Consider the following 144,179-nt stretch of genomic DNA (forward strand, 5'->3'; position numbering starts at 1 on the left):
TACTTTTCCCCCATTTGCCCTGATTGCTGCCACAGCAGCACAGTAGATTGCAGTATGTGCCTGGAGGAATGTCTGGTGTGTTTCTAAATATATTGGTAGAATGTTGGTATTCAACTTTTCAATTATTTGTGTGAATTTCTTGGTTTTCTTCTGCCTGAGTAGTATAGGTCTGAGCGTGGGATCTGTACCTTCAAACTCAATAAGTGCTCTTTGGAATTCATCTTCTATTTCAGTTTGCCATTCATTTTCTGTATTCTGTTGGTATGTGTAAACTTCAGTTTCTTAGAGGTTTTGTGGGGCCATGGTGTTGGTGTAGGGTGTGGCTCTGTTCGTTTCATATGCAATTCTTTCATGCTCACCTGAAGGTTCCAAGGGACCCATTAGCTCAGTTTCAATTTCCTGTTTAATCTTACTGAGAACTGTTTCTGGTATAAAGTTCCTCATGACAATTGCGCGTCTTTGATCTGCTATTCGTTGTTTTGAGACCTGTGTGTTTGGATACTGTGCTTTGAAAACCGTGTATAGCTTCTGTCGATAATCTGTCATATCATTTTCCAGCCTGGTAACACTATAGTAAGCCCTCATTATAAACTCATTGACAGAATTTTCCCATTTCATTCGAGTACGGACTTTTCGCACTTTGGTGGTTGCATCTTCTGCAAAATCACCTTCAGTGGTTGTTGTCAAGAGGTGTTGCGCAACACTGTGTTCCTTGGCTTTGGGATTTCTCCCGGTAGGAGGCTGTCTGCTCCCCATCCTACCACCACTGGCTTGCATGCTGTCACTCCTTGTTGCAGTGATTCCAAGAGTGCCCTGGCGATCCCCAAGCAGCGGCTGTTTTCCGAGGTTATCTTCTTTTATCATAATCTCCATAAAACTGGGTCACGTTTTATACCTACCGCCAGGTTTGAGTAAAATGTAGATCTTGTATCCTATGCAATACCATGCGAAGACTGCAGTTTGCCCGTTTTAAAGATGGCTGTCTTAGTTACGTCAGTAGTAGTAAACTACCAATGCATACTCTGTGACCTTGGCAACATCGTGGAGAGAGCGTAGAGTTCCAGTCTTCTTTGTGATTTCTATGAGAGTAATGGCAAATCGAAACAAGATGTCGGACACTTAGGGCAAGAATGTAAACAAATACATCAATCAAATACCCCTCTTGTTAGTATTATCTATGGACCATTATAGTCAAAACAAGATGGTTCCCATTTAGGGCACAAAATTGATAACAAATATGATCCTGAATTCGATTTTTAAAAGTTATAGATTCACCAGACAACACTAACACATAATTATCATACAAAACAATGCCACAATCAATTACTCCCCTGAAATCATAAATGAAGCGTAATTCTTCCAAACCGATCTATGTTTTGTGCACCAAATCAACACATGAACTTATTGCATGGAGTCTACATTATTATTATTATTATTATTATTATTATTATTATTTCTTTCTCTGTTAGTGTCTTCTAGGGACCACGTGACAATTTCAAAGCCTCATCCTTCGTTATTCCTTTTCTTCCTCCGATATTTCTTCATCTGCTCACTATGCCTGTTTTCCTCCCCTCAGACCATTTTGAGCCTGTTTTCCTTCCCTCCCGACCTTGGAATCCTTCCATTTTTAACATTTTCTTTCTTAAAATCTCTGTCCTCTTTCTCTCTCTGTTGCATCTTCTTCCCTTTTTTTTTTCCATATCTTTCTTGACTTCATGAATCCAGGTTGTTGTTGACTTGCTGTTCCAATTATATTTGAAGATCTGTTTGGTTAACCTGTTGTCATCCATTCTGTATAAATATCCAAAAAATATCAATGACCTGTTCCGCATTTTATCTGTTATGTTTTCTATGTTCCGGTATATTTCATCGCTACTTCTTGATTTCCAGAGTTCTGTAGTTCTTAGCGGATCGAGTAGTTTCCCATATAATGTTTCTTTCCTGTACTTCTAATTTATTCGGCTTGTAATTCAATACTAGACATTCACTCGCGTACAGGTATTCCGGTTTGACTGCTGTGCTGTAGTTTTGCAGTTAGATTTTTTTTAGATAAACACTTTTGTTGTAGATATTCCTAGTTATACCGTATGCTCTTCCTATTTTGCGTATCCTTTCTTCTACAGCGGATTTTTTCGAACCATTTTCTTGAATTGTTTCGCCCAAATATTTGAGTTTCTTTTACTTCCTTATTCGACCAACTTCTGTTGTTAGAAGTTCTGGAGCATTTTTTATATTAGTCATAAGTTTGTTTTTCTACAGAAATTTTAAACCTGTTCTGCTGGCTACTTCTTCCAAGAGATTGACTTGTATTATTATTATTATTATTATTATTATTATTATTATTATTATTATTATTATTATTATTATTATTAACAGCCCCGTGATGTAGGGGTAGCGTGCCTGCCTCTTACCCGGAAGCCCTGGGCTCGATTCCCGGCCAGGTCAGGAATTTTTACCTGGACCTGTGGGCTGGTCCACTCAGCCTACGTGATTAGAATTGAGGAGCTATCTGACGGTGAGATAGCGGCCCCGGTCTAGAAAGCCAAGATTAACGGCCGAGGGGATTCGACGTGATGACCACATGACACCTCGTAATCTGCAGGCCTTCGGGCTGAGCAGCGGTCGCTTGGTAGGCCAAGGCCCTTCAAGGGCTGTAGTGCCATAGGGTTTGGTTTTTGGATTATTATTATTATTATTATTATTATTATTATTATTATTATTATTATTATTATTATCATCATCATCATCATCATGTTCGCCTCCGTAGCGTAACCTGCCGTCTTGCGGGACCTACGCGTTCGATTACCGGCACTGCCAGAAATTTAAAACTGGCAGGACGGGGGGTATGCGGTAGAAATGGTACATGCAGCTGGGAGCGGGGGGGGGGGGTGCCTGAAAAGGGCTGCACCACCTCGGGATGATGACACGAGTTTACTTTATCATCAACATTTCTTTTTTTTTTTTTTTGCTAGGGGCTTTACGTCGCACCGACACAGATAGGTCTTATGGCGACGATGGGATAGGAAAGGCCTAGGAGTTGGAAGGAAGCGGCCGTGGCCTTAATTAAGGTACAGCCCCAGCATTTGCCTGGTGTGAAAATGGGAAACCACGGAAAACCATCTTCAGGGCTGCCGATAGTGGGATTCGAACCTACTATCTCCCGGATCATCAACATTTCGACATTAGGTGTAAGTTAATCTCTATCCTACATAAAGGCTGCTTAAGTAATTCGAAAGTATTGAAAAAACCGTTACTTCTCTATTTTATGAAATCACTTACAGTACTGTAAAAGTAAAACCCATATACCCTTCAACTAAACCTACTCCTACAAAATATCTGTTCTTTTCCTCAGATATTTTCAGGATGTTTTAAACAGTGTTTTACAATTCAACACACGTTCGTCGCTTGAACAAGACGTTCTGTCGTCATCCAACGCTTGTCACTGGCTTGCCGATAAGTGCTTTATCAGCCTGACAACAGCTGTATATATTATGCTAAAGAGTGCTTTCTATCAGCTGCATGTTGTTTGTCGAGCTTCCTCTGAAACTTTTTATAACTTCCCTGCATTATCCACTAAGTTACATTGATGATCAGGGTCCAGATTTTTTCCTCCATATTTTAAATGGTGCACCATCATACACATTTATATATAAATCCTGACCATGGCTCCCTGATTACAAAATACGTACTTATTAAGCAATTTTTGCCATTTTCAACAGGTCATTTGTTTCAAGTTCCCCTCATTAATTTGTCATTTTCAGCAAAATTGTTCCATTATCTGTTTAATTCATTTTCCTTTGTTCTGACTTATTTTTTGTCATTTTTATACATTCATGATGGGTAAACAGGAGGATAATAAATAATAATATAATATTATTTGCTTTACGTCCCAGTGATTACATTTTCACGTTCGGAGACGCCGCGATGCAGGAATTTAGTCCCCCGGAGTTCTTTTACGTGTCAATAAATCTACCGGCACGAGGCTGACGTATTTGAGCACCTTCAAATATCACCGGACTGAGCCAAGATCGAACCTGTCAAGTTGGTGTCAGAAGGCCAGCGCCTTAACCGTCTGAGCCACTCAGCCCGGCTAAACAGTAGGGCTCGGATTCTTATGTAGTTACGATTTCCATTCCTTTACTTGTACATAGCTGAGAATGAAAATTGTCGGTGAATTGTGGTTCTGATACAGTTAGGCCCTATGCCTATGTTTCATTTTACATATTTTTACACATTCTTAGTAATATTACACATTTTTACATATAATATGAAGAGTATAGCATTTTAACATATAGGTAATTATTCAGAAATTAAAAATGTTGTCAGCTCGTTTAATTTTTAGACTATAGTAAAATAATTGGCGAATATTATCTTGAATATAATAAATTGTCCGCCTCTGTGGTGTAGTTTTTAGTTTGATTAGCTGCCACCTCCCCCCCCCCCCGGAGGCCCGGGTTCGATTCCGGCTTCTGCTACGAAATTCGAAAAGTTGTATGAGAACTGGAACGGGGTCCGATCAGCCTCGGGAGGCCAACTAATTAGAGGGGGGTTCAATTCCCCCCTCAGGCATCCTCGAAGTGATTTTCCGTGGTTTCCCCACTTCTCTTCCAGGCAAATGCCGGGATGGTACCTAACTTAAGGCCACGGTCGCTTCCTACCGCATTCCTTGTCTATCCCTTCCGATCGTCCCATCCCTCCACAAGATCCCTGTTCAGCATAGCTGGTGAGGCCACCTGGGAGAGGTAATGGTCCTCCTGCACAGTTGTAGCACCCGACCCAAAGTCTCACGCTCCAGGACACTGCTCTTAAGGCGGTAGAACTGGGAAAAACCAACGCTGGATGATAAACGGATTAGGAAGAAAGAAAGAAAGACAGAAAGAAAGAAAGAAAGAAAGAAAGAAAGAAAGAAAGAAAGAAAGAAAGAAAAAAAGAAAGAAAGAAGGAAAGAAAGAAAAAAAGAAATGAGTATGATGCACCAGTTACAGCATGATATGTCATCAAAATATGGGCCCTGGAAATCACCAGCACTATAGATAGAGCCACCCGTCCTGCGATCGAGAATGGAAAAACATCCGCCCCACCCTGGCAATAAAGACGGCTCGGAGACACAGGACGTCGAGTCGATACGCTGATATGTAGATTACGATAGATCACGACCAGGCTTCATGCGAGCGTGTCTTTGCTGACCACCTGCTTGATCACGTTTCGTGTATAAACAACTAGCTGATGTACCCGTGCTTCGCTATGGAATTCTACTTTGTATACAGAATTCTAGGTTAGATAGTGTACACGTTGTGGGTAAGATTGTATTAATTTGCATAGCTCTTACCGTTACCCCCAGAAACGCGATGGGAAAGTCACCAAACGTATTTTCTCATGGGTTACGGAATTTTCATTGTAATGGTAGGCTCTCTTGCCTACCATCAGTCAAAATCAAGTTGGGGAATTTCCATTATAGTGCCAGACACTCACTCTCTACCTGCCGTTTTACATCCTCAGAAAGACTCGCTTAGTGGTTTTCTCAACTGAAATCAACATAGGTCATTACAATGACGTCAGTAGGAATGTCGCGCTTTAAAGCAATGCTATCATGTGAAATTCTCGATCAAATGAAAGACCACACATTTCCTCACTTTTAACGAACAGTGCGCCCTACTATACTGCCAATCTAACAGTCCAAAGTTCTAGAGTCGCAGACATCTGTGAACACTCATCTGCCGTATTCCGAGATTGCGTACTGCTCGTTCAAATCAGCGCCTCAGAGTAGGGATAAAATTGATGGAATACTATGATGAACCAGTGTGTTACGTACCAGCAATATCCAAAAATTTATGAACCAGGAGAAAGGCATGCTAAAGAAGCAAGTTACCCAATTACCTGGATATTTCCCGTCAATATTCAGGCAGACTATTATATTCGATACGTAGCAGTCATCCCATCTGTCGGAGATGAGTGGCAGCATAAGAGACAAAGAATATCACAATAAACAATGATCAATGTAAAGTTTTTGTTGATCAATTTTATGAGCTTTCGACATTGTAAGCCTTCACATTTTGTTTTCTTCCGACTCTGAAATACCACTCATACTGTAGTCGGTATGGTAAAACAATAAAACTTAAATGATCGGAAACTGTATTCTCTATAACTTTTGTTATGTAGTACTTTTCGATATGCCTTTACTGGCAGGACCTAGTGTTTACAGTGCATTATGTCTTCTGGTATAAGCTAGAGCAATTTTGTTACTTTCATAGATCTGTCTCTGTCTTATCCTTGGCTTTGACTGTATGAAAGTGACTGAGGTATGAGCGATGCTAGTAATGCCAATCCTTATGCAGCCAGTACCTGCTATTAATGGTGTGAAAATGTTGCTCATAGCGTCGGTTGGTGTATGCATTTCAGTGGGCTTGGCAGACTGATATGTAATAGCAACTCTGGTTGGGTGAGGAAAGCAACGGGAAACTATCTCACTCCTCATTTCCCTAGCACGCCTCTTCAGTGATGCCTAGGCCATCTATGACAGCTGATGGCAAAGCTGTTTAGGATCCCACCAGCGTTTGCGCTGACGGACTGAACATACATACACTTTTCGATAGGACCAATAACATAGGCATTTAAAAATTAAATTTTTGGTGCCTTCCCCTAAAACTACCATTTCATCCAGAGTGCATAAAATTATTTATAGCCTAGATTCTAGTTTCATATTCCCCGACTCTACCCATCGTTTTTCATTAAATTCTGTTTACCCATTTGCTCGTGGCTCGGCGTTGATATGGACTTAGCAACTAAAATACAAATTCATGAAAACCTCTGTTATCGTATACCTCGGATTTTTAGGTGCAAAGTAATTTGGTTTGTAGGAAGTGTGATGCAACCCGTTGCACCACAGTGTAGGAAGAGTAGCATAAATTCAAGGAGTTGTATAGGCTGCACCCCTAATATCTATGCAAATCTCATAGCATAACCGTTGTACAGTGTAGGGTATACTTGTTACTGGCTTAAGTAAGTTTGCATTCTAACCTATCAGTACCTAATATTCCGGACTCTAGATCACAGTCGGTACAGTAAAAACGTATAAGACATAAATGATCGGATATTTAATTCTATATAACTTTAAATATGTAGTATTTATCGATAGGACCTTAACATAAATATTTGATAGTTACATTTTAGTCCTTCCCCATAAATTACCATCTCATTCAGCGTGAATAGCATTATTTATAGCCTAAATTGTAGTGGCTCATTCCCTGAATTTACATACCGATTTTCATTAAATTGTCTTCAGCTGTTTTCTCGTAATGTGCGTACATACATACATACATACATACATACATACAGACAGACAGACAGACAGACAGACAGACAGACAGACAGACAGACAGACAGACAGACAGACAGACAGACAGACAGACAGACAGACAGAGAGAAATGAAGGAAAATTAAGCATTTTCTTGTTACTGTGGACTCATCCGATACAGAAATACCATTCATTTTAAATTCTGAGTAATGTACGACAAAACTCCTAGGCCTATTTTATATCTATAGATAACCACGTGATGTACAGAGCCTTCCTTTTACCGGCCTTGGCCGATAATCGTCACGTTATCCGGACAGTATGATTTACGTACACAGGTAGGCCTATTCCTGTATTACCAAGCCAAGTTACTGAGTTTTCCCGTCTGTATGTACGAACGCTTTAACTCACTGCTGACTCCCTTGGGTTTGATTCTCGGTTCTGCCACACATTTCAGACTGGTTTGGGCCGGGCTCTGTAGCCCAGACACTGGCCTTCTGATTCCAACTTGGCAGAATCGATCCTGGATCTATCCGGTGGTATTTGAAGGTGCTCGAATACGTCAGCCTCATTTCGGTAAATTTACTAGATTTGTTGGAATTCCGGCACTTCGGTGTATCCGAAAATCGTAAAAAAAGGACTTTTTAAAATTACAATTTGCTTTACGTCGCACCGACAAAGATAGGTCTTATAGCGACGATAGGGGAGGAAATGCCTAGGAGTGGGAAGGAAGCGGCGGTGGCCGTGATTAAGGTACAGCCCCAGCATTTGCCTGGTGTGAAAGTGGGAAATCACGTAAAAACAACTTCAGGGCTGCCGACAGTGGAGTTCGAAATAACTCTCCCACAGCTGCCTGCCTGCCTCTAATCGCACGGCCATCTCACCCGATCGTAAAAGTAGTTAGTGGAACGTAAACCAATAACATTATTATTATTATTATTATTATTATTATTATTATTATTATTATTATTCCGGGGTGAAAGAATGTGTGGGCTTGAATGGGTCTAATTTTCACTGAGTGAACATAACAACATAACAGGTACAAGTAGCAATCTTGAAACAACGAAAAGCGGTAATTTACATTTTTTTAAAATTTAGCTTCAGGCTCCAGATTTACAATTTTCGCAAATGTTGCGTTGGTCAGATAAGGAGAGATATCTCCCAATCCACAGTGTTCACGAGCGCTAGGCTCAAACAGTAACAATTTACGGCCTTCCAAAGGCACCCCTCAATATAACAGTAGAATTTAGAATCACAGAAAAGAGCTCACATGCTCTCCAACTGTAACTAAATTTTAACAGCCCGCTTAAGGCAACATTACACAAAATTTTACGATCTCTGGCCTCTCTAGGCGCAATTTTCAATTAACAAAAGTTAGTACACAGGGGTATCTACTACCCAACCTACTGAGCCTTCGTGGAAAAAGAACAACGGGTTAAATTAATGGCCCGAACACAAAATGAATGGAGGCGTATACTTGCACTCCTCGGTGATGAAGAATAAAATCCTAACGGGGCTCTCGGCCTAGTGATACAGGGGCTAATCCGAAACTAGTGAGGTGACACAAATGAAGGTTAATTTAATGCATTACAGGAAAGAAGAAAAACAGTTGCAAAGTCGTAGTCACCGCAAACCAAGCTGAAGGGGAACTCGAGAGGGTAACGCACTCCTTATCCTCGATTTACAGTTAAAGACTTTATGAAGTTTTACATCAACCGAACGAAAATTTACATTTTAGTAAAGGTTGGTTACATAGTTAGAAATTCGGACCTTCCCCTCGGAGAAGTCTGCGAAGGTAGCTACAGAAAAGAGAATTTAGGTTGCCATTACCTGGCTGTTGTTCTGCCTGCCGAAGAATGAGGCGCCCCGCCTCCTGTCTTAACACACACACTCAGAAAGACGACGATCAGTGAGACAAGGTAGCCAGAAAAGCCGCAGTTTATATACCCGAAGGGAAGGTTCGAGAGGATTCTGGACTAATCCGGACACACCCTCTCATTTTTTATTGGCAGATCCAAAAGTTACACTCAAAACCGAACAAGAAGCCTGTGATAGGCTGAAAATTAATTACAGAAACATTTTCATAGGCCAGATTCAAAACTGGCCGAATGAGAAAGAAGTGTTGCAAACTTTGAAATATATACAAAGAACAAATGAAAGTTAACACTTGAGAAAACCCATAAACACAAAATTTCTTTCAATAACAACTTATTCCACTTTGCACCAGAGTGCATGACCTCAGTTTTGGAGAGACATCTGTGGAGAAAATTTCAAACTTCTTGAAAATAAACACAAAGCAAATAAATCCAGTCAGTTTAGGAAACTTAGAAATAACCAACTTCTCAATTATTCACTAGTGACATCATCTGATTAATGTCCCAACTTCATGTAGTAGCAATTTTATGTTTTGTTAGATAGATAGATAAAGTTCTTTACAGGCGCTTCTTTAGAATATGCGGAGTTGAGGTGTACCTTCCGGTATTATTATTATTATTATTATTATTATTATTATTATTATTATTATTATTATTATTATTATTATTATTGTTGTACCGGGAGGTCCCGCGGATCCAAATTCTGCGCCTAAATGAACTCCTCTATTGGTAAAACAGTGAAACTGAAACTACACCAACTTAGAGATTTACTCAGATGATGTCACCACAGAAATATGATGTAATTTTGTTATTGTGAAATTTACTGAACTGACTGAATTTCTACTAGTTTTGTTTGCTATCCATCAAGAAGTTTAGACATTTTTCCACAGATGACACTACTAAAAATTATGATCATGCACTCTGGTGCGAGGTGTAAGAACTTATAATTCAAATAAGTTTTGTATTCATAAGGGTTTTTTTTTACTGACTGATGTTCATTTATTTTTGGGTTGGCAATATTTCCTTTTTATTTCCGCCAGTTTTGAATCTAGCCAATCCCTAATTTCTGTAATTAATTTTCCACCTATCACCGGCTACTTCTTCGATTCTGAGTGTAACTTTGAAATTAACCAATAAACGTGAGAGGGTGTGGCTAGTTTAATCTTGAATGGTCTCGAACCTTCCCTGAGGGTTTATAAACTGCGGATTTCCACTTTTCTTGGCCAATTGATCGTCATCTTACTAAGTGTGTGTGTCAATGCATGAGGCGGGCGGCCTCTTTCATCGGTCAGCAGTACATCTACAAGGTAATGGCCACATAACATCTTTCTTTCTTGCTAACCCCGCAGTTTAACCCGAGGGAAAGGTCCGATTCGTTAACTATGTAACCTACTTTTCTAAAAATGTAACTTTCTGCCGGATAATGTAAAAACTTCACAAAATCTTTAACTGTAAATCGGTGATAGAGAGTGATGTACTCTCTCGAGCTCCCCTTCATCTTGCTTTGAGGTGACTACGCTCTATAACTGTTTTTCATTCTGTAATGTGGTAAAGTAATTTCTATACGAGTCACCTCAGTAGTTTGGGAATAGCCCTGGTTTCATCGGCCTAGAGCCCTTAGGTTTTTAAGTGTTCATTACATTGGAACACCGTGTGCTTCCATTCCTTTTGTGTTTGGGCCAGTTATTTAACCTGTTCGTTTCCATGAAGGCCCAGTAGGCTGGGTATTCAATACCCCTGTATAAATCAGTTTTCATATCGCAAGTTGTGCCTTGAGAGGCCAGTGTTTGTAAGTTGATGTTGCATTGCGTAGGCAGTAAGAAACTGAGAGCCGGTTTGCTCTTTTCCAAGTTTTGTAACTGTAAAGTGTGCCTCTGGGAGGCTAGATATTGTGATTTTAGGAGCAAGTGCTCTTGAATTAGGGGTTTTCGGCCCCTCATTAAATAATTCCTCTTCATTCTGTAAAATTGTAGAACTAGGGGCTTAAAGCCCAAAGTGTTAAGGTTCTGAATCTTGGATTTTTTCCCAATCTTGTTTGATGATTTTTACTTGTACCTGTAATATTGTCATGAAAAAACTGTTAAGTTTGAAATTCTGAAAATATAACCTTCAGTTTAAGTTTTAAATTCAATTCTTGACATTGTAGTTAGACCCATTCACCCCGACACCTTCTTTCACCTCTGCGTTCCACGGATACCACGGGACAATTGTTATTATTATTATTATTATTATTATTATTATTATTATTATTATTATTATTATTATTATTATTATTATTATTATTATTATTCAGACTTGTTTGAAAGATCGGAACGAAGTGCACCAGGATTGTATAGATGAACGTACGGATGTATGAGCAAGGGTTACAGTGGTTAATTTAAGGTGGCCTTGAAGACAATATTTACAACCTTCTCATTGGGTTCATAAATAAATTGCATAAGTTATGCCCGCTTGACACTGGAAAGCACGGCACGTAAGACTGGACGTGACTGAAGCACTGGTTCTCCAGATAATGACATGAAATAAAATTCAAATTATAAACCCACTAATTATGTAATAATATCAGTAACAATCTTTTGTATCCATCTCTTGGCACAGGCCAGAGTAAAGTGTAGCTTCCACCGAAGCCCCAGTCTCATCCATGGCTGTGACAATATGGAAGCTGCTGGGGTATGGGTGGTGCTGAGTAATGGCATTCAGAGCACGACTAGTGCATCTGAGTGTTATGAAAGGTGTTGCTCATAGGGTCAGTCGTGCTGCATTACCACTTTCTGACCCAGTGAGGAAAGCAATAGCAAACTACCTCACTCCTCTTCTTGCCTAATACGCCTCATTTTGGTGCTGCCATTAGTTTTTGCGGTTTCCTTATAACCGCATAACCTTTGGTGGTGCTATTTGAGGATCCAACCAGCCTCTGGGCTGATGACCTAACAGACAGACAGACAACAATAATAATAATAATAATAATAATAATAATAATAATAATAATAATAATAATAATAATAATAATAACATTCCTGAGGAATGGAAAGTAGCCTTGACACATCCACTCCACAAAAAAGGTAATAAACAGGACGTTAATAACTACAGAGGAATATCTTTATTAGCAGTGGCATATAAAATATTTTCCAAAATTTTATTAAACAGAGTAGAAACAACACTAGACAATCATTTAGGTGAATATCAAGGTGGTTTCAGGAAAGGAAGATCATGCTCAGAACAAATATTTAATCTTAAGTCAGTAATTCGCCACAGGTTACTTAATTCAAAGGACATTGTAGTCATGTTTGTAGATTTCAAAAAGGCTTTTGATTCTGTTGACAGAGAAACTATATATAAAATAATTCGAGAATTTGGCATAAAGTCTAAACTGGCAAATCTAATCCGTGAAACACTTACAGACACAGTCTCTAAAGTGAAATTTCTGGGAGAGATATCACAGCCTTTCAAAATAAAAACTGGTGTACGACAAGGCGACGGACTATCCCCAATTCTTTTTAATTGTGTCCTAGAGAAAATAGTGAGAATTTGGAACGAAAAACTTATTGAACTCAACATTTCACCGATAAGGTTAGGAAGAGGAAACAAAAGGATTGAAATAAATTGTCTTGCATTTGCAGATGACTTTGCAATACTTTCTGAAAATGTGACATCTGCTGTAACCCAAGTAAATGTCTTGGAAAGAATCGCCAGCAGAACTGGCTTAAGAATTTCTGCAGAAAAAACAAAATTTTTAACAAATATTTGGGATGCACCAAAATTTCTGAAAACAGATATTGGCCAAATAGAGAGGGTAAAAAAATTCAAATATCTAGGGGAAATAATCCAAGAAAATGGTTTAGAAAAATCTGCAGTAGAGGAGAGGGTACATAAAATGGAGAGAGCTTATGGTGTCACCAAAGATATCTACAATAAAAGATGCCTATCCAAAAATGCAAAAATAAGGCATTACAACACAGTAGTGAAGCCAGAATGCCTATATGCAAGCGAGTGTCTGGCATTAAACTATAATTTAGATAAGCTAGAAATACTAGAAAGGCGAATCATGAGGAAAATATTAGGCCCACAAAACACAGCAGAAGGTTGGAAATTACGAAGTAATGCTGAAATATATCAAAAAATAGAAAATATATCAGATGTAATGAGGAAAAGGAGACTTATGTTTTTTGGACATTTATATCGAATGCAAGATAGTAGATTAACCAGTAAGATTTTCAGATATTTGTGGAGTAAGAAATCAACGACAAGCTGGGTCAACGAAGTAAGAAAGGATTTAGAAAAAAACAATATAACAACAGAAGAAATAAATAATAGAGAAGGCTTTCGGTTAAAAGTATTGAAAATAGAAGGATTCCAGGGTAGGAAAGTAAAAACGACTGGTTCAAAGTGGTCTGAAGACAGAAAGAAGAAACATAGTGAACAGATGAAAGCGTACTGGAAGAAAAGGAAAGAACAAAGAAGAAGGAATTGAAATTGGCACGTGGTCCTCTGGTGGCCCATTCGAAAGAATAATAATAATAATAATAATAATAATAATTGTACCGGAGATACATCTACTCCGTACATTCAAACTGAGTGGATTTTACAAGGCCATCTGTAATACGATCAGTGAACTGTCTAGCTGAAGAAGTTCCGAACTTTATCTTCTGATGTCTCTACCGTCGACTTTTGTGCCCCCTCTGGTGGGAAGATAGACAGTTAATCTTCAAAGAAATGTTTAGTAATTAATACTGTAATGTTTGTCGACTCTTTTCTGCATTCTGAGGTTACTAGCACTGCTATCCCTTCTCCATGTAAATTTTCCACCAATCACAAATTTTGGATACTTATTAAATTAGCCAATAGAAATTGAGGGTGAATGTAGGGCCTCAGCCCAGAGAGTTCTGGAACCTTCCTCTGCGCTATAAAAGCTGGGACCTTTTGGGCCACGTTGTTCTTCGATTGCTCCAGTCAAGAGGTTCAGTGTGCGTACATAACGGAGGCGGGGGGCAAGCCTTGCCCGTCGTCGGAAGGCCCACCAGTTCAAGGTAATGGCAGACATCTTTTAATCAGGTGATAGTCTCAGGAAGCTGACTTGAGGGGAAGGATTCAACATTCTTTCCTAACGTAAATCTATCTTCTTTTCAATGTAAATTTTCCAGTAAGTCTAAGGACTTCATTCTAAATTAGGGAATAAAGAGTGTTAACCCTCTTTTAATTCCCATTCAACTTGGTATTGGGGTGACTATGATTTGTAAAATTTAAACCTGATCTCTTCTTTTGGAACTTAACTTTTACTTAGCTTTACTTAGCCTCTGTAACTTCGAATCAAAAGCCCACATAGGGTTTTAAGTATTCCTGAGTATATTTTCAAGGAAGTACAATTGGTCGCCTCTTAGTATTTTGATTTACGGCCAATAACTTAAACCTTTCCTTTTCCACTAAGGCCATGTAGAATGGTCACTTATTGCCTCTGTTAATGTCTAACTATTCAAATTTAAATGTAACTTAGACTGTCGAGCGAGTAAGACAGTGAAAACTCTTTGTATATGATCTAATATAAAATGTAGATTATGCCTTGTAGAGGCCTGATTGTAATAAGTTTGGAGGGTAGTCTTCAAGAGGATCAATTGAATTGAGCGTGGTGCTCTTTTCAACACGGTAACTTTGGAGCTTCAAGCTCATTCTGTAGCCTAAATTATCGTGTACCTGATTGTTTTAGGGTTTCCTAATCATTATTGTTACTAGAGCTGACGAGCTCCACCTTGTCTATCCAACTGTTATTTTGTTATTTGGTGTTGTTCAACTAGATTTGAAATATTTTCTCTGTCCACCCATTCACGCTCGCACCTTCTTACACCTCTGTGCTCCACGGAAACCCCATAATAATAATAATAATAATAATAATAATAATAATAATAATAATAATAATAATAATAATAATAATAATAATAATAATAATTGTACCGGGAGGTACACCTCAAATAAAAAATACAGTAGAGACAATACGCTACACTTCCGGATTTAGCCTTGTTAAAATGGGAGACAAGTCGCAAGTAGCGCTCCTAGTGGTTTGACCTGAAAATTCGCGCTAAATTCAAATATAAATGGAAATTATACGGAAATGGATAAATAAATTACGTCTAGAAAGAAAGTGTAACTAAGATATTAACTTCAAAGTTGCTAAAGCAATTCTGGATAAATGTATGAAGAATTATTTAATTATTTATTTAATAATCAAGATGTGAAATGGACTGCTGTGAAAGGGCTTGATCTTTCATTTATGCATTACTTTTTTAGCTTTAGAATTCCTGCCTGAACGTTCACGCCTAGATTTTTCTTTTTTCTCATTTAAAATCATTGTATCATCATATCAAAACACTTGTCAACAAAAATATCGGCACATTCCTTACACACATGATTCAATGAATTTACATTTAAGAGCTGGACACTTTTCCTTTTAACTTGAAGCCTACTAACAGAAAAAAAATCTATAAATTCAGTATCAAAAACATTCAAACTTTCCCTATAAGCAGTACTTGCCATAATGCCATTACATTAGGGTAAAGGAAATTTGCATCATCATATTGTTTCAACAAAATATGTACATTTCTTAAATCACCCATATTTTCTTCAGTGCTTGACAACGCATTATGGCATTCCAAATGGGGTAACTTGGAACACAACCAGCCACACTCATATGCATATGTATTTTCCTGAATTAAATCAAACCCACAGATCACACCTACAACAACACATCGGTATTGAAGGTTAACTGCTGCACTATACAATAAAATATGCGTATTATATATTAAGCCAGTTAAAATATGGGTCAAGCAGGTCAGAAGATTATGAAATACTATAAAAATCTCTTTGTCACTGGAAGAATATACTGCATATGCAAACACAATATTACTTACATTTTCTTGTCACGAGGAATACGGAAGAAAGACCGCACATTCTTCTCTACTTCATAGTTACTGCAGCCAAGCACAGCACATACCTTTCCCCTCATGTTGAGAGGAGATATCAAGGAATGACACACGCTACTATTAAATTATGTCAACTCACCAAAAACTACACACAGAAATACACGTGTTCTTATGACAGAATCAGTAGTTCTCAGGTCAATCCGCTAGAGAGAGCTCTAATAGCTGTCCCTCGATATTTCGCAGTGTCGCGTATTGTCTCTACTGTATTTGCCTCAACTCCGCACATTCAAAAGAAGCTCCTTAAGGAGCGCTATCTCTCATACAAAACGTAAAACAACTAATGCATGAAGTTGGAACATTGACCAGAAGATGTCACCATTGAATTCTGGAGTAATTGTGTTATTGTGAAGTTGCCTAAACTGACTGGATTTATTTGTTTTGTATTTTTTTACGTCAAGAAGTTTGAACTTTTTCCCACAGATGTCACTTCTAAAAAATGAGGTAATGCACTCTGGTGCAAGGTAAAAGAGTTAATGATTTAAATAAGTTTTGTGTTATTATGTTTTCTCAACTAAATTAACTTACATTTATTTTTGTTATTTCAAGGTTTTAACATTTCCTTCATAATCTGTCAGTTTTTGAATCTGGCCGATCATGTATTTTCTGCTATTATTTTCCAGGCTTCTTGTAGGTTTTTGGTTAATCCAATAAAATTGAGAGGGTGTGTCCGGATTAGTCCAGAACCCTCTCGAACCGTCCCCTCGCGTATATAAGCTGCGGCCTTTCAGGCTACCTTGTCTTTGGTTCACCGTATTTCTGAAAGTGTGTGTGTTAAGTCAGGAGGCGGGGCGCCTCATTCTTCGCCAGGCAGTTCAACAGCCAAGGTAATGCCCACCAGACTTATTTTTCTGTAGCTACCTCCGCAGATTTACACGAGGAGAAGGTCCTAATTTCTAACCATATAACCTGTTTTCTAAAACGTAAACCTTCTTTCGGCTAATGTAAAATTTCATGAACACTTAAGTTGTAAAAATGGGGATAGAGAGTGCGTTACCCTCTCGGGTTCCCTTTCCATTTAATTTGAGGTGACTATGATATTGTAACCTTTTTTTGTAAAGTGTTAAATTAACCTCCATTCTAGTCACCTCAGTAGCTTGGGATTAGCCTCTGCATCATCGGGCTGAGAGCCCAATTAGGGTTTTTAATTTTCTAGGCGTGCAAGTGTACGCCTCCATTCATTTTGTGTTCGGGCCAGTAATTTAACCTTTTCTTCTTTCCATGAAGGCCCAGTAGTTTGGGTAAATGACACCCCTGTGTAAAATTTGTAAATTATAGGTTGGGTCTAAAGAGGCCAGGAATTTGTAAGTCGTGTAAGAAATTGGGAGCGCAGTCTCCTTGGTTAGTGTTGGAGAGCATGTAAGCTCTTTTCTAAAATTCCTGTAATATTGAGAGGTGCCCTTGGAAGGCCGTATTTCTAAACTTTGGAGCAAGGTGCTCTTGTTTTGGGAGATTTTTCCTTGTCCATGTAAACGCTAATTGGCCATATTGTAAAGTTGCAAATAGGGGCCTGTTAAATTCCCTATTTTTGCGTTTTTCAATTTTTGAAATTGTCATAGTACCTGTAATGTTGTTGTTTCACCTAGCGAAAAGTTGTTAAGTTTGTGATTTAAAAGAAATATAACATTTATTTTAAAGTTTTAATTTAACTTTTGATATCGTAGATAGGCCCATTCCACCCAGCACCTTCTTTCACCTCTTTCTGCTCCACGGAAACTCCGCAATAATAATAATAATAATAATAATAATAATAATAATAATAATAATAATAATAATAATAATGTTATTAGTTTTATGTCCCACTAACTACTTTTACGATTTTCAGAAACTCCGAAGTGCCGGAATTATGTCCAGCGAGAGTTCTTTTATGATCCGGTAAATCTGTTGACACGGGGCTGGCGTATATGAGTACCTTCAAATGCAACTAAACGAGGATCGAACCTGTCAACTTGGGCTCAGAAGGCCAGTGCTCTACCGTCTGAGGCACTCAGCCAGGGCCCATTAAATATGAATGCTAAACCTACACAATATTAAAAAAGATAGAAACACGGAATATACATTATAATACAACTGTAGAATAAATCGCTTTGCGTAGAATGACGGGCTCATTCTTCAGCTGGCCTGTTAGCAAACGAACAAGGACTTACGCGCGAAATGAAGAGCCTGTTCATTAGCAAAGGATAATTATGGAGGGGAAGGGGCATGATTAACATGAACACAGGCATGTGAATGAGGAACAACTACTAATGCAAACATTCCTATATAATAACATCATTCACAAACAAACAAAAGAAACAGAACAATAATACAGCTTGTTTCTCTAAAGCTGCGTTTACACTAAGCGCAATTTCCTCGCGAAATAATTGCGGAGTGAGGGCCCTCGCTGCGAGCCGGAGGTCAGTCGGTTTTTGTCCGCGCATCAAAGAGTTTCGCTCATCGAATTTCTCTCAGTGTAAACGTGGTCCCCGTAGTTGCTCGAGGGATGAATCAAGAACAGTGTTTGCAGCTCATCGAGATCTACAAAAATAGAGATTTTATGTGGATTCCGGAAAAAGAAAAACTATTTCAATCGCAATAAAAGAGAAGATGCGTGGAAGGAAATTAGTTCTCAACTAAACTTTCCTATCTCTACAGTGAAAGCGAAGATGAAAGCGCTACTGGGATCATATCGAAGAGAAAGATCGAAAGAAAATCAGATAAGCTATTGTATCATTTCATTACTTTTTTGACCTACCGGTATCTATTTTGAAGCATTCTTGGGTCATTGTGAAGAACTTCCACTAGTGGCCAGACAACACCACATTCAGAAAGCACAAGCCCTGAACATTTGGATTCGTCATATTTAGATGGGCTATTGCGCTTGTGACTAATTTTACTTGGTTTGTGATTTATTATTTCTTCCATGATTTTCTCTTTATTTTACATTTTCACCCATTTTTTGTATTGATCCACAACAATTAACAAATATATCAAACGCTATTTTTAAATGGGTGCATTTTGGATACGAAATGTATTTCTAAATTTAATTAATATCGTGTGGTTTTTAATTATTAGCATTCCTATTTGTTCATTTGACTTTTTTAAAATACATATATAATACCGAGTCGATTTACTGTTTTAAATGCGATTAATTATTATCCTTACCTTCACATAATCCTGAAGTGTTTCAATCAACGCATCACAAACTTCTGGGACGATTTTTGATATTGTGCACTTCGATATTTTAAATAAATACTGCAAACTTGTGTACGAATCAGCAGTTTCTAAGAAACGCAGTGTGACAGCCAACCTTTCTCTCACTGTTACTGCTTCTCTGAATGTTGTGTCTTGTTTTTCAACTTTTTGACTGATCAGTGAAACGAGTTGTTCAAAATCTTGAGTACTCATGCGGACGAAGTTCTTAATTGTATCACCAATGGGTTCCTGTACAATTTCTCTCATAAGGCTGTTTCCATTTTGGCTTCTTCCAAGGAATAATAGTTTGCCCCACCATAGTCGAAGGCGCCGATTTTTCTTCTTCCCTTTTTTGATAAAAAAATGACATTGATATGATGGAAAACGCGGCTGCAGCGGCTGGAGGCACAAAACAAGTTTCCATGTTGGCTGCAAAACATGAACAGAAGCGTTCAGGCTTGTCGAAGGCGGCTCGCCCCACTCGCGCTATTTTTCGCTCTGAATTGCGCTCTGTTTTGGGTAGTGCGAATTCCAATCGAAGCGAGTAAGTTTCACCCGAGCGACTTTCGCGAGGGAGTTTCGCTAGTGTAAACGCAGCTTAATACATTTTTGAACGAGTCTTGTGTACGGAGTATTCAATAATATTCACAAGTAAATAGAAAAATAGATCTTGATTTATACATAAATATTTTGAAGGAATGTTTTATGTACGAATCACATGTAGAAAATTTATAACTTGCTTCATAAATACATTTTCTTAGTAAGTGTAAGTGGGGTAATCACATAAATGAGATTGTAAATAAAGGGTACAGATCTGCCGAGCCGAACTTGTCCTCGGGCACTTCCGGCACTAAAACCCATTCGTCATTGTTATTATTCCGCTTTTCCCACACTCTGTTACACATGTGGATTTGGCCTTGTTTTATGGAGGGATGCCCTTACTGACGCCAACCCTATATGGTGGATGCAATCACTATTGTGTATTTATGTTGTGGTTGGTAGTGTGGTGTGTTGCCTGTGTTGGGACAAACACAAACACCCTGTCCCCGAGCCGGAAGAATTAATCGAACTCGATTAAAATCCCCGACCCGGCCGGAAATCGAACCCGGGACCTTCTGAACCGAAGCCAAGGTGTCGGACTTGCCTTAACGTCAATGGCAGTGTTATCATTAATTGCTGAGTAAAATCTGGACGGCTTGGAGCATTTAGCAAACGATAGTGTAAAATGACTTTGCGTAAGCACTGTACAAATATACCGATATTTCTATTTTAACCCGGGATCGGCCACCCTGCTAGAAATATGTTATATCGGTAGTCTTTCCGTCGTCACATTTTCTACGCCTAGATCAGCTGTTAGATCTCTCTGGAATGCTTTCCCTTCTTCCTCCGCGAAGCCATGTTGTTGTTTTGAGGGGTATAGGGTGTGGTTAAAGCAGTAGAGAAAGAAGAAGAAGAAGAAGAAGAAGAAGAAGAAAAGAAAAAGGCAATACCTTCCGTGAAATCTTTAGCTATAGTTGTGGCAGAAATTTTGAATTTTTAATTATGATTCTTTGACCTTTGTTTCCCTGTCGAACTAAAAGAGACAGGAAATTTATATTATGCATGAATTTTAACTGATGTTAACATTTAAGGAAAGTTTGATATTTTTTATTTTGTTCATTTACTCACTAAGGTTGATTTCTCCCCTGGACTCAGCAGGAGATCGCATCTCTACCGCCTCAAGGGCAGTATCTTGGAGCGTGAGACATTTGGTCGTGGATACAATTGGGAAAGAGGACCAGTATCTCGCCCAGGTGGCCTTACTTGTTATGCTGAACAGGGGCCTTGTGAGTGATTGGAAGATTGGGAATGATAGGCAAGTTCAGTATGGCGTTCAGCAGGAATGTCCGGTACGTTAATCAATGTTGGTGTCCATCAAGGATCAGCCTTGTCCCCATTGCTCTTCATATTTTTAATGAACGCCATCACAAGGGACATCCAGACCAGGCATCCCTCGACAATGCCCTGCTAGCTAATGAATCACGTAAGGACCTCGAACAGCAAGTAAGGGAGTGGAAGGTGCATCTTGAAGAATTTGGGATGAAATTAAATAAAAAAGAGTACTTGGAATGTGGTGACCAAACACATGGCACGATCAATGTGTGTGGAGTTCAGCTCAATAAAGTGATCCAATTCAAATACTTGGAGTCATGCATCACCTCGGACTGCAGTACCATTCCCGAAGTCAAGGCAAGAGTCAGTGCCGCATGGATGAAATGGTGCCAGGCTAATGGAGTGATGTGCGATTAAAAAAATCTATGGCATCTAAAATCTAAAGTCTATAGCTCAGCTGTGCTTTATGGAGCGGAATGCTGGCCTCAACATCGAAACATAAACAGACCTTAAATGCAATTAAAATGCTGCGATGGTATAACGGCTCAACTCGACTAGACCAGATCAGGAACGATGATGTGTGGAAGGAATTCAAGCTTACCCTAATCACAGAGAAAATGTGTGAATCACACCTGCGATGATATGGGTATGTACTCCGTAGCAGTGAAATCTCACGTCAGTTAAAAGACTGCCTTCTTCAACTGATCATATAGGATCGCCGACCTCGAGGACGGCCTCAAACACGCTGGCTGGACCGAATAAGAGATAACATGCGGCTTACAAAATTCAGCCTCCGGGACCTTATGGCTGGACAGAAGTGGAGGAAATATTGTAAGAAGGCATATCCCAGATAAATGGGAAAATGCAAAGATGATGATGATGATGAAAAATGAAAATGAAAACCTACAACCTGTTTTCCAGTCATTGACCGGGTCAGGGATGTAATGAATGAATTATATATAGGCTATTTTTACGATGGGGTCGCCTCTCCCAAAGTGATGTACATTAATGACTGATAGATGCTACGAAATGAGAATGGAGAGTGTTGCTGGAATGAAAGATGACAGGGAAAACCGGAGTACCCGGAGAAAAACCTGTCCCGCCTCCGCTTTGTCCAGCACAAATCTCACATGGAACGACTGGGATTTGAACCACGGTATCCAGCGGTGAGAGGCCGACGCGCTGCCGTCTGAGCCACGGAGGCTGATGATGATGATGATTTCTTGGAATTCAATAATTTTCCATAGAGTAAAATGAATTAACTGCAATACTCTTTATCCGAATAAATATATTTATTTTTCACGACTTAATATACAGTACTGTATACACTTGATTTCATTCTTATCAAACAGGAATTATTATTGAACAAAAAATAATACAAATATAGTGATATTAATTCCTATAATTATGTAACCACAGAATCCAAATCTCACAATACACTTGTGGATTTAGAAGAAGCTTTAAACCAAACATTTTTCTCTTCTAACTAGAAATGAATGTATTTTCTGTAAACCGCAGAAAAATGGTAGTAACAGTATACCGTAATTTACATTTCTGCATAATAATTAAGATCAATATTTCAGGTAGTGTTAGTGGTAAAGAGTAAAAATAATTTTCTTGGTATTACTAAACTCAAAGGAATAACAGTCTAGTAATCCGGAACCTCGAAATCCTTCAGCAACAGTGTGATATTCTTTGGTGTAGAATCAGTAGCGGCGATTGGGAAATAGAAGTAGGGGAGCAAAAAAATGTAAAGACAACGAAGTACCCGAGTTTGTGGGATATAGCGTGCGGGGGGGGGGGGAAGGTGTATATACGTTATACATTAAAACTGGAAAAGAAAGCTACTAAATGGAATTTCGACAGAGAGGTAAAGATTCTCAGCCTAACAACTGTGTTGATAATATTTATTTGAGATTTTGATTCAATACTATACAATAAAACTTTCACGAGAAGAACAATATTACACATATATTACAATTAAATAGATGTACGGCGTGATTATATAATTAAAAATAATTTAGTATTTGACTAGAAACTTTAAAAAAAACTAACAGACACTAAAGAGACTGCCAGACTAACGAACGCGCGCGTACCCTTCCTCACAGCAAATAAAAAGTCTCCACTGGCGTTATACAAATCGGTTAATCGCGTGAACGACTTTGTTGCGTATTTCCGCTAATAATTTCGTTATTAATTAATTAAAGCAAATAATTAGCTGATAAAACAACAGGGCTTGTACAAATTGCTTGTTTTAATAATTCCTATAATTCCTTGTTTCATCCAGCTAAAATGGAATACAAATGCAAAGTTTTCTACACAAAGTAGGGGGGCGACTGCCCCCCTTCGCCCCCCCTAATCGCCGCTACTGTGTAGAATCCTCATGTGTGCAGCGAGAAGAAACAATGCACTGATAAGAAAAGATCAAACTGCAAGGATCCTTCAGATAGATGCTCATTCATTGTTCAGTAGATATTTATTTTGTCCCAGCAATTAATCTGGTAGGCCTACTCATTATTGGTGCAGACTGAGTGAACCTTACGGCCATGTGCCATTTCACAAGTGGAAATACCGTTTCTGCATTTTCGTCTTCCTGGCGGAGAATCGAACCTACGTCCTTTTAGGTGGACCGAGCATGTCCTTACCGCCTCGGCTAAGCAGCCCCTCGTAGGCTATACACGGGAATTATTATTATTATTAATATTATTATTATTATTATTATTAGACTTATTATTATTATTCATCTTCTTCTGCTTTTCCCACGTTGTGGGGTCACGGGTGCGAACTAGGTCGTACATGTGGATTTGGCCATGTTTTACAGCCGGATGCCCTTCCTGACGCCAACCCTATATGAAGGGATGTAATCACTATTGCGTGTGTCTGTGGTGGTTGGTAATGTGGTGTGTTGTCTGTATACGAAAAGGAGAGTGTTGAGACAAACAGAAAACCTAGTCCCCGAGCCAGAAGAATTAATCACAAGCCCGGCCGGGAATCGAACCCGGGACCCTCTGAATCGAAGGCCTCAACGCTGACCATTCAGCCAAGGAGTCTAAGAAGAAGAAGACGAAGAAGAAGAAGAAGAAGAAGAAGAATATGCATTTAACATTCCTTCAATTGACATAGAGTTTAAGAGATGCCGGAATGCCGCATTTTGTTTTTCTGGAAATGAATTCTTAAATGTGTCAGCAAATCTACCGACCTAGGTTCCACCCATAAAATCACCCCTAAATGCCAATCAATTATCTATAACACAGTTTGAAATGCCCTCCATAATAATTACTTTTCCTGTTCTTCAGCGACATCTCTTCGCAGAAGGTTGGCAGTCTTTGCAGATTTTCGGACTTAAGATACTGCAACCCTGAGTAAACCGGCGGTGGTACAGTTAACCCACGTTTCTAAATTGTCTAGCTAAGATGTGTGTGACTTTTAAATGATTGTCCTATATACAGATTGAGACTTCAGCCCGAAGGCTGGTTAGATCCTCAGCAACTTCACCGGCGGCTGTCATAAAATAGCCAAGGTATCACTGAAGAGGCACTTTAGGGGAACGAGGAGTGAGGTGGTTTCCCTTTGCTTTCCTCACCGAGCCAGAAGGTGCTATTACATACCAGTCTACCAAGCCCATTGAAATATATACACCAAGCGACCCCATGAATAACATTTTTACATCATTCATAACATAACTGGCTCTATAAAGAATGGCGTTACTAAGATAAGATAATACCCATCTTAAATAATCTCGGAATACGCAGATTAGGGAGAGAGTATTGTAAGCTGAGAATGCCACGGACAACCAGAATCGGTAATAAGAGCATCTTAAATAAAACGAAGTCAAAAGTCTCCCTTGAAAGCATGGTAGAGACAGGAAGGTCATCCTACTTTTGGCCACATAATGACAAGCACTTCCCTGGGGAAAAAAAAAATCAGGCAAGGAATGACGGGTGGTAAAAGAAGAATTGGGACGGCCAGCGGATGACATAAACCGCGACACCACTATGTCTATTGCCGAACAGAAGGACGCTGCAAGAAGGGGAACTGAACGGATGAAGGAAGGACTGTTAACTGCAACCTTTTCTTTTGATATAAGGAGTTAACAGTAATTTTAAACCATTTAGCACAGTAGAAAAAGAGCGCAGTAGAAAGAAAATAAAGAATAAAGTGACCGAAAAAAAAGAAACTTCCGCGTTTGCGAAAAGCTAATGATCATGAATACGTATTTCAATAAATGAAACTCAAATATTGATAACAAACTTGTAGCCGACCTTTGGTGAAAAAGGCCTACGGTAAGGACTAATGTGACGTCACTGGCGGTATACTTTCTATTTCAACACACTTTATTTATATAAATCCACAGCCGCAGGATGTTCGGCGACCAAGGACCAACGACTCCCGTCACACACTTTATCGCGTCCCATACATTCTCGGATGATTACCAGCCATAAGATATATTCATGTCAAAACAGCGTTAGGGTATTAACAAAAATGTAAGTGGCAGAAGGAATTGCCTGAGGGAAGTATCAAGGGTATTACTGTAAAGAAATCGAACTTCTTGGATATGCTATAAATGTCAATCGAATACCCCGCATACGTGACCCGACCGCCTCCCACCAAAGTGAAGGTCGCCACAGTAGTCATCCTCACGAATAGCGTTGCTAGCATCACTCATACGTCAATCATTTTAACATTATCAAAGCCAAGGATAAGAATGAGACAGAGTAACATATCTGTTCTAGCCCATAGCCTAAGAGAAGACACAATCTCGCCAGAAACGTCCTCGGCTTCACCTCTCATCACGTTACCTAAATATTGTAGTTCAAATTTTAAGGCAGTGCTTGATATATTTAGTAATAACACAGGTTAGGATTAGAAACCTAAGTTAAATATTTTACGTTGTCACATTGATTATTTCGCATTTTATAACATCATTCGACAAGTTATAAAATGCCATCATTCGACAAGTTGTCCGGCTCCATGGCTAAATGGTTAGCGTGCTGGCCTTTGGTCAGGGGGGTCCCGGGTTCGATTCCCGGCAGGGTTGGGAATTTTAACAATCATTGGTTAATTTCGCTGACACGGGGGCTGGGTGAATGTGTCGTCTTCATCATCATTTCATATTCATCATGACGCGCAGGTCGCCTACGGGAGTCAAATCGAAAGACCTGCACCTGGCGAGCCGAACTTGTCCTTGGACACTCCCGGCACTAAAAGCCATACGCCATTTCATTTCATTCGACAAGTTGAGAAAAATACTGGCATGGAACTGGCAACGGAGTCACGAGATGTCCAAGCAGATGGCAGTCTAAGCAGTGCATTTAACTAAACTAGTTAAAAGTCGAACCAATTATTATTATTATTATTATTATTATTATTATTATTATTATTATTATTATTATTATTATTATTATTATTATTGCTAGTTGCTTTACGTCGCACCGACACAGATAGGTCTGATGGCGACGATGGGACAAGGAAGGGCTAGGAGTGGGAAGGAAGCGGCCGTGGCCTTAAATAAGGTACAGCCCCAGCATTTGCCTGATGTGAAAATGGGAAACCACGGAAAAACCATTTTCAGGGCTGCCGACAGCGGGGTTCGAACCTACTATCTCCCGAATATTGGATACTGGCCGCACTTAAGCGACTGCAGCTATCGAGCTCGGTGAACCAATTATGAAGTTACATTTCCAAAATTGAAAACATGAGTTATTCTGTTTCACTTCGTTTATTTTTTCACATAGGTTCAGTAAGAAACTAGGTCTTAATATAAATATTTGGTGTAATCACATGAACGTGATGGTTAGTAGAGGTTTCAAGTATCTTCATGTGGTTATAAGGGTATTTAGGGTTTGCAGTAAGGATGTAAAGGAGAGGGCGTATAAGCCAACGGTAAGACCCCAATTAGAGTATATCTCTAGTCTAAGGGACCCTCACTATGAATAGTTGATACAAGATATGGAAAAGATTCAAAGGAAAGCTGCACGACTTGTTCTGGGTGATTTCCGAGAAACGTGTAGTGGTACGAAAATGTGGGGATACTTGAATGTAAGGAGACGAACAGCTCGACTACGTGATATGTTCCGAGCTATTATCAGTGGAGAGATGACGTGGGAATGACATTAGTAGACGTACAAGGTTAAATGTAGTTTTCAAAAGTAGGAAATATCAAATGAAGATAAAGTTGAAATTCAAGAGAACAAATTGGGGGAAAATACTCGTATACAGTAAGAGGAATTAGGGACTGGAATAGTTTATCAGGGAGATTTTCATTAAATTTCCATCTACTTTGAAAACATTATGAAAAGCCTAGGTAAACAATTGATTGGGAATCTGCTACCTGGGCGACAGTCCTATATACAGATCAAAGGTGAATGTATTGGACTGTTAATGGTAGTCCGGCTTCTATGGAGACAGGATGTTTTATATCCTACATAGTAACTAATGTTATTTTCTACAATAATAAATGAGACATGGTTTCTATTTACCATTTTGTACAGAATATTACAAATTTTCCACAGAATATATTTGATAGGATACAGAATAACTTAACCAGTTTATTCTCTTAACTCAGTCTCAGATAATTCAGAGAGATCGGTTCATATTTCAGCGTGAATCAGAATAGTTCCTTTACGTCGCATCGACACAGATAGGTCTTATGGCGACGATGGGACAGGGAAGGGCTACGAGTGGGAAGGAAGCGGCCGTGGCGTTAATTAAGGTACAACCCCAGCATTTGCCTGGTGTGAAAATGGCAAACCACGGGAAACCATCTTCAGGGCTGCCGATAGTGGGATTCGAACCTACAATCTCCCGAATTCTGGATACTGGCCGCACTTAAGCGATTGCAGCTATCGAGCTCGGTGAATCAGAATAAATCCGGACTAGGTTTAATTACAAAACTAGTCCCACAACATATCCTTCTTATTCTTCTTCCAGGATTTATCCCAGTTATTTGGGATCTGTGTTATGTGTGAATTAAGACAAGTTTTACGGACGGATGCCCTTCTTACGCCAACCCTATGTGAAAGGATGTATTCACTATCACGAAGGACACTACGCTGACCATTCAGCTACTTTCAAACACTTTCCGAAATTGAAAATCCACAGCCTGTTTCCAGTCATTTGACCGGGTGAGGAATGGAATGAATGAATGAATGAATGAATGAAGCCCCAATCTAGCGGCGAGGATAGGCATTGTGCCGCCTGCCGCTCCGCTTTGTCCAGCACAAATCTGAAATGAAGTGCCCGGAATTGGAGCCACGGAACCCAGCGGTGAGAGGCCGGCACGTTGCCGCCTGAGCCACGGAGGCTTCTTGAATATTTTTTTTTTTTTTTTTGCTAGGGGCTTTACGTCGCACCGACACAGATAGGTCTTATGGCGACGATGGGATAGGAAAGGCCTAGGAGTTGGAAGGAAGCGGCCGTGGCCTTAATTAAGGTACAGCCCCAGCATTTCTTGAATAATTTACATTTCCCTTCAATAGTAGATTCTTACTAGACGAACGCGTGGTGCTCTCCAGAAATGCAGAAATTTAGGTCAAGTAATATGAATACAAACGTTTATGAAAGTCTGTTGAACGGAATTCAATATCAGTCTTTGCTAAAATTGACACAAATTTATTAAAATCATTACCGTGCATATGAGAAAAGGGCTCTTAACTCAAAAAAGATATAGGCCTATATCTTTTTTGTTTTTTTTCGAGAGAGAGAACGGACTAAAAATTCACTAAAAGGAAAACAACTTTTAATCTTCAACTACTCATAAGCATTGCAAAATTAACAATAATATGCACTTAAAAAAACTCTTTTCCCTTTATGAAAATCAAATGATCATAAATATGTCTCCCAGTCATGGCCATCCATCAACGGCTGCTAATTTCAGATGGCAAAGAGCCATAAGACATGGCCCCCATGGTTGTTAGGTAACATTGTCTGATCATCCATCCATACCTTACATCACTGCCTGCATGGTTGCTATGGTTACATTTCCGTCACAAGTTACACAAATTTTCGGATGTCCCCCAGCCATAAGACTTCTTCTTCTTCTTCTTCTTTTCCTAGCGCTTTTTCCCCACACCTGTGGGGTCGCGGGTCCGAACTGCGTCACACATATGTGGATTTGGCCCTGTTTTACGGCCGGATGCCCTTCCTGACGCCAACCCTATATGGAGGAATGTAATCACTATTGCGTGTTTCCGTGGTGGTTGGTAGTGTGGTATGTTGTCTGAATATGAAGAGGAGAGTGTTGGGACGGAAGAATTAATCAGAAGTGACTTAAATCCCCGACCCGGTCGAGAATCGAACCCGGAGCCCTCTGGACCGAAGGCCAGTACGCTGACCATTCAGCCAACGAGTCGGACCACAGTCATAAGACATATTAATGTCAAAACAAAATAAGGCCAAACGTAGAATCCCATAAAGTGTTTTATTTATGTGCCCTTCTTCTGAAATTCGCCTAAATTGTGATTTTACAACATAATTTTGATATTGTTACTAATATCAGACATCAGTTATTCACTGATACCTGATAAAATATTGATACACGTCGATGACAGTTTCAGAAATAAGGGTGAACTTGTTACCACTGAGATATAACATCATGGATCTTATTAAAAATGGGCAAAGAACTATAAAACAAAGATGAAAGATGCTTGTTGACCGTAGATCCATTTTCATCGCCATCAGGTGCGCTGGAGTTACCGCTTGCGACGACCTCAGCCTTATGATCACTACTATTACCACCCACAGAAGCTGCTCGAATGTTTTTGCTAACATTGTCACTAGCTAAAGCAGTCTCATTGTTAACTCTAGCGATATTATGTGCAAAAGCTGCTTGATTGTTCTCGTTTATCTGAGTTTTGCTAGTATTATTCTCTGCAAGAATTACATTAATTTGTCCTTCCATTCGAGCCACTCTACTACCATTGTCCTTTGTCTCATAAATTTCTTTAGTTTCTGCATTACTACCTCTTCTAGTCCCATTGTTGAAACAGCCGGTCCCTCCACTGCTTGTTTCCATACTCTGTACATAATCAGAAGAGCTAGTGGTTCTGTCACTAGGTGTTGTCTGAATGTCACCACCTGCATTGGGCACTTCTTCAGATTCGACTGTGTTAGAGATATCACCTTCAATAGCTGTGCCCGTATCCTGATGATAGTTCAATGTGAGGGTGATCTGAAAGGAGCGAAATAATTCAAATTAGCAAATACTGTAGCATTTGAGACATAATGTCCACAAGTAAAATGATACTGGAAATTTAGTATTTCGCGTAAATTGATCATCGAACATAATCTACCCAAAGTGTTGAGAGCAAAGTTATCGTTATCATCAGGACTCGGGTGATATCATGACTTAATTCACTTTAGAGAATGGAAAACCTGGAAAACGTTCAAGAATAAGGACGAGATCATCAGTATTTCCTAACAATTTAGGAAGGAAAAGGTCCGGGACTTTGAAATGTGATGGTCTACAGGGTAAGAAAAGAAAGAGTTATGAAATACAGGGAACTGAAAAGTACCATAAGTCTCGAAAGCGCGATACGCTCCCGGTCGGACGACAAGGAAGACTGGACAGGATATACAGAAGGTCGCTCGGTTTATATCCGACCGATTTTCAAGATTACTCACCTTATGCGATACCTCGCCACCACAACCAGTCGTGTTCTATCGCCCGACATCATCATCATTTCCAATTCCAGTTTCCCGGGTATAGTGTACAAGAGTATAGTTTCTGTTCCTCTATACCCTCCCACGAGGCATTCCTCTTGCTGACCTCCGATTTCACTGTGTCTATCTATCTATCTATCTATCTATCTATCTATCTATCTATCTATCTATCTATCGATTCCTTGGTCTCCCTATTTGTCTCTTCCCGTTCATTTCTCTGTTAAAATAATTCCTTCTGTCCATCCTCAATATATGTCCAATGTCCAAACCATTGTAACCTGCATCTTCCTAAAGGCTCGGTAACAGGTATTTTGATGCCAGCCTCCTTTCTGTTTGGTTCATTTGTAATCTTGTCTTTCCTGGTCTTCTGGTTCAATGTTCTGATGAATTTAATTTCTGTTGATTGTATTTTACTATTAGTCTTGTTATGTAGGGTACATGTTTCGAGTCCCTAAAAGAGAACTGGAATGGAGTAGGAAAGAAACATTGTCAAATTTGCTTTCTGGGGTAGACCTATTTTATCTTCCCACAGTAAATTTTTCACTTAAAAGTATAATTGACCAGATTTTTTTGTGTATTTTAAGTATTTCTTGTTTTATTGTGTTATTTATTGCAATGATACTTCCAAGATACTTGAAGCTAGAAACAAAATGTAGCCGAGTTCCCCCCAAAAATGTTTGAATCCGTACCTTTCAAAAGTTTTGTTGTACTGATGTTTAGTCCACATTCTTTAAACTTGTCGCTTCAAAGATTTAGTTTGTCCTGTACCGGTACTTCAGTTTCAGTTCTCCCCAAATGAGAACATCATCTGCAAATATTAGGCATTATGTAATGTTCCTAGATGGATGACGATGCTGAATAACAGTGGTGGCAAGGCACTGTGCTGGGTCCTATCTTGGTTTCAGGCCAATCTGATCTTGCAATCCCTACTTGGACACAACTAACGCATTTTTGATAGACCATCTTCACTTTATCAGTCAGGAAGTTTGACACACCTATACCGTCTAGGCATTCCCGGATCATCTTCCTAGGGACACTGTCGCAGGCCTTCTCGATGTCCATTAAAACCATCAGTAACTTCTTTCCGTATTCTCAGTGCTTCTCTATTAGCATTCTGACAGCAAATATGAGGTCTGTAATGCTTTGGTTCTTTCCAGTCACCGCCTCTGTGTGACACACATTGATCATGATGTTTCTGAAGATTATTGAACAGACTCCGCCACTAGGCAGGACAAACGTTGATGACTAAGATGTATTTGATTTAGGTCGATGCTTTTACAACCTCAGAATATTATTTATGTCTAATACTTTTTCGTGATGATTGCCTAAATCAGGTACACGAGGAAGGACATGCATAGTTTTAAAACCAAGACCTCTACTTACTTTTGCTATTTGCTTTACGTCGCACCGACACAGATATGTCTTATGGCGACGATGGGATAGGAAAGGCCTAGGAATGGGAAGGAAGCGGCCGTGGCCTTAAGTAAGGTACAGCCCCAACATTTGCCTGGTGTAAAAATGGGAAACCACGGAAAACCATCTTCAGGGCTGCCGACAGTGGGGTTCAAACCCACTATCTCCCGATTACTGGATACTGGCCGCACTTAAGCGACTGCAGCTATCGAGCTCGGTAGACCTCTAGTTACGGAGGGACACATGGCCATAGGGTTCCCTCTGCCTACAGTAGAAATGAATATCTTGTTAATTACTGGAGACAACATAGAGCTAATCACGCCTATTTTACCCACCGCTGAGTCACAGCAAGTAACAGACTATTTACTCTGTCCCTAGAAGGACCTCCATAAATCATACTGGAAGTGGATATTTTTAATTATGAAATGTAAATTTGTGTCCTCGTCCTGAGGCATGTACCTATTTAACCATATACCCCTCATAACAATCTTAAATTTCTGGTATTACGGGAATCGAACCCGGGCTTCCGAGCATGGCAGCTAGGTAACCGTTAGGTTAACAAGGTAGACTTTGTTGAAATAATCGATTATTTTCAAAGTACGGTAGCTTTCTTACCTTTACTGTACACAACAATGTATTTTTTTAAGTGGCCATATACTTCATTAAACACTTATCTGACAGGCTGAGAATCTCGTTATATTACAGTAGCCTACCTTTAAAATGATACTACAATTACCACCACTCGAGAAACATGATTTTAGTACTTTACTGGTAAGTTAATTGGCTGAGGATCGACATCTCGATCTTGTGCACAAGAGGCGAGATTTATCCCGTAATCCTCAGAGTCATTAATCTGACATTGGAGTATCCAAATATTAGACTGGTGTATTGTTTAGCCTACCACTTATTGCTTGCTCTGTACTGAATGAACAACAGTTCAATTTCTGAACGGCCAATAGGCCTAAATCAGGCCCAAGATCGCTATTTCGATAACGGCTCAGAATGACCGAGTTTAAGTACAACAGCCTTGAGGGGACCGATAACTAAAATGTCGTGATTTCCTTACAAAATGTCGATTTTACGAATTATTGCTAAATGATAACATCAATCAATCAATCAATCAATCAATCAATCAATCAATCAATCACTACTGATCTGCATTTAGAGCAGTCGCCCAGATGGCAGATTCCCTATCTGTTGTTTTCCTAGCCTTTTCTTAAATGATTGCAAAAAAATTAGAAATTTATTGAACATCTTTCTTGGTAAGTTATTTCAATCCCTAACTCCCCTTCCTATAAACGAATATTTATCCCTATTTATCCTATTGAATTCCAGCTTTATCTTCACATTCTGATCTTTCCTACTTTTAAAGACACCACTCAAACTTATTCGTCTACTGATGTCATTCCACGATCTCTCCACTGACAGCTCGGAACATAGCACTTAATCGAGCATCCCGTCTTTTTCTATTATCAGCAAATGGCACAAAATTTAAAGTTCCGCCATTTGTAAAGGCCGTACGAACATTTTAATGGACTGCCGCGTAGGTGTGTCTGCCACTCTGGCACTTGATCGCATATTTTGACAGTATTTTGCCATTTCCGTTTGAATTTTGCTCCTTGGTTTGACAAATGATAGTATTATTGTGTCAGCGTTTTACGATGATTCCCGTTTACCTCATATTCTTTCAAAAATAACAGGTGAATTCCAAACTTCAGATACCTTTCTCTCATATTTAATTTTTTCAGTACTTCGCTTGCTGCAAAAAGTTCCATGTGCTGCAGTTCTTGTCTGATTGATATGAAACTTTTTTGGAGTTACATTAATATCTTCAACTAACAAAACATACTTGTAAAGAATTTTATTTGTTGATTGGAAGCAATGTTACATGCATTTGATTATGACACTATATTATTTTTCTATAAATAAATAATGATACATTTCTAGTGTGATACATATTTGAGGAAAATACATTTTAAAATAAGTAACGTTTATGTATGTATTTAAACAGCATTATCAAACTTTTAAGTCATCGAAACTAAAATTGTGTCTCAGGGAACTTTTTTCAGTAACTCATAACTAAATATAAAAATATAAAAATTGACGAAGATTGAATCAACCCACTGCTTTGAAACTTGGTACAGCAGGTAATATTTACTTCATGAATGTGCTCACAAAATTTCACGGTGATATCTTCAAAATTGTAGAAGTTGAACATTTCAATAAACGGTCCCCTTTAAGGAGACAGCATGTAAAGGAACTCATTAGGAGCAACATACCCTTCACCTTATTGCAATGACAAATTTTGCCAGTTAATGGAGATAATAACCAGTAAGTCGCGGTCAGTTTACAAGTATCGGTGAAGTAATACAGAGTTTTGAAACAAAAGTGGAATGTGGCTGAAGATAAAAGGAAAGCTAGTACGTAACTTGTGTTTCACATTTTTCACACCGAGGTCTTCCGTTGAACCATCTGATTCATATGAAGCATAGACACTGCGTTGTTACTTACTGGAACTCGTGATCACTTATCATGTTTATTTTCCGCTACATCATTTACAAATCTCGAGGTAACTTACTAACCTATTTCTCTCAACTTCCTCGTTAACGATCGGCGACTCAACCGTTAAGCAGCACCACCCTACGACAGTAACAAGATTTATGACTCTCTACAGTCGACTCTGTTGTGACCAATAGCAGACGACTCTTCACCAATAGCATGCTTGCTTTGTCAGTGACAGTCCACGTAAAGTACTTCAAAAGCGTGCCGGTCCTGAGACCGACTTGCTTGCCAGGTCTCCAGTGTTACATAGCTGTACGTAGTTCTGTCCAGTCTCGCTGTTCGCTCTCAGAGGCGAACTAGTTAAAATGGAGAGTTGACAGCGCTGTGTCTCGAGTTGGGAAGTTCTGACACTCCGCGGACAAGAAATGTAAACACAGCCAGCCAGCTAAGTTTCCAAAGCATACCGGTCGTTAACAAGGAGGTTACAAGAGCTAAACGTACCCACTGCAAGCGTCCTCTATATTATTGGAGAACCATCTCCATCAACCAGATCAATCGGTTTCTGTTGCACTCAAATGTTCAGATACTGGTATTATTATAATGTCCAGTTGATGGCGTGATTGTAGTGCTTTTGTAATCCCCAGGTGTTGTAGATGTGGTGGCAGTATTGTAATGCTCAGATGTTGACGAGGGGGATGTGATTTTGTTCAGTCCAGGTGTTGAAGAAATGGAAGGATGATCCGCATGACTAGGTGATAATGGTGCGGTGGTGGCATTGTAATGATCATGTGTTGTATTTTTGTACTGTTCAGCTGTTAAAGAGATGGTAGTGTTATTGTATTGTCTAGGTGTTGACGGGATGGTCGTGATATTATATTGCACATGAGTCGATGAAATGGTGGTAGTCTTATATCGTTCAGTTGTTGATGGGATGGTGGCAGTTTTGTGTTCCTCGGGTGTTGATGGAATGATAGTAGTATCATTTTGCTGAAGTGATGACAAGATGGTGGTAGCATTATATTCTTCAGGTGTTGATGGAATTGTGATAGCATGATGTTGTTCCGGTGTTGATGAGATTGTAGTAGCATTATATTGTTGAGGTGTTGACAAGGTGGTAGTGGTATCGTATTGTTCAGCTGTTAACAAGATCGTGATGTTTCTGTAATATTCAGCAGATTCTAAGATATTCGAAGGTCCTGGTAGAGGTGCAGTGATATTAGTCTTTTCGACAATCATTCCGACGTCTCCTCCAGATATAATAGTACTCACTGCTACTTTAGTTTCATTATGTGTTCCAAGAACTTCCACACTGATATCACTCTGGTCTTGCTTTGTTTCATTAGGTATGTCGCCAGTAGAATTTCCTCCAGCTTCAGATGTCTCCTTTGTTACACTTGGAGCGAGGAGCGCGTTCTCCCCTAGAGAACAAATAAATCATAATTATACAAGCAGTTAAGCATGAGCGAGAAGAAGGAAACACAATATGGAATAGGGAAGTGAAATCACCGTTAGTGTGAAGTCACAAACATTACTCTGATTACAACTACCATGGAAAGAGTGGAGTGCTTGGGGCAAACTGTCAGAATTGAGCGTTGACGTAAAAGTGCGCGGAATGTTACGTTCGACTACCACTATAGATGTTCCTAAATGTATCAGATACTATTAAGAAACACTGTAGTTTTGAATATCAGTGCCTTCTAGTAAATCAGGACCTCTAAGGGTGCATGCACCAGTGCATTCCGCGGCGCAAGGTGCAAAATTTGATTTGTTTATTTATCATCAACAAAATCATTAACTTTTTTAATATTACAATTGGCTTTACGTCGCACCGACACAGATAGGTCATATGGCGACGATGGGATAAAAAAGGGCTAGGAGTGGCAAGGAAGCGGCCGTGGCCTTCATTAAGGTACAGCCCAGCATTTGCCTGGTGTGAAAATGGGAAACCACTGGAAACCATCTTCAGGGCTGTCGATAGTGGAGTTCGAACCCCCTATATCCCGGATACAAGCTCAGAGCTGAGTTCCCCTAACCACATAATAATACCGTAATAACAATAATAATAATAATAATAATAATAATAATAATAATTGTAATTGTACCGGAGGTACACCCGTCCGTACATTTAAATTAAGCGCCTTGGATAAGGCCCTCTGTAAAGTAAACTGTGAAACAACTAGCACGAGAAGTTTGGACATTGCTCAACAGATGTCCCTACTATAAACTTATGTTGTGCCGTCTGGCGTGAAGATGAACTATTAAAATTCTAGATAAATATTGTGTTAAAGGTTTCCTAAACTGGAGTATTTAGTGTTTGTTTTTTTTATGTTCAAAAGTTATCAACACTTCTAGCTCTTCCCGCCAACTTTAGATGTTGGCCAATGAAAAATTGTGTATATTTATTTTTCATCCAATCAAAACTTTCTGGTATTTATTTGATTATCCAATGCGAACTTGGGTTGTGTCAGGGCCTTAGCCCAGAGTTTTCTGGAACTTTACCTTCGGCTATAAAAGCTGGCACATTTTCGGACCAGGTTGTCTTTGTGATCGCTCCAGTCTGAGAGTGTGTTCTTAACGGAGGTGGAGGGCAGACTTATCCACCTTCGGGAGGTCCACTAGCTCAAGGTAATGGCAGATCCAGCTTAAAATCTGATTGTCTTTCAAAGCTAGCTTGAGAGGAAGGTTTCAAAATTTTTGTAATGTAAATTATCTTTCTCAAATGTACATTTCAAACGTTAAATGTAAATTACAACCAAGCTGTAAGAACTTAACCGAAATCAGGGAACACAGAGTGAGCTACCCTATCGAATTCTCTCTCAATTTGATTTTGAGGCGACTATGATTTCGTAACCTGTTCTATCTTGTAATTTCTGTAACATAAATAGTTTTCTCCTTGTAGTCACCTTCGTAATGTCGGGCCAGAAGCCCAAATAGGGTTTTAAGAATTTCATTTAAATTTTCAAGGAGCGCAAGTGTCCGCCTCCTCACTGTTTTGATTTTTGGGCCAGTAAATTTAACCTTTTTTTTTTTTTACCAAAGGCCTTGTAGCATGGGTTCTCGCTACCCCTGTTAAACTCTATTTCATTCTTTTCATGGTAAAGATATCAGACTGTTGACTATTTTAAGACAGTGAATACTGTTTGATTTTGTAAAAGGTCGTGGCTTTGATAGGCCTGGAAATTTTTGAAAATAGATTCCTAAGTATAAATTGGTAGAGCAATTACGCTCTTCCTGTTGATGTAAAAGAAATTGGGAGACCCGTCTCCTTGACTGTTTGTTAATGGGAGCAGTTGTGCTCATGTACAATTGGTAATTAGGGAGCTAATTTGTTATTAGTTGATTGTTCTGATTTTCTAAAAGTTGTTACCTAGCTTGTGAGCTAAATTTTGGTACCTGAATTTGTAACGGAGGCGGAAGGCCGTCGTATCCGCCTTCGGGAGGTCCACCAGCTCAACGTAATGGCATCTCCAGCTTAAAATCAGATTGTCTTTCAAAGCTAGCTTGAGAGGAAGGTTTCAAACCTTTTGTAATGTAAATTATCTTCCTCAAATGTACATTTCAAACGTTAAATGTAAATTACAACCAAGCTGTAAGAACTTAACCGAAATCAGGGAACACAGAGTGAGCTACCCTATCGAATTCCCTCTCAAATTGATTGCGATCTCTTGCCACAACTTACAAGAATTAAACAGGGGTATCTCGTACCCAATCTACGGGGCCTTCGTGGAAAAGGAACAGATTAATTAAATGGTCCTAAAAAAGAAACAAGATGGATGGAGGCGTGTACTTGCACTCCTACATGAAAGCTTGTTAAAACCTAAGTGGCGTTAAGCCGATACACAGGGGCTATTCCCATATTAATTTAACACATTAATGAAGAGAAGAAAATCGGTTATGTAAACGTAGTCACCTCAATTCAGTAATGAAGGGGAGCTCGAGAGGGTAAAGTACTCTCTATCCCCGATTTACATTTAAAGATATATGAAGTATTACAAAGATGGAAAAGATTTACATGTTTTAAGTTTAAAGGTTACATATTAAAGGTTTCGGACCTGCCCCGCGGGTTAAACTGCTGAGCTAGCAAGGAGAAAAGAAAGATGTCAAACGGCCATTACCTTGTTGAAGAGCTGCTGCCCGAAGGAAGAGGCGCTACCCGCCCCCTGCTATGCCTCTATACACTAAGCATGATGTTGTATAAGTGGCGAAGAGCCGAGAAAACTTCGCACCAGGGTGCATGATCATAGTTTTTTGGGTAGAGACATCTGTTAGCGAATGTCCACACTTCTTGATCCATAGAAAACAAAACACGTTGAAATCCACACAGTATAGACAACTTTGTAATCCCAAAATTTATGGTAGAGACCTCTTCTGAGAAAACTTATGAATTAATACAGTTCTAGAAGTTCACAGTTTCTCCGGTAGAGGAGAATTTATTGGCGGAAGATTTAAATTTGCGGCGTAGAGGTGTACCCCCCGGTACAGTTTTAAATTAATCTTATGACAGTCTTATATCCACCCATTCATGCCCGGACGTTTTTCACCTCTGTAAACCACGGTATCCCCGTAATAATAATAATAATAATAATAATAATAATAATAATAATAATAATAATAATAATAATGAGTTCGACAGACTGAGTAGAGTGTAGACCCCCAATCCTTGATTTTGAGCATAAGTGCTGTCTCTCTCTTTCTCTAGAACTGTCTCGCTCGTTCCGCCTGCCTCCCGCTTCCTCACTTACTCCGCAGCGCTTCACCGTCCGAACAGAGTTGAGCCGAGCTTAGCCGAGCCACTCCCGAGACAAAACTGTGGTCCGAACTGAGCCGAGTCGGACCGACGCACGGTGTACAGCATCTCTACGCGCGTCTTAATATACACTGACTGACAGAGCAAATGCAACACCAAGGAGGAGTGGTTCGAAAGGGATGAAAGTTGGGGAAAACACAGAGACGGCACGGACGAATAATTGATGTTTATTTCAAACCGATATGCAGGTTACACAATGCGCACGGCATCGACTCAGTAGGATGTAGGACCACCGCGAGCGGCGATGCACGCAGAAACACGTCGAGGTACAGAGTCAATAAGAGTGCGGATGGTGTCCTGAGGGATGGTTCTCCATTCTCTGTCAACCATTTGCCACAGTTGGTCGTCCGTACGAGGCTGGGGCAGAGTTTGCAAACGGCGTCCAATGAGATCCCACACGTGTTCGATTGGTGAGAGATCCGGAGAGTACGCTGGCCGCGGAAGCATCTGTACACCTCGTAGAGCCTGTTGGGAGATGCGAGCAGTGTGTGGGCGGGCATTATCCTGCTGAAACAGAGCATTGGACAGCCCCTGAAGGTACGGGAGTGCCACCGGCCGCAGCACATGCTGCACGTAGCGGTGGGCATTTAACGTGCCTTGAATACGCACTAGAGGTGACGTGGAATCATACGCAATAGCGCCCCAAACCATGATGCCGCGTTGTCTAGTGGTAGGGGGCTCCACAGTTACTGCCGGATTTGACCTTTCTCCACGCCAACGCCACACTCGTCTGCGGTGACTATCACTGACAGAACAGAAGCGTGACTCATCGGAGAACACGACAGTCCGCCATTCCCTCATCCAAGTCGCTCTAGCCCGGCACCATGCCAGGCGTGCACGTCTATGCTGTGGAGTCAATGGTAGTCTTCTGAGCGGACGCCGGGAGTGCAGGCCTCCTTCAACCAATCGACGGGAAATTGTTCTGGTCGATATTGGAACAGCTAGGGTGTCTTGCACATGCTGAAGAATGGCGGTTGACGTGGCGTGCGGGGCTGCCACCGCTTGGCGGCGGATGCGCCGATCCCGATCCTCGCGTGCTGACGTCACTCGGGCTGCGCCTGGACCCCTCGCATGTGCCACATGTCCCTGCGCCAACCATCTTCGCCACAGGCGCTGCACCGTGGACACATCCCTATGGGTATCGGCTGCGATTTGACGAAGCGACCAACCTGCCCTTCTCAGCCCGATCACCATACCCCTCGTAAAGTCGTCTGTCTGCTGGAAATGCTTCCGTTGACGGCGGCCTGGCATTCTTAGCTATACACGTGTCCTGTGGCACACGACAACACGTTCTACAATGACTGTCGGCTGAGAAATCACGGTACGAAGTGGGCCATTCGCCAACGCCGTGTCCCATTTATCGTTCGCTACGTGCGCAGCACAGCGGCGCATTTCACATCATGAGCATACCTCAGTGACGTCAGTCTACCCTGCAATTGGCATAAAGTTCTGACCACTCCTTCTTGGTGTTGCATTTGCTCTGTCAGTCAGTGTATATCTTCGTGTGCATGCAATACATCACACCACAGACCACCACAGATACGCGCAACATGAATCCTTCCCTCCACATAGGGTTCATCATCATCATCATCATGTGTTCTGCCAACAGGCAGGTTTTCACATGGCAGCGCCCCATGCCCTCCTGTCTTCTGCTATCCTGTTCAGATCCTTGTAAGTTGCTCCTTCTTTGAAGTCATCTATGATCTTGTAGCTCCTCCTTCCTCTCAGTCTCTTTCCGCAAACTAATCCTTCCAGTTCTTCCGTTAACAAGCACCCCCGTCTCAATAAATGTGCCATCCAGTTCTTCTTCCTTTCTCTTATAACTTGCAGTAATTTCCTCTTCTCCTCAACACTTTCCAATACTTTTTCATTTCTCATACTTCCCATCCAGCGCATTTTCTCCATTCTCCTCCACATCCACATCCACATCTCAAACACCTCTTCTCAATGTCCACGTCTCTGCTCCATATAATGCCGCACTGCAAACAAAGCATTTGCCTACTCTTTTTTTCAAACCTTTATTTAATTTGCCGCATAATAATCTCCTCTTTGTACTGAACGCTTCATTCGCTATAGCAATACAAGTTTTCACCTGTTGGCATCTCATGTCTTCATTTATTGTACTTCCAAGATGTTTGATATCTGTTACTTGGCTCATATTAACTTGCCAGTTTTCTTCCTTTACCCATCTCCGTACTCTTTGTTTTTGAAGTATTTATTCTCATCCCATACTCCTCGCAAGCTTCGTTCATATCTTTTAGCATCTTATTTAAATTTATTTCGCTTTCTAATAATACCATGTCATCGACAAACCCTACACATTCAATTCTCTTTCCGCCAATACCCACTCCTCTCCATCCACCCACGCAGGGTTAGTGTCAGGAAAGGCATTAAGCCATAAGAATTGGCTAAATCCATAGAAAGTGTCGGCCTCAGGTAATCGTGAATAGACCGAGAAGAAGAAGGTGGTCACATTTTTGCTGCAAGATTTTATCTTTTTTGAACTTACTTCCCAATCTTAAGGACAGCAAAAAATTCACCTCTGGGAGAGAGATTGGCGGAATTTGATGGCAGCAAAAATCTATTTTTCAGATCGTTTTACGAAATTCCTGCATTTTATCATGAAGTATGTTGCAAGTCTGTTCTTCTCCCATTAACTTTCGATCATTGGTGTCGAGAGACACTCTAGACATTCCAGTAAGTTCGCTGCATGCTCCAGTTTCTTTAGAATCAAATGCCCTCCTGGTGGCCATGATCGTGGTTAACCAGTTCGAGTCCCGTTGGTAAAAAATATGTTCACCGTCAGAATGTTGGCCGGCAGGATAAGAGAGTTCGTAGTATACAATTTCTAATCACTAGATTTCGTGCCAAAAGCCTGAATTAAATTCCTGTCATATGGAGTGAGGACATATTTATTTATTTATTTATTTATTTATTTATTTATTTATTTATTTATTTATTTATTTATTTATTTATTGACTTTAGCAGTGGCGAAGTTAGGGCTCGCGGCCCTCTCTTACACTTAACCACATAATTAATTTAGAGATAAAACATATATAAAAGAAATGTACTATTCTATTATAAAATCAAAGATAAGCTAAAAATTACAGATTTGGACGACATATAATGAAGGAAGAAAAGAGAGTTTAACAAATAAAATAGAATGAAATTCGGAGCGTAAAGATAATAAGAAAGAGACAAAGTCATAATGAAAAAATAAGATACAAACTGAAAAAATAAGAAATGCATAAAGAGAACACAATAAGTAATAAAGTAAATGGCAATATAAGTATGGCCATAAAAGTAATTTATGTACATGAGTAAGAAGCTAAATATTATGTGCATTACACTATAATAATAATAATAATAATAATAATAATAATAATAATAATAATAATAATAATAATAATAATAACCACAATCACACAACCTATCATACGTCATCATACACACGAAACAATCACACAAAACAATCAACGGTATTCAACAGGTAATCTCTACATGCAGTCTTAAATTTCGATATTGAGTCTGAGTTCCTGACAGCAGCTGGGAGTGAATTCCAAAGTCATGACCCAGCCACAACGAAGGATCTGTTACATATTGAAGAGTGCTTGACGGGAATAGCGAGGGAAGTGCCAGATCTAGTGTTACAATTATGGAATGACGATAATAAATGTAATTTTGAAGAGATGTATTTGGGTAGATTTTCCTTCTGAGTTCGATATATCAACGTAAGTACGTGGAATTTCCGTCGCCTCTCGGGTTTCAGCCAGGAAAGAAATGTGTAGCTAGGGGTTATGTGAGCATCGTGACTTAAGTTAAAAACAAATCGAAGACCAGAGTTCAGTGCTCGTTGACGTTGTTGATGGTGATTCGTCCGTCGGATGGGGACGTAAAGCTTTGAACAGACCCCTTGACGTTATTCGACAGGAGTAGGCTACGTGCCGACACCGGGTTTCACCCTCTCTCTACCTCATTATCATCACTATTACACACCAAGACGCGTAAGTCACCATGAGTATCAAATAGAAACACCTACACCAGGAGAGCCGAATATGCCCTCGGACACTCTCGGCACTAAAAGCCATACGAGTTTTTATTTTTTATTTTTTTAAGAATCAAATGTGAGTACAGTAAATTTTTAAACATGTAAAGACAAAATATACGTTGTATTTCAATCCCTACAAAATCTTTCTTTCAAAATGAAATCCATTAATAATTATTTTTTGTAATCTTATAGTATCCTCTGTATAAATTAAACGGATATAAATTGCATGAATCTGCTGCAGTTGCATTTGTATGTATTATTGATAGGTTTTATAAAATTTCTTTGAGGGGTCCCAATCATGTTTCTTGCAGGCGGGTCCGTATCATATTTTGTTACCCCTCTGAAGGTGCATATTCCTTCCATCACACTCTCCATTTTTCTATTAATTTCACCTTTTCAAATTCTGTAGGCCCCTCTGGGCCGTTAGCATTTTTTAAAGCGTATCGCAAGGAATTGCTGCAGCCTCTATGGTGGTGGTAGTGATGATTATTGTTATTTCAAAAGGAAATAGAGCAAATAACAATTCCTTCTTCTTTCTTTCTTTTTCTACCGCTTTTCCCATACCTGTGGGGTCGTGACTGCAAACTGCGTCCCACACGTGGATTTGACCCTGTTTTACGGCCGGATGCCCTTCCTGACGCCAACCCTATATGGAGGGATGTAATCACTATTGCGTGTTCCTGTGGTGGTTGGTAGTATATTGTGTTGTCGGAATATGAAGAGGAAAGTGTTGGAACAAATACAAACACCCAGTCCCCGAGCCAGAGGAATTAATCAGAGATAATTCAAATCCCCGACCCGACCGGGAATCGAACCCAGGACTCTCTGAACCAAAGGCCTCAAGGCTGACCATTCAGCCAAGAAGTCGGACAATTCATAACTGAGGAAAAACAAGAAGAGATCCGACCCTGCAAAAATGAAGGTATATCAATCAATCAATCAATCAATCAATCAATCAATCAATCAATCAATCAATCAATCAATCAATCAATCAATCAATCAATCAATCAGTCAATCAATCACTACTGATCTGCATTTAGGGAAGTCGCCCAGGTGGCAGATTCCCTATCTGTTGTTTTCGAAGCCTTTTCTTAAATAATTGCAAAGAAAATGCAAATATACTGAACACCTCCCGTGGTAAGTTAATCCAATCCCTAACTCCCCTTCCTATAAACGAATATTTTGCCCCAATTTGTCCTCTCGAATTCCAACTTTATCTTCGTATTGCGATCTTTCCTACTTTTAAAGACACCACTCAAATTTATTCGTCTACTGATGTTATACCACGCCATCTCTCCAATTACAGCTCGGAACATACCACTTAGTCGAGTAGCTCGTCTCCTTTCTCCCAAGTCTTCCCAGCCCAAACTTTACAACATTTGTGTAACGCTACTCTTTTGTCGGAAATCACCCAGAGCAAATCGAATTGCTTTTCTTCGGATTTTTTCCAATTCTTGAATCAAGTAATCCTGGCGAGGTTCCCATACATTGGAACCATGCTCTAGTTGGGGGTCTTACCAGAAACTTATAAGCCCTCTCCTTTACATGCTTACAACAACACCTAAATACCCTCATACCATGTGCAGAGATCTGTACGTTTCATTTACAATCATATTTATATGATTAACCCAATGAAGATCTTTCCTTATATTAACACCTAGGTACTTACAATGATCCCCAAAAGGTACTTTCACCCCATCAATGCAGACTTTTCCTATTTGTGAAACTCACAACCAGACTTTTAACCCCATTTATCATCATACCATTGCCTACTGTCCATCTCACAACATTATCGAGGTCATTTTGCAGTTGCTCACAATCTTGTAACTTACTTATTACTCTGTACAGAATAACACCGTCCGCAAAAAGCCTTATCTCTGATTCCACTCCTTTACACATATCATCGATATATATAAGAAAACATCAATGTCCAATAATACCGCCATGAGGAATTCCCCTCTTAATTATTACTGGGACAGATATAGCTTCGCCTACTCTAATTCTCTGAGTTCTATTTTCTAGAAACATAGCCACCCATACAGTCACTCTTTTGTCAAGTCCAATTGCACTCATTTTTGTCAGTGGTCTCCCATGATCTATCCTATCAAATGCCTTAGGTAGGTCAATCGCGATACAGTCCATTTGACCTGTTGAATCCAGGACATCTGCTATATCTTGCTGGAATCCTACAATTTGAGCTTCAGTGGAATAACCTTTCCTAAACCCGAACTGCCTTCTATCGAACCAGTTATTAATTTCGCAAACATGTTTAATATAATCAGAAAGAATGTTTTCCCAAAGCTTATATGCAATGGATGCATGTCAAACTGACTGGGCTGTAATATTCAGCTTTATGTCTATCATCCTTTCCTTTATACACAGGGGCTACTATAGCAACTTTTCATTCATTTGGTATAGCTCTTTCATGCAAACAATAATCAAATAAGTACTTCAGATATGGCGCTATATCCCAACCCATTGTCTTTAGTATATCCCCATAAATCTTGTCAATTTCAGCCGCTTTTCTAGTTTTCAACTTGTTTATCTTATTGTAAATGCCAATGTTATCATAGGTAATTTTTAGTACTCCTTTAGTATTATTCACTTCCTTTATCTGGACATTATTCTTGTAACCAACAATGTTAACATACTGCTGACTGAATGCTTCTGCCTTTTGAAGATACATACACACACTCCCCTTGTTCATTAATTATTCCTGGCATGTCCTTCTTGGAACCTGTTTCCGCATTAAAGTACCTATACATACTCTTCCATTGTTTGCTAAAATTTGTATGACTGCCAATTATGATTGCCATCATGTTATCCTTAGCTGAATTCTTTGCTAGATTCAATTTCCTGGTAAGTTCCTTCAATTTCTCCTTACTACCACAGCCATTTCTAATTCTATTTCTTTTCATCCTGCACCTCCTTCTTAGTCTCTTTACTTCTCTGTTATAACACTGTGGACTTTTACCATTCCTTACCACCTTTAAAGGTACAAACCTATTTTCACATTCCTCAACAATTGCTTTAAACCCATCCCAGCGTATGTTTACATTTTTATTTACCGTTTTCCACCGATCATAGTTACTTTTTAAAACTCCCTCATGCCTGTTTTATCAGCCATACGGTACTGCATAATACTCCTAAATTTAATACCTTCATTTCTTTTATATTTATTTTTAACTACCACAAAAACAGCCTCGTGATCACTAATACCATCTGTTACTTCGGTTCCTCTATAGAGTTAATCTAGTTTTACCAGCACCACATCCAGGATATTCTTCCCTCTAGTTGGTTCCATCACTTCCTGAATCAGATGCCCTTCCCATATTATCTTATTTGCCATTTGTTGGCCATGCTTTCTGTCGTTCGCATTACCTTCCCAATTGACATTTGGTATATTGAGATCTTCCGCTACAATCACGTTCCTTTCCTTATCGTTTCCCACATTCCCTATCAGCTTCAGCGCTACCCTTTCCCGATCTGTACACTCCAAAGACATCAACTTGCCTATTATATTTAGAAATGAGCCTTACACCTAGAATTTCATGTTTGTCATCTTTAACTTTTTCGTAGCTGACAAATTCTTCTTTCACCAGAATGAATACTCCCTCTCCTACCATTCCTATCCTATCTCTACGATACACACCCCAATTCCGTGAGCAAATTTCTGCATCCATTATACCATTCCTCAGCCATGATTCAACTCCTATTACAATATCTGGTAAGTATATATCTATTATATACTTAATTCGATTCCTTTCTTTACAATACTTCTACAGTTCAATACTAACATTTTTATGTCATCCCTAGCCTACTTTACTTCCAGTTCCCTGGTCCCTTATCACAGCTCCCGAGGCCACCCCGTTTCCCTGAATGTACCTCCCTAGTAAATGGAAGCAAACGCCAGACACAGACGGTGCCGCGTAATGAAGTACTCTGCTTAGTGGCAGGTCCTTTCAATTCGGTCTGTAAATTTCGCTGTCCACGTTTCTCTGTCCTCACCATCCCCCTTCAGCATCCAGTAATGCAGTTTTCCTTTTAAATCATCTAGCAGTTCCTCCCAAGTCACTGTATTCCGTCAAAATTTCCTTCAACGATATCAACCAACAAGCAATTTCTTTTCAGAATATGTGCGAAGGAAGCCTCCGTGGCTCAGGCGGCAGCGCGTCGGCCTCTCACCGCTCGGTTCCGTGGTTCAAATCACGGTCACTCCATGTGAGATTTGTGCTGGACAAAGCGGAGGCGGGACATGTTTTTCTCCGGGTACTCCAGTTTTCCCTGTCATCTCTCATTCCACGAACACTCTCCGATATCATTTCCTTTCATCTGTCACAGAGGAGTGCGACAGGCGTCGGCAGCCGGAAAAATTCCTATCCTCGCCGCTAGATGGGGGTTTGATCCATTCCATTCCTGACTCGGTCGAATGAATGGAATCAGGCTGTCTATGTTCAATATGTGCGAAGCTCTAAAAAATTGTGGCACGTAAGAACTCTTCATTTGTCACCATGTAAGTCCACCTTATTCTTTCTTTTTTTTTTTTTTTTTTCTTACAATTTGCTAGCCAAAGCTGCAGTACCACATTTCAAAACTCAGCAGGTATTCCCTCTCTAATTTTCTCGAGACCACTGTTGCTCCAAGAGTAGCATCTGACCAGTTTCTTCCGTGACTCCAAGCTGAGTTTACTTGTTAAAAAGGTCTACCGCAGACTGGTAAATCATTTTAGAATCATTTTCACTTTCATTTTTTAAAATTGAGACAGGAAAGGCCTAGGAGTGGGAAGGAAGTGACCGAGGTCGAAATTAACTTTCAACCTATTAGGCCAAGTTTCGCATATATAGTACGTGTTGAAGATATGATAATACAGAAAAAATATGGTCAACCGGACACCAGTGGGATGCGAACCCACTACCTCCCGATTTCGCGTCGGTTGTTCTACCAATTGAGCTATGGTGGCCTAAGACATATTTGTTCTGTTGGAAAGGCTAGGCTACAGGTCTGGCACTTCTGCCAACATACGGTACTGTAGAGTGCTTGTAAGTCGTCTGTTGTCACGACCATGAAAATTCAATATTCATTACGTAGCCGTGGCCTTAATTAAGGGACAGCAACAGCATTTGACTGGTATGAAAATAGGAAACCACGGGAAACCATCTTCAGACCAACCGACAGTAGGGTTCCCGAATGCAAGCTGACAGCTACGTGACCCATCTGCACAAACCACTCGCCGGTTAGGATAAAAATATAGGAAGGAAGGAGAACATGGGACAGCAGGCAGCGCTCAACCCTGTTTAAATAGATGTATAGTGAACATACCTGTCGATGCGAACCAGCGAGTCCTCTCAAGAGAGTGCACCACTGTATTGACATCCAGCCTGCTATTTCCTGCTCCTTCGGTCGTATTAGAAGACGAGGTCCTGTTGCCTGTCGTGAAGATGGTGATTGTGTTCATCACATTCACGTTTTTAGTAATGGCTGTGTTCGCTGACAGCGTCGTCGAGTTGTCTTTGTATTCAATGATGAAAAATACCATCAGAGAGATTGCTACAACTAACAGGATGAAGATCAGCGAGGAGCACAGAATTTTTAGATTTCTCCTTTTCTTGGAGATGATTGGAGAGTTGATCTTATCGGTTACATCGTGTGGACCTGAAACATCCAGATAAATAACTTTTAAAAATAAACAGTTTCCAGTCCTGTACAACTCTGGAGCTCGTGGAATGATTGATGATTGATGTTTGTTGTTTAGAGGGGCCTATCATCGAGGTCATCGGCCCATAATGGTGCGAAATGAGACGAAATGAAATGACAACTTAAAAGTCCAAAATCCTCCACTGGCCAGAATTCAAAGCGTGAGAACGAAGAATGAATGGATGGACGGATATGAATTTAAAACGATCAGTGGGTCCGACCCACAGTGCCTCACATGCACAGAAGCTGGCACGAAACAATAGTATTACCGACCAAGGGACTGCTTCTATAGCACGATGCTGAATCGATTATGCTTATAGTCGAAATGGGTCCAAAATCCAGGTCATCGGCCCCTCATAATGGTATTTGTCGCTAGAAAAGTAGAACCATGCTATATGTAATGTTGCGGTACTAATCAAAAGTAGCGGAGACTCGCGGTATTCCACACATTATTTATGGTACTATTTACAGGTAGTGTAATGCGCGCATGTAACACAGACCTATGGTGTTTCGCACATTGCGCTATTTACAGGCAACGCAAACCTATAAAGGCAACGCAAACCTATGGGGTTTCTCACATAAGTGGACTAACCACAGGGACTCGCACTATCCCGTGGAATTCCTCACACAGTGGGAACTGAGTATAGGTAAGGCAGAAACATGGTGTCGCTCATATAGGGGTACAAATTAGAGGTACTGTAGGACCCACCTCCTGATTCACACACTGTCGCTACTAATCACAAACCTATTGCGTACCTAACATAGTGGTACTACGCGTAAGTAAATTCGACCCATGGTGTTCCCTGCGTGATGGTACTAATTACAAGTAGTCTCATGGTTCTAATTGGATCATCCCTTGGTCACCCCTTTTAGTCGCCTCTTACGGCAGGCAGGGAATGCCGTGGGTGTATTCTCCCTCTGCGTCCCCCACCCACAGGAGGTAGTGTGTTTGGTCCGCGAGAGGTATTTCATTTCCCTCAAGTCCGCCGGCAAGCCGGTTAGGACCTCCTATCCACCACCTGGGACGCGCCACGTGGGAGTATCACTTCTCCCCCTGCTACGCCAGCGTAGTAGGTTCGTGGTCGTGGAATGAAATGAAACAGTTTGTACACAGGATGGTCAGAAACAACGTGAATCGGGTGTATGAGCGTTAGAGCGTTGGTCATACTGACACGTTATTTGAAAAACAATAATTCGGTATCTCGCGCCGTTTTCATTTTACCAGCTGCTGAAGTTAGCCAATCAGATCGCTTCGCGGGCGAATTCAAATGGGCTTTCCGAGGCGGTGTTGCTAAATCTGCACGTGACTTAACCTCGACTTCAGAGCACCCATAGAAGAAAAAGAACCTCGCCAGGGGAGGGCTTTGAACACTCACCTCCGAGCTGACAGGATCGCGCTGAGGTGACACCAGCTGAAACCCACGCTCTTGGCATGCCTCTCAAGCCGGTCTAAGCCAGCTGCAAATTTAGCAACACCCCTTCGCAAAGCCCATTTGAATTCGCCCGTGAAGCGATCTGATTGGCTAACTTCAGCAGGTGGTAAAATAACAACGCCGCCAGATATCTAATAACTTTTTCAAATTATTTATCAGTACACAAGAACCTCGTTTATCCGACCCCCATTAATCCGGATCGAAAATAATAAAAATTTATTTTTACTTGTAGAGTATTTCTTTTATGGTGTCGACTCTTCTCGAATGTTTTTTTCCGCCAAGGATTGTTAAGGATAGGAATTAGAAGTCAGTCGGCCGCGCTCTATCAAAGGTACCGTCTCAGCATTCGCCTGGAATTGAGAATGGGAAACCGTGGACTCTTCTGAGTTCCTTAGAGTAGAACGCAGCCCGGAAGGCGGTTTCGTTGCGCAGAGAGAGACAGAAGTATGAGGTGCCGTGATGCCAATTTGGCTACTCATAACAGCATGAATGTGTAAACATTTTTTCATCCAGTTATATATTGAATTCCAAAGCGATGATCTATATTTTTCGCGGGCTTAAATGTTTCCTGAAAGTGTAAATTAATTCTTAACATCAAACCTCGAGAAATTGTTGAAGAAAATTTTCGAGATATTAAAGAAGGTAAATAGAAGTTGAGAGAAATGAAAGGCTAAGTGCAGGGCGCATAACAGCATGAATATGTAAACATTTTTTCATCCAGTTATATCTTGAATTCCTAAGCGATGACCTATACTTTTCGTGGGCTTAAATGTTTCCTGAAAGTCTAAATTAATTTCTAACATCAAACCCCAAGAAATTGTTGAGGAAAATTTTCGAGATATTAAGGAAGGTAAATGGAAAGGTAAAGTTTCAATGCCATAGGATATTCGCCGTTTTTATACATATCTAATTTTGTAGTACGCAGAACATTTTTATTGAAATCACCGAGGTCCGTCACTGGCTTAGAGTTCTTCCCTGGCGACCTAAACAATGCATTATTCTTTATTTCCGTAGCTTGTTTTACCCTCTGTACTGTTCGCAGGCCGATACCACACGCGAGTGCTGTCTTCCTTTGAAGCGTGGCAACATGGCGTTCCTCGCCTTCCCCGCCTATGAACGCCTGCTGCTGCATGCTTAGAAAATACAAACACACTCTAAATACTATTTCTCTCGCCTGTCGATGGAATACTTGTCTTTTTGCTCTTCCTGGATCTATCGTACACATGCAAATAGTTCCCTAAATTCGTTGATTATGATATTTACAAATAAAACTCGAAACATTCACTCGTGACCCGCACAAACAGGTACCTCTTACTGAAATGATTCTATTGGCTCAGCGAAAAACGTCACACTACAAAGCGCGGGAATGTTACTGCGCAACACTCTTGAAACCGCCTTCCCGGCTGCGTTCTACTCTAACACATTTGCACGCATTCCCGGATGCTCGGACGTAAACGACGTAAATGACTGGTTGATAAATGGCTGTAATTCAGGCTACGGCATAATGACAGATGAAGAAATTATTGCCTCTTGTTTCTCGGCAGGTAATGAAGAGAATGATGGTGAATTCGAAAATGGAACTGGCGCTCTATCAGAAGAAAAAATGACTCATGGAGATGCAACATTGCAGATGGACAAACTGATGGCCTATTTAGAATCCCAGACTGAAACCACACCGGCAGAACTGATGTTAGTAAATTGTCATCGTGATTGTGCTGCGCGCAAAAGCTATACAAATGTGAAACAGAAAAGGCTCATACATTCTTTTAGTGCATAAAACAGAGTCGTAAATGTACGAAAAGTTTTCTTATATTTTTTGTACAATTGGAAAAAGGTATTACTGTACAACTTATGTTAATATATTATATAGCATGTACTGTATTTGTATTTTAGTTTACCGAGCGAGTTGGCCGTGCGGTTAAAGGTGCGCGGCTGTGAGCTTGCATCCGGGAGATAGTGGGTTCTAATCCCACTGTTGGCAGCATTGAAGATGGTTTTCAGTGGTTTCCCATTTTCACACCAGGCAAATGCTGGGGCTGTACCTTAATTAAGGCCACGGCCGCTTCCTTCCAACTCGTAGGTCTTTCCTATTCCATCGTCGCCATAAAACCTATTTGTGTTGGTGAGACGTAAAGCAAATAGCGAAAGATATATAAGAAGATCGTCAGCATAGAGGTGGTGTGTGTTATTTCCTGTCACAGATGGTATGTCATTGATATAAATACAGAAAATTAGGGGCCCTGGAATACTGCCCTGTGGGGCAACACTAAGTTTCATTTTCCATTTAGAGGGTTTGTCGTTTACTGTTACACGCTGTTGACGGTTACTCTAGTAAGAAGTAAAAACCTTAAGCGCAGCCAGGTAGAAATTTAACAGTTCCATTTTCTTTATCATAGTCGGAATTACTATAGTGTCAAAGGCGCTACTGAAGTCAAGAAGGATAAGTATAGTGAACAGTCGTTTGTACATGGCGATTCTAATGTCTTACGTAACCTTCAAAAGTGCTGTCGCGGTACTGTGACCCTTCTTAAATCCAGATTGCAAAGTGTCCAAAAGAGCATTTTTATTTAGGTATTCCAGAACTTGCTCGTATACTAAACGTTCAAAGGCTTTAGAAAGCGCAGGGAGTATGGACATAGGACGATAGTCAGAGGGTGATTGTGGATCTAAACTCTCAGGTACCGGTAAAATATTAGCTGTTTTCCAGACAGGAGGGAAAGTTCCGCTTAGTAAACAGTAGTTCAGTATGTGCGTCAGTATAGGCAGGACAGCACCCATAATGTAATGTATAAAAGTAATAGGAATATCATCTACACCTGTAGTCTTTGATTTAATAATTGAGTACAAAGCCTTTTAACCTGATTTTCTGTGACACTGTGAAATGTGAATGGTGGATTGGCTGGAGGGGAGGGCGGTTAGTTGGTGCAGTTAATTGGGGTAGGTTGAATATCTATTCTACTAAAGTAATCGTTCAGTTCGTCAAGTGGAATGTCAGGAGTTGTCTGTCTCTGTTGACGTTTTTGTATTCCCAGAGCTCTAAGTTGGCGCGCATGTGTGTGTGTGTGCGTGTGTGTGTGTGTGTGTGTGTGTGTGTGTGTGTGTGTGTGTGTGTGTGTTTCTTTGCCGTATTATTTGTATAAAATGTCACTTCTTTACTTTTATTTTTTTATTTATTATAATAACATTACCGTTTTTTTATTCTAAACCAGAATATTGCATCTTTACTCAAACGGTTTATTCTTGCATTCATTTCACTTGTACTCGGAATAACTTACATGAAATGCTGCCGTTATGTTGGGATGGGAGTAGCAGAGGTACCCTCCCCCCCCCCTTTTTTTCTATTTGCTTTACGTCGCACCGACATAGATAGGTCTTATGGCTACGATGGGATAGGAAAGGCCTAGGAATGGGAAGGAAGCGGCCGTGGCCTTAATTAAGGTACAGCCCCGGCATTTGTCTGATGTGAAAATGGGAAAACACGGTAAACCATCTTCAGAGCTGCCGACTGTGGGGTTCGAACCCACTATCTCCCGATTACTGGATATTGGCCGCACTTAAGCGACTGCAGCTATCGAGCTCGGTGGTACCCCTTTTATTAAGCATTTTATATATAATGTATATTAATATTAGCTTCCGGAGTCCGACTCATTGGCTGAATGATCAGTGTTGAGGCCTTCGGTTCTGAGGGTCCAGGGTTCGATTCCCGGCCGGTCAATCAATCAATCAATCAATCAATCAATCAATCCTGATCTGCATTTAGGGCAGTCACCCAGGTGGCAGATTCCCTATCTGTTGTTTTCCTTGCCTTTTCCTAAATGATTTCAAAGAAATTGGAAATTTATTGAACATCTCCCTTGGTAAGTTATTCCAATCCCTAACTCCCCTTCCTATAAATGAATATTTGCCCCAGGTTTGTCCTCTTGAATTCCAACTTTCTCTTCATATTGTGATCTTTCCTACTTTTATAAACGCCACTCAAACTTACTAATGTCATTCCACGCCATCTCTCTGCTGACAGCTCGGAACACACCTCGTAGACTGCACGCTTTCGGCCTGAGCAGCGGTCGCGTGGAAAGCCACGGCCCTTCAGGGCTGTTGCGCCATGGGGAAAGAAAGAAACAAAGAAAGGCGTAATTTTGCCATGGTAATTAACTGTTCGCTTTAGGTACGGTTCCGTTTGTTACCATAGCAGCTTGTGAAAGTGGTGGTGGTGATTATTGTTTTAAGAGGAAGTACAACTAGGCAACCATCCTCCATATAACACTAATCAGAGGGAAAATATGGAAGGGGTCCGACACTTCGAAAAATGGAAGTATCGGCCAAAGAAAGACAAGGGCCACGATGGGCGTGAAAATGAAAGACTCCCTACCCCTCGCAAACCTAATAGCGTCGGGGTCGGAAAAGAACAAGTGTTGACCAAGGGGGGTCGGATAGGATAGATGAAGGTGAGAAGCCTGGCACAAGTAAGTGGAAGCAATGCCAGTACTCAGCTGACGGCCCCGTGGTCACCAACCCATGCTCCAAAGTTCAGAGCCCCTGAGGCCCCTTTTAGTCGCCTCTTACGACAGGCAGGGGATACCGTGGGTGTTATTCTACCGCCCCCACCCACAGGGGGAGCAGCTTGTGAAAGATGCGGAAATATGTTCAAATGAAAGAAATAAACTGATGATGTACATGAATTATATCTAGTTTACTGCACAAGTGAATACAAGTTATGGAGTAAAAATCGGAGTAATATACCATAATAATAATAATAATAATAGTAATAATAATAATGTATAGCGTCATCTGACGAAGTAGTTTCGTAACTCCTCTACCAATCCAAGTGTACTGGGTTCGATAGCGGCAACATTACGTAAGATTCCACTAAAACAAGCGCGTGTAGACACGAAAATCATCCGTTCTTATATACCCGGCCAAATCTCAAATTGAACGTGCCAATAATGATAATGAAATAAATAATTGTATGGACATGGCTGTCGAAATGTAAGTCATCTTATTTGTTGCTCCCTTGACGTCCCCTACTTGTATAGTCAGCGTTTCTTGCACCGAAACCGAAAACTCGACGAAGACAGACTGTAATGCCGGAAGTATGTTCGCAATACCTAACGTATCTTCTAGGTATTTTAAAAATTCCAACATGAATTAAACGGCCTTTTATTAATTCTTCTATCTCAGAAAATCATCGGACTCAGTCAGAGTTTGGGCACAAGAAGATAGTACAATTAACCTTCAACCATCGGCACAGGTGGCGAACAAAAATTGTTAAAAATGAGTCCATATTCTGGAATGATGAAAACGAAATTCCTTTTTTTCTAGGACAATGCATCAAGTATAAGTAGAAAAATAGAAGTGATCCCTTTCAAAACGAGTGCGTAACGTATGCAAGTGTGGGCAAAGAAAGGACACTTTTTCTTCACGCACTACTGAAGTAATTTATTAAAGATAATGCTGAGAAAAGGAAGAAATAAGTGGAATGTACCTGGGGAAGAAAGGACAGAACCCAGAAATCAAGTCTCCAGTGACGCCCGCCTGGTGGGCATTATCGTTAATGTATTGAAGTCTAAACGGTCTGACACCGTGTTAGCCGGTTCGAGTCCTGTTGGTCGAAAAAATTTTCACCATCAGAATATTGGCCGGCAGGGTGCGGGAGTTGGTGGTCTACAGTTTGTAATCACTAGATTCCAAACCTTTCCGCAGTGCTCATATGGAGTGAGGGCATATGTCGCTGTTGATGGCGATTTGTCCGTCGGATGGGGTCATTAAGACTTGAGCAGACCCCTTGGTGCTATTCAGCAGGAGTAGGCTATGTGACGGCACCGGGATTCACCCTCTCCCTTCCTAGTATCATATATCACGTCATTAGTTTCATTTCACTGACTTCTCTGATGAGGTTGGCGTCAGAAAGGGCATCCGGTCATAAATACCCGCCATGACAGATTCATCTCACCTCATACCCAACCCTGTAGGGAAACGGGAAAAGGATTGGAGAAAACTTTCGCCAGTGACCTTGCCATCTCAGCCAAAAACCGAGAAGACGCTCAAACGATGCTGGAGGTCCTGAGATCTTGTATGAAATCGCCGGTAAAGCGAGTCTTAAAGTCTCCGATGAAAATATACGGGATATATGGAGTGCAAGCACCAAAGTGAGAGGTATATGGAGGTAAAACATGGGAAGATTAAAAGGACAGAGTTCAAATACCTGGATAAAGAAGCATACAAGACAAGAGCCTGAAAATTAGATCCGGCCTACAAGCTAACACAGAACAGGTGTAACGAACGGGCAATATATTCTTTCTTTCTTTCTTTCTTTCTTTCTTAATCTGTTTACCCTCCAGGGTTGGTTTTTCCCTCGGACTCAGCGAGGGATCCCACCTCTACCGCCTCAAGGGCAGTGTTCTGGAGCTTCAGACTTTGGGTCGCGGGATAAAACTGGGGAGGAGGACCAGTGCCTCACCCAGGCGGCCTCACCTGCTATGCTGAACAGGGGCCTTGGCGGGGGATGGGAACATTGGAAGGGATAGACAAGGAAGAGGGAAGGAAGCGGTCGTGGCCTGAAGTTAGGTACCATCCCGGCATTTGCCTGGAAAAGTGAGAAACCACGGAAAACCACTTCCAGGATGGCTGAGGTGGGAATCGAACCCATATCTACTCAGTTGACCTCCTGAGGGTGACTGGACCCCGTTCCAGTCCTCGTACCACTTTTCAAATTTCGTGGCAGAGCCGGGAATTGAACCCGGGCCTCCGGTGGGTGGCAGCTAATCACACTAAGCACTACACCATAGAGGCGAATACGGGCAATATATTACAAGATCAAAATCCTGCATTACAATTCGGTAATAAAACCGGAATGATTGTACGCTTCAGAATGTCTTTTTTTAAAAGCGGAGCTGCAAGAACTCGAGAAGAAGGAAAGGGAGGTTCTGAGGAAAATTCTGTGACCACAGAAGATTACTGATGGGACTTGAAAGAAAAGAAGCGAGAAGCTCTACAAGTAGGCCTACAATGAAAATATCACAGATGCAATGCGGAAACGAAGGCTGAAATTCTACGAACACCAAGTAAGAATGGGTGACAAACGACTGACTAGAAAGATCTTCAGATGCATCATGGGGTTAAAGATCACCTCCAAGTCGGTGTAGAGGTCAAGAGGGATGCGGAAGGAGTTGGATTTACACTGGAGATGATCCACAATAGAAGAGAGTTCAGAAGAAGATTCGACAGTCTAAAATCATTTGAAGAGAAACCAGTAAAAAGGAGATCTAAACGGATCATTTCCGATGAGGAGAGAAAGATGAGAAGCAAAAGAATGGACAGGTTCTGAGAAGAGAAGAGAAGAGAAGAGAAGAGAAGAGAAGAGAAGAGAAGAGAAGAGAAGAGAAGAGAAGAGAAGAGAAGAGAAGAGAAGAGAAGAGAAGAAAAGCCATAGTCGGCCAAATTCGGAACAAAAATTAATTTGACTTTACTGGAATCAATTCAGAAGCTGTACCTTCCGCTTCTGCCTGAACTCTCTCCACAAAGTCGCTCATAATATTGGAAGATTTTCGATTTGAATTTGTCCTCCACTGATAAAACCATACAAATTAATTGACCATTTTTTTCGTTTACTTTTATCACCTGGAAACTAAATTTTTAAAATAATGAATGCATGGCCTTTCTTCATAATCACTACGATGGCCATAAAATACGTGAACTTACAACTTGGAAATTAATTTTATAATGTTCTTTCACATATTTACCAGCATCAGTATGGGAAGGTTTCTTATACTATAAAAAAAATTGAGGCTGCTGTCGAAAAGATATGTAGTCTCGTTTTTCAAACATCACACTCTGATAAAAGTAAGAAACACGACGAATTTGTACGAAGTAATGCTCGACGTTCATTGAACGAAATATTTAATAAGTACGAAGATCTTCCATGACCGATTTTCTTCGTACTCAAACGCCCTAACAGAAACGCTGAGGAGGTCGAATTTCTTCATGACAATGCTCGCCCCCACATTGTTGGTTCTGTTTTTGTAAGAGTTGAGAAATATAGCTGAGAGGCACTGAGTCATCCACCATACAATTCAGACCTCGCACTGTCTGACTCTTGCCTCGTCGGAACACTGAAGAAATTCTTAGGAGATCAACGCTTTGGTTCAGATGAAGAAGTTGTATGAACGAGGCATATTCAACTTAGTGTCGCGGTGGGAGAAATGTCTCAATAGACTTTGTTCATATGTTGAAAAATAGATAAAAACCTGTAGTTTAAGAGAATAATAAGCTTTAGAACTAGAAATGTTCTGTAAGTGGGCAGAAATGCATGTTGGACAATATGTCATAAATAAATAAATTAATTAATTAATTAATTAATTAATTAATTAATTAATTAATTAATTAAAACCTGTATGAAGAGCTCTAGGATACCCAAGTTCAAAATTCTACGACTACATAATGTGGATTTTGACTTCAAAACAGACCAAAGGAAAAACACGAGAAACAAATGTGGCCCAACCTACAAAAGGCTCTACTGGATGCCACTCAAGAAACCATCCCTGCCTCATCCAACAAAGGCTGAACAACCTAAAGAGAGATTCACCTTGGTGGACCTTAGAAGGTGATCAGGCTACAGAATAAGGCGTGGAGTCTAGGTCAGGTGGTTCCAACGCAAAAATGAGTACAATTACCAGGCCTTTCTTATTGAAAGAAAAATAACTGCCAGCACTATCTGCAAAACCAAGGAGAACTAAAACAGAACCCTGATACAACAGGCAGAGGAATTCTTTAAGAGAAACAACTCACGGGACTTCTATGGGGAAGTCAAGAAACAGACGACGCAGTTCGCGGCCTCCACTCTTCATCATCGTGGACCTGATGGAAGACTGCAATTCAACAATAGAGACTGCACCAGTATCCTAGCAGGGTACTTCCGAAAGCTCCTCGACGCAGAAGATCCTAAAGAGAGACTTACTTTCCATGAACCCCCAGCTAAGAATCCAGACTCCATGCCACCAACCAGGGAAGAAATAGAGCATATTGTCAAGGACCTCAGAGACAACAACGGCATAGTAGCGGAGGTGTGAAAACATGCAGATGAGCGATCTCTACAGAGCATCTATCACATCATATAGGGCATATGGATAACAAAGGCCATCCAGTGGGATGGATCTCAGATGTGATCCATCCTCAACACAAGAAAGATAAGGACGGACCTCGACAATTGCAGAGGCATAACTTTTAACATATATCACATACAAGATCCTGTAAACTAGAGTCACAACCATCTGGACTCCTAGCTGGATGAATATCAAGCCGTTTTTTGCGCTGATAGATCTTGCAAAGAGCAAATACACACCTCAAAACCATCCTTGCGTAGCTGAGTCGCGGAGGGCACCCCTGGGTAGTCATCTCAGTGTATTTCCAGAAGGCACATGTACCAATACATAGATTCTTATCTCTAGTCTGTGGGATATAGACCTAGATGAGGGGATCTACGTACATTCTAATCCAGGCTACTCTGAGGATCACCATATCCAGAGTCAAGTTCAGAGTTGAGCTCTCTGAAAGCTTCTCCGTCCAAGTGGGAGTGAGACAAGGTGATTGGCCCTCTTGCACCCTCTTCAACTGTGTACTAGAGAAGATTATCAGGGAGTGGGCTACCGCACTACCACCAGGAACTGGACTACAGACTGGATACAGAAGAGATAACTTCAGCCTATCCTGCCTAGAATTTGCTGACGACCTGATTTTATTAGCCAACAACATAGAGAAGGCTACTCACCAACTACAGAGCCTTTACAACATACTGTAGCAGCTAAGACCTGTATGAAGATCAGTATACAAAAAAGCTTGAGTTCACGATTAACATTAACGGAGCCGTAGCTATAATCTCACCAGAAGGCACCACCATTCGTAAAGTCCCTAGAGTCAAGTTCGATAACTTGGAGAGTGGACATTAGGCAATGAGAGTGAAACATTGCCAATAGACACCAGATGTGCCAAGTTAAAGAGAGTCTGCCACTCCTGAAAGAGCATTTAGACATCCAAATATCTATCCAAGAATATTAAACTTAAACATAACAACTCAGCAATAATATATTCTGTGCTCTACGCCTCTAAATGTATCTGATGACCAGGAAGAATCTACTCAGAAAAATAGAGCTTAAGGAACGGAAAATCTTAAGGAGGATGTTAGGACCCACAAGAAAAGATGATGCCGCTTATAGGATCAGGCATAGCAAGGAACTCGTCGATTATCAGGAAGATATGATAGCACCCAAGAGGAAAAGGCGACTAGCTTTCTACGGCCACTAGACCCACATGAACCTTTGCAGGCTCACCAATAAAATCTTCAGCACAACAAATGGAAGGAAAGCCTGCAAGAACAAGTGGATCATCGCAGTGAAATCGGACCTAGAACAATTAGAAATTCCACTGAACACCATACAGGACTGATCCCAATTCCGACGGATCGCTATACAGGGTGTCTTCCCAGAATCCGTCATCAGCAAGAACAACACAAGGACCACCAGACCCACGTGTACAGAGGGGAGGAAGTTGGCACACAGCAGAAAATGAAAGCTTTCTGGGCCAAGAACAAACAGAAGACCCGTGTAAAGAGTCAAAACGAGCCCTGTAGTCCTAAGTAGGCACAAACGAAAAGAAATATAAGAAGAATAAAAAACCTATACGGAGTACTGGAGTGAGGTGAAGTGAAAAAATTGAGTTGTCTGGAATGCACGTGACAGGTGATTAATGGGCAGATAGTTATAGCAGCTTGTCAGTCAGCTACGAGGTTGTCACCTGCGTCATGCAGTTATCACTTATTTTGACGTTATCCGATATGAGTAAACCTGTTCATCCTGACCAAGTATTCAAACCAGAGTTATATATTGGATCGCTGTACGAATAGTGAGCCACCAGCCTAGAAAAACCCAGTTCAAGAAAAATAAACAATGTAGGTAACTCCGGTTTAAGTAGAAGATGTAGAAATGAACCAGGCTCTTTCAGGACAGAACAAAGTAACGTAACACTGCTAGAACACCGCTAGTTTGGATGAAAAGTATTTTCCAATTCATATTTTATTCTTCCTCTTGGGAGTTGCTACACAACAAATAGTAACTCGTTTACTTTTGTTGTTGATACTTTTTAAATAGTACATTATACTAAATACAAGCTCTTTCTGTGGATCAGTGGTAGAGTGTCGGCTTCCAGATCTCTAGGTCGTGGGTTCAAAACCGGCAGAGATAGTCGGATATTTGAAGGGTAGCAACGAGTCCATTCGATGCTCCATGTTGTACGATGTCGGCATTTAAATGATCTCTGGTGACACACAGTAGCGTAGCCAGGATTTCAGTTTGAGGGGGGGGGGGGCATTCATCCAGACTTTTATTTTGATAGGTGTCCAAACTTCCAGAATTTAGGTGGTGTACAATATCTTAAAAAAAGGAAATGAGTGTCCTTGGATCCAGTAAGAGTGGCGGATTCGTGCGGATTCCGGAAGCTAAAAGTACTCTTATTCTTCTTCCCCGCTTTTCCCACACATGTGGGATCGCGGGTGCGAACTGCGTCGTACATGTGGATTTGGCCCTGTTTTACGCCCGGATGTCCTTCCCGACGCCAACCCTATATGGAGGGATGTAATCACTGTTAAGTCTTTCTTTGGTGGTTGGAAGTGTAGTATGTTGTCTGAATATGAAGAGGAAAGTGTTGGGACAAACAGTCAGTCCCCGAGCCAGAAGAATTAATCAGACGCGATTGATTGATTGATTGATTGATTGATTGATTGATTGATTGATTGATTGATTGATTGATTGATTGATTGATTGATTGATTGATTGATTGATTGATTGATTGATTGATTGATTGATTGATTGATTTCCACTTAGACCAGGAAGCCTGAATTCGGCGGATAGTTTCTAGATCTAGCAGACATAGTAGGTCCTAAGAACTTGAAACTGTTCCTTGCCTGGAGCTGGTTTCCATCCATCTGAACAGTTTCATTACCAGCTCCTCCCAGGCACATGTATTAATTTCGTCTAGGGCACTTTCTACTATGGTCCTCTGAAGAGAAGTCGCATCCATGCGGGGTGAGGGGTGCGGAGGGTGAGCAAGGGTGCTGCGCATGCTCCACTCTCAAGTCTCAAGGCCTGACAACAAACTGTTCTGTCCGCAGTGATTCTTGTGAACTGAGATGCTGCTGTGAAGTTTCAAACTGGTAGTGGAATTGCGCCTTAGTTACACATTTACTGTAAGTACCGCATAATGGACACACATCTCTCTCAGAGAGCTCGCATGTCTGTCACGACTAGAGCCCGGATTTTGATGCATTAATAGGTTAGAATGCAAACTTACTGAAGCGAGTAGCAGGTATCGTCTACCTTCACAACGGTTGTGCTATGGGGTTTGCATAAACGTCAGGGGCACGGCCCATCAGGACCCCTGTAATTTATGTTACTCGTGCTACATTATGGAAGAGCGGGTAGCCGACACTTCCTACTAACCAAATTAGTTTGCAATCTAACCTGTTACTGCATAAACATCCGGGCTTTAGTCACGACTAATGTTTGTAGCTTAGTGGAAAGTCCTCTGTTATTCGTGCCGTACCTACAAACTGCCGCGACTTCTCATCGGACGCAGATAGTTGTTTATGTTCAAGCTGTTCTCTGTTTGTGCTGCATAGTACAATATCATCTCCAAATAGCATACACTAAAGAACTAGTTCACTTAGATTTTCAGAGAGAACATCCGTTATCAGATCAAAAATAAAAGGATTCAGTGCAGATCCATCATGTTTTGGTATAAAAATGGTGAAAACTACGGAAAACCATCTTCAGGGCTGAGATTAGGATTCGAATCCACTATTTCCCGAATGCAAGTTCACGCAAACCGCTTATCCAACTCGCTTGGTTTACCGTACTTGAAGATAAGTGTCTTGGAGAGTGAAAGGTAAGAAATGTGTTCAGATTGCTTTGCTGTGATATTGTAAATTGAGCAAAGGTACGGTGCCATTTAAGAAACGTGCTAAATACAATGTTACAATATTATGCATTTAGGATTAATGGTTGGTGATTCGCCTACACTAAATGCGCAGATAGAGCGAATATGTAAGAAAATCACACCAGCTATTGGTGTTCTCAACAGACTGGAATACGTAAAAGTTGACCACCAAATTATTGAAGGGTATTTATCTCAGATATATTCAAAATGACATAATTTACATTATGCATAACTGGGGATGTTGTAACATACAACTACAGTATTTCAAACGGTGGAAATTATGCACAAAAGAGCATTATATATTTCCAAGTTAACTTCAGTTCAAGAATTGTGAGTGACCACAGGAATCCTGAATTCTAATATGCAAGCCTAATAATATTAAAACGATGCATACCACGGGCCGGACACTGTCCAGTAAACATCTCACCAGCCTTGCGGCCAGAATACAAGAAACAACATCTTATCTAAGCTCTATGGTAGGACATGGGGATCCACAGCGACAATTTACGAACTTCTCCTCTAAGTCTAATGTGTACAACAGCTGAATGCTGCTCTTCCGTCTGGCGGAATAGCACCCACACCAAGAAAATTGACACCGTCCGGGATCAGACAACGCGGACTATCAGCACTGTCATAAAAGCAACCCCAATGCACTGGACCACATAGTTCTTAATGACATCCTTTCACAAGGCCGACATTCTTGTCCGAGAAGCAAATAGAATGCAGGCCAATAAATCACTTCCAGTTCACTAGGATATCCATTTAATTGCACCACCCCGACTGAAACCCAACACCCTTCTCTGCTACGGACTCAAAAACGGATGAAAGAAAATTACTCCGGATTGCGAACCTCGAATGAATAATGGACTGCTAAGGTCTCGAATGAATGGAGATCGATCTTCGATCTTACACAGACCCTGCCTGGATTTCATCTTCCTCGGAGTGTATAGATTTCATTAAACAGAGTGCGCACGGGAGATGGAAGAAGTGACTCTCCCATGCATAGTTGGGGTCTGCGACTTTCTCCAAACTATGACTGTGGTGAAGAATTCCAGACAATGTAACACATCACTTTCAGGTGCCAACATAGAGCGTTCTCCAGAACTTTCGATGACCTTCTCACAGCGTCAACAACGGATATTCAGTGGCTGTAACAACTAGACATCCTGGTTCAGCTCATGTTTTCCATTTGTTAATTTATGTATTTACTTATATTTTGCTTAATTGCTGTTGTTTATTTCTGTTTTGTACATCTCTCTCTCCATTTACTGTATGTTGTGTCTTATCCTTCACTATTTTATATTTATTTTATTTTTTAAATTGTTGTTCATTGTGTTTTTCATCATGTTCTTCCTTTCTCAAATTGTACGTGGCTTGACTTGTACCATATCATGAATAACAAGAACCATAACAATATTTTGAGTGGGACAGATCAGAATCTGTAAAATATGCTGATCTACGCGTGATAGAGATGGTGATTTGAGATACGGACTGACTCTATTATGATAGTTACTATGAATTTTATAACGTAGAGTGGTGAATACCAAACCCCTCCATGAGACTTCATGTCATTCACGCGTTTTTCAAGTTTCCTGTATTAACTCAAACTCAACACTTATGTGAACAATGTATGTTCACTCACTTGTGGCCCTACGCCAAAAAACATCAGCTATGATGATTTACAAGATCAAAAAATAAATTACCACAGTCCAACGCCCTATGTTTTATTAATGCTACTAGAAATACAAATAAAGTTCAAATCAATTCCATAAATTCATATAACATTACTCTTCCAGTTCACATTCAACCAGCTGCTTCCTTCCTTACCTTAAAAACAAACCAGTCATACACTTAGGTCCGACTTAAGACTCCTTGAAAATATATTTGTTACTACGGATACATGAGAATGATTCGTGACAGCCGGGCAGAGTGGCTCAGACGGCTGATGGTGGTGGTGGTGATTATTGTTTTAAGAGGAAGTACAACTAGGCAACCATCCTCTATATAACACTAATCAGAGGGAAAAATGGAAGGGATCCGACTCTTCGAAAACTGAAGATATCGGCCAAAGGAAGACAAGGGCCACGAAGGGCGTGAAAATGAAAGACTCCCTAGCCCTCGCAAACCTAATAGCGTCGGGGTCGGAAAAGAACAAGAGTTGACCAAGAGAGGTCAGATAGGATAGATGAAAGTGAGGAGCCTGGCACAAGTAAGTGGAAGCAATGCCAGGACTCAGCTGAGGGCCCCGTGGTCGCCAACCCACGCTCCAAAGTTCAGAGCCCCTGAGGCCCCTTTTAGTCGCCTCTTACGACAGGCAGGGTATACCGTGGGTGTTATTCTACCGCCCCCACCCACAGGGGGGTCAGACGGCTGAGGGGCTAGCCTTCTGACTCCAATTTGGCCAGTATTTCAAGGTGCTCAAATACGTCAGCCTCATGTCAGTAGATATACTGGCACGTAAGAGAACTGCTGCGGGACAACATTGTTCCACCTCGGCGTCCCCGGAAACTGTCAAAAGTATTTACTGGGACGTAAAAGTAGTATTATAATTGTTGTTGTTGTTGTTTGATTCGTAAAAAGGAACTGTACGGCACCATTATGAGCCATGGTTGAGGTGGGCTGCTATGATACAAACAAAGAAAGGAAGAAAAGCGTTATCTGAACACAATGCCACACTCATATGCACTCGACGGATTATCTAAATGGGAGAAATATCAGAGAGGTCATTGTTACGATAACACTGAAAGAAAAGTAAAGAAAAAACATAGACACAACTCATAAATAATATGTCTAATTTGTACATAATTCTAGATCACAAACAATATATCTTCTTTTTGCTTGTTATTCTATTTCTGAAAAGTGAGTTTCTGAACTTGAGAAGACGGAAATAAATGGCAACCTGAAACGTGTATTACAGACTTGCATCACATTTTAAGCCGTTCCTAAACTTTAGACCAGTCACTAATTTCGTTACACCAGCGCTCCCACATTTCGAAGTCAGAAAAGGACAAGTTGATGACGGTGCCTCAGAGTTTTAGGCTTGAAAAAATAGGCTAAAAAGGACTCTGTTAGGCAATTAAATACTTTTAAAATAGACTTTAAGAAGTGCAATTTTTATTATTATTTACGTAGTTATGTACGTACTTTATGGTCGTATCATTTATCATTTGCGTCTTGTAAAACAAAACATGTGAGGTTATGTCACGACACGTCTGCTGTACGTATATTAGTAAGAGTTTATTTAATGTAAGAACGCGTAATTAATAGTATATAATGTATTATTACCTGTAAATATGATGTATAAATCCAATGTAAGGTTGTGCAACACAGGGTAAGAGTCCAGAACAATGTATCCTTGTCACTAGAGAGTTACAGAACATTCGATCCATTTCTAAATAGTTTATTGGAGACTCTAGAAATTACGAGAAAACATGTTGTGTCATACTGTTCTAGAAGCCTGGCCAGACAATGTATATAAAGAGGCAGTCTTGGGAGTTGGAGTTGAGTTGTTAGCGAGAGTTACTAGAGAAAGTCGTGAACTCAAGTTGTGATTTTGTTGTGTTGGTAGTTGGTTAACATGCTAATGTTGCAGTCTTCTTCTTCGTAGCAGTGTTTTGTTCAAAATGGTGGTTTATTAATGTGTGTTTAATTCGTAAATGAAACAGTGTACACAAGTGACAATATGGCGTGTGTGCGTCTTTGTAGTTACAACAGTGTCCGGAAGACATCATTAATTAGAAATTGGATAGAGAAAGAATGGCCTGAAAGGAATGTTAGAAACATTATTGTAAGAAATTAAACTTCTCGGACATGCTATCGAGGTCCATCAGATACCCCAGAAATATGACCCCGCAGAGTAATGTACCTGGCCGAGTATCAGTAGCGCCGACTTTGTGGGAGAGGGCAATGCTTTTATGCCCCCCCCCCCCTCACAAAAGAAATTATCTTAGAACAGAGTTCCATTCCCTCCCCCCCGCCCCTCCAAAAAAATTCTCCTCCTAGATGTCAAATCCACTAAAATCGTGTCCCTGCATACCATGTCCTATTCCTGAAATGAATATTAATGTTGACAGTCGAAAGAAAAACAAAAAACAAGCTGACGCTTAATTATATGCTATAACTATAATCCACGTACCTAACTGCTCTATGCTGTCTAGGTTGCCTTAGGCACAATTCTGTCACTAACTAGTATTTATCACTTCTCTTCCTTCCACCAATTTGTACTAATCCACATATCCCTGATCATGATCAATAATTTTACAATTCTTCCCGGGTGCATCCACTCTCTGTTCAATAATTTTAAAATCGTATACAGCTGATTTTCGTTATCAATTTTCTTCATATCCTCCTCATGTATAAATTTCTCTGTTATTTCCCTTGTCTCTAAACAGTCTTTTCTAAGGTGTGCCCATCCCATTTCTTCAGAACATAGTAAACATTTATTTTTATCTCTATTTTGTCCGTATGCTTTATTTTTTGTATACCCCCATATCATATTATGCCCTCATTTCTCTACTTGTTATAAAATCTATATTTGTCCTCATTCTCCTAATTACATTACAAAAATTCCTGTAGTGATCTCTTATTTTTACACTGGGAAGCAATTTGTTGCTCTTCAATATCCTTAAAACTTGCTTTTACATATTCGTTGCTGTTCTATGCAATCCCTTTCCCGGTAGTATCCCATTCCTGCCGTTTCCAGAATGTTCTCGTATCTAGTAATCCTGATTGTGGGACTATTTAGTCTACCATAGATCCATTTCGCTAAAACACAGATGTCTCTAATTCAATTCCTCATCAACGTATATAGGACATCGGTATACATACCCCTCCCCTTCATATGGTTTAAAAAAAGTAACAGCAATAATGTAAGGCATGTTAAAAAAATACCGAACTTGGAAAACATAATGCAGATGCGAAGTCTTGGCGGTTTCCGGCGATTAGCGATGTATAGCGGCATCCTTCCTAAGTAATTAAGCCTGCTCATCTCTGTTAGTTTGCGAGTGTGTAGGGCATAAGTGGGCAATGGCAGAGCTAACGGCACGAGCGCGGGAAGAGCCAAGAACAGCCGACTTCTAATAATTTGTGCTGTAAACACTAGATGGCGATACGTGGAGTCAAGGCGCAAGCAAAGCCACAGCAATGTACCTGGCCGAGTAGGCCTATCAATGGCGCCGACTTTGCGGGAGAGGGCAAGGCGTTTTATGCCCCCCCCCACACACACACACACCCCACAAAAAATGATCTTAGATGGAGAAGAGTTCCATTCCCCCCACCACCACCACCACCACTATCACCACCACCACCACCACCAAAATAAATTCTCCTCCTAGACGTTAAATCCCCTAAAATCGTGGAGTTTTGCAGTCTTCGGAGGCTACTAAGGCGTTAAATCTGGAGAAGGTGGTAGATAGTTTTATATCAATAAATGAGATTAGAAAGTGGGCATTTCTTTAGATAACTACATTTCCCAATGGAGACTCCTCCGGCGATACATCTGGTGGTAGAGGTTTTCACATTTCCTATCTTGAAATGCATAATATATAGAAAGGTAATAGGATAATTATTAAGAAAATGTATTTATGAAGCAAGTTCTATTTTTTTACGTGTGATTATTTTTATAGCCTCGTACATAAAACATTCATTCAAAATATTTATGAATCAAGTTCTATTTTCCTGTTTACTTGTGAATATTATTGAAAACTCCGTACATAAAACTCGTTCAAAAATGTATTTGAGAAACAAGCTCTATTACTGTCCTGACTTTTTCTGTTTGTTTGTGAATATTGTTATTATATAGGAACGTTTGCATTAATAGTTGTATATGTTTACTCAATACAATCGTACAGTTCGTTTTTCGTTCATTATTTGTGTTTTATTATTAAGGAAGCGTAAATGTTTGCCTACAGTATTCCTGTTAGTACAGGTGGTAGTAGTAGTCAAATGAGTACCGGTACTTAGTTATCACATGTCAAAATAATCTATATATTAAAAAAATGATGAAAACTAAAGTCAGTCAGTCCGTCCATTCTATCCGGTCAATTTCCTTCATTTTTTTTAACTGAAAGGTATTCATGTACAGATTTGTCGTCAGATACTGTAAATTACTTAACTTCCGCCTTCCCCAAATTATTTAATTTTTTTCAATTTTGTATCTCTGAAGCAATCATATCTTTGGTTCTAACGGAGGTACGGAGTTCGTTTTGGCCTAAGAACACTTATTGGATCAATCTCTTTCATTTCGGCTCTTAACTATTCAAATTGGTTGACTCTGAGGAAAGTTATGAGTGCACATTCAATTTGACGTCTCATTTCTTCAACATTTTTTCTCATTGAAGCAATCATATCTTTCTTTCTAATTGAGGTACGCAGTTCATTTTGGTCTAAAAACGCTCAGTGGATCAAACGCTTTCTTTTGAGGTAATAACTAGTTAAATTGGTAGACTCTAAGAAAAGTTATGATACATTTGTCTCTTTGACGAAAAGCTTTGAAGGACTTTTTAACAGTTCGGCGTGTAGTGTTGTTCCAAGGAACGTTTAATTCCATTTCTTTGTGTGATGTATTTTCGAGTGTTTTGTTGACATAATATTACAGTCTATTACCACAGCAGATCATGTGCTTTATTCCATTAACTCGAAACTTTGCAAATACATCCGTGAGGGTAGTAACGAACAACACCATACTTTGTACATTGCGGGCGGAGCCAGCCGAAACTGCTAGTTAATTTTGTTTCCTACGCATAACCTAATGAAATAAAAATGGTTCCAGGTATTCCGTGGAACGCAGAGGTGTAAGAAGCTGCCCCTAGGTGAATGGGTGGACAGGTAAATGATCAAGCATCAGTTAAAGCATTAAATTTTGAAATAGTATTTCTTTCCTTTTTTATTTTTCTTTCGAACTGACGAGGTCGGCGTAAAAATATTGTTGTTTATTCAGATTATCTATCAAATTTTAAAATCTGAAAGAAAAAAGTAAAGAAATACTACTTCAAAACGTAATGCTTTAACTGATGCTCTGATCATTTACCTGTCCACTCATTCACCTAGGGGCAGCTTCTAGAATAACGGCCGAGAGGATTCGTCGTGCTGACCATACGACACCTCGTAATCTGCAGGCCTTCGGGCTGAGCAGCGGTCGCTTGGTAGGCCAAGGCCCTTCAAGGGCTGTAGTGCCATGGGGTTTGGTTTTGGTTTTATATTTGCTCTACTCACATTCTAGGAGACTTAGCTTCGAAAGGCTACTGTAGTCCAGCCTCTAAGAGGCACAAGCTTCTTACAAAATTATGCCTTACAAACTTCAAAAATACTGTGTTAACAGTGACTTCTGCTCAACAGTCTATTACACACTCGTTTGTCAATAATTACACTTTAAACCGGGGCAATGAGTGCCCACATTAAATGGCCTTAATGTGAAATTAAAAGGTTTAAAACGATCGGCCATGAACAAAAGGCAAGGTGGGGAAACACTTCAACTCCTTTTAGAAAACATTAAAAATCCTAAATTGGCTTATGGCCCGAAGTTGCATAGGCTAAGCCTATACTACAAAGGGGTGACTAAAGGAAAAATTTTAAATGCCGAAGGATGAAGAATTTAGAGGTTTAGAAAAATTGTATTCACCCCATACCAACTTGAATGGGAATCAACAGAGGGTGGACACTCTTTGTTCCCTTAATTTACATGTTTCCCAGCAGGGATTTGAACAGAGTTCCCAGACGTGCCGAAAATTTACATTTAAACAACGACTTTAGAACTTTACATTAATAAAAGAAGTTTGAAACCTTCCCGTCAAGTTATCTGCCTGGAGCTATCATATATTAAGAATTTTCTGCCATTACCTTGAGTGTTTGGGCCTTCCGACGATGGCAGGCAGCCCCTGCCACCGCATTACGCCGCGCACACACTACACAGGAGCGATGAAGATTACAGTACGATCTAAAGTGCCCAGCATTTATAGCATCTCAGAGGGGAAGATTCCAGAACTCTCTTGAGATAGGCAGAATTCCTGTACATACCCCAATTTTAATTGGCTAGAGAAATATACATAAAATTCCTGATTGGTTAATAACTTAAGGACCGGGCGAGTTGGCCGTGCGGTTAGGGGCGCGCGGCTGTGAGTTCGCATAGGGAAGATAGTGGGTTCGAATCCCACTGTCGGCAGCCCTGAAGATGATTTTCCGTGTTTTCTCATTTCACCCAACACATGAACACGCAACACTCACCCTACGCAAATGCTGGGGCTGTACCTTAATTAAGACCACGTTCGCTACCTTCCAACTCCTAGGCCTTTCCCATCCCATCAACGCCATAGACCTATCTGTGTCGGTGCGAGGTAAAGCCACTAACAATAACTTAAGAAAGAAAGAAGCCATAGGAATATTAACAACATAGATATTGGTACATTAAAAAAAATCTACAAAAACTTAAGGTTTGCCACCTTGAAAAAATTGAAATTCCCTTCAGAATTAGTTGTCCTTAATCCCTCCAGAAGGGGCACACATGCCGATTATAGAGACATCTCAAGGTTAAAAGTCCACGTATCTCGAGTTACATTAGTTCAGCATTCATCACACAGATAGCCTTCTAGAAGGCGCGCATTTCAACGGGACGGAGGTGTACCCCCGGTACAAATATAATTAAATGTATTCACTTATCACAAGACCCTTAGTGTCAGATACCTTCCATTTTCTCCCTCTGATTAGTGTTACATAGAGGATGGTTACCTTGTTGTACTTCCTCTTAAAACAATCACCACACCACCACCATTCTCCTTGTCCAACATCAATCTCCTGGTCTGAGAGACGGCGTCACCGTCTAGGAGACCCGCCTCCACCCTCAGGGGAACGGAGAATGAAAACAATTAGTAGTAGTATTCTTTTGGCTGAAATCACCCAGAGCAAGCTGCCGCCGGATGCCAAGATAGCGGGTTCAAACCAGCGCAGAGATAGTCGGATTTTTGAAGGGCGGAAAAAGTCCATGTCGTACGATGTCGGCATGTAAAAGATCTCTTGTGACACATTTGGTGTTTACACGACAAAAATCATTACATCTCAGCCACAGACGCCGAAGAGAGTTTCGGTTTACTCTGTCTGCCATCTAGTAGGCCTAGAGTAAAGCGGAACGTCGAAATTGACGAGCAAGCAGCCAGCTGGCGTTAAATTAAAATGTCTGCACACGGTAGCTTAAGCCATACGATTATTATTATTATTATTATTATTATTATTATTATTATTATTATTATTATTATTATTATCCAGAGCAAATCGAGCTGCTTTTCTTTGGATTTTTTCCAGTTATCTAATCAAGTAATCCTGGTGAGGGTCCAATACAGCTGAACCATACCCTAACTGTGGTCGTACTAATGACGTATACACTCTCTATTTTCTTTCTTTTTTTTTTTTGTTAGTGGCTTTACGTCGCACCAACACAGATAGGTCTTATGGCGGCGATGGGATAGGAAAAGCCTAAGAGTTGGAAGGCAACGGCCGTGGCCTTAATTAAGGTACAGCCCCAGCATTTGGTTGGTGTGAAAATAGGAAACCACGGAAAACCGTCTTCAGGGCTGCCGATAGTGGGCTTCGAACCCACTATCTCCCGGATGCAAGCTCATAGCCGCGCGCCCCTGACCGCACGGCCCACTCGTCCGGTACCCTCTCCTTTACATCCTTACTACCGCCCCTAAGTACCCTCAGAAGACCTTATGAAGAGATCTGTAATCTTTATTTACAATTCCGACAAAGCTAATTAGACTGCACGTTAGACCCCTGAAGAGTTATGTTCAAAGATCGGTGATAATTTGAACAGGCCTCGTATAAAGTATGACTGGTAATATCGTAACTTCATTGTGCCTCGAGTGATTTAGCTGAAAGAAGTATAGGTGGGACAGCACAAGTGTTATCACTTATCATGGTCTCCTGCAGGTCTACCGATAGCCACGTGAACACAGTCATTACCTCCTCCAGTCTAACCAACTCCACCCGCGTTCGTCGTTTGTGTGGCCTTGCTTGTTTACACTAGTGCAGGCTAAATGGTCAGTGTACTTCCTGTAGGTTCGACGTTACTTTGTATTTCGAAGTCCCAGGGACAGATTCATACATACATACATACATACATACATACATACCTACATACATACATACATACATACATACATACATACATACATACATACATACATACATACATACATACATACATACATATTGTACATGCTGCAAACAACCTAGACTTAGAAGTGATTTACAATCGAATACCTATCTGTACAACCAAACAAGACCTGAGGGAGGAACCCATTCGATTGTGGAAGAGCGAGTGGGAAAACACAACAGGAATTTTATAAATGTGTAAACAAAATACATTTTGACATCTTATAACGAGATAGTAGTAGCAAAATACTGACAAAAGTCATATGTAAATAATTGCATATAGGGTATTAATTATTACTGTTATTATGTATATACAATTATGTAGTATTACTTTCTGTGATGGAGCGTGCTGTTAATAAATGATTAAAAACTACATATATACATGAATACATACATTCATTATAGATTATACATTTAATTTTCCGTGTTATGGTTCAACTCTTACGTTAATATATGTATACATATCTAAAAACAGACAAGAAAAGACTATGCCTTACAATGTTATATTATTAACACTAATACGGATTTTTACTGGATTGTAAATATCCCAAATGATAAGGGCTCTACAGCGTTTACATATACGTACTTTAATCTGATGTTGTTTTAATACTGGATACCGAAAATGATTCATAAGTAGTCGAGTACTGAACAGGGGTATCAATAAATATATTATTGTAAGAATACATACATGCGTACATACATATATAAATACTGTCGGAAACTACATTCTACATACACCCCCCTATTCCATAATTTCTCAGACAGCCCTTACTGCATGTCGATTGTTTTGATGCCTGCGCTTGCGACTTCCTCCCAAACAGTGATTTTATTTCAGTGTGACGGAAAGCAGAAAGTAGAGGGAAAATATAATGAAGGCGTTCATAAAAAAAGTCTTGTTCCATCAGCGAAACATGGAGGTGGGATCGTTCTTGTTTTAGGTTGCGTTTCTCGTGATGGGGTAGGCAGTTGAGTGTTTCTACCAAATAAAATGGATAAATGGAAGTGTCTGGATATTTTGAAGGAAAATCTGAAACAGTCTACTGAAAAACCTGAGACTAAAAATATACTGGGTCTTGGTTAGTTCATTAGATATTGCGTTCTGTCAATATTGCCATTACTTTATTTACAGCCCTCGTATATACTATCAATAATAATTGTACCGGAAGTACACCAACTCCGCACATTTAAAAAGAGCCCCTTTTAGAAGGCCATCTATAATATGATCAGTGAAACTCATTTCGGAAGAAGTGTGGACGTTTATCGACAGATGTCTCTACTGCCAACCTGGGTGCTCCCTCTGGTGAGAGGATGGAAAGTTAATTTTCAAGAGAAATGTTGTAGTCATTATTTGCTGAAATTGAATTGTTTGTAGATTGTTTTTGGTATCCTAAGGTTATCAGCACTTCGATCTCTTCCCACCGGCTTTGAAAATTAACCAATCAGGAATTTGTGATATTTATTGATTATCCAATAATATTTGTGGGCGTGTTCAGGGCTTCGGCCCAGAGAATTCTTGAACCTTCCTCTTCGCTATAAAAGCTGGGACCTTTTGGGCCATATTGCCTTTTGATCGCTCCAGTCCAGCAGTATAGTGTGTTAGTAGTGGAGGCAGGGGAGGGCTTGCCTCGTCCATCTCCGGAAAGTCCACCAGCTCAAGGTAAAGGCAGACATCTTTAAATCACGTAATAGTCTCAGAAAGCTAACTCGAGGGGAAGTTTTAAAAATTATTTCTTCATGTAATCCGACCATGTACATTCTCAGTCTGGTTTAAAGTCATAAACTTTAAAATTTATCTCTTTTTTTTTTAGTTTAAACTTTCTCTCCATCTAGTCAAATCCGTTGTATAGTCTTAGCCTTTGTAACTTAGGGCCACCAATTATTATGGCGTATGGTCTCCGGAGAGGTCTATAAGGATGGGGACCTGCCTAAGATGATGTCTAATGATGAAGGCGACACACACACCCAGTCCACGAGCCAGAAGAATTAACCAATTAATGTTAAAATTCACGACTCGGGTATCGAACCCGAGACCCTCTGGATCAAAGGCCATTTAGCCACTGAGCTGAACAAAAATAACATAAAAACTAGGGAAAATTAACCTTTGAGATCAACAGACTCCATTCTTGCATACAAGACTTGTTCTTTGTTATCTTTCCACAATTTAAAAACCTTCAAATTCAAAGATTTCAGAAGAAATACCACTTCTTGCTCCTAGCTGGTATTCGTCACATTTTCTTGGGATTTCTGTCACTGTTGAAAGGCGCAACACTTTGCATCATGCCTTAAATTATTCGGTATGTTTCGTGAGAAACGGGCGACCTTCGATGCCTGGTAAGTCGGCTGGCGTCCCATAGAGCTGTTTTTTACTTATTGCACTCACTGGCAGAACGATAAGATTTTTTTTTGAGTTATGTCAACATTCATGTGATATGAATACAGTTTATGGCTTCTACAAGGTAAAATCCTAATTGTGTCTAGGTTGCGTGTCTCATGCTGAGGCTCCTTCAGATAGCGGCAGATCCCCAAATTTCCAACACCTTGTCACACCGCAGGGAAGCTACCAGTGTCCTTTTCCACGGAATATTTACATTAAAATCCTTCAGTTGACTGTGAAAGTAGTACGAAGTAGTAATATACAGATTATGTGTGTCCAACGCTTGTCCGGAGTCTGATACGAAGTGAGATGAATCTTGGCAACGAGTTTGTACAATCGCATGTCCTTCCTGACGTCAACCTCATCAGAGCAGTTAAAACGATGAAATTAATGACGTGATATAGTTTATGACACTAGGAAGAGCCGGTACATAGCATACTCAACACCGATGGGTCTACTCGAGGCTTAACATCTCCATCCGACGGACGATTCACTATCAACAGCATCATATGCCCTCACTCCTTATAAATAACGTGAAGAAGTTTGGAGTTGAATCCAGTGAATCTAATGATTAGGTATTGTATACCAACAACCCTCCTACAACTGCCGGCCGACATTCTGATGGTGAAAATTGTTTCGACCAACGGGACTCGAACCGGCTAACGGTGTCAGACCATATAGACTTGGCGAGTTGGCAATGCGGTTAGAGGCGCCCAGTTGTGAGCTTGCATCCGGGTTCGAGCCTAACTGTCGGCAGCCCTGAAGATGGTTTTCCGTGGTTTCCCATTTTCACACCAGGCAAATGCTGGGGCTGTACCTTAATTAAGGCCACGGCCACTTCCTTCCATTCCTAGTCCCTTCCTATTCCATCATCGCCATAAGACCTATCTGTGTCGGCGCGACGTAAAACAAATTGCAATTTAAAAAAAACCATATGGACTTGACACCTAAACGATCGTATACAGAATGAATAGAGTTCTGATAATACAAATATTTTCCGCAGTAATTCGAATTAAATATCATTTTAACGAAAATCTGCATTTAGGGCTATCAGTTGTTTACTTACACTACTTTCTTAAACTTTTTCCAAAAACTTGGAATTTAATTGAACATTTCCCTTACTCCTCGTCCTGTAATGAATATTTACCTCTTGAAATCCAAATTTATTTCGATATTTATTATGATCGTTCTTACTTTCAAAAGCTTGTAAATGCTCCACTCAAGCTCATTCGTCCACTAATATCATTCCACGCCATCTTCCTACTGACCGCTTGAAACACACCATAGTCGAGCATCTCATCTCCTTACTCCCAATTTTGCAACATTTTCGTAACACTAGCCCTTTGTTGAAAATCACCCAGAAAAAAATTGTGCTCCTTTGCTTTGTATCTGTTCCAGTTCTCGTATCAAGCAGTCCTGGTGTGGCATCCCATACACTGGAACCATACTCTACCCGCGGTCTTACCAGATACTTACACGCCCTCTACTTTACATCTTTACTACAACCTCTAAATATCCTCCTAACCATATGAAGAGATCTCTAACTTTTCTTAACAACCTCGTTAATATGTTTACCCCAGTGAAAATCATTCCTTATATTAACACCTAGGTACATACGGTGTTCCCCATGAGGTACCATCAGCACGTGGAGACGGTAATTAAAAGTGAGGGGACTTTTCCTCTTGGAAAAACTTACAACTTGACCTTTCTTCCAATTTACCATCATGCCATTATTCGCTCTTCATCTCACAACATTGTCTAGGTCTCCCTGCAGTCGCTCACAATCCTGCAACTCATTTACTACCCTGCAGCCCTGCGGTAGCCCCTTTCTGTGCTTCCTGGGAGGGACTAGTGAATCAGCCGACAGGGGAGCTCCAAGCCCGACTGGGGGAGGGGGGGGGGCACGGCTGATACTTCCGTGTATTGTTCTCGTCGGCTGGCTTACCTGTGAGTTACTTGGAGATTCAACGGGAATGTTGTGGTTCACATCGCCCGAGCTATAAAAATGGAGGTTAGCCGCGGACAGTCAGTCAGAGTTTGGCTCCGTGGTGGAGCTATAGTGAGTATAGGGCTCCGTGGTGGAGTCAGCGTGAGATTCAGTGTGTTAGGGTTCGGTGGCTGGGCTGAAAGCGATAGAGGTGTTGGCTGTCGCTAATGTCCTACTGAGGTCTGAATGGGCAGCTATTGTTAGTGTGTCGGAGTGTGAAGTGAGTAGCTTGACTGCAGACGACGTGCGGAATGAAAGACTGTGTATTGCGTGAAGTAGTGTGTGTTCGTGTATTTCTGTGGGCTAAGGATCGACGTGAGTAAGAGAGGGAAGCCGCTATCGAGAGTGTGAGGGTAATATGGACCTGTATTAATATTCGCTGTTGTGAGTATCGTACTGCTGTTGGAAACTTTTGAGCTGTTGCTCACTGCATGGAACTGTGTGGAATTACTGGACTGTCTCTAGAGTAGAACCAAGGAATAGTCATCGTGTGTAACGTAGCCCGTAGCCCTGTGTTCAAATCCAGCAGTCTACACACAGTTGCTGTATGAAGTGTATAAAGGGCCAGACCGCCTGCTGCGGCCTAATAAAGAGAGACTTTTAAACAGACAGCAATTAGTGAGTGTGGTCATTCGTGGTCAATTAGAATTGTGTTTGTATATATGTGTCTGTGCACATGTATTGAGTAATTCTGAAATTAGAGTAATGAAACAAAACGGAGTTTTATTCGTAGTAGTATAATATCATCCACAAATAATCTTATTTGTAATTCCACTTTCTCCAGTGATGTATTGTAAATAAGATTTAAAAGAGGAATGCTGCTGAGTTCAAACTGTCTAACAATTCGAACAAACTAATTTCGATTTAGCCAAATCCCACGATTCATGTTCTAAACTGACCATTCTTTGTTTTCAGAGTGTATTTCATTAGAACCTTTCTTACTTGTAGGTTAGGATAATAAATACACTTTAGAAACTTGTTTCTAAATCATCTATAAGTAATTATAAACAACCGAGTGCTTTGCCCAAGCCTGAAACGTTGGTGATCTAGTCGTTGCCCTCGCTAAGTCAGGGGTCGGGATTAACCATCCTGAGCCTGAGTTTACGTGCAGTACAGCGGCCAGTTCCTTTCTGCTCTAGCCAGCAGCACGTGGCTGCCCATTGAAGTGTTGACCATCTCAATATTGCTAAATTTAGGAGAATCATGGGATCCGATGTTTCAAAAGGGCTATGTCATGTCCAAATAACCATAAACACAGAAATCACGTGAACGTGTATTTACACGAATAAGAAGATTTTTTCAAATGTTTATAGTCGTTGAGATTTGTTTGGTTGGCTTTCTTGCGATGTGTGTTTCTATTCTTTCCTTTATGTTGCGTGATAATGATTTTCGATGAAAAATGCGCATTAATAATTAAAGGGTACTTGTATAACTCTATTTTTAATGATAACATAATACCTTACATAACGGTCCTGAGAGATAGGCCTCTGCCTAAATTCATAGAAGGGGAAGGATGATGCAACTAATGTTGTACTTATCGGGTGTTGCCATGAGCGTTAAGGCGTCAAGTCTAATATGGTCTGGCGCCGTGGTTAGCCGATTCAAGTAACGTTGGTCAAAAAAATGATCACCATCAGAATGCTGGCCGGCAGGGTAGGAGAGATGGTAGTATATAATTTCTAATCACTGGACTGCGTGACAAACTCTTGGATTCAATTCCAAACCTCTCCACAGTGCTCATATGGAGTGAGGGCATATGATGCTGTAGATGGTAATTCGTCCGTCGGATGGTGACGTTACGTCTTGAGCACACCCGTTCGTATTATTCGACAGAAGTAGGCTATGTGTCGGCATCGGGGTTCTCCAGTGTACTATCATACATTACATTATTCATTTCATCTCATTAACGTCTCTGATGAGGTTGACGTCGAGGAGGGTAATCGATTGTAATACTCACTACGAAAATTCATCTCACTTCATCTCACTGTAGGGAGACGGGACATCTTACGAAGATCTATTCTTTCAATTGTATGAAAGCAAATAGTAATTACCGAACTATCGCAGTCAGTGTTCCACAGGTTTCAGGGTTAGGATCATTACTCTTTCTGTTCATTAATGATTTGGTAACTTATATCGTAGTGGTAGATTTTTCTAATCAGGGCAATATATTATATACCGGTGATGACATTCAAGAATTTCAACAAAATATTCAGCCATGATGCAAATTTAATTTAAATATGGCTCTGTGAAATTCGATTAACAAAATATTATTATATTTTATTTCATAAACCGAAGTTGAATTCCTTTTTTTTTTTTTTTAGATTTAAAATTGAGATTTTTCGGACTATTAAAACTTAGAATAAGGGTTAGGTCCCTAATAAATTTATTAGGCTTACTATAGATTATTCACTAAAATGGAATGTTCAGGTCGAATCAACCTGTGAAACTAATCCCAGCTCTCGGCATTTTAAAGAGATTTAAAAAATGTCTCATGAATTAATAATTGGAATATGTTTTCCAAGCACTAACTGGAAGCCATATTACATACATGATGCATGTATGGACATGTTGTACTAAAGAATTACTTGCTTAAGTTGTTGTACTGCATAATAGGGCAATGAAAATATGTCTTTATAGGCCGTGCCAGCTAATTTTGGTCCCTAAGAGAGTAATCTAATCATTGTCTAACTGTTGGGTTGCATTTTTCGTCGCCAACCATACCTTGCAGGGATTCCCGATACGACGCCTTTTACAAGTTGCTTTAAGACACAAATGGGTCTTATGGTGACGATGGGATAAAAAAAGGGCTAGAAGTGGGATGGAAGCGGCCGTGGCCTTAATTAAAGTACAGCCCGTATTAAAATGGTAAACCAGGAAAATCATCGTGAGGGCTGCCGACAGTGACACTGACGTATTGTGAAAGTCACTGCTGGTATAATTAGGAATGTGTAGGATTGTAAACCTATTCGGATAACACCAGGTAAGCAGGATAGTGATATATTCCAATAATGTATTTAATAACGTAGTTGATGCAAGATGAGGAATCGTAACGACGGTCTTATTTGTCCACTTCCAATGTGAATCTTAACTGCTATGTCTGAGAAGCAATACAATTCAGCAAGAACTCCTCTGAAAGCGACATCATCTGCTCTACAAACTTCATTTCAAAATCGTTAATATATACGAGGAACTGAAAGAGGAAGATAGGGCAGAAGATGTGAACCACAGTGATACACCCGTCATTAATACGAGGGTTGGGGCAAAAGTCATGGCAATTATTTTTTTCTTGAAGGTACCAGGCCGCTTGGAAAATAAGACATATACAGACGAAAGGACAAAGTGTTAACTACATGTGTGGACAACGAATAGCACTGAAATATCGTAACACACTAATTTATTACGGTAGTATACAGGGCAATATGGCCTTCCCGGTGCAAAAATGACAACACAGTACACATAAAGTTGACATGACAAACTTGGGCCTAAAGACCCTCAAAGTAGTCCCCCGCTACTGACATCACACGCTGCCAACGATGTGGGAGGCGCTGAATACCATCTGCCTCAGCATTTGCCGCACCATGTGTGAATCAGGTCACCTGTTGGCGCACAGCATTAGTAATGTCCTCTCGTGTTGCAAACAGCCTACCACGTACTGGTTCCTTAATCTTTCGAATGAGATCAAAGTCACAGGGCGCAATGTCGGGAAAGTACGGTGGGTACTCCAATTCTTCCCATCCCCTACACACTCTGCTCTATGTGGTTTTGCATTGTCGTGCAGGATTGTTGCACTGTCCACAAGATCCGGACGTTTCTCCCAAACGCCACGTCGTACCTGTCGCACCAGGAAGTCCCTGTAGTACTGCGAGGTCACTGTTCTGCCATGTGGAACAAAGTGGCAAACAATGACACCCCTGACGTCATACGCGACGATCACCATCAATTGGACTGGGGAATGATTCTGACGGACCTTCTGCCTCCTTGGTGATCCAGCATGTCGCCACTCCACGGACTGACGTTTCAGTTCTGGTTCGTATGCCCTGGCCCAAAATTCATCGATGGCGATTATTCGTGACAAGAGTTGATCGCCGTCCTGTTGCCAGTGTGCAAGGTGGTTGCAGCATATTGCATAGCGCACCAACCTTTGAACTTCCGTCAGTGCATGCTGTACCCACCGCGATGCGATTTTGCGCAGTTGCAGATTATTACGCAATATCCTGTGGACGGTGCGTTTCTCGATGCCACTTGCCCACTTTCACTCCAGTAGCTACCATCATCTGTCTTCATCCAGGAGCTACTTGATGACGGCACGTGCCACGTCGGTCCGCACACTGACAAGTCGTCCCGAACGTTGCTCATCACTGGTTGACACTCGTCCTTGCTGAAACGTTCCTACCCACCGTGCTACTGTATGGTATGGTAGGGTATTATTCCCAACGGCTTCCACTAATTCACTGTGACATTCCATCGCATTTTTCCCTCGGAGAACGGTTATTTTGATGTAAGCGCGCTGCTCAACACGGGTTACTTCCATCTCGCACGACACTCACCAACTGACTGATTTCACAGCCCTCGCTGTGCTACTACTAGCTATCGCAGAGCCATCTGTTGTTCTGCATACACACTATGCCTGCATAACTTCCACACGACACGTGCACGTTTGTGATCCGTTCACATATGTACAAGAAAAAAAAGTTGCCATGACTTTGCCCTAACCCTTGTAGTTGTTAAATTAGTGGTGATGGTGAAATAATTTAAATAAATCTTGTTTTCCATGATACGTTTCTGGCATAATGAGAATCAGGTGACATTGAAGGATATTTTAACTTTCGACCCTAGCCTAAATACGTAGATGGATCAAAAGGTTATTTGCACTAACGCGCCGCAGCAGCGCGCTGTGTGTCGCAAACGTGGCCACAGCGGAGAAAGGGACAGACACTAACCACACGTCTGTTAGGCAAGTCACTGTGGTGTCTCGTCTAGTATTGTGTGAATAGTGGCCAAATGCAATGGCGCGTCAACTGGACGTTCACTCCAAATATGAGGTGTGTGCGACAATCCGATTCCTATGGGCCAAAAGGAAGAACTGCACGGACATTCATCGTGAAATTAGTGCTGTGTATGGGGACCGGACCATTTCCCGGCAAGGTATCGTAAAGTGGTGTAAGCAATTCGAAGCCGGACGCACGGATATCAGGAAAACCATCGCGAAGGCAGGCCCGCAACGTCCAGGACCCGTGCAAAGGTCAACAGTGTGAATGCGACCATAAGACAGAACCTCCGCATTAAACTGAGAGAAATCGCGACGCAGCTGAATATGTCGTATGGCAGTGTGTTCGCCATTGTTCACGAGGACCTTGGATATCGTAAGCTGTATCAAAGATGGGTCCCACGTCTTCTCACCGATGATCACAAGGGACAACGTTTCCAATCCTCCCTGGCATTTTTGCAACGCTATGCCGCAGACGGCAACGGGTTTCTGCGGTGAATCGTCACAGGCGACCAAACGTGGCTCCACCACTTCACCCCCGAAACGAAGCGAACATCAATGGAATTGGTGCACCCCTCATCACCACAACGAAAGAAGGCCAAAGTTCAACCATCAGCCGGTAAGGTTATGGCGACAGTGTTCTTTGACATGGAGAGTTTGCTGCACGTAGATTTCAAGCCGAAAGGAATGACGATCAACGCGACGTCGAATTGTCAAACGTTGCACCAGTTGCGTAAAGCGATTAAAGAGAAGCGCCGGTGAAGATTAAGCGCCGGTGTGATTTGGTTGCACGATAACGCAACACCTCACAAGGCCCGCCAAACGAGAGAACTGCTGCAGCGTTTCAAGTGGGAGGTCTGGCAACATCCACCCTACACTCCCGACCTAGCGCCATGTGACTTTCATGTGTTTGGTAAGCTCAAAACGGAGCTCGGTGGTCGACGTTTCCAGACCGATGAGGAGGTGAAGACCACTGTCTCCGAGTTGTTGCAGAACGCTGGAGGAAATTTCTATGCATCCGGCATAGACAAGTTGGTTGTGCGTTCGCAGAAATGTTTGGAGTCTTTAGGAAACTAGGTGGAAAAGTGACGTTACAATGTATGTCGTTATAGTCGTGTTGCTATTGTATAGGTGGTGTAATAAATGGCCATAACTGGGAAGTGCAACTTATTTTCTGATCTGCCCTCGTAGAAGCGCATTGTAAACGTGTTATTCTTCAGTTCATGGTGGTACTGTCCTGCAGACCTAATCTTTTCTGTATTATTGATTTACGGCATAAGTATATGTAATATATTTGCTTATGTATATTATTATAATATTTGTTCACTACGATGAAGAGAGTGATAATGATTTTCAATTCTTAATTCCTCAATGAGCTTGAAAACTGCCCAATTTCTGTTGACCTAGTTTGACTCGTGAGTGTCCCTGTGTGTTTCGTGTGTTTCATGTGTGTGGTAAGCTTGAAGATACAATCAGCCTGAAAGCTGAAAATATGTTTTAAAAATCTCCCTTGCTTACTGCTTATTGAAGAAAGAAAGAAGGAAAGCAACATTCATGCAAAGAGCGGGGAATGAATTAAATATTGTGAGGGAGAGTGTGCATGATTTTCTTAATTCTCCGGCGAGCTTGAAAACTGATCTTATTATAAATATCGCAGCTTATTTCATACAGCAGTATTATGGACACTGCTACACCTTAAGTTTTAAGAACAATATACTCAGGTGCTTTACTGTGCTTAATTTGTTTAGTTGCTGGTTAGTTTGTTTTGGTAATGTTTGGTGATTTTAATCTGTTGCTAGTCAAGTTGACAGCAATGATTAGCCATATTTAGGGCAGTCATATTTGCTTTTTAGGGATCAACGTTACATGATTCCAAGTATAGTACAGGCACTGCAGTCTTTCCTTCACTTGATAGCCTACGACAGAAAGCTTCATTGAAGTGCCTATTTTATACTGACTAATGGATCAATGAAGTGAATGGGCCTCTGTGTGAACACTTACTGTATGTCTATCTGTGAAGTCACATATCTCATATGCCATTTTAATACCCTGAAGGCATCCTCGTAAATATTGAAGCATTACCGTACCACTGTTTGCAGCCGCTCGTGTCAGAGTCAGAATAAGGATCAAATCAGACAAATCTACACATATATTCAATCACACCATCTCCAATTTGGAAAATATTTTTCTAGTTAAAAATTCATTCATTCATTCATTCATTTATACGTAACCTAAAGGCAACGCCTTACCGATGCAACTACTTTCCTCTGTTGTTTGCTGTCCTTTTCAGTTTCATATGATTGTCATGTCCTAATCTTCGAGGTATCTTCCTTGGACGTCATCTTACTTTATTCCCCCAACACTTTCCTTACTATAATGTTAATGATGAAAGTGTTGTGTCGGATTACATATCCACTGAATTTCGTTCTTTTTTCTTTCCAATTTCCTTCAAAAATCTCTCTTCATGGACTCCCCTTAAAAATTCCAGATTAGTTTTTCTTCCTCCCTAGCTCCTTCTTGTAATTCAATAATAATAATAATAATAATAATAATAATAATAATAATAATAATAATAATAATAATAATAATAATAATAATAATAATAATAATACCGAGCGAATTGGCCGTGCTGTTAGCGCAGCGCCGCTGTGAGCTCACATTCGGAAGATAATGAGTTCGAACACCACTGTCGGCACTACTGAAGATTGTTTTCCGTGGTTTCCTATTTGCACACCAAGCAAATGCGGGCGCTATTCCTTAATTAAGGCCACGGCCGCTTCCTTCCTACTCCTAGTCCCTCCCTATCCCATCGTTGCCATTAGACCTATCTGTGTCGGTGCGAAGTAAAGCAACGTGAATAATAATAATAATAATAGTAATAATAATAATTGTTACCGTGTTTTTGGTGGTAGTTATGCATGAAAGAAGGTGCTGGGTGGTGAATAGGTCTCAAGCTACTAAAGTGAAATTAATTTTAAAATTTAACAAGGTTATATTTTCTTTGCAAAATTAGGTAACAACAAATAGAACAGGTACTTAGTAGCCGAAACACGATTGAGAAAAATACATTTACATAGGTACCCCATTTGGGGATTCAAAAGTCAGAAACATAATTCTTGAGCAAAGAGCCCAACCTTACAATGAACACCATACAACAAAGGGGCCGAAAACCCCCAAACATGCCAGAAACATCTGCTTTCAATTACACCCAAAAGCCTCCTTGAGGCAGAGACACAATTTTCAATAAAGGGCAACTTCCCCTTAAAATCCAAGCCTATCATAGGCCACTCCAAACTCCACTTTTAAGCTGTCCTCCAAGGACGTATACACAGGGGTAAAATACCCAACCTACTGAGGTCTGTTAAATAACAAGAAAGTTAATACATGACCTCTAAAATACAATTTGAGAGGAGGCGAATTTGCACTCCTAATACACTTTGCTTAAGACCTACTTGGCCTTAGGCCGTTAGCGCAAGGGCTAATCCCATACTACAGAGGTGACTTAAGAAAATAACAATTTACATTACATAACGGAAGAATTGGTTGAGAAAATAAGTTCACCTCAAGACAATGTGAGTGGGAGCTCGAGAGGGTTAGCACTCTCTATCCCAGTATGTAGCTTTACAAGAGAATAGATGAAAAGAGAAGTTACATTTTAGGAAAAGGTTACATAGTGGAACGCTTAGAACCCGCCCCGAAAGTTAAACTGCTGAGCTAGCAAAGAAAGAATTTATTAATCGGCCATTACCTTGTTGTTGACCGCTGCCGAGGAAAGAGGCGCTTCCCGCCTCCTGCTAAGTACTTAATACACTGAAAGATGGAACAGAAGTGGCGCAGAGACCCAAAAATTAGCAGTTTATATCCTCTCGTGGAAGGTTCTAGGCGTTAGGGGAAAGAAAACACCCTCCCACAAACTCTTTATTGGGTAGGACCCCGCAACAGATTCAAGTTGGGGGAAGATACATCTGATTGGATAGAAATTAATTTAAGAAATTCGGGATTGGTTAGGTTCAACACAAGGGGAAAGAAGGGGTGAATATTGCCAACTTAAACAATGACAGAAAGAAATTTAACAAAGAACAAACTCTTGAAATTAAATTTTCTCCAAAAAAATAGTTCTTTGACTCCGCACTAGATTGCACTATTGTAGATCTGCAGTAGTGTCCTCTAGAAGAGAAAGTTCACACTTCTTACTTCAAGTGAAACAAAACCACATCAAAAATGACACAGTTCAAAAACTCAAAATTTTCCACGTGGTGACATCTTCTGAGAAAGTAGAGAATTAATAGCGTAGATAAAGTTCAGACTTCCTCCAGCAGAGGAGTTTCAACTGGCGCACATTTTAAATTAGCGGAGTGGAAGTGTACCGCCCGGTACAATAATAATAATAATAATAATAATAATTGTTACGGGGTTACCCGTGGAATGCAGAGGTGAAAGAAGGTGCGAGCTGGAATGGGTCTATCCACAAAGCCGAGATATGAATTAAAATTTCATTAAAGGTTATATTTATGAAAATAGCAAAACTTAACAATTTTCACATAGAATTTGAAAATTTAACAAGTAACAACAAGTCAACCAATAACAGACAATCAGGTACAAGACCAGAAAGCCAAGATTTAAGGACAAATTGTGATAGTACATATATCACACCCCCGAATTATATGTAGAAGTTAGAGATATTATTGTCAGTATTCGATTTATTATTATTATTATTATTATTATTATTATTATTATTATTAGTATTTCATTTATATATTTTGCCATTTATATTGGTAAGCTGGAAGATATCCACATATGTAGGTATGAGTAATTTGTTTTGCACGAGTGGGAAAACATTGCTTTAATAACTCTGGTAATTTGAATGAGTCATCTGGCTACCCCAGTGTTTGTTGATGTACTTGTGTCAGGAAATTCCATTAGTCATGTATATATCCCAGCCTGATGAGATGAGCTTGTTGTTGTACCAGGGAAATTTGATGATTCATGTAAAACTCCCGAGTGTTTGTTTATAACTTCGGAGAAAGAAGAGGTTTACTCATGATTGGCTGGCAAGCACCAATCCAGACGTATCATCTGAGAAGAGGGGGATGTTGATGTCTATAAAGGTTGATCATGCGGCGGCAACCAGAGACATTGTAAGGGTGATTGGGTGATTATAGAGGTGATTGTAAAGGAACGAGAAGGAAGATAACTACAACTACAACTGAGGCACTGTACGGGAAGGAAGTGGTGCTGATACACGGTACTGGAGTGACACGGCTGCAATGGACTGGACTTCAAATGTTCGTGGAGCGTAGTCTTGTTATGTTCGTGGAAAGTGACTGATTGTGGAGAGTGCTTGCGCATTAAGTATTGTAGCACTTGTGGTGGCCTAGCATTATATGTTGGTGAAAGCTATCTCAGACTTTCCATAATTTATGTTGAGGATCGACAGACGTGTGTATATATCTTTACAAGTGTTAAAATATGTGAACACAGTAGTACAAGGTACAGTATCTGTGTGATGTGATAACTGCCGATTATGAGAATCGGTAAGTCGAATTGATATAGAGACAGTGAAGGGTATTTATCTTCATACATGTACATTGTTCATCGGACTATCTACAAATGGTAGCTTAGTTCTCGCTTTCGTTTTCCCCACGATTTTCATTATTGTTGTTGTTGTTGTAAATATGGAGTCTTCCAGCAATATTTTATATGTGTATTATATGTATAATGTTGTATGTTGATGAGGTGCTCATGCGCGGAATTTGTTAAGAATATAGTTAGCTATTTTAGAATCAGTGTTATTGATGAACCTAGGTGCAGTTCCTACCTAATTAGTCGTTTTCAGGAGGTTAGGTAAGGCCTGCAGCAGATGTACCAGTACGCAGCATTATGTACACGCCCTGGGATATAAAGTTTATCATGCTCTTATCTAAATTCGAGGGATCCATTCTGGTGAACTCTGGCGCCCATACTACGGACATTTCGGTTAATTATGCTTATTAATTTTATTAAGTTTTTGAATATTTTTATTTATGATATATTTTATATTTATTATTTATTATTATCATCAAAAAAGTTACAAAATTAACAATCTGGGCTTCAAGCCCCACCTTTTACAATTTCTGAGCTCTCCGCTCAACTTTACCAAGGCACATTTTTGTTCAAAGGGCAGAAAACCGCTTCATTCAAGGAGCCTTGGCTCCAAAAACCATATCAGGCCTCCTAGAGGCACTTTTGCCACATATAAAAAAGCTGACCCGCTCTCAATTTTCTGAGCCTATCAAAGGCCACAACAATCTTTACCATTAACTGCCCTCAAGGCACACTTACAAAGAAACAGGGGTATCTTGTACCCAACCTACTGGGCCTTAGTAGAAAAATAACAGGTTAAGTTAATGGTCCAAAATGCAAAATGAATGGAGGCGAGAATTTGCACTCCTACATGAAACTTCTTAAAACCTACGAGGCACTAGGCCGATGAAACAGGGGCTATTCCCAAACTATGGAGGCGACTCGTATACAGAATAAATTTAACAAATTAAGGAAGAGTAGAAAAACGGTTACGAAAACGTAGTCACCTCAAATCCAAAATGAAGGGGAGCTCGAGAGGGTTAAGCACTCTCTATCCCCGATTTACAGTTAAAGATATATGAAGTTTTTACAGAATTCTACATGTTTAAGAGATAGATTACATGGTAAAGGTTTCGGACCTTCCCTGCGGGTTAAACTACTGAGCTAGCAAAAATAAAGATGTTACGCGGTCATTACCTTACTGAAGACTGCTGCCTGAAGAAAGAGGCGCTTCCTGCTTCCTGCTACACGTTCAGACACTACGTTAACTGTTGATGATGTAGCCGAGAGACAAGAAAATTAGCAGTTTTTATACCCTCGAGAAAAATTTGAGACCTTTCATGAATAAAACAGCCACACCCACAGGCTAACTAAAAGTTACACATCAAAATCGAAGAAGAAACACACGATTGGTCAAAAATTAATTACAGAAATTCTGGATTGGCTCAATTCAAAACTGGCGGAAATAAAAGATTAATATTGCCAACCCACAAATGAATGAACAAAATTTAGTAAAGAGAAAACTTATGAATACAAAATTTCTTCAAAAAGTTCCTTCACTTCGCACCAGGGTGCATGATCATAGATTTTCAGTAGAGACATCTATCAGAGAATGTCCACACTTCTTAATCAATGGAAAACAAAACGAGTTGAAATCCACACAGTATTGACAACTTTGTAATCACAAAATTTACGGTAGTGACATCTTCTGAGAAACTTATGAGTTGATCCAGTTATTAAAGTTCAGATTTTCTCCTGTAGATGAGTACTTTAAGGCGGAAAATTCAAATGTGCGGCGTAGAGGTGTACCAGCCGGTACAATAATAATAATAATAATAATAATAATAATAATAATAATGGCGTGCGGTCTCCGAAGGCGCCTTATACGTGACCTACACGTCTGTGAGGATAAGGCCCTACCTACGATGGATTCTAATGTTGAAGAAGACATACAAATCGACTCCCCAAACCATGGAAATTAACCAATGAAGGTTAAAAATCCCCGACGCGGTCTGGAATCAAACCCGGGACCCATTAGAACAAAGGTCAGGACCCTAACCATTCAGCCATGCAGCCGGGCACGAACATCATTAAAGTAGCAGCAATGACACAGCCAGAAAATAATTTCAACGGTGTAAAGAGTGATGTTCAATTGAACATGGGTACATGCTGAAGGATTGTATTTAAATGGACGAACGTTTCAAGGTTTGCGTGGTACTATCCACTTAGTTGCACCATATCTAGCCACGCGGTGCAGTAACATGTGCACCAGGAAGGTCGAATGTGTTTAAATATGTACTGTATAGCTCTTATCTTTTTTCTTTTTCTTCAGAGTTGGGGTCTAACAGTTGAGTGGCAAAGCGCTGAAAATATACAAACGCGACCACATAATGTTGCCAAGACTATGCAGTTCTACGCCCCTCTCACGGACTCTCATTGTTTTGAATGTCATGATTCATTCTCTAAAAATGTATTATTTCATTTCTTTTCATTATCCGTTTAACTTCCAGGTTTGGTTTCTCCCCCGGACACAACGAGGGATCCCACCACTACCGGCTCGAGGGCAGTGTCCTGGAGCGTGAGACATTTGGTCGGGAACAAAACTGGGAAGGATGACCAGTACCTCTCCCAAGTGGCCTCACCTGTATGCTGAACAGGGGCCTTGTGAGGGGGGTGGGGGTGGGGTGGAAGCAAAACCACTTCAAGGATGGCTAAAATGGGAATCGAACTCCCCTTCTAATCAGGTGACCTCCCGGGCTGAATGGACCCAGTCCCATTCCTCAAATTTTCAAATCTCGTGTCAGACCCTGGAATCGAACCCGAGCATCCTGGGGTGGCAGCTAATCACATTTAAACTTACCACTACATTACAGAGACGGACAGGGATTATCACAATTTAATAATACTAGACCGCACCCGAAAAGACGTTAAAATATTTTAAAGTCTAAACCGAGATTAAAAACTCAGTTACAGGTTCCAATATTTCGCATCGGCTTTTCTCAAAAGTATAGATGTAAGTCACAAAATCAGGACGGGAACATTTGACGCGGAACACAATAATTCAGCAATAAAGTAACAAATAAAATAACCCAGTCGTAAATCAATAACAGTCACTATTGTAATGTTAAGAAAATAATCGGATACTGTTCCTAAATGAAAACAAACAATTACTTGTAGAATTATTTAGTTTATTTTCCGGGTTGAACCGTGTAGACATGATATGGGCTTTTGGGCTCATGCTGTGTCACGAAAACAATGTGAAACTCTTTACATTTCACAGAGAACTTTGCTCCACTTCTTCAGAAGAAAATCTCGACTGTTTCCGAGAAAGTCTTCTACACTAATGAGGGTTTGATTTTAACGTCGGGACATGTGTTCCAATATATTCGAGTTCTTTCCCACACTCAACATTACATGTCTAGGATTGTACGTATTTCCACAACGTAAAAATCCTAACAGTTTCAACAGGGACACTGGCTATCAATTAAGTAATACGTGGTTGCCAGCCCTTAAGGATTTTCGTTTCGGTGTTTTCCAAATTCGTACGTTCGTCATCACCAGTTGGCTCATTCCGAGCTATGTGTTAATGTCTATTTATTTATTCTATCACTTTCGTCCCCAATTTGTCTGATGTCCTCTCTGTTACTCCTCACGCACACGCAGTGTGATGAACCTCTTAACTGTGTCCCGCACCCCATTACCTTCATATCTTATTTTACTGATATCGCATACTATGTCACAAATCAGTCAGTTGTGACTGGTTAGTATTTTCTATATCTAACTTGACGTGTAGTTCATCCCGATTAGACAGATGGCACCTCATGTAACGAAGCATTGCCAAAGCAATTATTTCTAGCTTATCTTTGATTCGTGTGATCTCTGATCAGGGGACAATAATGGCTTGGATGAAAAGATGGAGACGTTAGTCTACGAGATCATTTTCATCTCATATAAATGGTATTTCAAAAAAGTACATGCTTTACCTTGTATGGCTCTCTCAGTTTAGAGTCAATGAATATGATTTCTTAGAATCAATGCAATTGATTTCTTCACTCTACAGGTATTTATCCCATGTACCCTTCTTTGGCTTGCCATAATTATGCTGGTTTTGTTTACTGACAGACCCCTGTTCTGTACATTATTCCTTTATTTATTTGCTGCAGACTTATTTCAGTGTCCCTCCCTTTTCTTCATGTCGGCTTATTATGTTTTCGTTCCTACGTTGAGCGAAAGAAACCACTGATCCGATTGTTTCGTCTGTGTGATGAGTTTGTTTGTGAGTTTTGATTGGAGACCTTTTATTTCTCTTCGACTTCGACGTCTGGCTTGAGATTGTTATATAATATGGTTTAACGCTTATGCTGTACGATTCCTGTTCGCCTTGATGTGCGATATGAATGCATGTCTTGCGGCGTGTAAGTTATTTTGGTTATGGTGTCGACTGGGTGAGCCAGGCCTATTTGCGACGAGCCAGATATCTGTTCTGTGCTTTCAGATCCAGCTCATGAGCCATTGACTGATTCTTGTCATGCTGTTACGATTCTTATCGTAACGTGTATTGATATACATTCATTCTGCTTCGCATATTTGGTCTCTGAGTGTGTGCGTGTGTGTGGGGGGGTGTAGTATGGTTATCGGACCAGTGTTATTTTTCAGCATCTGATGGCTATTTGCTTTTTATCATTGTTCATATTTTATGTTGCTATTTTTCCAGCTTGCTCAGGCGATTTACATGCTTATTTCGGGATTTTATTCTTCACTTGTTTCATTTGACTCATGTTTATTTGTTTCCGTAACTATGGCAACTCCTTTTAACCACCTTGTGTTCCATGTTTCTTTTATTTTCTGCCAGCATTTCTTCACTGGCGTTTGTGATTTCTGGGGATACAGTCTCTATGGAGATGGTTGGGAGCCATTTTTCTTTTTATAAAAGCCTTGACTTTATCTAGGGAGCCGTGATAATATTTTTGTGTGTGAAAGATGCTATTTTCACCTCTTTATGACATCTGGTCTCTAAGAAATAAATAATTTGGATCACGTTTTAATACCACTGGTTGGTTATGATTGAATATAATTGTATCACTTTTCATGATACCTCTGTTGTGACCGTGAAAAATTTCATGAGATCCAGTTTGATGAGTCATACGACTCGATTGCGATTGATATATCTTCACAAACTATGTATGTGAGTATTCGACTTCCTGTGTTTCCCATTTTGCTTGTTCTATGCCCATATCTTAATCTTTTCTTGCTAAGCTTATTTTAATGAACCTTATTCGTTTTAATTGACCTCTGTTCTATGTTATTCTCTTCTGCTTTGAGGACATGCCTTTTACATTTTGTTTCTGTAGTCTGAGAGGCCTGGATTCCGTTCCTGGCAGTTTCTAGCCGGTTTCGACCGATCCAGAGAGAATAGGTAGGTAAGTGGGCGGTGTAAATGGTGTGCGGAGCGTGGTTTTGGTGGGAATATTTCATCGAAAGATTGAATTTCGATGAAGCAGAGTGGAATTCGTTCATAAACCAGATTTCCCTCACGTAGTGTTTGTACGTCATTGTCATTGTACTTCGAACCAACGTAATTTCTCTCTTATGCAGTTTGTTACGTCCTGCACGCAACTTTCGTGCTTTTATTTTGGTTTTCATTATTGTTTTGTGATATTTCCCTCGTGCTACCTCGCCCACTTTATCTGTGAACTATGGAGAATTAAAGTGATACAATACCCAATAGTCCTCCCAGTGTTGATCCACAGAATAATGATATGTCGAATGATCGTGCCTCCCTTCAATCCAGTGGAAATCGCAGCAATGCTGATGTCGTGGTTAACAATTGTTGCAATGAACTTATCCCTGATACGAATATGAATGTTGTAGACCACATTTCCCATTCTGTTACATGTAGGCCATCCCATTTTAGTCCTGCTTTGGACATTGTTCGCAAATGGAACTTAAAATTATTTGGAGAAGAAAAGGGACTTTCAGTTGTAGAATTCTTGGAAAGTGTTGAAGACATAGCGGCATGTACCTCAACGTCCTAGATCTATTTGTTCCCGTCATTCCTGGTATGTTAGAAGGGTGTGCTGGTAAATGGTTTCGATTGCACAGATACAAAATTCGATGCTGAGATTATTTCGCAAAAGAACTTAAGGTTAGGTTTGGGCTATCTGATATGGACTTAATCCTTAAATAAGAGATACTTAGTTGAACTCCAGGTCAGGAAGAACCTATCGACGAATACGCTACTGGTATTCTAACTTTATTCAATCGCCTTGATGTTAGCGTCCACGAAGCGGAAATCTTCGACACTTTCTATCGCAGATTAGCCCCTCGTTACAAGTTCTTCATAGAGGTCTGAGGTAAATTGTGCAGACAACGTAATCAGTATTGGTCGTGACTTCGAGTCGACTCTTCACTTGAACTATCTATATCAACCTCCTCCTCCTCCTGCCGATTGCTCTTTTCCCGACACCGCTTGCCGTACTGTGTCAAAATCTGTCTCCTTCGCTAGGTCGCCTACTCGTATGAAATATGCTGATAGGTCTGTTGATCGCTTTGAATCACCTCGTTCCTCTTATCGCGAAGCCGGTGCCCTTTTAAATCTGGAATGTATCTCGTCTTAAGGTGGCGAATTCGGTCAAGTGTTGGAACTGTTGGAAGGATGGACATGTTTTTAGACACTGTAAGTCTAAGTCTTCTGTAACGTGCACTCAATGCGGCTTGACTGGTGTGTTTCGCAACATCTCTCCGCGGTGTAAAGTAAATCAGGGAAAATGACTTCCCACCAACGTAACGGCAAACCACTGGTGCCCAAAAACTGTTCAAAACGTAGAATTTGTGGACTTCCTTCAGGCTCACCCTGGGCCAAAGTTTTTCCTGGTTCACGCTCGGTATACGTCTTACTTGACACTGGGTCTTGTAGTTCTTTTCGCAAAGTGCTCAGATTTTTTTTACAACAAATCTCTGTTTTATTAAAATTTCATAAATTACATATCAATCAAAATAACAGTTTAGAGAACTGTACTTAGCTGAAACCGGAACGAACAGAAACGTATAGGGTGATGACTCCCTCTGAATCACATGTTAACAGACACGTGTACATGTTCTCCGCCACCAGCAACGCTACTGTCGATAAAAGAAAAGGCCAAGTACGCGCGCTTTTTGTCGGCTTAATGTGGAAGCGTGTAAACAGTTTCTGTTTTTTCGGTAGTTTTGTACGTTCTCCACTTTTATATGTGCAAAATATCTTGTGTTAACTTTTCGTGAACTGAAAAGTGAAAGAGATTAAGCTTTTGAGAAGTAGGACGTATGCTTTGGCATATGCTTCAATTTACTACCGCATGTGAATATGCCTACATATTGCTATGTCCCGGGTTGCAAGTCGGGTTACGATAAAAATTGGAATGAAAAAGGACATGTTTTCACCCCCAAAAGATCCCACTCTGTTCTCGAAGTGGTCGGAAGCTGTCTCACGTCAATATCTGCCTTTAAGTGATAAAAGTTGTGTCTGTGATCTGCATTTTGCGGCCGAACTTATCCAAAAATGTGACAGCTTCATTACTAATGGTGTAAAAGAGGAAATTCCAAGACAGAGATGCAAACTGGATCCCAAGGCAGTCCCACATATTTATCCTAATCTTCCGAAATAGTTATCACGAAGCATCAGAGTAAGAAGGTCTTCATATCAAAGCCAGTCTATCAAATTAGATGTTCCTTCCACTCGTGATTCCATACTAGACGCACCTAGAATTATTAGCTCTGTATGCTCTAGTGCTGGTGATAAATCACGGGTTAGTGCTGATAATCTGTGAGAATTCATCTTAAAAAAGAGAATTAAGCATCTCCATAGGAATGTTACCTTTTTTAGCAGGAGATTAAAAGAAAAGAAAAAGAATGCTGAACTAGAAAGGGAGCTTCAAGAAATTAAATCACCTAAAACAGATAATTACCTCTAATGAAAGACCAAGTAGGAAACAGAAGATAATAATTGATACCATATTAAAGAAGAGCGATACCAGAAGTTCAAAAGGCATGCGTTATGACCAGGAACTTCTACTGGAAGCACTCCTATTGAAACTTAAGTCCCCAAAAGGTTACAGGCATTGTAGACAGCATGGAGTTCTGCCACTGCCATCGCCATCATATCTTCGCAGTCTGCTGAAAGGCCTGAAGTGTTCATACGGTATCAATCATCATTCAGTCAGTGCCATTTCTCAAGTCTTTAACACTGATGATGATGATGATGATGATAAGAAGTTAGGAATATTAATATTTGATGAAGTTAAAATAAAAGAAGAAACACAGTTTAATGACACTTCTTTAAAAGTAGATGGATACGTGGACTTTGTTGAGTTCATACCAGAAGATCAACAAGCAAATATTGCACATCATGCCCTAGTGTTTACGTTTGTACCACTCTTAAAGCACTGGGTACAACCTATTGTAATATACGAAAATCTCAGTTCCACACCTGGTGAAATTCTGTCAAAAATAATAATCCAAGTTATTATTCAATTAGAAAATGCTGGGATTGACATTGTTGGATTTGTGTGCGATGAGAGTCAGACAAAGAAGAAAGCTTAGCAAAATCTTGATATCAGTGCCCCTTGGAAAGGCACTTTGGTATCCTACGATCCATAAGCTGTGATGATCACCCTTCTATAGTGGACTTTTTGCATCTGCACATGTTACAATCAGTGTATGTCCCACCAAGCAAGACCTGTCAGTTTGAAGCTGAAGTACCCTTAAGTGTAAGCATTCCCAATCCTGTGAGCTCCTCCAGAAAGGTTTGGGCATTTTCGGATGCAGTTCATATCCTGTAAAGCATTAGAAACTATTTTCTTGCCATAAAAAGTTCTACCTATAAAGGCCACTACTAGAAGCTAGTTTATGAAAATGATACCCTTCAGGATTCTGCAGGTTTCCGGGTTGTCCAAAAATAACCTCATCGCATATCAGTCCTAACAGTTTTCAGAAAATTAATGCTCGTTTGGCGTTATAGTTATTGGGCATTTTCAGATGCAGTTCATATCCAGAAAAGCATTAGAACTAAGACACATTAGACTAAGACCCATCCACTCCTATCGTATGACGTTAAATTCCAATGCACTGTCGCCGTTATCAACCAAGTTATAGCATTCTGTTTTGATTGTTTCCCCCAGATGAAATTCACCAAACATTAGCTGCTCATTCGATAAATAAGGCAGATCTCCTTGTATTTTCTGCATTATATTAACAGACACATTTACCCATCGAATGAATTATTACTGATGTTTTCTCGTGTAGAGGAAGTGGTTGTGATAAATCTTAGTGCACAAGAAACATTATGGGGCGAAGTATTTCAAGAATGCCTGGATATTTTACCTCCAATTACTGTTTCTCATGGACTTGGGTGCTGTACTGAACATGTTCAGGACTTGGTACCAAAACTAATTTTCCATTAAATACGATGAAGTTCTGAAGAGAGTAGGAGAGGTGATGAGCATGCTGACCGTAAGCCAAAAAAGGAAGAAAAATTGGATAGGGCATAATCTAAGACATAATCTACTACGAGTACCGGTAGCAATGGAAAGGATGATAAAAGGAAAACGAGGAAGGGGAAGGAGACGACACCAGTTATTAGACAGCATTAGAAAAAGGAAAGGAAGATTATGCAGAAGTGAAGAAAATGGCACAAGATCGAGAGATACGGAGGTCACAGTCATGACTGGACCTGCCGGGTGGCAGAACAACCTATGATGATGATTATGATGATACGACGCCGATTTTATTTCCGAATAAAGGAAGTAAGGAAAGAAATGCAAGCTTGTACGACCGCAAAACATACCCGAAAAATGTCCAAGGTGTCCAGTTAACTGACTGATGGGGTAAGATTCATTAAGCTGAGCATGTTAACATATAAATTAACTAAGTAGTTATGTACTGTAGGAATTACATATGTATGGCATACCGGTACGTAACAATCATATGGGTGCCTGCAGAGTTTTAATATGTTTATACTACATAGCATGTACACTAACAGCTGAACATGTGTTTCTTAAGGTTATTATTAATAATTGCAACTGAGTTTGATTTCTTGGTGAATTAATGAAAGATCACTTAGCTCTACAGACACATAAACGCTTGAGATATTCGTTAAAACACTGACGAACAAATTTCAGAAGTAATTATCATTAAATCATTACTATATGTAAAATATTTCCTACGTACTTTTCACATTTTACTTTCAAAACAAGGAATACTCTATCTTAATTTGCACGAAACACAGATCACATAAACACACTCATCGGTCAGTAAACAGAATGCACATTCTTGAAACATCACAATAATGAACCCACGTTTTTAAATCATTTATATAAACAAAAAATACCGAATTAAGTCACATCAGATCTCATTTAGAATCACATGTTCAGAGACAGCTGATCACTATCTATCTACACCAGCGCCGCGTAATGTAGGAACATATCAACCAGAAAAAGTCGTCACACAATGCATTTCTATTCGTATTGCTGAAACTATGAGCAGACCTTTTTAACTGCATATTATTATTATTATTATTATTATTATTACAAAACACATATTGCATTTTGTAATTTAAAGAAAAGAATATAAAATGGAATTTAACAATCTTTTAAAGAATCCATAAAAACTATCTCATTGTTGTCACTTCTCATTACATCATCATTTAAATGAAAAAATTGAAGTCATTACTTACAAATGAAATAGGTGGTTCACAAATTTATCGATATTTCGGTTCTTCTTCACTTCCCAGCGATCAGACTTGATTGAGATTATAAGCCCACTAAGACCCATCCACTCCTATCGTATGACGTTAAATTCCAATGCACTGTCGCCGTTATCAACCATGTTATAGCATAGTGTTTTGATTGTTTCCCCCAGATGAAATTCACCAAACATTGCCTGCTCATTCGATAAATAAGGCAGATCTCCTTGTGTTTTCTGCATTATATTAACAGTCCATGTCCAGATAGGTCTCACTTACTGACAAGGTGTTATTCGGTGCACTGTGTGGTATCAAGTATCCACATCATAGAGTTAGTAAAATGTATTATTTACTAACTCTATGGTCCACACTTACTCTTTTCAGACAAGTTGTGACGAACGCGCTTTGTTGCTGAAGGAACGGTGCCGTTAATTACTGAGTAGAGAGATGATCTCCACTGTGTTGGTACTTATTTGTTGTTAGCATTTGACCACACAATTTCCCATTGCCTTTGAGGAAATGTAGTATGTTTAATCAGCATTTCAGCAGGTACGTGAAGAAATTCTTCGTCGAGTGAAACTCTTCTCTGTCTTTTCTGTCTTCTGGAAGACTGTCAAGTACACCAATTATGGTATGAAAAGCGGGATGTTTGTGCCTATGTCGACCACCTCTTGGATCAGATTCAAGTGGTTGAAGAAAAGTCACTTCTGTACGAGTATGCTACAGTGATAGTGATTTAAGTATTGTCCGTCCCAGTGGAGCCTTACATTTCAGGGCTACACAAATTAGGTTTAGTTCTCCATGTGAAGGCGTTAAGTACAGTTGATCACGTCTCGTACTATACAGAGAACCTCTCCAGGTGTTTCTAACGTAATTAGTTAAATTCCATTTCTCGGTTATCATGTCTTTTAATTTTTGTTGGAAAACAATTCCCTAGATCTTCAATTTAATGAAGTGGTTCAACATACATTTTTTTAGATTCTCCAGAATACATTTGCAACTATTTGAGGAATATTAATACATGAGTGACAATTCATATCCAGCATTAACTGTCGTAATAACTGAATTTCTGTACCAAATGTCATAACTCTAAGATATGTACCAACACGGCAGTTTGCCAGAACTGCTATAACCTCCCTCTCGATAAAATCTGTATATGTGTAACTGGGTATAACACATTGATTCAATGTTGTACTCTACTCAAGGTGGCATAATGCTGTTGGATATGACATGGAACGGCTGATACGCATAACGGGAGCTCCAAAACCTAGGAGTAATCTATGAATTGGCAAAAGAAACCTTTTTCATAGAGGACATCAAAACTACTTTGCAACTGTCGACCACATAGCAAGTAAAGACTCATTTAACACGAAGAAATGAAAAAGGAACAGAAAGAAGTGAGGATTTCTATGCCATGGACGCCATGATGGATACAGTTTGGTCGGGACCAAATCAGCGTTATCACACGGCTGGCAGTGCACTGATTCCACCATACAGTACTTCCACCAACCGGATGCAAGATGCGTGTGCAAGCTCTGCGGGGAATTGTGTGAAGCTTTTCACTTACACAAATGCCACAATCTTACTAAACTCCTCGGAGAATATAGCAAAGAATAGAATAGACATTATATTATGCATATTCGTCCGCTATTCTGTAAAGTAAATACATTGCTGCAATCCTACATCCCACAGGTTGAGTCTCACAGGAACAACGTTTCCTAAACCCGAACTGCCTTCTATCAAACCAATTAATAATTTTGTAAATTTATCTAACGAAATCAGAAAGAACACTTCCTAAGAGCTTGCATAAGGAGTGATTTTCATTGGGGTAATCATATTAAGGAAGATGTTAAGAAAGGATACAGATCTCTTCACATGGTTATGAGAGCATTTAGGGGTTGTAGTAAGGATATAAAGGACAGGGCGTATAATTATCTGGTGAGACCCCAGTAGTTAGAATATGGTTCCAGCGTATGGGACCCACGCCAGGACTACTTGATAAGAGAACTGGAAACAATCCAAAGGAAAGCAGCACGATTTGTTCTGAGGGATTTCCGACAAAGGAGTAGTGTTATAAAAATGTTGCAAACTTCGGGCTGGGAAGACTTGGGAGTAAGGAAACAAGATGCTCGACTAAGCGGTATGTTTCGGGCTGTCAGTGGAGAGATGGCGTGGAATGACATAGTAGACGAATAAGCTTGAGCGTGTTAAAAAAGGATTAGAAATGACTGTTGACTTTTACGTAGGCTCTGTTAAACAAATCTCAGCATATGAGACTCTATGTTATGTAAGAAGTGAATTAGGTTAAAAATAAGTCATAGAGCATTAAACATATATCCAAAGAGTTCTAGTACGGTACGTTCCATACAACTTCCATAGCAGATTCATCATCACATTCACCCCCTTCTCAAAACTGAATAAAGTCCTTCAAATAAGCTGGAGGATGAGGGATGCGCATGCTGCAACGTAGTGGTGTTTCGTATTGATACGGACCAGGGTTCGAAGCGAACTATCAGGAGTCACAGGGATATTGACCTGAGTTGCAGGGTTCCCTTCATTGGAAATCTCACGATCCATGGTGGATTTACTACGGTGTAGCGCTGGTCCATCATTCGCTGTGGGGGTGTCTTCTCCTCTCGGTGTCAGGTGTCTAGTAGATAACGTAGACTCTCGGCCGTCAAGATGCCGGATTAGGGCATAATCATGATAACCATTTAGGAGGGTAACTTTTTCGACCAGTGGGTCAAATTTAGACTGAAGATTGAAGCGACGGAGTAGTACAGATCCTGGTTTCAGTAGTCATGTAGGAGTGGAGTAGCCATTGTACTGCGTCGTGGGTAGCCAAACATGCGCTCGTGAGTAGCATTTGTGGCTGCGCAGAGTAGGGACCAAATGGCGTGAAGCGCTTCTTGAAGTACATACGGATTCCCACTATGTGATTGACAAACTTTTATCTTTAAGGGCAAGTTGAATTGTTCCCCAGATTATCCCATTAAATCGTTCGACCTGGCCGTTACCCTCTGGGTTGTAGGGTGCAGTGCGGCTGGTGGCCACGCCAAACGAAGCGAGGAAGTTCTTGAGATCCTGAGATATAAATGATGAGCCTCGATCCATATGTATGTAGGATGGGGTTCCAAATATGCTGAAAAGTTGAGTTAGGCTGGAGATGACAGCTGAGGCACTCGTGTCACGACAAGCAAAGGCAAAGGGGAAACAAGAAAATTCGTCAATTACGGTGAGAATGTAGCGATTTCGAGTCTTAGTAGGCAACGGTCCCTTGAAGTCCATATTTAAACGTTCAAAAGGGGCTGTGGCCTTGATAAGAGAGCCTTGATGTCTGAAAACTAAGGCGTTACCTCAGCGCATATCCTGCATGCAGATGTGACACGCCAGATATCTTCTATTGAGAAGGGAAGATTTTTAATCCGTATCCAATGACCATTCTTGTGATGCCTGGGTGACAAAGAGATTGATGAAGAGACAGTAGCTTTTCATAATCTGTATTGTGTTTGAAGGAGCCGGCTCTCGAGAGGGTGTCAACAGCTTGGTTATGGTTGCCTGGGCGATATACAATGTCATACGAATAAGGGGATAATTCAAAATGCCAGCGCATTATCTTCTCATTCTTTACTTTTTCGGAATATTGTGAATCAAACTTGAAAGTTACGGGCTGGTCTGTGATAAGGTGGAAATGATGGCCCATGAGGAAGTGCCTCCATTTACGAATGGCTTCCACAATCGAAGAGGAAGCCTATGCTATCGCTGAATGGTGGCGCTCACTACCTGAGATTGTTCGAGAGAAAATGCAACAGGACGCTTAAGTTGTTGTTGCTATTTGCTTTATGTCGCACCGATACAGATAGGTCTTATGGCGACGATGGGATAGGAAAGGCCCAGGAATGGGAAGGAAGCGGCCGTGGCCTCAATTAAGGTACAGCCCCAGCATTTGCCCGGTGTGAAAACGGGAAACCGCGGAAAACTATCTTCAGGGATGCCGACAGTGGGGTTCGAACCCACTATCTCCCGATTACTGGATACTGGCCGCACTTAAGCGACTGCAACTATCGAGCTCGGTGCGCTTAAGTTGAGAGAGGGTAGCAGCAATAGTAGAATCGGATACATCAGTCTCGACTGTGAACGGGTCGTTGTTGTCTATGCTACCACGCGCGGCATTTTCAACAGCAGACTTGATACCTTCAAAAGCTTTAACAGCAGTGGCAGATAGAAGTAGTGAGGCTTGGCACGAAGGTTGAATTTTTGCCGAAAAGTTTGACACGAAGGGCGAATAATGTGAGAACATTCCAAGCGCTCTCCTAAGAGATTGGTGGTCACATGGAATAGGATAGTCTCTGAGCGGTTTCAGTCGATCAGGATCAGGCCTAATAGTCTTTCTACTGGTTGTATATTCCAAGAGTCTGACGTATTTTTGTGAGAAGTAGCTTTTCTCAGAGTTGATTGTTAGATTATACTTGAGGGCCGCTTTAAGGGATTTATCGTGGTTCACACCGTGTTCATCTTGGTTTGCTCCACATACTGTGACAATCTAGGTAAGCGTAGGTATCTTTAAGACTTTCAGCTTGAATGATGTCATCAATTTCTCTCTGGAATGCTGCTACTCCATTTGTCACACCGAACGGTATTCTGGTGAACTGGAACAATTTTCCACAAGCCTCGAAAGCAGTAAAGGGGTGATCGTGCTCAAGGACGGGTACGTAAATCAATGGTACTGAAAACTTCATGTCTTGCCACCTGTTTAATTATATCGTTGATTTGTGGCAGGGGGTAAGCATACAAAAGGTTGAACTTATTAATAGTCCGAGAATAATCGACTGCCATGCGACGTTTGTGATTAAATGTCGGATACGACATGTACCTGAGCTCTCCAAGGGCTGCCGCCAGTCCACAAATACGGAGAGGGGCTTTAGAATCCCCGAAGTCGAACTGGACAGATGAGTGTATCTTCATTAAGTTACGATCAATTATCAAATCACAACAGAGGTTAGGCAGGACTGACAATACTATTTTTTAATAATGGTGTCCACACATTTTAATATCTACGGTACATTGACCAATGATTTTTGCTTTATGTGTCTATAAAGCTCAGATCACTACCAGAGTCAAGCATGCCCGAAATAGAAAGTCCGTTAATTATCACGTTTGCCTTAACCTTAGATATTTTAGAAGATAGCCAGCTCCCTGGTTGATCCTGCCAGTAGTCATATGCTTGTCTCAAAGATTAAGCCTTGCATGTCTCAGTGCAAGCCAAATTAAAGTGAAACCGCGAATGGCTCATTAAATCAGTTATGGTTCCTTAGATCGTACCACTTTACTTGGATAACTGTGGTAATTCTAGAGCTAATACATGCAAACAGAGTCCCGACCAGAAGTGGAAGGGACGCTTTTATTGGATCAAAATCAATCGGTTGGCTCGTCCGGTCAGTTTGCCTTGGTGACTCTGAATAGCTTTGGGCTGATAGCACGGTCCTCGTACCGGCGACGCATCTTTCAAACGTCTGCCTTATCAGCTGTCGATGGTAGGTTCTGCGCCTACCATGGTTGTAACGGGTAACGGGGAATCAGGGTTCGATTCCGCAGAGGAAGCCTGAAAAACGGCTACCACATCCAAGGAAGGCAGCAGGCGCGCAAATTACCCACTCCTGGCACGGGGAGGTAGTGACGAAAAATAACGATACGGGACTCATCCGAGGCCCCGTAATCGGAATGAGTACACTTTAAATCCTTTAACGAGTATCCATTGCAGCTCAAGTCTGGTGCCAGCAGCCGCGGTAATTCCAGCTCCAATAGCGTATATTAAAGTTGTTGCGGTTAAAAAGCTCGTAGTTGGATTTGTGTCCCACGCTGTCGGTTCATCGCTCGTCGGTGTCTAACTGGCATGGTTCGTGGGACGTCCTGCCGGTGGTGGCGAGTCAAAAGCGCGCGGCAGTCGTGGTTATCCGCGTGCGGTTCCTGCGCGCCGTAGGCGGACCCCGATGAAATCCTACCGCGGTGCTCTTCATTGAGTGTCGAGGTGGGCCGGTACGTTTACTTTGAACAAATTAGAGTGCTTAAAGCAGACCGGCTGCGCCTGAATACTGTGTGCATGGAATAATGGAATAGGACCTCGGTTCTATTTTGTTAGTTTTCGGAACCCGAGGTAATGATTAACAGGGACAGGCGGGGGCATTCGTATTGCGACGTTAGAGGTGAAATTCTTGGATCGTCGCAAGATGGACCGAAGCGAAAGCATTTGCCAAGCATGGGCGCCCGCAGGATCTTTTCCAGGGGGGGGGGGCACATTAACAATTTTCTTGAATATAAAAACCAATATAACGTCAGCAACATTAAATTGTTTACAGAAACTTCCAGTTATAACATATGCTAGATGACTGTCAGTAATTTCAGTTTATGAAATAATCTAATAATAATCTAATAATAATGAAATAATTGAACATCAACATCTTTAGAATTCTAGGGGGGGCAAGTGCCCCCCCTTGCCCCCCCCTTGCCCCCCCTTGCGGGCGCCCATGTTGCCAAGTATGTTTTCATTAATCAAGAACGAAAGTTAGAGGTTCGAAGGCGATCAGATACCGCCCTAGTTCTAACCATAAACGATGCCAGCTAGCGATCCGCCGAAGTTCCTCCGATGACTCGGCGGGCAGCTCCCGGGAAACCAAAGCTTTTGGGTTCCGGGGGAAGTATGGTTGCAAAGCTGAAACTTAAAGGAATTGACGGAAGGGCACCACCAGGAGTGGAGCCTGCGCCTTAATTTGACTCAACACGGGAAACCTCACCAGGCCCGGACACCGAAAGGATTGACAGATTGAGAGCTCTTTCTTGAATCGGTAGGTGGTGGTGCATGGCCGTTCTTAGTTGGTGGAGCGATTTGTCTGGTTACCGATAACGAACGAGACTCTAGCCTGCTAAATAGTCGCATGCGGTATCCGTTCGTGCTACCGGCGACAACACATCTTCTTAGAGGGACAGGCGGCTTCTAGCCGCACGAGATTGAGCAATAACAGGTCTGTGATGCCCTTAGATGTTCTGGGCCGCACGCGCGCTACACTGAAGGAATCAGCGCGTCCTTCTAGTCCGAAAGGACCGGGCAACGTGATCACTGACAATGGAGCAGTTTGTTTTAATTTGCTAGGTTTAACCGAAGTAGACCTACAAACTGTAGTCCACGTTTTCCACAGGAATTGCAAACGGAATCTTTGTCGAGGCATTTGCTCCTGGGATGCCTATATAAACCACAAAAGTTGCATTTAGAGAGCGATGTTGCCGCTGTGGAATCGAGAGGGAGGACATTTTCCTCAACTGGAGAGTGATTATTTACTTTTCGACACTTGTCACCTGTATCACCAATAATGTTAATTGAGGGTGAAGCATTGTCGTATAACTGAGAATGCAATTGGGCCTGTTAACGTGCCTGAGTGTAAGCATCCGAAAGGATAAGCGTCGTGTTCTTTAAGAAGCGTTGGCGAATAACAGAACTGACTTATCCTCTAATAAACGCATCTCGTGTGCAGTCATCACAATTAGCTTCAGCAGTCGCGGCTTTAAATTGATAATCTCTACTGAGAAATCTTAGCGGTCGATTGATTCGCTAGGTTGTTGCCGCCGAGTAAAGAGTTGATGTCTAGCGAATATTTTGTTTACCGGCTTGACATATAAGTTCTTAAAGATAGATATTGCATCATCATAAGAACGGCAACGACTTACGTGTTCGTAGACTACAGGAGATATACCTCCTAGTTTATTAACAGACGGATTTTGATCTTCTGTAGCTTCCGGAAATTCTCTTGGGAAGTTTTGGAACCAATGATTCCAGTGAGTTGTGGTTGTTGGCAAATCTGGCTCCAAGTCGAATGTCGTTGGTTTCAGGTGGTGATCCATTAGATTGTTTAATAAATTGTTTTAAAAAATTAGAAATGCCTGTTGACCTTTACGTAGGTTGTATTAAACAAATCTCAGCATATAGGTATGAGACTCTGTGTTATGTAATAAGAGAATTGGATTAACACGAAGTCAAAGAGCATTTAACATATATCCAGAGTGTTCTAGTACGCTACGTTCCATATAACTAACTTCTATGGAAGTTTCATCATCACAGAGCGGAGTTTTTAAAAGTAGGAAAGATCATAATAATATTATGGATATAAAGGTGGAATTCAAGAGGACATATTGGGGGCAAATATTCATTTATGGGACGAGGAGTACATTATCAAGGGAAATGTTCGATAAATTTCCTAATTCTTTGAAAACGTCTGAGAAAAAGCTACGTAAACAAATGATAGGGAATCTTCCACCTGGGCGATAGCCCTAAATGCAGATTGATTGATTGATTGATTGATTGATTGATTGATTGATTGATTGATTGATTGATTGATGTAACATGTCAAACTGACCGACCTGTGCTCATACTCTCCACGTCTACCACCCCCTCACGTATACAGCAGGCCACAGCAGCAATTCCCCATCCTTCGGCACAGTGCCCTCATGCAAACCGCAATCAAATATGTATTGCAGAGATAAAACTTGGAAGAGATATGATTATCCTATAAAGTTGGCTAAATAATTTAAACTTAGTTGTATAGCCTTATGCTCTTTTTCTTCTTTACGTCGCACCGACACAGATAGGTCTTATGGCGACGATGGGATATGAAAGGCCTAGGAAGTGGAAGGAATTGGCCGTGGCCTTAATTAAGGTACAGCCCCGGCATTTGCCTGGTGTGAAAATGGGAAACCACGGAAAACCATCTTCAGGGCTGCCGACAGTGGGACTCGAACCCACTATCTCCCGATTACTGGATACTGGTCGCCCTTAAGCGACAGTTTAGGCTTATGCACACACACATACATCAATTATTCCACAAATACAGTAGATCTATCGTATACAAGTCGAACTTCTTTAACGGCAGTCATCTCGTTGTTGCGTCAAGCCGCGGAGAAGATCTTTATGTCGAGACTAAACTTCATTGATGAATATTTATAGATGACTATCAACGGTGCGGATTTTTATAAGAGATTTGTTTTCGATGACGTTTTAAAATCATTAGGATATCAAGGTTACGAAACAAAACCACACATCTGACAGTGCTCTTCCAAGCCATTACCGTATCTAGGAATACATGCTTGCATGACGAATTCACGCACCCCTATAGTATCATATATTTAAGGTTCATTTTCCTTTATACATCAGCATAGGAAAATGAACACAATGAAAATTGTTCTGATGGACTGCATATCCATATCCGGTTGGGAGGCGTGACCAGTCTTAAAGAAAAATAATGGACAGGAAGAGCATTTCTTAACCTGCGGTATGATATGTTTCCAATATGTTTTACGTCGCATCGACACAGATAGGTCTTACTGAGACGATGACATAGGAAAGGGCTAGGAGTGGGAAAGAACCGGCCGTACAGGTACAGCCCGAACATTTGCCCGGTATGAAAATGGGAAACAACGGAAAACCATCTTCACGGCTGCCGACAGTGGGGTTTTTAACCCACTATGCAAGCTCACAGCTGCGCGACCCTAACCACACGGCCCACTCGCTCGGTGTATGATGTGTTGAGAATCCCTATCTCCTTGTAATTGTATTATCATTCCATAGAACTGTTATGGGAGCATTTGAAGGCTGAAGTTAGAAAAGACAATCTCTTCGCTAACTAGCTGAATTATTTGCAAGACTATTCGCTAATGTAAAGATAATGTGTGATACTTTGAGGGCTAAATTTTTCCAGTACACTGCAAAAAATTTAACACCATATGAGCATAAAATATACTCAAAGACTTCTCAAGAGATAATTAGATAATCGAGAATTACATAATCGGACAATCCTTTATGTGCATTCTGAAGGTAGTCAATCAATCGATCAATCAATGATCTGCATTTAGAGCTGTCGCCCAGGTGGCAGATTCCCTACCAGTTGTTGACCTAGCTGTTTCTTAAACATTTTCAAAGAACTTGAATATTTATCGAACATTTCCCTTGATCACTTATTCCAATCCCTTACTCCTCGTCCTAAAAGTGAATATTTGCCCCAATTTATGTTCTTGAATTCCAACTTTATCTTCATAATTGTACTATCTCGGCATTTGCCTGGAGAAGTGTGAGAAACCACTTCGAAGATGACTGAGGTGGGAATCGAAACTCCCCTCCACTCAGTTGACCTCCCGAGGCGGAGTGGACCCCGTTACAGGCCTCGTACCACTTTTCGAAATTGTGTGGCAGAGCCGGGAATCCAACTCGGGCCTCTGGGGCTGGCAGCTGATCACACTAACAATTCACCACAGAGGTCGACGACTATCTTCCTAATTCCTCTTTCTTCTTGTGGAGTAAAAGGGCATCCAGAAAAGCTCTCCATTCAGTACGTTCTGCAATCAGGTCTTCTACTTCATCCCATGATTTCCCTCTCTAACTGTTAGCCTCGAAGTGTCTCTAGGTCTTCCACGCTTTCACTTTCCTTTCGGATTCCATTCTAAGACCGACTTTTCAACTGCTCCATCCTGTTTTCTTAATGTGTGACCTCTCCATCCCCACTTTATTTTCCTGATTTCCACGTCAATGGGTTTCCGGTCATCATAATACAACCTTGAAAAGCAGTAATATGATTTTTAGTTCAAAATATAAGGAAAAATCAGTTACTGCCTTTGCAGTTTGTTCGACATCAGCAATGACACAAAGCAGCAAGTATAGACGGTAAGACTCTGTAAGAAAGCAGTATTTGCAGCAGAAGTACTGAGTTCTAATGTTGTACTTTCATTCCGCGCTCAACACTAACAGAAGGCATTGAATAATGGTTAAAATGTAAAATGTTTCTGAACATTGCTACCTAGTTCAATTTATTGTTGATAACCATTCTAGTAAGAATCTGTGCAAGAAATAACTGTTTCTATCTGTTTTATACTTAAAAGTGTTTCTTTCAACGTCATCCATAACGTAGAAAGTAATCCAATGAGTTAGTGATTAAACTTTGATCTCAATTTTCTCAGTTTTCAAGTTCAGGTAGTTGCTGCCTTTTCCTTAGCACGACAGAATCCATCTGACTCTAAGAGTATCTTCTTACGCTTGGTCGAAAGGGAATTCACCCAAAGAACAGGTCTAAATTAAATTTAGACCTAGCTTTTTACCTACTATTTGTTTTACGTTTCACTGACACGGAAAGGTCTATTGGCAACGGTAGGATAGAAGAGGGCTAGAATTGGGAAAGAAGCAACCGTGGCTTTAATTAAGGTCTGGTTTCAAAATTGGAAATCACAGAAAACTATCTTCAGGGATGCTAACATTGGGGTTCGAACCCTCCATCTCCCGAATGCAAACTTCAAAGCTAAGCGATCCGAACCGCGCACCCACCTTTTCGGAGGCTTCGCCTTACAAGGGGTACACCAGGCTAACAATAGCCACGCGAAATTATTATTATTATTATTATTATTATTATTATTATTATTATTATTATTTTCTTTCTTAATCCGTTTACCCTCCAGGGTTGTTTTTTCTCCCGGAATCAGCGAGGGATCCCACCTCTAACACCTCAAGGGCAGAGTCCTGGAGTGCGAGACTTTGGATCGGGGAATGAAACTGGGATGGAGACCAATCCCTCGCCCAGGCTGCCTTACCTGCTATGCTGACCAGGGGCCTTGCGGAGGGATAGGAAGATGGGAAGGGATAGACAAGTAAAAGGGAAGGAAGCGACCGTGGCCTTAAGTTAGGTACTACCTCGGCATTTGCCTGGAGGAGAAGTGGGAAACCACGGAAAAACACTTCGAGGATGCTGAGGGGGAAATCGAACACCCTCTACTCAGTTGATCTCCCGAGGCTGAGTGGACCCCTTTCCAGCCCTCGCACCACTTTTCAAATTTCGTGGCAGAGCCAGGAATCGAATCCGGGTTTCCGGGGGTGACAGCTAATCACACTAACCACTACTCCACAGAGGCGGACATTATTATTAACATTGTTTTTTCCTGACCTCGAAACACGATGGGTTCCCCGTCAGTGTGCCTGTATACTCATCATGAAGGTATGCACAAAAGTGCCAGTTTCTGCTGTATATTGCACGTAAACAATAACATTTGTACGAGTGTTTACTGTTTGATGACTGAACCCCCAACTTCCCAGGTGTTCATTCCAAATGTTTTCATCTTCTTATACACAGTAGAGAGATGGCGTGGAATAACATTAGTAGACGAATAAGTCTGAGTAATGTTTTTTTTTTTTTTTTAATAGGAAAGGTCACAATATGAAGACAAAGTTGCAATTCAAGAGGACAGATATTCATAGATAGGAAGAGGAGTTAGGGACTGGAATAATTTACCAAAGAAAATGACATGGCAGCCGAGTGAGAAGAGCATTGGTGATTAGTCTGAAGATTCATATGGATATTAGTGATTCTTGGTGACTTACTTATGTTTAACAACGACCTGTGTGTGTGTGTGGAAATTGTCACGGGTGAATCATTATTATAGTAGAAACTTGGTTATTTCTACAAGATGAGAAGTATTATAATCTGAAAGGTTATGAAGGCTGTTTTTGCTCCAGAACAAAAGATAGAAGGGGAGGATCGCTATATACGTTAAAGAGCCGTATAAAGCTAAAATATTAGTTTCGATTAACACTCCAGGTACTACGTACATTTTTTTATTGATTTAAGTGAGCGGTCTGGATTGGAATGTTCTTGCATTGGGATGTTATAATCCCCATTTGAAATTTTTCAAAGAGTTTCTTATTATACTTGAGGACATATGGAATAAATAAAGTAATTATATGTGTTTTACTGTAGGAGATATTGATATTAACAAACTTCAGCAGAGTCTTATGTGAACGCTACAACCAAAATCCATGTAACAGCAGATTTCCCACGAGGAATACTAACAGTACAACTAGTCTGTTAGATCATGTTTATGTCAATAAACTGTGTAAGTGCAAATTGTATAATATATTTAATGATTATAGTGATCATAATTTGTTAGTCTGCGATATAAATGTGTTACCGAAAGTAACAACGGAAAAGTCATACATAAAACCAAAAACATGTAAAGAACATGAATGCCTGTATGTCTACCAATCCTCTGATTATCAGTGAAGATGATAGTTGTGATGTGATAGTAAAAAACTTACCGGTAACAATTATTTGCAGGAAGCCAATAGTAGCAGTAGGCATACAAATCAGAATTATAAAGCAAATAATAAGACATTTAAAGGTAGGCAATATTGCCCAGGGATGAATGGGACACTTTTACCCTCACTGACCAAAATAATAAACTTTACGTTAAAATAAATAAACAATGTAAAAGTGAAAATGGACTGTGATTATACATCACAGCAATTGATAAATAATTATAAGCTATTATGTAATCAGGCAACTAAACTTATAAGAGAGTTGGTAAATGCATGTTTCATAAACAGATTAAGTAACACCAAAAACAATCCTTGCAAAATCGTCAATGAAACCGTAACATCAAATTTTAACAAAGACATGAATTTCCAACTCAAAGTTCAAGATAAAGTTGTGACTTGTCCAGTATAAATATGAAAATTATCTAATGATCGTTTTATTAATGCCGGTATACAAAAAATATAGCTACCAATACTCCTATCCACAAATCACCTAATATTGGAACTGGGTCGAGTAATTCACTGCTCTTGAGACCTACTAATGACCTTGACGTTGCGGAAATAAAAAATAAAAATTACCAGCAGTATTAAGAGTAATAGCTATGCATTTAATTCCGTACATTACAAAGTTAATTAACAAATCGTTAAGTGAATTAAAAATCCCCCTGTGGGTGGGGGCGGTAGAATAACACCCACGGTATCCCCTGCCTGTCGTAAGAGGCGACTAAAAGGGGCCCCAGGGGCTCTGAACTTTGAAGCGTGGGTTGATGACCACGGAGCCCTTAGCTGAGTCCTAGCATTGCTTCCACTTACTTGTGCCAGGCTCCTCACTTTCATCTATCCTATCCGACCTCACTTGGTCAACTCTTGTTCTTTTCCGACCCCGACGCTATTAGGTTTGCGAGGGCTAGGGAGTCTTTCCTTTTCACGCCCTTCGTGGCCCTTGTCTTCCTATGGCCGATATCTTCAGTTTTCGAAGAGTCGGATCCCTTCCATTTTTCCCTCTGATTAGTGTTATATAGAGGATGGTTGCCTAGTTGTACTTTCTCTTAAAACAATAATCACCACCTGAATTAAAAATTGCCAAGGTCATACCTATGTATAAAGGATGGATTGATTGATTGATTGATTGATTGATTGATTGATTGATTGATTGATTGATTGATTGATTGATTGATTGATTGATATTGTTCTCTCTCCATACTCAACCTCGGCTGTTGTTCTTCGCCTAGTTTTCATTTCTCTCGATTCTATTTTTAATGAAACATTCCCTCTTATTGGTTGATGACCTTTCAATTTGACTCTAATCTACTCGCCTAATTCACTGCCAGGGAAATATCTGACTTTTATGAAAATATGACGGCATGAACTATATGGTACATCATGTAGAAAAGAAGTTTCGTGCTCCAGAATGACAAATGAGTAGTTTTGAGCCCTCAGCCTGAAGGCTGGCTGGATCTTCAACATCTTCACCCTTAGCTATCGTGAACGGGCCTAGGTGTCACTCAAGTGGCGCACTAGGAAAATGAGGAATGAGGTAGTTTCTCGTTGTTTTCTTCACTGAGTCAGATCACTGAAATTCACGTACCAATCGACCTTAAGAACGACACTATCACACCATTCATAGTCCGACTCGTTGGCTGAATGGTCAGCGTACTAGCCTTCGGTTCAGAGGGTCCCGGGTTCGATTCCTAGTCTCTCTTGGGTGTCTATGACTGAGTTTTACTGAATTTTGTCGGGTTAACACCAACTGTCACCAGAGATCTTTTACATGCCGACTTCGTACGACATTGGTTAATTCCAATGGCCCGGAGCTGGGTGTTTTGTGGTGTCCTCAACATCCCTGCAACTCAAACACCACACGTAACACTATCCACCACAATAACACACAGTTACCTACACATAGCAGATACCGCCCACCCTCATTGGAGGGTCATACCTTAGTCCCTTTCATAATATTGTCTAAAGCTTTCTCAGCAGATCAATTCTAGGGCGTCGGCCTCTGGATCTCAAGATAGTGGGTTCAAACCCGGCAGAGGTATCGGAATTTTGAAGAGCTGAAAAAAGAGTCCATTCGTCACTCCATGTCCTACGAAGTCGGCATGTAAAAGATCTCTGGTGACACTTGGTGTTAACCCGACAAAATTCAGTAAAACTCAGCCATAGACACCCAAGAGAGACTAGGTTTACTCCGCCATCTAGTGGGCCTATAGTAAATCAGAACGTCGAATTTGACGAGCAGGCAGCCAGATGGCGTCAAAGTAAAATGATTGCACACGGTAGATGAGGTAATACGATTATTATTATTATTATTATTATTATTATTATTATTATTATTATTATTATTATTATTCGCCTCTGTGGTGTAGTGGTTAGTGTGATTAGCTGCCACCCCCGGAGGCCTGGGTCCGATTTTCGACTCTCCACGAAATTTGAAAAGTGATACAAAGCCTGAAACGGGATCCACTCAGGCTCGGAAGATCAACTGAGTTTTCCGTAGTTTCTCATTTCTTCTCCAGGCAAATGTCGGGATGGTGCCTAACTTAAGGCCACTGCTGCTCCCTTCCCTCTTCTTTGCCTATCCCTTCCACTCTTCCCATCCCCACAAGGCCCCTGTTCAGCACAGGAGGTGAGGCCGCCTCGGCGAAGTACTGGTCCTTCTACCCAGTTTGATCCCCGACCAAATGTCTCAAGCTCCAGAAAACTTCCCTTGAGGCGGTAGAGGCGGGAAACCTCGCCGAATATGGGGGAAAACCGAACGTAAACGGTAAATTGATTAAATAAATAAAATCAAAGGAATTATTATTGCTATGTTTTATTGGATGAGGGTAAGACAAGTCAATGAAAGTAACGAACTTGATCTAGCCCACAAAAGACTATATCTATACCATCTATACCACGGGGCAGTGCCGATCTAGTTGGCTGAGTGGTACGAGTAGTGAAGCTGTAAGTTTGCTTTCGCAATATTATGGATTCGAACCCCACCATCGGCAGGTGATTGCTACGGCTGCATCTTAATTAAGGCACGTCCACTTCTTTCCTACCACAATGTCACCGAAAACCTATATAAGTTCGTGTGAAATTAAACGCTAGCAAAAGAAAATGTAGAAGAATACAATTCAAATGTTCCATTATTGTATGTCTTTTCACATGTCTAGTTCATAATATTTTGTATGACTTTAGTTCCTGAACATGTCGCCAAGATAGTAATATGTTCCATATTATGATCACATGTTTACGCACCTTCTCCGAAGAGCTGCATCACCCCTCTCGGGTAATAACACTTACTCCATCGGGCCATGGGTAGTCCCGCACACCACGCACCAGCGTCCATTCCCTCCATCGTGGCCATACTGTAGCGAATAGCCCTCAACACCCTATCGCTACAGTTTCAACCTTGAGTCTTCAACGATAAGTTAAAGGAGTGTGTTTTCTAACACAACGGCGCATATACTGTACGTGGTTTTCTCTTTTTTTGTCCTTATAACACAATTTCATGCTAAGACTGCTCTGACTATTGCTGTCCACCTCAGGTAAATTTGCGACAAACTCATCAAATGGAACCCTCCTGACGACCAAGTGAGTTTCGAGTCTAATTTGGAGAGGGTCAGTCTGGTTATCCCGTAATTTCCATAACCTGTATCCAAAGCATGTTACACCAGATAAGTTAACTACCATTGCTGATAACTCTGGCTGTCAAGTCGCAAAAAACAAGAGCTTCGTATAAAATTATAAAAAATGTTAATTTAGTCATGTACGTACAGAGGTAAGAATCATTTTGGATATATCCATAGTTTGCGTGACTTACAGAATAGACTTTGGGAATGTAATAATAATAATAATAATAATAATAATAATAATAATAATAATAATAATAATAATAATAATAATAATAATAATTGTTCCGGGCTTTTTTGTGGATCGCAGAGGTGAAAGAAGGTGCCGGGACGAATGGGTCTAACTACAATGTCAAGAATTGAATTTAAAACTTAAACTGAAGGTTATATTATCAAAAATTACAAACTTAAAAATTTTTACAGGTACAAGTAGCAATCATTAAACAACATGGAAAAAAAATCCAAGATACTGATTCTTAACACTTTGGGCTTTAAGCCCCTAGCTTTACATTAGCTGAGCTACTAGCTCAAATTTACCAAGGAGCACAAATTTATACCAGGGCAAAAGTCCCCTAATGCAAAGAGCACTTGCTCCCAACATTACAACATCTAGCCTTCAAGAGGCATTCATTAACCATACGAAACTTTGAAAAAGAGCTAACAGGCTCTCAGTTTCCCAAACCTACTCAAGGCAACATTGCATGAAAATCTGATAATCTTATTACAGAGAGGTATCTAGTACCCAACCTACAGGGCCTTAGTGAAAAGAACAGGTTAGATAAACGGCCCGAGTACAATTTGAATGGAGTCGAAGACTGAGCTCCAAAAAACTTCAAAAACTATAGGGCGCTTGGCCGACGAAACTGGGGCTATTCCCAAACTACTGAGGTTGCTCGCATGGAAATAACTAATACATTGCAGAAACGAAAAATTACAAAAACGTGGCACCTCAGACCAAAATGAAGGGGAGCCCGAGAGGGTACTTCACTCTCTATCCCGGATTTACAGTTAGAGGTTTTATGAAGTGTTTACGTTAGCCGGCTGAGAGTTACATTTTTATAAAAGTAGGTTACATAGTTACTGATTCGGACCTTTCCCTCAGGTTAAACTGCGGAGCTAGCAAGAAATAAAGATGTCATGTGGCGATTACCTTGTAGAAGTTCTAGCAGCTGAAGAAGAGGCCGCCCGCCTCCTGCTTGACACACACACTCGGTAAGATGACGATCAATTGGCCAAGAGACGTGAAAATTCGCAGTTTATAAACCCTCGGGGAAAGTTCGAGACCATTCAAGATTAAACTAGCCACACCCTCTCACTTTTATTGGCCACTTTAAAAGTTACACTCAAAATCGAAGAAGAAGAAGAAGAAGAAGAAGACTGTGATTGGTAGAAAATTAATTACAGAAATTAGGGATTGGCTAGATTCGAAACTGGCGGATATAGAAGGGAAATATTGCCAACCCAAAAATAAATGAGCATCAACCAGTAAAAAAAAATTGAATACAAAACTTCTTTGAATAATAAGTTCTTATACCTCCCACCAGGGTGCATGATCATAGTTTTTTAGTAGTGTCATCTATGAGAGAATGTCCAAACTTCTTGATGAATGGAAAACAAAACAAGTAGAAATTCACACAGTTCAGGAAACTTCACAATAACAAAATTACATCAGATTAGTGGTGACATCTTCAGAGTAAAGTTCTAAGTTGGTGTAGTTTCAGTTTCACTGTTTCACCAACAGAGGAGTTCATTTACGCGCTAGATTCAAATGCGCGGCGTTGAGGTGTACCTCCTGGTACAACAACAACAACAACAACAACAACAATAATAATAATAATAATAATAATAATAATTGTTACCGTGGTTTGGTGGATTAGTAGAGGTGAAAGAAGGTGCTGGGGTGAATGGGTCTAACTACAAATGCCAAGAAAAACCATTAAACTGAAATGGAAGGTTATATTTTCAAAAAAAATTCTCACTGAGTGAGATAACAATGACCAAGCAATTTAAAATCAAGACTTAGAAAGAGATCCAAGATTTCAAATTCTGTAACACACATCGGCTATAAGCCCTCATTTTTACAATGTTTCCGTTTCCAGAGCAAAATTTACAGAGAAGCATAATTTTACAAAGGGGCAGAAATCCCCTAGTACCAGGAGCACCAGTCTGTAATTAACAAATGTCCAGCCTCCTAGAGGCACTTTTACAATGCATAAAAGAGCTGACCCGCTCTCAATTTTTCAAGCCTATCAAAGGCAATATCCGACTTTACAATGAATTGCCATCAAGGCACAACTTACAAAATGAAACGGGGGTATCTTGTACCCAACCTACTGGGCCTTAGCAGAAAAGAACAGGTTAAGTAAATGGCCCGAAATACAAAGGGACGGAGGCGAGAATTTGCACTCCTACATGTAACTTCTTAAAACCTAAAAGGCAATAGGCCGATGAAACAGGGGCTATTCCCAAACTATGGAGGTGACCCGTATAAGAAAGAAATTTAAAACATTAAGGAAAAGAAGAAAATCAGTTTCCAAAACGTAGTCACCTCAAACCAAACTGAAGGGGAGCTCGAGAGGGGAAAGCACTCTCTATCCCCGATTTACAATTAAAGATATTTATATATACAGAAAGGTAGATTACATGGCAAAAGTTTAGGACCTTTCCGGCGGGTTAAACTGCTGAGCTAGCAAGAAATAAGGATATTAAATGGCCATTACCTTACTGAAGATCTGCTGCCTGATGAAAGAGGCATCTCCCGCCTCCTGCTACACGTCCATACACTGGGTTAGATGTAGATCGAGTGGCCAGGAGACGTGAAAACCAGCAGTTTTTATACCCTCGGGGAAAGTTCGAGACCTTTCATGAATTAAACAGCCACACCCACTTAATTTTATTGAGTCGCTTAAAGTTACACACCAAAATCGAAGAAGAAACCTGTGATTGGTAGAAAATTAATTACAGAAATTCGTGATTGGTTAAAATCAAAACAGGCGGAAAGACAGGATAAATATTGCCAACCCAAAAATGAATGCACTAAATTTAGTAAAGAACAAACTTGCGAATACAAAATTTCTTCAAATAAAGTTCCTTCACTTCGCACCAGGGTGCAGGATCATAGTTTTTTGCAGAGGCATCTATGAGAGAATGTCCACAGTTCTAGATAAATAGGAAATAAAACAAGTCGAAATTCACACAATGACATCTTCAGAGGAAAAATTTAAGTAGGTCCAGTTTTAAGTTCACTGTTTCTCCTGTAGAGGAGTACTTTAAGGCGGAAAATTTAAATGTGCAGCGTAGAGGTGTACCACCCGGTACAATAATAATAATAATAATAATAATAATAATAATAATAATAATAATAATAATAATAATAATAATAATCTATATATCGGCTGACATTTGCTACCACGAGTTTGAGAGAACGGGTGAACTAATTGACATCGTAAAGCATTCTGACGAAAGCTCTTGGCCTGCAGATTTGTTGAGTGCCTTTAAAACCGTAAAAATTTCTTGCCGTATATTTTCAATTATTAAAGAAAAATATAGCATTCTATTGGCCAAAGCGTTCGTCAGTGCTTCAAGGCCACCTGCTGATGACGGGAATTCTAACGGCCGCAGACACATGCGCATGCGTAATCCTCGTGATCAACAAATAGAGCTTACAACTTGTGAATGCTCTCCGCCCGAATGACAAAATCAAGCATATCAAGAAATGATGAAAGATGACACGTTTCAATCGCGCGTAACTTTCAGCGATTAAGCTACGTTGCGTCTTAGTGGACATGTGAATAAACACAATACTCGCATATGGGGTCTTCGAATTCCCCATGTAACATTTGAACACGAGACTCGGCTGAGCTAAACGTGTTCGGTGTCTTATAACGAACAAAAGAGCATGGGCCATTCATTTTCGCGGGACGCACTGTAGCCTAAGTGGAATAACGCACCTGGACATGTTGGAACAATGGCTTTTCCTAGTTGGTGATTCAATGCCGAATGGAATATGAAAAGCCCGCTAAACTGTAACTACCTACTCACATTTTGCAAACTCAAGAACGCAGAAAACCTTCTGCTGCATAGTAGCCATCTTATTTACAACTGACGGTTAAGCGAAACGGCTCGAGTACTGGAGCGGCCGTTTTACGCAACTATCACCCAAGCGGCCGTGTAAGCAACTATCGCTGCCCAGCGGTGGAGGTCAACAAAACTTTGAACCTTCCACAGTTCATTATTATGCAGATTGTTCATGTGAAATGTATATTTCATGAAATACAAATTAAATTGGGTATATCTTTTTGAATAACCCTGTATATTTATTTTCAAGATGATATACTTTTACAAAGCCGTACTAAGATTGGATCGACCTTGATGGACAGATTGTCGCCAGGTGACAGCATCTTACTCTGTATCATGATAGTCCGGTAAGAAATGCTGTATATAGAAGGGTGGGAAACGGTGCCATGTTTTATGAAGTATATTTCTTGCTAGGAGGTTCGCAACTGATTGCCGAGGAATCTGTTTATTTTCACACCAGGTGGAAAAAACAAAGAATGCCGACTCTGTATCATGATAGTCCGGTAAGAAATGCTGTATATAGAAGGGTGAGAAACGGCGCCATGTTTTATGAAGTATATTTCTTGCTAGGAGGTTCGCAACTAATTACCGAGGAATCTGTTTATTTTCGCACCAGGTGGAAAAAACAAAGAATGCCGTGTATCCACTCGCGTTGCAATGAACATCATGCAAATAAATCGACATTAATGTAACCATACAGAAATAGATATAGTTTGAGCAAATGAATAGACAGGAATCTAGAAAATATAACATATTTACAGTAATTATTCATTTGTTTTGCAAGTTAAATTACAAGTAAATGTAATAAGGAAAATTAAAAAACGAAAGTAATTAAGAAATGTGCTAATTCATTTTAGTTTATGTAATGTTTATTAATCAACACACGTTATTTGTTGAGGCATAGCAGCGCACGCCGGGTATCTACTAGTTTTAGATATTAGTTATAGGGTGTTAATTTCTTAGCCTTTTTAGGGCCCATGTCATAAGTGTGACTAGGAACAGAGAAGTGTAAAATATGTCACTGTAATCTGCATGTTATCATTTAAAGAGTTAATATTTTCCTCGTCGCCCAGCAGGTCACGTGGACTGGTCCAGTAGGCACTTGTCTTAATTACCGACATCCCAGCCGTGTCGTCTCAAAACTCACTAGTCTCAAAACTCACGAATCTCAACACTCACGAATTCCAGGAAGAGGATTAGTAAGAACAGGTTTCTCTACCTGGACCAGTCTCCAAACTCACGAATGGATAAATGTCCACCTTATTAGTGATGGGACAATGGAATACTTTTAATAATCGAATAACTTCCATCCGATTATTTAAATAATCGAATGAATAAACAATTTGATTAATCGAATGAGTTTTAAATATTCAGTTATATCGCACAGAACAATCGGATGCGTCGTGAATAATTTTTTTCGGTTGAAGTGTGTCGGGTAGACAATCTGTTAAAATAAACGAATATATGAACTCTTACGAAAAATAGAAATACGCTCTTTTTTTTTTTTTTTTCAAATGAATCTCCAAGTGTTGAAACTAAATGAGTGAATTAACTGTCTTAATATTTAATATCTATAAATAAAATTCCTTATTCAAGTAAATGCTGCCTTCCGGCCGCATAACGGAACTAAAAACCAGCACTACCACCAGACAGTTTATTTTAACTAGCAGCGGGCAATATACCTTCTTTAATTTTATGCCGTCCGGCTGCATGCATAAATTATTAGCATGCTTGCCTTTGGTCCAATGGGTCCAGGGCGTCCAAGGAGTCCCGGGTTCAGTTTCCGGTTGGGTGGGAGATTTTAACTTCTATTAGTTAATTCCTATGGCTCGGGGACTGGGTGCTCATGCCGTTTTCAGCATTAGACTTCATCTTAGGTAGGGCCTCATCCTCACAGACGTGCAGGTCGCCTATATGGCGTCAACTCTGAAGATCTGCACCAGGCCTCTCCGGAGGCCACACGTCACTATTATAAATGTATGTGAAAGGTAAAAAATACATTATATAAGCTTTAAGACAACAGCAACATATTTTAATAATAATAATAATAATAATAATAATAATAATAATAATAATAATAATAATAATAATAATAATAATAATACACCTCGGTCTCTTTCATTCTTCTTCTCCTTCTTAATCTGCTTACCCTCCAGGGTTGGCTTTTCCCTCGGACTCAGCGAGGGATCCCACCTCTACCGCTTCAAGGGCAGTGTCCTGGAGCTTCAGACTCTGGGTCGGGGGATACAACTGGTGAGAATGACCAGTACCTCGCCCAGGCGGCCTCACCTGTTATGCTGCACAGGAGCCTTGCGGGGGGATGGGAAGATTGGAAGGGATAGACAAGGAAGAGGGAAGGAAGCGGCCGTGGCCTGAAGTTAAGTACCATCCCGCCATTTGCCTGGAGGAGAAGTGGGAAACCATAGAAAACCACTTCCAGGATGGCTGAGGTGGGAATCGAACCCACCTCTACTCAGTTGACCTCCCGAGGCTGAGTGGACCCCATTCCAGCCCTCGTACAACTTTTCAAATTTCGTGGCAGAGCCGGGAATCAAACCCAGGCCTCCGGGGGTTGCAGCTAATCACACTAACCACTACACCACAGAGCCGGGCACCTCTCTTTCATTCACTAGCCATTATATTTCCCCTGTGGGTTGGGGTGGCAGAATAACATCCACAGTACCCCCTGCCTGTCGTAAGGAAAGCGTGAGTCACCGGGCACATCATCGCAAGCACCTGCTGTCCGGAGTCGTGAATTTTGATACTATTTGTAACTACTTTTAGCCCGTGAGTTTTGAGACTTAACCATCCCAGCCCAGAGCGCGGCACTAAGCTGCTGTTGTGTAAAGACAATCCGCTTATCAGGGGATTATAGGGCGAGCAGTAATGCTACTCTTTATGAAGTTGACAAGAGCACTTCTTACATCCACCATAAACACTGTTCACTATGAGGACACTCCCCAGTGGAGCGGTCTGCTACTGGAGTCTCGCTTTTCTTCCGGGTCGAACAGTGTTGTTGTTTTCTCTACATTTCGTACAGTTTGCCGACGTTTCGAATATACTGCAGTATTATTTGTCAAGGCGACTGAAATTCCCACCAGAATAATAAATCTCAAAGTTTGTAGGTGTGCTGTCTGTGATTGTTTTTTTCACGTAAAGAATACAAAACTGATGGAGCTCAAATTTGGGAAGCTTCTAGCTGATACCTTTGGTTAATACACAAGCTACTTACTATCACGTTATCTTTTAAGTGGGGGCCGATGACCTAGCTGTTAATCACCTTTAAACAACAAACAACATCATCATTATCTTTGTCTTTTAAGTGGGTTTTGTAACGAAAGGCAATGTGAAGAAAGTCAGGGGAAAAGGGGCGCTTCGGATCCTTAATATTGAATAACCTGCCTAAACCACATCTACCTGTCTTCAGTAATTCTTTCCTTGTGTCGGGCGCTAGAATATGGAACGCCTTATCCCCTGAAATGAGAAATTGTTCCTCATTAATTACCTTCCAAGCACGGTCTAAAGATTTCCTCTTAAATACGTAGGCTATATTTTGTAGTTATGTGTGAATGTGCGAGTGAAATGGTACATAGTTCCCAAATGTTTTCATAGATTACTGTTATGTTATATGAATTTCAAGTAGAGTAGTTAATATTGAATTTATTTTGCTCATTTTAGACTTAGGAGGTAGATCCTTTTAGTTTTAGTCTATATTAAGTTATATTATTACATATCCAGTATATTAAGTTTGAACATATATACAGTAATGTATTCAGTATCAAGCCGCGTAATGTGGTTAAGAGAGGGCCAAGAGCACTAGCTTCGCCACAAATAAATAAACAAATAAATAAATGGTTAGTCCTATTAAACTGTGGAGCTCAAGAAGTGAACCGAAAATCTATTTACCAGAAAAAATGTACAGTACACAAAGTTTTTTCGAGAAAAGAGGTTTTGCTATGTTTTGGCGCATGCTTTACCCTTGGTTTGTTTTTGTCTTGGTTTCTTTCACCCAAAAACTACTCGACGGACCGCGCTTAGCAGGCATACAAATGGAACCTTTGGTTAACATATAGGCTAATTACTATTACAGCATATCTTAAGGGGACACTGCAGGGAGACAAAATGTGAAGCAAGTTATAGGAAAATGTATACCTGGGAGCCTTAAATGTGAATCCCTAGCTAAACGATTAGTCTTATTCAATAATTGAGTCATCAAGTGCACTAAATATCATATTTCCTAGAAGAACGTTTTTTAAGCATTTCCTTCGTAATTCTAACAGAATTGCATAAAACGATGCTTTTCTATGTTTTACTATGATACTATTTCTCAAACGGCATATAGCGAAAGAAAATGCGAAGCAAGTCAGAGAAAACCGTATGCCTGAGACCCTTAAAAGATAATGTATCGTCCTATTTAACACTGGCGCAGAGTAGGTGTGCTTCGATTTACTAGAAAAAGGTTTATATGAATTTTCTTCGTAACTCATATTCTGTACGGTATCTACAGTGGGTAAAGTAAGAATTCATACACGTATGGTTTCAAATGGTACCCAAATGGGAATTATCGTTAAGCGATTTATACTTTGTTTTTGTTTTGCTAGTAGCTTTACGTCGCACCGACACAGATAGGTCTTATGGCGACGAGCTATTTATACTAACACTATAGATACACTACTGTCTGACGTAGGCTAATTAATTGTAACGTACACTGGGTGTACGCACTATATTCCGTGATTTATAACAAAGTATTGTTTAACGGCGCACTTTGTTATAACTTTGTATAAACATCACCGACTGACGACCAGTGGCGGCTCGTGATGATAGAAATGGGTGGGGCACATTCAACATATTAGGAACACTAGGAATCAATTAAATCAATTAAATTAATCTTAAATTAATCTGCCATTGAATATATTATTCATTGTACAATTCCTCTGTATGAGCCTTTGGCGCGTTGGAATTAATTATTGAAATGAATATCTATCTATCATCTACCTTCTTATTTCTTGTATATGAAACTGCGATTGTACTGTAGGTTCTATTTTTATCTTTGAACGATTTATGCTAAGCTCTGGTCTTGGTCGGCCTATTTCTTTAGCTAATAATCTGTTTTCGTAATTAAGAGATGAATTGTATTTGTAAGTAGCTCACTTGATTCATTTTAAAACACTTATGCTCGCACAGGAATACACTCAGATACCTCACACTAATCTTCACACACTTTTCAGACTTACAATGAACATCGACACCGATGGACACGATTAATCTAACAGACGTACAAGGTAAGCACAGGTTTGCTACAAACACTACCTTTGCGCGCGTTAATAATACATGTGCCGACAAGAAACTGTAGCTGGGTGCTGTCTAGTAGGCTGTAGGAGAAGTAAGTTCAAAATACGAACTAGCGCTGAAGTGTCACGTCGTAGAAATACTGTGACCGGGTCAATGGAATTTGCCATTACCCCCTTCACCCCTCACAGCTCGCAGAATGAGGGGATGATGTTCAGGTATACGAACGAGTCGGTCCCATCCGGGATTAGACCTTTACTATGTTGCCTAGTTTAGTCCTGGGTTGCTAGAACAAGAACAACCATGGTGAATCATAGCCTCTTGAACTCACTGAAGGTGGTCGTGACAGTAATCGTGAATAATGTTGTTCTGATTTTTATAATAGTTTTAATCGATGGAGGGGCACGTGACCATGTGACCTAAAGGCAGAACCGCGCCTGCTGACGACTGAAAACATATCATTCATCGTGTATCTAGTTTAACAGTGAACTAGTAGTGTACAGGAATGGGACGTCGATCGGGTGAGTTGAAGACTGTTGTAAAGGGAAAAAATTAGTTTCCTTGTGGCAAGAGGGATTCCGTTACCGAAACATTGCTAAAATGCTGAGCATCTCTCATGCTGCTGTCCAGTATGTTGTAAACAAATACAATCGAACAAGATCTACGGCGAATATGCGAAGGTCTGGACGTTCTAGAGCTCTAACGGACCGACAGTCGCGATATGTACTACAAGAAGCGCACAAAAACGCGGGCGTCAGTGCACGAATGCTTGCTGAAGACGTCGTTAACACCAACAGGCAAGAAAGTAACTCCTCGAACCATAAGGAAATGCATTCACGAAACTGGCTTAAAAGGCAGAATGGCAACAAAAGAAACATGCATTAACCAGCACAATAGGGTGAAAAGACTGGAGTTTGCTCGCGCATATCTCAACAAACCCATGGATTACTGGAAGAAGGTTATATTCTCAAATGAGAGCAAGTTCAACCTTCTTGGATCTGATTGGGGAAGGTACGTGTGGCGTAAACCAACTCAAGAATTTGACCCTAAGAACAACTGTCAAGCAAGGCGGAAGTCAAGTCATGGTGTGAGGATGCATGAGCTACACTGGAGTAGAACTGGTTTTTGTTGAGGATAACATGACTGCCACAGCATAGGTGAACATACTCCGTGATGATTTGCTGGCCAGTGTTGCGAAATTAAAACTTAACGACTCGTTTGTTTTTCAACAAGCATGCGGCTCGTATAACAAAAGAATGGCTGCTGTATAAAATTCGCGAGCAACTTCCAACGCTTCCACAGTCCCCAGACATCAGTCCCATAACAAAACCTGTGGGTATTATTGGAACGGAGAGTAAGGAAACAGACATGCTCATCAAAAGACGACTTCATCTATCATCCGAAGAAGGAATGGTCAACAATTGATGCCGAAACCACTTCAGACCTTGTAAGCTCCATGTCACGAATGCTTCAAGCTAGAGGCGGCAAACTATCGATAGTAATCGTCATCGATATTTTCCGATATTATGTGCTCTATCGATAGTTTTGAAAAAGTGGAACGAAACACATTATTATGCCTGAAAAAAAAACATTTATTGAACTCAATCCACAAAAAATCAGTAGAAAGCACAACTATTTTATGCTATGTAATTTCTGAAATTCAAATCGGAATCACTCATAAATCTCTTCCGTGGCACGTCCGAGACATTCTCGGGCTCCACACGCTTGCCCATAACCTGACCGTCCGAGAAATTCTCGTTCAGTTGCAGTGTTCATTCTGCGATCGCCCGAGATTTTCTCGGCTATTGTAATATCTTTGGAAAAATGTTTTACATCATTCTCAACAGACGGCAGGCGAGTTTTCAGTTGCTTTCACGAAGTCTTTGACCTAAAATGTGCCTTATCTTCTCTCGCCTACATACAGTATCTGACAACTTACAAATCTCATTTTCTGTCCCGTATTGGCATCAACTGAACTAAGTTTAGGTTGAATGGAGAATCCCACCTTTCAAAATTCTAAATAGTCTTTCTGCCGGCACTGAAGTCGCAGGTACACAGAAATACTTAAATGCACACCTATGAATTGGAACAAACTCCTCACCAGTTTACTGCAAACAGCTGTACATTTTCTGTTAGTGCGAAAAATAAGCCAATGAGAGGGAAAAAAACTATCGTTGACTTTCCATAATAGGCAACTGACTATCGATGTATGACGATAGTGGTCGCTATCGGTAACAATCGATGACTATCGATAGCGCTATCGATAGTTTTCCGCCTCTATTTCAAGCAGTTATAGATGCCCAGGGAATGCATACGAAATAATGATTATCAAACTGTGTGTGTGTGTGTGTGTGTGTGTGTGTGTGTGTGTGTGTGTGTGTGTGTGTGTGTGTGAGGACTGAGTTTCAGTTTCAACATGTATGAATATTAATTTTGCGGACAGAAAATTATTATTAATATTAATAATAATAATAATAATAATAATAATAATAATAATAATAATAATAATAATAATAATAATGCTATTTACTTTACGTCCCACTAACTACTTTTACGGTCTTCGGAGACGCCGAGGTGCCCGAATTTAGTCCCGCAGGAGTTCTTTTACGTGCCAGTAAATCTAGGGACACGAGGCTGTCGTATTTGAACACCTTCAAATACCACCGGACTGAGCCAAGATCGAACCTGCCAAGTTGGGGTTAGAAGGCCAGCGCCTTAACCGTCTGAGCCACTCAGCCCGGCCACAGAAAATTATATTCGCTAAATTTTGTTGTAAAAGCTGCATAATTCCTATCCATAAGTAATTCTTCACGCTTCGGTAAGAAAGATAATTCATTTATTGGGGCATGAAGTATTTGTGTTTTTACTAAAGATATGTGACAAGCCGCACATTCAGTGTATGAATACTTATTTTACCCACTGTATATATACTAATATGTAATGAGACTGAATTTATGTGTAACGGCTAATCCGAGAATTACCTACCGGACCAATTCTGACATTTCTTTCACCATTTGAAAGATATTATTCCGGGTAGCATAGGCTATGTATCATCCCGCAATATCAGAATGTCGTGCAATTTGATTTAATCTACGACGTGTAGACTCAGGGGCGTGATGAATATGATACGGGCCCGCCTGCCAAAACAAGAACTCGGACCTCTCAAATAAAATATAAAACCTACGAATAACTAAAATGAATTGAATTACAGCAGGTAGGTAATACGTAATATATTGTCAAATTATATAAACAAAGGGTTATAATATAATTTTAATAGTTTTTATTTGGCTGCCTCCATAATTAAAATTGGTTTCATTTTACGTACAGTAAGTACACAACATTTTTTGCTATTTGCTTTACGTCGCACCGACACAGGTAGGTCTTATGGCGATGATGGGAGAGAAAAGGCCTAGGAATGGGAAGGAAGTGGCCGTGGCCTTAATTAACGTAGATTGCCTGGTGTGAAAACGGAAAACCAGGAAAGCCATATTCAGGGCTGCCGACAGTGGGATTCGAACCCACTATCTCCCGGATGCGAGCTCACAGCTGCGTGCCTCTTACCGCACGGCCAACTCGCCCGGTAACCAAACAATTATTCTCTCCAAACGATACCTAAGTCTTAGTCATAATTATTTATTCGATTACAGCACAGAAAATATACGAACAAATTTTTTAAAAAACTGTTCAAATAAAGCTTGAAAAATATCAAAGTGCATAACTGATAACCTTCCCGTAAAGAGAGGTCTTTCGAAACTGAATTGACTGAGAGTTCCTACACCTACTTCTTATTGGCATTATACATTGTTGTTGAATACATGCGCAATAACATGTTCAGCAAAATTTGTGCATAATGCGATCTCAGGTGATATTTTCATTGCTGTAAATAATTTGGGCAGGTCCTGTGAGAAGAATGCCGCGAGACACGGCAAGTATTGTTCACAGCTGTGTAATAATAACTGCTGCTAGATGGCAATTCCTCTACGTACAGATTTAAAACAAACTATTTAGACTAATCCTATAAAACCTCCCGGACCATTTCCGTCATCATCATCATCTGTTTACCCTCCAGGTTCGGTTTTTCCCTCGGACTCAGCGAGGGATACCACCTCTACCGCCTCAAGGACAGTGTCCTGGAGCTTCAGACTCTTGGTCGGGGGATACAACTGGGGAGAATGACCAGTACCTCGCCCAGGCGGCCTCACCTGCTTTGTTGAACAGGGGCCTTGCGGGGGATGGGGAATATTGGAAGGGATAGACAAGGAAGAGGGAAGGAAGTGGCCTTAAGTTAGGTAGCATCCCGGCATTTGCCTGGAGGAGAAGTGGGAAACCACGGAAAACCACTTCCAGGATGGCTGAGGTGGGAATCGAACCCACCTCTACTCAGTTGACCTCCCGAGGCTGAGTGGACCCCGTTCCAGTCCTCGTACCACTTTTCAAATTTCGTGGCAGAGCCGGGAATCGAACCCGGACCTCCGGGGGTGGCAGCTAATCACGCTAACCACTACACCACAGAGGCGGACCGAGTGACATTATACTAGATATAATTATTTTCATTTATGTTTTTCGAGGAGCCCTTAAAGGGCCGGGCCCGCCTGCATTGCAGGCCCCAACGCTACGCCCCAGTGTAGACTACTTCACATACCGCTACAAATCTGTATACAACGTAGATTCCGTACCGGAACATGGGCAGGTAGGTAATATGCAAAATATTGTCAAACTATATAAACAAAGGGATGATTAAAATATAATTTTAATATGTTTTATTTGGCTTCTCCGTAATTAAAATTGGTTTCATTTTACGTACAGTAAGTACACAACTACACGCTGTAATCGATACCAAAGTCTCAGTGATAATAAATAGTAAATAAATAAATTAAATAAATAAATAAATAAATAATAAACGAGACACCAAATATTTGGGCCAAACGGAGAATAACATGCAAAGTAGCGGGAAAGACGCTAGGAAGAAGAATAAGAAAGCGTACAATTCAAAACGTTAAATAATCCTGGCTTAGAATGATATCCATGAATCCCAATTTTGCTGTAATCAGTCAATTTATTCATCAACTTTGATAATGACATGTTATAAAAAAAAGAATTCCGGAGGCAAATGTCACACCCCGAGACAAGAACCTGGAGCGAGATATGGGAGGAAATTAAGATGAATTGTGACTGCTCCCGCACTTATTGCTTTTGGAGAAAACTCATTTCGCACATTGCGAGCTTCTCTCCTAAGAAATTCTATTTATACAGTTAATTAAGGTTCCCCACTTAACGTCTGTGTCAACAAGGTCATGCGATCAACGATACATGGAAAGACGGAGTCTTGAGGTGTTTTAGACGCGCAGAGAACCTTCAATATACACAAGATGAATCTTAAATAACTTACAGCTTCACGGAAATTGATTTGAAATTTTAAAAGAACAAGGATTTTTTTCTTTTCAGCAATACATTTCGAAAAAGAAAACTTAAAATTGCATAAATATATACTCGTAATCTATATAATAAGTTTTATTGTAATGAAGTGACACAAACCTGTAACTAGAAATTTTTATTTTTAATATTTTACTATCCGACTTTACTCAGTCCTCTTCAGAGAAACATTTAGGCTTATTTCAATTATCAACTACTCGGACTTTATTGCTGTATGAGTATTTCAGTATATAACTAATTACCAAGTTCCCAGAAGGATTATTATTATTATTGTTACCGTGTTTTGGTGGTAGTTATGCATGAAAGAAGGTGCTGGGTGGTGAAGGGGTCTCAAGCTACTAAAGTGAAATTAATTTTAAAATTTAACAAGGTTATATTTTCTTTTCAAAATTAGGTAACAACAAATTGAACAGGTACTTAGTAGCCGAAACACGATTGACAATTACATTTACATAGGTACCCCATTTGGGGCTTCAAAAAGTCAGAAACATAATTCTTGAGCCATGAGCCCAACCTTACAATGAACACCATACAACAAAGGGGCCGAAAACCCCCAAACATGCCAGAAACACCGGCTTCCAATTACATCCAAAAGCCTCCTTGAGGCAGAAACACAATTTTCAAAAAGGGCAACTTCCCCTTAAAATACAAGCCTATCATAGGCCACTCCAAACTCCACCTTTAAGCCGTCCTCAAAGGACATATACACAGGAGCAAAATACCCAATCTACTGAGGTCTGTTAAATGACAAGAAAGTTAATACATGACCTCTAAAATCACAATTTGAGAGGAGGCGAACTTGCACTCCTAATACACTTTGTCTTTAAGACCTATTTTGGCTCTAAGGCCACTGATGCAAGGGCTAATCCCATACTACAGAGGTGACTTAAGAAACTACTAACTTACATTACTGAAGAATAGGTTGCGAAAAATAAGTTCACCTCAAACAATGTGAGTGGGAGCTCGAGAGGGTTAACACTCTCTATCCCAGTATGTCGCTTTACAAGAGAATAGAAGAAAAGAGAAGTTACATTTTAGGAAAAGGTTACATAGGGGAACGCTTAGAACCTGCCCCGAAAGTTAAACTGCTGAGCTGGCAAAGAAAAAATTTATTAATCGGCCATTACCTTATTGTTGACCGCTGCCGAGGAAAGAGGCGCTTCCCGCCTCCTGCTATGTACTTAATACACTGAAAGATGGAACAGAAGTGGCCCGGAGACCCTAAAATCAGCAGTTTAAATACTCTCGCAGAAAGTTCTAGGCGTTAGGGGAAAGAAAACACCCTCCCACAAAGATTTTATTGGGTAGGACCCCGCAACAGATTCAAGTTGGGGAAAGATACACCAGATTGGTCAGAAATTAATTGAAAAAATTCGTGATTGAATACATTCAAAACAAGGGGAAGAAAGGGGTAAATATTGCCAACTTAAACAATGACAGAAAGAAATTTAACAAAGAACAAACTCCTGAAATTAAATTTTCTCCAACAAAATAGTTCTTTGACTCCGCACTAGGGTGCACTATTGTTGATCTTCAGTAGTGTCCTCTAGAAGAGAAAGTTCACACTTCTTAATACAAGCAAGACAAAAGTACGTCGAAAATGACACAGTTCACAAACTCAAAAATTTCCAGGTAGTGACATCTTCTGAGAAATTTGGAAATTAAGACCGTAGATAAAGTTCAGACTTCCTCCAGAAGAGGAGTTTCAACTGGCGCAACTTTTAAATAAACGGTGTGGAGGTGTACCGCCCGGTACAGACCTCCCCCCCCCCAAAAGTTCCTCCACGGGGTAACACAGAAGAACATAAACTTTAGTTTGAAAATAAGTTCCAAGTTTTGATGTTGATATTAAGATAACTTGCAGAAGTATTTGAGAAATTTCTTAATTCGGTTCCAAAATTTTGTTGTTGGAGGTGAAGTGAAGTCTTTAGGTTTATAGAAGTTGAATTTCTGAAGATAAGCTTTTACTACTTAAAAGTGAAGGAAAAATTTGCAGTGTCCATCAGATATTGCGGTTGAATTCCCAAATGTAGTTATCTCTTATAGTAACTGTCCATGTAGTTGATGTTGATGAAGTTGGATGGCCGGACCGGCCGTTGCAGCTTGCGTCCAAAAGGAGGCCGCTCGGACCCCTTAAGTACCCTGAGATACCGCTCGCCCGCACTATGAGGGGAGCAGAGTGTTGAAACACGCCGCGCCCGCGGTGAACATATACAGGCTGCGGGCCAGTAGCAGGTCGTGCGCCGCACATCAGCCTTGGCCGGGAGGAGAGCTCCGGCTCGCCGTGCACATGTCGTCCTCGCTGGAGAGGAGGGGCCCATCCCCCTCCCCAGTTGCTGCACGGCGCTGCGCGGCTGCGGGGGCACTGAAACATTAAGGCTAGGCGGCAGAATTGTGTTGGACCATCGTCTTTTTGAAGGCACAGGCATTATGGAGAGGTTGAGGGGCCAGCGGCGTGTAGATATCCGTGGCATTTAATCTTATTAAGCCACAGTGTAAGGTGGAGCAGGAGACGGGAGCGTGGTAATGGCCGTGGCAAGAACAGGATGGCAGTTTAACGGATCGGGGCGGGTTTTACAAAAGGCTTACATCTAAAACCAAAATATTATAGAAGGGGCAGAATGCCATAAAAGTGAAACTCAAAAAATATAACCTTCATATCCTTTCAAAATAATATGAAGCAAGTTAACACAAAATTACACCGGTTTCACCTGGGACAGGTGAACCCTAAATATCCTCTCGGTGGCTGGATTACTTAACAATAAGGTAACCGGCGTAAGAAAATCGAGAATGATACAAGGCCCATGAAATCTGGGGGCAAGCTTGCCCGCGGGAACAAAATTTTTGACCATAACCTGGTCACCTACCTTCAAAGGGGTGGGTCTCCGTCCACGATCATACCTTTCCCTAACCTTTTCATAAGACACTTTAAGATTGGCTTTAGCCTTCTTCCAAAGATCTTTAATGTTGTCCGGATCTATTATCTCGGGTAGAATGTCATTCAGAGACCAGAGGTTAGAGAGCGGCGAGTTGGGAACAAACTTGAACATTAAAGAAGCTGGAGTGAACTTGTGAGATTCATGAACCGCTGAATTCAAAGCAAAAGCTATCCAATGCAGGGACGTGTCCCACCTGGAAGGATCTTCATGATGATAGGCAATGAGTGCGGACCTGAGATTACGGTTAACCCGTTCAGCCAGAGATGGTTGAGGGTAATAAGCAGAAGTAGTTACATGAGAGATGGATAAGTCAAAACAGAATTTACGAAATAAATTAGATGTAAAAGCCTTAGCATTATCGGAAACTATGTATTGACAAGGACCAAAAGAAGCAAAGATAGTATTAAGACAAGAAATGGTGGACTGAGCGGTAGCCAGCTTAGTCGGAAATAACCAGGAAAATCTAGTAAAACCATCTACACATACAAAGATGAACTTGTTGGCATTCCCCTTTGACTGGGGGAAAGGTCCCACATAATCAATATACAGGCGCTCCATGGGGCGCGACGCTTGATGAGAAGACAAAAGACCTACCTTAGTGGACATGGTCGGTTTACTAAGCAAACAGGATTTACATGCCTTTACTAATTCACGGATTTCACCGTCCATACCCTTCCAGATGAACATATCACGAATCTTTTCACGAGTTTTAAAGATACCAAGATGCCCTCCTAATGGGGTCTCATGATAATACTTGAAGATCATAGGTACAAGAACCGCTGGAACAACAACTTTCATCATCTTATCATGCCTCGAAGGGCAACATAGAACTCCATTCCTCAGAACATAAGGGACAACATGTTCCCCAGAAGAAAGGGTTTCCATTATCGGAGCCAGCGTCGGATCTTCACGTTGGTATTTCTCGATATCCCTAAACAGCATGGGAACATCTGTTAGGATGGTATTAACCTCAGATAGCATGGACTCGGGAGGTGATGGGCTGTCGACCTGTTCATGGTTCTCAACGTCGCCTGAAAACATACGGCTGAGTCCATCAGCGACAACATTTTCGGTACCTCGGATATGCCTGACATTGAATTGGAAGGCAGAAATACGGATGGCCCAACGGGCTATACGACCAGTACGACGCGGCCTACCTAAGACCCAGCTTAATGCTTGATTATCTGTCTCCAGGTCGAATTTGACATGTTCCAGATAGAGACGGAACTTTTCTAAGGCAAATAAGACTGCCAACCCTTCGAGCTCATAGATGGAATACTTGGCTTCTTGAGCCGATAGAGTCCTAGATGCATAGGCGATGGGTCGCCTCCCTAGTTCAGTCTCTTGAAGAAGGACTGCCGCTACCGCCGACGACGACGCGTCCGTTTGGACGATGAATTTCTTTGAGAAATCAGGCATAGCAAGGATAGGGGCATTACAGAGAGCTAATTTCAGATCTTCAAAAGCGGCTTGTTGAGAAGGTCCCCACTCGAATTTGATGCCTTTCCTACGAAGAAGGTTCAATGGCGCCGCTCTATTAGCAAAGTTAGGAATGAACTTTCTGAAGAAATTCACCATACCAATGAACCTGGCGATACCTTTAATGTCCTTGGGAGGTTTAAAATCACGGATGGCCTGTGTTCTAGAATGATCGACTGCTACACCATCAGGTGACACAATATGCCCTAGGAATGACATAGAGGGCTTAGCAAAAGCGACCTTGGACAACTTGACAGTTAACCCAGCCTTACGAAGGCGATTCAGAACTTCTCGCAGATGATCTAGATGTTCTTCGAAGGTCTCCGAAAACACGACGACATCATCCAAGTAGTGATATAAGTACTCGAATTTGATGTCGGAGAAGACCCTATCTAGTAGCCTAGTGAGCACAGCTGCCCCCGTGGGGAGCCCGAAAGGCACGCGGTTGTATTCGTATAAATTCCAGTCCGTGGCAAACGCTGTAAGGTGTTTAGACTCTTCAGCAAGGGGAATTTGATTATAGGCCTGATTCAAGTCCAAGATAGTAAAGAACTTGGCCTTACGAAACCATGAAAAGCAAGAATGAAGGTCGGGAAGGGGCACAGATTGTAACACCACCTTCCGATTGAGAGCCCTGTAGTCAATTACAGGCCTGAAGCCCCCTTGGGGTTTCGGGACTAGAAAAATAGGCGAAGAATACGCTGACTTAGAGGGCCTAATAATACCATCCTTCAACATCTGATCGATGATTTCTTTCAGAGCCTTCATTTTAGGTGGAGATAGCCTATACGGTGGAAAACGGACAGGAATCGAATCCGTGACCTCAATTTTGTATTCGATCAGGTCAGTAACGCCAAGAGTATCAGAGAATACCTCGGGAAACGACTGACACAGTTTGCGAATACTATCAGCCTGCTCCTCAGGTAGATGTCTAAGGTCTAACAACATCTCATCCTGGGTAGGCGAAATAGAAGAACATGACACAGAATTACACTTTAATAGTGGAATTTTACAACTAGAAGCAAATTTGAATGTGCACGACCTAGACTGGAGATCGAGCACAAGACCAGTGTGAGAAATAAAGTCAGCTCCCAATATAATGGGGCAAGACAATTGCTTGGCCACAAACAATTTAATTTTCCAAGTAAATTTAAAAATACGAATTTTGACCAGTAAGGAACCTAGAATTTCTAATGGAGATGTATTAGCAGAAACACATTTCACAGGAGAAGAGTCATAGACAGGTAGGTTACAAACAGACTTCAATTTCGAGTACCATTCAGCCGAAATAATGGAACAAACACTGCCTGAATCTAATAGAGCTGTTATAGGTTCGTTATTTACCTCAATCTTAAGGAAAGGAACAGGTGCGGGGGTATCCGCCGCAATCTTAAGACACTCTTTGGGGCATTCAAAGGACAGTTTAGCAGATTGAACGTTCCCAGAATTTTCGATCTGCTTACCAGGGGCTGAGCCTCGGGAAGATGAATTAGTTGACTCAGCCGAAGCCACTAGTCACTTTTGATTGTTGTTGGAAGTTACCCCAGAAGTTGAGCAGGAGGGGGTGCTATTCGAATTGGGACAATTCTTGGCGATATGTGAGAAAGCCCCACATTTAAAACAGCCTTGTGATGAACCAGCTTCATTATTTGCCCTACTAGACTTGATCAGAGGACACTTATTGCGCAGATGGTCAGGCGCCCCGCACGCATAACATTTACGGGGATTGACTGGTCGGCGAGGTGGAGGCCGAGTGTTACTAAAGGAAGGCGGGGGTTCTTTCGCGACACGCAAAGAATCGGCGTATCTAACTCCTTCCGCCGAGACGGCCAACGCTTCAAGTTCCGAGAAGGTTTGCGGGCACGCCGCGAAACACAAAAATGACCTATAGGGAGGTGAAATTCCCTCTACAATAGCCTGCACAATCTGATCTTCAGGAAAATGAAGGGCAAACACCCTAGTATAAAACTTAATGTCCTGTATGAAATCAGCCAAGTTTTCATCCAAGCGCTGTACCCGATAATAGTATTTCTGAATCAGAGATGACCTCGCGCGGGCAGGAATGAAATTTGCAAGCAAGTGTGCGTGAAAATCTTCAATAGATGACTGTTCAGCAATAGCTCTTACTATTTTATCTGAGAGAACACCAATAGCATAAGGATAGATTATTTGTAAAATTTGACAAGGGGAAAGAGAAAACACAAGGGCGTGATCCTGAAATTCAACTAAAAATCTTAAAAATGAAATAACTTCACTGGTGGTGTTGACAGAAAACTTAGAGATACCTCTTAGCAACATTGCCAATGGATGAGGCAAGCTGCTAAACCCGGGTGACATAGTAGGTAAAGGTTTCAGGGGCAAAGAAGTTAAAACGGATGTTACTCAACGATGCACGGCGTTCAGGCTCGTTGTCCAATGGGGCAGAGATAGTTTGAGCAGTGGGGGTTTTCCTATTTACTTCTCCCTTAGGAGACTCTTCCTCGCTACCTACATTCACTATGGTGGGTTGATCAGATTTGGGAGGAATTTCCCCAGTTAACAATTGAGTGACTTTACTAGACAATTCAGAAATAGTTTCAAGGACCGTATTAGCTTCCTTCCTCTGAACGTCATTCACCTTTAGAGACAACAGATCATTAACTCTATTTGAAAAATGATATAGCCTGCCTTGCACACGCTTAATTTGATTAGGAGACGGATCATTTTCATCAAAAAAACTAACTACAGAAGCTAGCCCAGTAATATTCTCCGTGATCGTGGAAAGAGAGTCGTCAATTTCTTTCTCTCCCAAATTGGGGATAAAAATGGGCAAATCAAGGGACTCTCTAAGTTTGTTAGTATCGATAGCAACCGTGTCTCCAGATTGCACGTTTCTAATAGTTAATTCGTAGATCAACTCCTCTTTGCGCAAGTAGTTAAGGAGGAGAACATCGCGAGGGCCGGGCATGATAACAGAAAAATTTTGAAAAACCTCAATAAAAAATTTCCAGCAACTGAGAAAATGGTTAGAGTTCGGATCAAACCAGAGTTTAGCCGTCAAAAGGGGTTAAATTGAGACCCATTCAACCACGCTCTGCTACCACTTGTTACCGTGTTTTGGTGGTAGTTATGCATGAAAGAAGGTGCTGGGTGGTGAAGGGGTCTCAAGCTACTAAAGTGAAATTAATTTTAAAATTTAACAAGGTTATATTTTCTTTTCAAAATTAGGTAACAACAAATTGAACAGGTACTTAGTAGCCGAAACACGATTGACAATTACATTTACATAGGTACCCCATTTGGGGCTTCAAAAAGTCAGAAACATAATTCTTGAGCCATGAGCCCAACCTTACAATGAACACCATACAACAAAGGGGCCGAAAACCCCCAAACATGCCAGAAACACCGGCTTCCAATTACATCCAAAAGCCTCCTTGAGGCAGAAACACAATTTTCAAAAAGGGCAACTTCCCCTTAAAATACAAGCCTATCATAGGCCACTCCGAACTCCACCTTTAAGCCGTCCTCAAAGGACATATACACAGGAGCAAAATACCCAATCTACTGAGGTCTGTTAAATGACAAGAAAGTTAATACATGACCTCTAAAATCACAATTTGAGAGGAGGCGAACTTGCACTCCTAATACACTTTGTCTTTAAGACCTATTTTGGCTCTAAGGCCACTGATGCAAGGGCTAATCCCATACTACAGAGGTGACTTAAGAAACTACTAACTTACATTACTGAAGAATAGGTTGCGAAAAATAAGTTCACCTCAAACAATGTGAGTGGGAGCTCGAGAGGGTTAACACTCTCTATCCCAGTATGTCGCTTTACAAGAGAATAGAAGAAAAGAGAAGTTACATTTTAGGAAAAGGTTACATAGGGGAACGCTTAGAACCTGCCCCGAAAGTTAAACTGCTGAGCTGGCAAAGAAAAAAATTTATTAATCGGCCATTACCTTATTGTTGACCGCTGCCGAGGAAAGAGGCGCTTCCCGCCTCCTGCTATGTACTTAATACACTGAAAGATGGAACAGAAGTGGCCCGGAGACCCTAAAATCAGCAGTTTAAATACTCTCGCAGAAAGTTCTAGGCGTTAGGGGAAAGAAAACACCCTCCCACAAAGATTTTATTGGGTAGGACCCCGCAACAGATTCAAGTTGGGGAAAGATACACCAGATTGGTCAGAAATTAATTGAAAAAATTCGTGATTGGATACATTCAAAACAAGGGGAAGAAAGGGGTAAATATTGCCAACTTAAACAATGACAGAAAGAAATTTAACAAAGAACAAACTCCTGAAATTAAATTTTCTCCAACAAAATAGTTCTTTGACTCCGCACTAGGGTGCACTATTGTTGATCTTCAGTAGTGTCCTCTAGAAGAGAAAGTTCACACTTCTTAATACAAGCAAGACAAAAGTACGTCGAAAATGACACAGTTCACAAACTCAAAAATTTCCAGGTAGTGACATCTTCTGAGAAATTTGGAAATTAAGACCGTAGATAAAGTTCAGACTTCCTCCAGAAGAGGAGTTTCAACTGGCGCAACTTTTAAATAAACGGTGTGGAGGTGTACCGCCCGGTACAATTATTATTATTATTATTATTATTATTATTATTATTATTATTATTATTATTATTATTATTATTATTATGGAAATATCGTGGAACAGAGAGATGCAAGAAGGTGCCGGGGTGAATGGGTAGACAGGAAAATGATCAGAGCATAAGTTAAAGCACTAAATTTTGAAATTTTATTTCTTTCCTTTTTTTAAAATTTTTAAAATTTGGTAGGTAGAAAATCTGAACAAGCAGCAACAAATAATAGTTCAATGGAATAACAATGAGTTCATCAGCTCTGGTGACAACAGCAGACTATAAGTCAAAAAATCAGGTACAATAGAGAAAATTACCGACAATAATTTAACAAGGGATGAGCAATATAGCTCTGAACCAGTGCACTTTTATAAGAGCATGTTTGCTCCACTCATTTTCATTCCAGGAGACTTAGCTCCGAAAGGCTACTGTAGTCCAGCCTCTAAGAGACACAAAATTTCTTACAAAATTATGCCTTACAACTTTTAAAAACTGTGTTGACAGTCACTTCTGATCAACAATCTGTTACACACTCGTTTATCAATAATTACACTTTAAACCAGGGCAGTGATTCTCATTCTAAGTGGCTTTAGTAAAATTTAAAAAATAAAAGGTTTAACACAATCGGCCATGAACAAAGGCTAGGAGGCAAAACACTTGCACTCCGTTTAGAAAAACTCTTAAAACCCTAAATGGGCTTATGGCCCAAAGTTGCAGAGGCTAAGACAATACTACAGAAGGGTGACTAGATGTGAAATATTAAGTACCAAAGCAGTGTGAAGAATTTAGAGGTTTATAAAACTGTAGTCATACCATACCAAGTTGAATGGAAAACAACATAGGGTGGACACTCTTTGTTCCCTTAATTTGCATGTTTCCCAGCAGGGATTAGAACAGGGTCTTCAGACTTGCCAAAAATTTACATTTAAACAATGACTTCAGAACTTTACATTAATAAAAGAAGTTTGAAACCTTCCTCTCTAGTTATCTGCATGGAGCTACCACTTTTTAAGAAATTTCTGCCATTACCTTGAGTAGTTGGGCTTTCCGAATGACGGCAGGCAGCCCCTCCCTCTTAATCACGTTGCACTCAGTAGACCGGAGCGATGAAGATGACAATGTGGCTCTAATGCGCCCAGTTTTTATAGCATCTCAGGGGGGAAAGTTGCAGAACTCTTTATAGATAGGCTGGATGCCTGTACACACTGCCAATTTTTATTGGCTAGAGCAAAAATTCCAAAAATTCCTGATTGGTTAATAACTATGACACAAAAAATACAATCTAACAAAACTAAGGTTAAAAAACTTTGAATACTGAAATTCACAAGAGAATTAATTATCCTTAATCCTGCCAGAGGGAGCACATAGACCGATGGTAGAGACATCTAATGACTGAAGGTTCAAGTATGTTTATTACATTAGTTCAAGATTCGTACCACAGATGGCCTTCTAGAAGTTGCACAGTTCAACAGGATGGAGAAGGTGTACCTCCGGTATTATTATTATTATTATTATTATTATTATTATTATTATTATTATTATTATTATTATTATTATTATTATAGTTCCGGTGTTTCCGTGGTTCAGAGAGGTGTAAGAAGGTGCTGGGCTGAATGGGTGGACAGTGAAATGATCAGAGTATAAGAACTTAATTTTGAGCTTATTAGCTCCCACAAAAACAATGAAAAAATCAGGTACAATAGAGAAAATTATTGACACAATAACTTGCAAGGGTTGAGCAAATTAGCTCAAAACAGTTACACTCTTACAAAGAGCATGTTTGCACCACTCATTTTCAATCTAGGAGTCTGCGCTCCAAAAGGTACTACAGTTCAGCCTCTCAGAGGCACCAGCTTGTAACAAAATTACACCTTATAAACTTCACAAACAGTATTTACTGTCATTTCTGCTCAACTGCCTGTTACACACTCGTCTATAAATAATGACAATTTAAACAGGGGCAATGAGCGCCCATGGCCTTAATAAATGGTTTAAGACGATCGGCCATGAACAAAATGCTAGGAGGCAAAACACCTGCACTCCATTTTGAAAGACACTTAAAATCTTAATGGGCTTATGGCCCAAAGTTTGCAGGGGCTAAGCCTATATATACTACAGAGGGGTGACTAATTGCGAAATATTTAGGACCAAAGTAGTGTCAAGAATTTAGAGCTTTAGAAAATCTTAGTCACCCCCATACCAAGTTGAATGGGAATTAACAGACGGTGAACACTCTTTATTCCCTTAAATTACATGTTTCCACGCAAGGATTTGTATAAAGTCCTCAGACTTGCCAAAAATTTACATTTAAACAGTCCTTTTAGAAATTTACACTAAGAAAAAGAGCTTGAAACCTTCCCCTCAAATTCTCTGCCTGGATCTATCACATGTTAAGAGATTTCTGCCATTACTTTGAGTTGTTGGGCCTTCCAATGATGGAAATTCTGCCCCTGCCTCCTAAAATATGTCGTACATACACACTTGACCGGACTGGAGCGATGAAGATGACAATAGGGCTCTAAAGCGCCGAGCTTTTATAGTACCTCAGAGGGGAAAGTTCCAGAACTCTCTTGAGCTAGGCAGAATGCCTGTGAACACCTTCAATTTTAATTGGCTACAGAAATATACATAAAAATTCCTGATTGATTAATAACCAAGGAAGAAGGAAGCCATAGAAGTACTGATAACCTTAGCACATTAACAAATCTACAAACACTTAAGGTTTACAGGCATTGAAAATTCCCTTAAAGGGTAATTGTCCATAATTCCACCAGAGAGGGCACATAGGCCGATAGTAGAGACATCTAAAGGTTAAAGGTCCAAGTATCTTGTGATACATAGTTTAGGATTCACAGCACAGGTGGCTATCTAGAAGGCATACAGTTCAACAGGACAGAGAAGGTGTATCCGCAGTACAGACCTCCAACCCCTAAGGTTTTACCACAGTCTGAATAGTTTTGAAATCTTGCATCTAAGAACATTCAAAATTTTTGAAATGTTGGAAGGTATCTTGATGGAGAGACCATTCAAATTGTTTTTTGAAGAAAGAAAGGCTTGATGTAGTTTGCGAAGTCGTAGAAATTCCGTCAGACGGCAACTGCTGATGTCAGGATGGAGTCCCCCGGACCCCTCCCCCCCCAAAAAAAACCCTCGGATACCTTTTCTCCCAGTACCTTGAGAAGAGTAACCAAGGCGATGGTCACCAGGAACCAAGTAGGATAGTTCCAACCAATGATAGAATACCGAGAGAGTTGGCCATGCGGTCGGGGGCACGCGGCTGTGAGCTTGCATCCGGGAGATAGTGGGTTCGAATCCCACTGTCGGCAGCCCTGAAGATGGTTTTCCGTAGTTTCCCATTTTCATACAAGGCACAGCCACTTCCTTCCAACTCCTAGGCCTTTCCTAACCCATCATTGCCATAAGACTTACCTGTGTCGGTGCGACATAGAGCAATTAGCAAAAAAAAAAAAAAAAGAAAAAAGCAATGCTGGAATGGGCGGTTGGGGTTCAGCTTCCAAGGTACTCCCAATGGTGACCAGGCCCAAGTCGGCCGATAAGGAGACTTGGCCGGAATGAGGCGGGCCCATACCCCATGCCGGCATTCCTCGCCAATTGTCATGACATGGCCTCAGGTTAAAGTAGGACACTGTAACAATTGAATTCCTGGGCAACAGTAACTGGATTATAGACTGTGTTGTATATGGATCTCTTAAGTTTGGCGGCTTGCAGGACGAGTACACAGACTTTCTGGCTCAGGTTTGGATGCAGGAGCGGTAATGGTAGAAAGGAAATTATTGAAGGGAAGGTTTTCATAAAATAAATTTTACAAAATTGAAAACAACAGTTACTTAAATACTTACAAAATTTCACCCCCAACAGGGCAGAAGGCCTCCTTATTTAAAATTGCTTGCCCAAAACTTAAACTAATAAGATGCTAAGGAAAGAAATATAATTAAATCGGCAATTCCATCACTTGGTGGCCTATATTGAAAAGATAACATTGTTCACACAGGTTTTCCTAGACACAGATCAACACGAAAAATCCTCTGTGTTTGAGGGTTACTCACCAAGAGGATGACGGGAGTTAGAAAATCTAATATCATACAAGATCCATGAAATCTGGGGGCAAGCTTGCCCGCTGGAACAAAATTTTTTAACCATGAC

The 144,179-nt window shown here is 40.6% G+C and overlaps 1 protein-coding gene across 2 annotated transcripts; it reads right to left on the bottom strand.

The window, feature by feature from the left end:
* Positions 1 to 29,614: 29,614 nt before the first annotated feature.
* Positions 29,615 to 115,943, bottom strand: LOC136874285 (uncharacterized). 2 transcript variants are annotated; one of them, XM_067147917.2, is made up of 4 exons: positions 115,845 to 115,943; positions 48,929 to 49,261; positions 36,024 to 36,172; positions 29,615 to 30,348 (listed from the first exon to the last, which is right to left on the bottom strand). In XM_067147917.2, exons 1-4 carry the CDS (start codon positions 115,933 to 115,935, stop codon positions 29,752 to 29,754), a joined length of 1,170 nt encoding a protein of 389 aa, XP_067004018.2. In that variant the 5' UTR covers positions 115,936 to 115,943; the 3' UTR covers positions 29,615 to 29,751. The 2 variants fall into 2 exon arrangements, with proteins under 2 accessions (XP_067004018.2, XP_067004017.2); XM_067147916.2 differs by lacking the exon at positions 29,615 to 30,348 and having other exon boundaries at positions 34,107 to 36,172.
* Between the last annotated feature and the right edge of the window lie 28,236 nt (positions 115,944 to 144,179).

Source organism: Anabrus simplex, chromosome 5 (assembly GCF_040414725.1).
Source record: "Anabrus simplex isolate iqAnaSimp1 chromosome 5, ASM4041472v1, whole genome shotgun sequence".
In the NCBI taxonomy this organism is placed as follows: domain Eukaryota; kingdom Metazoa; phylum Arthropoda; class Insecta; order Orthoptera; family Tettigoniidae; genus Anabrus; species Anabrus simplex.

What these genes read in the sequence shown, in the direction of transcription:
- LOC136874285 (XM_067147916.2), bottom strand. Translation starts at nt 115,935, where the DNA reads ATGGACGCTGGTGCGTGGTGTGCGGGACTACCCATGGCCCGATGGAGT. An exon ending in GATGCAGCTCTTCGGAGAAG is followed by an intron (nt 49,262 to 115,844) that starts GTGCGTAAACAT and finishes TGGATGTTTCAG; the next exon opens with GTCCACACGATGTAACCGAT. An exon ending in TCGCTGGTTCGCATCGACAG is followed by an intron (nt 36,173 to 48,928) that starts GTATGTTCACTA and finishes TTTGTTCTCTAG; the next exon opens with GGGAGAACGCGCTCCTCGCT.